This window comes from Euphorbia lathyris, chromosome 9 (assembly GCF_963576675.1).
Source record: "Euphorbia lathyris chromosome 9, ddEupLath1.1, whole genome shotgun sequence".
NCBI classification, from domain to species: Eukaryota; Viridiplantae; Streptophyta; class Magnoliopsida; order Malpighiales; family Euphorbiaceae; genus Euphorbia; species Euphorbia lathyris.
The window spans coordinates 8,472,932-8,617,110 of NC_088918.1; the positions used below are offsets into that span (position 1 = coordinate 8,472,932).

Below are 144,179 nucleotides of genomic sequence, written 5' to 3' on the forward strand. Positions count from 1 at the left end.
TAAGATTTCTGAAGTTCAAGTAAAAAAAATTCCGGTGAACAGAATTCAGGTGGCGTTTTATGGCGAGAAACAAAGTGCCCTAGAAAATTCTCAAAAAATTCCAGAAAATGTAAAATATTATTCTAAGAAATTTTAATTCTTGGGTCGAAGCAAGATTTCTTACGGTTTAATCTCAATAAAACTTGTTCCTTAATTTTATCCATTTTACATGCTTCAACAATTTATTGGGTCATAACTATAAGGAATCTCGCTTTGAGCCAAGAATTAAAGTTTCTTAAAATAATGTTTTACATGTTTTAGAATTTTTTGATAATTTTCTGGACACGTTTTTTGTCCTACTTACATTGTTCCAAATCAGTGTACAATTTGTTCCAAATCAGTGTACCATTTCTAACCTCATTTTTCGAAAATTTTTATACTATCTCGTCTAAAATATGACGGTCATTTTAAGATCCCTGATGGTCAAGTAAAAAAAATTCCGGTGAACGGAATCCTGGTGAGCGTTTTCTGGTGAGAAAAATTGCCCAGAAAATTCTCAAAAAATTTCAGAAAATGTAAAACATTATTCTCAGAAACTTTAATTCTTGGGCCGAAGCGGGATTTCTTACGGTTTTGACCCAATAAATTGTTGAAGGATGTAAAATGGATAAAACTAAGGAAAATATTTTATTGGGACTAAACCGTAAGAAATCCTGCTTCAACTCAAGAATTAAAGTTTCTCCAAATAATGTTTTACATTTTCTGGAATTGTTTGAGAATTTTCTGGGCACTTTCGCGTTTTTTTATCGGAAAACGCCAATCTAACCGCCGGATTCCGTTGATTTGGGACTTAACCATAAGGAATCTAATTTTGAGTCAATAATTAAAGTTTCTCAGAATAATATTTTACTTTTTCTGAATTTTTTTGAGAATTTTCTGGATATTGTTTTCTCACAGAAAAACGGATCGCCGGATTCCATTCACCGAAAATTTTTTTACCCGAGCTTCTGGAATCTTAAAATGACCGTCTAATTAAGACGAATCCAACGGTATAAAATTTTTTGAAAAACAAGGTTGGAAAAGTTGGGAAAATACATTTTAAAGAAAAAAAATAAAACAATTTTCTCTTTCCTTTTATTTACAAATTTGCCACCTCCTTTTGGTTAATTACAAAATTAGTCATTGTCACACAATAATGCTTGTCACACCATAAGAAATGTGTCACACCTGATCTCCTCTCTCTATATATATATATATATATATACATATTTTGCGATTTTTGCGGCGTTTTATGTGTGATTTTTCATGCGATTTTGGGTTTAATTTTTCTAGTGATTTAAGACCTTATTAGGATGAGAGTTACATTAGAAACTTAGGGGCGTTTGGTTCAGGGTCTTTAGGAATGGGAGTGAGAATGAGAGGGTTTCATTCCCTTTGTTCTTGTTTGTTAAAAAAAAACACATTCCTTTTACCCATTTTAGATTATAGGTTTACCCCACTTTAGGTTAAGCTCATTACCCCAGGCCCTGTAGGGAATTAGATTCCCTTTCCCACAGAAAACACGCATCTTCTTGACAACAGAAAACACGTCTCCAATCCTTGAAACGCGATCCCTGAATCTGTTCTCCTCCAATATCCGACCGCCTCTTCTCCGTTCTCCGACCGCCTCTTCTCTGATCTCTGACCGCCTCTCACGCCGGCACGGGTAAGTTAAAGCCTCTTTCATTTTTTAGATTATGGGTTTACCCCGCTTTAGGTTAAGCTCATTACCCCAGGCCCTGTAGGGTATTGGATTCCCTTTCCCACAGAAAACACGCATCTTCTTGACAACAGAAAACACGTCTCCAATCCTTGAAACGCGATCCCTGAATCTGTTCTCCTCCAATATCCGACCGCCTCTTCTCCGTTCTCCGACCGCCTCTTCTCTGATCTCCGATCGCCTCTCACGCCGACACGGGTAAGTTAAAGCCTCTTTCATTAAAAAAAACCAATATAACAACTTTGATTCAATTTCTTTGCAATTTGTGATTAAAAATGGGTGGAAAATTCTAGCTATGAGTTAGCTATGACTACCATGGCTTCCATTTTTTATGGAGCTTCGAAAATATTTTTTTTATGTGTTTGTTTTGTTGTTTGATTTTTTAAGACATTTTCTTATGACCAATAATCTTTGGAAACTATTTGATGATGTTTGTCGAGTGAATTTATTTTTGGATTTGGGTTTTAATGATTTTTGTTAATGGTTAATTCATAATGTTTTCTGTTAGGTGTCGTGAGTCTTTATTTCTGCTTTTATAATTGATGTCTATCTATTTGATTCTCTATTTGAACCAAACATACCCAAAAGGAATGCGGTGGAAACACATCGGGGAAGTAATTCAATTTTTCAAAAGAAGAAGGTAATTCAAGTTTTCATAACTCGAATTTTGAATCTTTACAAAATATTAAATTTAATTGATTTCTATATTATACATGAAGCTTGTACTAATCGTAATTAAACTATATTAAAATTCTAAAATAATTTAAATTTGGGATAAGATACATAAATACTCCTAATATTTATAGTTAAGAGCAATTTTACCACTAACATCTAAAATGGTACAATTTTATCCATAATATGGCAGTCTAGAGCGATTTTACCTCTAACATTATCAAGTTGGGTCAATTTGAGAAATAATTTATCAAACTGTCTTCTCGGTAACTTCACATGTGAGTCATTTTATCACTCATTAGTAATAGATTATAAACATGATCAGCGGCGAATCCAGGATTTGAGGGAGCGGAGGGCAAAATTCTACGTAAAAAAATTTTAGACAAAAAAATGTAAAATTGTTCAATTTTTTATGACAAAAAATGCAAAATTGTTCAATTTTTGATGACGAAAAATGCAAAATCGTTCAATTGTCATGCATTATTTTCATGATTTTTTTTTATAAAAAACGTAAATTATAATGTTTCCGACTCGTAATCATCCATTTACGGGATTCTCGGGTTGTTACACATCAAATATCTCTAACGTTTTGGGTCAGGTGCAATTTTACCCATAACATCTAAAATGGTGCAATTTTACTCTTAATGTTTGTAGCCAATAGCAATTTTATCCCTAACGTTGATAAATTGGATCAATTTTAGACACTATTGTAAAATACAATCATTTTTTTCTTTATTTTGCACCAATTGCATATCAATTTTGTAATTTTGCACCAATTTTACCTCTAACGTTGATAAATTGGATCAATTTCAGACACCATTATTCATGACCGAGAAGACAGTTTGATGAATTATTTCTCAAATTGACCCAATTTATCAACGTTGGGGGTAAAATTGCTCTTGGCTTCCAACATTAGGGATAAAATTGTACCATTTTAGACGTTAGGGATAAAATTGCTCATGACCCAAAATATTAGGGGTATTTTTGCACTTTAACCCTTAATTGTGGATTTTTTTTTTTTTTTTAAATGGGATGAAGGGGGGGGGGGGGGAGGGGGAGGGGCAAATGCCCCCTTTGACCCCCCTACATCCGCCCCTGAATATGATTAGACGTGAATTTAAAAAAATTAAAAAATATACTGTTTATTGTACGAGTTGGACAAAAAATCAAAATATTTCGCCGAATTTATAAATATTAATCTCCAATACTATTATTAAATCATAGAAAATATGAAATCATTTTCTTAAAATGAACTGATATACAATTGGTGCAGAATAAGGAATAAAATATCTGTGTTTTATAATAATATCTCAAATTGAACCAACTTGCCAACGTTATGGGGTAAAATTACTCTTTGCTGCCAATGTTAAGAGTAAAATTATACTCCATCCGTTTCATAAATTAAAGATATTAGAGAAAAGACATTATTGCCCCTTATTTATTGATTATACTATGGGTATTGCTATATACCGCAATTTTTTTTTCATCCACCGCACCCTTTTGACATTTATGCCCTTCTCATTTTATTTTTTTCAAAAACTCAATTATTTTTCTCCCTTTCTCTCCCAAGCCTAAAAACCCGAATTTGACGAAAATGGACTTGAGTATTCCCGAAGACCATGATTACGAAGTAATCTTACGATATAAATTTAAATTAAAAATTCATTTTTTAAATTTTGAATTTTTTTTTAAGGAATAAGCCTAAACGGATGTGTCGCTCGTTCCACCATCAGGTTACGAGTGCGCCATACTTTCCATCTTACGGTGGAAAGTATGGCCGACGCCGTTGCCACCACGGTGGAACGAACAGTTCGTCCGTTCCGCCCGTGGTGGCAACGGCGTCAGAGTTCCGTTTAGGCAAAAAAAAAAAAACGGGTTCCGCCTCCGATTTCGGACATATTTTTTTTAAAAAAAACTTATCGGAAGATTCATTAAGTCTTTTTCCTTTCCTTCATTTGGCGGCATGTCGTTTTAGGTCGGGTTTTATGAAAAGCTTCAAAAGCTAGAGAAGATTTGAGAGTTTTTGGTTATTGGTTTGAAATTGTGAGGAGGGCATAAATGTCAAAAGGGTGCGGTGGAAAGTATAACCTTTGCAGTAAATAGCAACCCACTTAATGAGTCCATTATTCCAATTAATTTTCATAAACCCACGTTTTATAGCAGGAAAAAAGATGACTTAACGTGTATTGATAATATAAAATGACATGTATAATGAAACAAAAAAACTCTAGAAAGATATATAATATGAAATGGAAGCAGTACTATTTTAGACGTTAGGAATAAAATTGCTCCTGATTATAAACGTTAGAGGGTATTTTTGCACCTTATCCCTTTAAATTTTTTTTCCGTAGAAGTTGCAAAATTATCTAGGAGAAACAATTGTGCTTCACAATACCACATTGGGCTTCTACGTAGTCCACATTGACAGATTTGTTGTCCACGTAGGAGGTTCAAAATTGCTTTCAATGAAAAATTTACATAGAAATATTATTTTTAAAAATTATTTATAACTATATTAAATTATTATTTAAAAATTATTATTTAAATTATATCAAATCGACACTTTTTAATATATTTTAAGAATTAAAATTTATAAATTAGAAATTAAAAAATATATGTTTTAAGTTTTTAACATTAGAATATATAAAATTATAATCTAAAATTTATAAATTAGATATAAAAATATATTTCTTTTATGATATATAAAAATAATAATATATTTAAAATTAAGTTTTATAATGTTATGTAATTGTAATTTTTATAACTAATATGTTTTTTATGTAAAAAACTCATTAAAATTTGATATCGGTCCGTGCTATTTTTATAAATTTCAAATTCGTCTATCTAGGTGAGTTTAACAGATCTGAACCGAACTGAGTCTACAAATAATTTTTCATTTTTAAACCCAGCTCAAAAGATACGGGTCTGAACGGACCGGACGAATACCTAGATCCGTGAATAGATCTACCTTAGTCTCATGCTGATTCATTCTTACATTACAGGTCTAGTCATTTTCCCTAGGTAGAAGTATAGTCTAGTGTTGACCTAAATCGCATAATGCATGCTTAACACTATTGATGTTCACCTTATCCTATAAATTTTAAAATATAGTAAAAAGTAATTTTATTTTTAATGTCTAAATTAGTATAATTTTATTGTAACATTAGTAGTTAAAAGCAATTTTTTTTAAGAAAAAAGTAATTTTATTTTTAACATTAATAAATTGGGTCAATTTCAAACATTATTATAAAATATAGATATTTTGTTTATTATTCTGTATCAATTAAATATCACTTGGTTCAAAAAAAATATTTCACATTTTTTATGATTTAATAATAAAATTAGAGAACCAATTAAGATTTACTAAAGGTCTCAAATTGCTTAAACTAGATCTCGAGTTCGAGTAAAGAATGTCAGTCAAATTATATATAATTTTTTTTAATAAAATGGAGATTAATATTTATAAATTCGTCAAAACGTTAGATTTTTTTGTCCAACCCGTGCGGAATTCATTATAGTTTTAAAAAAAAATCCACTTGTCTGGACCGTCTAAATGCTTCAAATCGAGAATTCGCTCTGATGTTCTCAATTAGTCTCTCTAGGCTTTTTTTTGTCCTTATGTGATTTTTAGCCATCTGGACGTCGGCTAAGTAACAATGAATAAAAGCGTTTTTTATTATTAATTTTGTTTGCTTTATTACAATTCACTTTAGAATATTGTTGCATAGTTATTCATGAATTCTTTTTTAATTTTCAGATATTTTGGTTTAATTGTGTTTTCTACCTATTTTTATGATATGATTTAAGTCTCTAAGGAAATTGTTTCATAGCTTTTGGTGAATTATATTACTTGTGAAAATTATATTTTATTAATTTGAGTTGTTTCAGTAATATTGTTGTTGAAATATTCACGGTTACATATTTTTTTAATATATCTTATTATTTTTTTAGATAGTACATACATATTTTAATTAAATTTATATAATAATTTATTAGTTAACAAATAAAAAAAATACAAAAATACAAATTCAGTTAATCTCAACTAATCTCTGATTAATCAGTCAAAAAATTCTACCAAAAAAAAAAATCAGTCAAAAAATGACGCATATTTGAAGTATAAATGACAATATTCATGATTCATAAGACAATTTAATAAATTATTTCTTAAATTTGTCCAAAGGACGGTCCGGTGCACTACCTTCCCCTGCCAATTTATTGGCAAGAGGCCGCTTCTAAGACTCGAACCCGTGACCTTTTGGTCACACGATAACAACGTTTACCGTTACGCCAAGGCTCGCCCTCACTTTTTGTTGTTAATATTATAGTAAAATTACTCTTGATGGTCAAGGAGTATTTTTTATTCTTTATCTTTTTTTTTTCATATTTCTTTAATTTGACTCAATTTCATCCCTCCTTTTTCAACTTGTTCACGTGCAGCTTTGAAGCTTAATGACAGGGAAAATGATATTTATAGCCCTTGGATTTTACTTTTATTTTCTTTATGGCCCTGAGAAAATTAGATATTATAATACTCTCTGTACTTTACTAACATCATGACTCTTTTGAACATTGATCAAGATGATGACTCTAATTGCAATGATCAAGTAAATTACACTCATGGTTCCAATACTTTACTCTTACTTTCGTTATAGCCCTTGAATTTCAAAACTAGATATTATAGTTCCTAAACTTCACACTTTACTAACGTTATGACATATTTTACTGTTGATCAAGATTACCACTCCAGTTAGAGAAAGAAAGCTCCTAAAATAGTAATTTTGAAAATAGAAAATGGTGGTTCTATTGGAAATGTGGTTGTAAACAACTTTAATTTTTTGGCTTTTTTCATTTTGAGATCGTCATCAGTCATTTTAACTTGATCAACGATAAAAAAAAAAAAATGATCATTTATGCTAGTAAAATATAAAGTTTAAAGACCATAATATCTCATTTTGAAGTTATGTTCCATAATACAAGTAATAGTAAACTTTAGGAATCATGAGTATAATTCACCCATTCAATGATACAAGAAAAAGAAAAAGAGACCATTTTTAAGTCTAACCAGTAGAAAGATATAGACTGTCTATCAAGGTTGTAAAAAACGTTAGTCGGACGGATAGGGCATTCGGAGATTAGTCGGGCATTAATCAGATTTGTATTTTTGTATTTTTGTATTTTTTATTTGTTAATCAACAAATTGTTTTATAAATTCAATTAAAATATGTATTATACTATCTAAAAATAATAATATAAAATTATTTAATATAGAAAAACATGTATATTTGTACTATATATTTTTAAAAATGCGCAAACATCAACATTTCAACATCAATATCATTGAAACAACTTAAAAGTGAATTATAATAAACAAAAAAAATAAATTCACAATAAATAATACTTTTGTTCATTGTGATTTACCTATTTACCTAGTAAGCTGTTTGTTATTGTTGTTAACTGTTTGTTATTAGCTGTTAATTATTAGTGTTTGGTAAAATTATATTGAACTGTTGCTGTTAGTATTTAAAATGTCTAATATGACATGTTTTAAATTAATCAACAAATAAATTATAAAATAAAAAATATATTACACAAATTAATAAAAATAATCTAAATAAAAAAATAAAAATTTATTGAACGCAATAAAAATTTATTTTTTCACTAATTACGTTCTAGAAATAGAAATCATGTTAAAGAAGAAACGTATTTTTTATGGAAATAAGAAAGATACTTTTGTTAATAACAAGTAGCTACAAACATATGTTCATGAATAGCTCCAAAACGAGTCAGTTCAGAGAAAATGTTAAACATTACGGTTATATAAACCTAACAAAACACTATATTTCCTACGGTTTGGAATGAAACGTTGAATGCTCATCCGAAAAGCTGAAACAAACACTCCCATAATCATGTTGAATATACAGATCACATAATACGACTATTACATATAGATATGATAGAATATGTAGGGTAGTGCTCTGACGCCTGAGATGGTTTCTATGATGTTTGAAGTAAGACAGAAAAAGAATCAAGATGAGACTGTTGACCGACGATTCCACTCTAATACCTAAGTTATGAGAGTATAGGTTTAGAGCACTAAGCAATTGAGTGTAAATTGCAATAGATATGTGTGTACGAAGTGGCATTCTATTTATAGAAAGCTAAGGGATAAGACCGTGAGTCGCTGTCGAAACTTATCTTAGATTCTTCAGATGACAAGTGTTAGCTTCGTGGACGTATTTTAGGTAGTTGATAATATACTTGAATTGAAATTCTTTAATGGTGATTGAATGGTTCTGATCCAAAAAGAATTTAGAGAGTATCTCATTGGTTTATGTGTTTTCTGGAATGTTTATTATGGTTTAGTTTAATCTGACGGTCTTCATTACTCTAAACGTCTTTGTAGGTTTAGAATAAGTATATGTGGATCTTAAAATTTTCTGATGATATCACGCAATAACCCATTTTCATTCTACAAACTAAAATAAACTCAAGATCTAATAACCCATTTTCATTCTACAAACTAAAATAAATTTCAAAAGTTTCAAATAACTTTATATTCTTGTCCAATTGCATTCAATAATCTACTGTAGATACATGCTCTTTCACGTGCCAAAGTGTTGGCCACATATCAAAAAAAAAGTGTCAAATAGACAAATAATTATGAACTTTTGAAAATTCACAGACGAGTTAAAGTCTTAGGATAATCGAATGCAATTAGACAAAGACAGAAGATTATTGAATACAATTGCACAAAAATAAGAAATTATTAAAAATTTATTGGATAACAATAAAGAGTTGTTGAGTGGGGAATAATAATTAGGTCTAAATTCCTGTCAAAAAAAACAATTAGGTCTAAATTCAAGGACATAACGGTCTTTACACATCCCTGCTAACTGGATTCAAAACGACATCGTTTTCTCATTTTACAAAAACAAAGCGGCTTGAAAGGATTCCAAATCACTAAATAGAAAAGATTCCAAAATCTGTTTTTTAGCCGTTAGTACAGGTTATAGAAACCAGGTAACCCGGTTGTTGTACTCTACATTATCATAAATATCTGTAGCTAAAACTTCCACACAAACACCACCATCATCATCCACACTTTTTCCATTTTCTGATCAATTTCACCATTGATTGACCTTTCAATTCGTCTCTCTAATTAGGGCAGCTTCTAATGGCTGCCAATTTTTCTCTCCTCCGACCATCAATTTCAGCTTACCACCACTCTTTCCCCACTAAACTTCAACTCAAAAGATCCCAAATCCAACCTATTAATCCGTCTCCTTTCCCTTTTACCCAAAAGGGTCTGTTGGGTTTTAATTACTTTTGGAAATTTTGATTACTTTTTACTTAATTATGTAATGTTTTTCAACTTGTTTTGGTTTAGGGAAATGTAAATTTGGCGTTATTTCATGCGATTCTTCGAATGGAAGAGAGCCTAATGTGGAGAAGATGGTTGAAGAGAAACGACGAGCTGAATTGTCTGCTAGAATTGCTTCTGGAGAGTTCACTGTTCAGCAATCTGGGTATGATAGTTTTCCCCTTTTGGGTTATTCTCTAGGTTAAATGCATTTTTGTTAAAATGGTCACTCAATTTCAATTCTTCTTAATAAAATCATTCAACTTTTGAATTTTTAATTCGGCTCAATAAAATGATTCAATTTTTAAATTTTATCTCAATTAAGTCGCACTAGCGATTTAAACACAAAAAAGACATCGGAAAAGTGGCATGGTTGCTGCAGCTCAACTTTCACCGGATGAATGAAATGACATGTGGCTTCTAATTAGCTGACCGAAACGACATGTGGTTGCCACCTAGGTGACACTTGTCACTTTCAGTCTGTTAGGTGATAGTCACGTGTCATCTAGGTACATTCACATATCGTTTCCATAGCATTGAATTTTGGCTACCGCTGATATGGCAGTCCTTAAACTCGCCTTCCATGGCGATGAAAGTTGACTACCGCTGATATGGCAGTCCTTAGACTCGTCGGAGTGACTTAATTAAAACCAAATTTAAAGTTGAATGATTTTATTAAGTCAAATTGAAATTGAGTGACCATTTTGAGACAACCATGAAAATTCAGTTACTAACGCATTTAACCCGATATTCTCTTAATTTAGTTTAATGGATTGTTTTATTGACATTTTAGTGTTTGGGGGGTTTTGGGTATAAACAAGTTTTCCAGTTATATTGAGGAATAGTTTGTCAAAATTGGGAGTTCCAAATCAGATTCTGCAAATTCTTTTCAAAGGGGTTGATGCTGGTGAAGATTACCCTCAAATTCCTGAGGCAAAAGGAGCAATTAGTGCCATTAGAACTGAGGCTTTCTTTATACCTTTGTATGAGCTTTACCTCACTTATGGTGGAATTTTTAGATTGACTTTTGGGCCTAAGGTTTGTTCTTTGCTTTTAGGTTAAGTTACAAATTTAACTCTATGATTGTCGGGGGTAGCGGATTTAGCATACATGTACAAAACAGTACGATCTTAGCTGAACGTTGCTAGACAATGCAATTTCAAGCCTCATTAATGAAATAGTTTTTTCGTTAGCAAAAAAGATGTGCAATTTCAAAGCATACTCGTTAATGAGGCTTGATATTGTACCGTATGGTAAATGTTAGACTTAAAATTTTATTGTTTTGTACTTGGAGGTTAAATCCGCTTTTTGTATCTTATCCCTTGTTTTTAGGGATAAAGTAGAATTTTTAGTTCTATAGTTATTGGAGAAGAGTAGATTAAGACCAAACGTATATAAGCATTCAATGTTGGGACTAACTCTATATAGATTGAGCAATTTCATGTCCAACTAAAGGTACAACAAACTAAATCTTGTTTCCCATCAACTCCTTGCCATATATGCGCTATGTTGGTTCTTTTAGTAACCATTGATTGATTTCCACGTGTTGATGATGTGACACTGTGAGAGATTATAATAAAGATTATTATTGGTTCTTAACTATCCGTTTAAGTTTTACAGAAGCCTCTTAGATCAAGTGATCGAGTGCTCAAACCCTGGTAACCCCACTTATTGATGTAATTTCAACACACGGTAAGGGGGACCTATGTTGTACATGCTTCAAGCTTATGAAGCGAGAGAAAAGGAGACAGAGACGAACATAGCTCTGACAATTCATGTTGATGTCTAGTACGTACATGTCATGTGATTCTTTTTAGGCTTAATACATCATTTGCCCTCTGAACTTGTCCAAAAAGGCACCCCTGAACTTTCAAAGTATCTCGATAGCCCCCTCATCTTGCATAAAATGTTCGGTTAGCCCACTGAACTTGCGTAAAATGTAATCAATTGATCACTCGGTTGTAAGTTAAATGCGGAAGATGTATTGCACGTGGGCTAACTGAACATTTTATGCAAGTTGATGGGGCTATCGAGACACTTTGAAAGTTCAGGGGGCCAATCAAGCTTTTTGGACAAGTTGAGGAGGCAAATGATGTATTAAGCCTTCTTTTTATCTCTAATTGAATGTCACGTCATAGACAGAAAATGGGTTTTCATTTGTTGTGCCAGTAGTTGGACTTGAAATTGTTTCATCTAGAATGTTAGACCCAACATTGAACGGTTTTGTACGTAAGATCTTAATTTGTTCTTCTACAATAACCATAGAATAAAGATTGTACCATATCCCTTATATCTATTCAGCTTAAAGTTATGTTTTTCTTTTCCTAATAGAAAATTTGTTATTGTATTTGTAGTCTTTTCTCATTGTTTCTGATCCCTCTATTGCCAAACATATACTGAAGGACAATTCAAAGTCTTATTCAAAGGTTTGAAGCATCTGCCATTTTATTTTTTATTTTTCAGTCTAATACATACACAGCCCCTCAAGTTCGCCATAAAAGTCATCTCTCCCCGGAACATTGAAAACGACTGACTAACTCCTTAAATTTGATTAAAATGACCTATTGATCCTCGGAACTTGTTTAAAGTGGCCCATTGACTCCTGAATTTGCTCCTACGCACTTCAATTTGTCTGAGTATCCTCTTGCTTTGTCACCTAGGACTTTAAGGGTTAATCATGTCTGTCAGAGATTAATATAAGATATACGGTTGGACCTTAACTATCAGCTTGAGCTTTTAGTTAAATTGGTTCCATGACATGATATAAGAGCCATGGTTCAATGTTGGTGCTCCCGCTGATATTAGCGTCACGCACCAAATGAATTGAGCGTGTTAAACATCCCACATTGCTAAATTAGGAAGCTATATGGCTCCTTAAATATGTAAAGCAATCCTCACCCTTAGAGTTACCTTTTGGGGTGAGTTAGGCCTTTGCTGACATGGTATCAGAGTCTCTAGGACCAAACGGTTCACGGTTCGAGTCCTACCAACCTCATTAATTTGTGGAATTAAAAACACAGGGCGGGATGGGCCTGTGTTGTGGGGTGTGTCAAATCTTAATATAAGATATAAGATTGGACCTTAACTATCAGCTTGAGCTTTTAGTTAAATTGGTTCCATGACAATGTCACTTTAAGGGGTTAATCCGTTGTTTTCAAAGTCGTAGAAGTCATTAGACTTTTGCGGACAAGTTTAGGAGGCTAAAGATGTGTATTAGGCCATTCTTTTCTCTTGTGTTGTTTTGTAACCCTAACAAAGGTCCATTTTGCTCTATTTTCAGGGTATATTGGCAGAAATTCTAGAATTTGTCATGGGGACCGGACTTATACCAGCTGATGGGGAAGTATGGCGAGTTAGACGGCGAGCTGTAGTGCCAGCATTGCATCAGAAGGTTTCTTTACTGATTTACATTATCATTGTTTTTCATTTTGAAGCAGAAAACCCAAAAGTATGTGAAAAGTTCAGTCTCCTAGACAAAATCCTTGTGCTTTGGCAATTTGTGATCTATATTTAGGACATAGAATCAACTTGTAAACAAAGATAAATACAAATAATAGAAAATCTTAGACAATTTTGGAGATATTAAGTAAATGATTAACAAAAAGGAAAGCTTTTCAATAGACTGCTGTAACTTATGCATATGTTTAAGTGCGGCTTAATACATAATTACTCACTTAAATTTGTCGTTTTTTTTTGTCGTTTGACACCTTGAACTTATACTTGGACCTATTACACACCTAAACTTAGTCAATTTTGGACCTACAGCACCCTTATTTGCTAACATGGCATGGAACTTTAGATCAAAGTTTGACTCGGCAGTGCCATGTCAGCTTTAAAGTCTCTAAATCAGCAAAAGGGTGTCGGAGGTCCAAAAAATTGAGAAGTTTAGGTGTGTGATAGATCCAAGTATAAGTTAAGGTGCCAAACTACAAAACCTGACACGTATAGGTGTAATTATGTATTAAGCCTGTAAATGCTGAATTTTATGTACATAACAGTTTCTTGGTAGGGTTCGAGTCTTAGGAGCGGCCTCTTGCCAAATAAATTGGCAGGGGAAGGCTTGCCCCAAGTACACCCTTGTGGTGGAACCCCTCCCCGGACCCTCGCTCAGCGGGGACGCGTAGTGCGACCGGGCCGCCCTTTAACAGTTTCTTGGTAACTAAATGTTGTAAATATAGAAATATATCTAGAATCATATTTAGTTTGGTTTTCCTAATTAGAATAGGAATCGAAAACTTCCTTTTTAAGTGAAAAAAATGACTATATTTCAAGCCTATATAAGCAAGGGTAGTTTCGGAGCGTGGGATATGCATATGTGTGAGCTTTTGGGTGTAATCGGGTCTCATAAAGATGTGATTTCCTTACTTTTGTACCAACTTGTCGATTACTAATAATTATGTGCTTTACCTTGCCTGTGTATGTAGGCAAAAATAGCCGAACCATGTAAATTTCTTGTTCTTGTGATTTCATGCCTAATTTTCTATTCCATATGTCTTGTTACAGTCTATACCTATGTTGCACGGAAACTCCTCTTCAGTAGTGTTTCCACGTTTCGTGTCCGTTTCGAAAATGGACACCGGAAACCAGTACAATAAGTTTTTGGACGCCTTTCCGTAAATATTGAAAACAGGAAAGGCGTTTCTGGTTTAGGAAACTCTTTCCGCCGCCGAACACAATCCAATTCCAATTTCGACTATTATTCTAGCTATTTGGAACTTCCTCTTTAGCTAGAACTTCTCAATTGTTGATAGTTTTTATTTCATAATTGCTAATTATTCCTATTTTCTGTTCTAGGGTATATATATACCAATTTTTTTAGTATTACACTTTTAATATTTATAAATATGTCCCCATATTTTTAATAAGCTTAATACATCACCAGCTCCCGAACTTGTCCATAAAAATAGATTGGCTCCCTGAACTTTGTTAATGCCTCATCAGCTCCCTAAACTTGCTTATTTCGTATCATCAGCTCCTTAAACTTGTCCATAAAAGTAGATTAGATCCCTGAACTTTGTAAGTGTCTCACCAGTTCCCTAAACTTGCTTATTCCGTAACAACTAAATACAAAATATGCATATTCAGGGAGCTGGTGAGATATTTGCAAATTGCAGGGAGCTAATATATTTTTATGGACAAGTTTAGGGAGCTGGTGTTACGAAATAAGCAAATTTAGGGAGCTGGTGAGACACTAACAGAGTTTAGGGAGCCAACCTACTTTTATGGACAAGTTCAGGGAGTTGGTGATGTATTAGGCCTTTTTAATATTTACATGTTTCTCCTCATGTTTCCGTTTTCTATGTTCTTTAGAAATAACTTTTCCCAATGTCCATTTCCGTGCAACATAGGTCTACACTGATTCAATTTCTAATAGAAAGCAATAATGACTTCTTGAATTCATTAGTTTGATGTTTGCTCTGCTGAGTTTCATTCTTGACTTCATCTCTCTAGTATGTAGCGGCTATGATTGGGTTATTTGGACAAGCAACAGAGAGACTTTGCAAGAAGCTAGATACTGCTGCATCTGATGGGGAAGATGTAGAGATGGAATCACTTTTCTCCCGTTTGACATTAGATGTTATTGGCAAGGCAGTATTTAACTATGAGTTCGATTCACTTACAAATGATACCGGCATAGTTGAGGTACTTCATTTGGTTTTTGTCTATGATCTTACTCTAAATGGGTAAAATATACTAAAGACACTGAAGTTTGAGGTAAAATAAAGGTTATCGAACTTCATTTTCTTTTAATAAAGGCATTACACCTCTTTTGGTCCCCAAACTAAAGCTTCAAAGTTAATTAGGACCCTAAACTATCAAAATCATCAATTAGGTCCCTGAACTAAGCAAAAATCATCAATTGAGTCCTCATCCTATCCTAAAATCAGAAACTGTGAATATTTGATATAGACTGTAATAATCTATGTGTTGGTTCAAAATGAGTTTGAGGAAGAGGGTCCGAAACTGTTCAACCGAATGATATTCGATGAGGGCTCAATTGATGATTTTTGTTAGAATGGGGACTCGATTGATGATTTTGGTTAGCTCAAGAACCTAATTGATGATTTTGGTTAGCTCAGGACCTGATTGATGATTTTTATAGTTCAAGGTCTTAATTGACTTTGAAACCTTAGTTTAGGGAGCCAAATGGGTATTATGCCTTTAATAAAGGTACAATATATGATGGCATAATACCCATTTGTCTCCCTAAACTAAGGCTTCAAAGTCAATTAGGACCTTAAATTATCAAAATTATCAATTGAGGTCTTATCGGAAATCATTCGGTTGAACAGTTTCAAACCCTCTTCCTCAAACTCATTTTGAACCAACAAAGAGATTATTACAGTCTATATCAAATAGTTTAGGGATGGGGTTGAGGATTTTGATAGTTTAGGGTCCTAATTGACTTTGAAGCTTTAGTTTGAGGACCCAAACGGGTGTAATGCCATATATGATTATACATCTAAATTTTAACTTTTTGCGGTTTGACATCGTGAACTTGTTAATTTTGGATATATGACACCCTTGTTTGCTGATTTGTTACACTTCAAATTTAATCAAGCATGCAACGTGGATTTTATTTGAAGTTTGCCAAATCAGAAAATGCGGGTTTTAGAGGCCCAAAATTGACAAGTTCAGGGTAACAAACAAGACAATGTTATAAGTTTAGGTGTATGATAGGTCCAAATATAAGTATAGGGTGAGAAACAACGGCACGTTACGACTTTAGTTGTATAATTATATATTACTCCTTTAATAAAATCAATGAACTTCACATTTGATTTCAATAAAGTTATTCGGGTCAATTTTTTTACGAAAACTCTCTGAAATATTGACGTGACACATAAGAACTTGACTATATGCCAACTAAACGTCACGCCGAACATGACACGTTACAACTTTAGGTTTATTATATTACTCCTTTAATAAAATCAATGAACTTCACATTTGATTTCAATAAAGTTATTCCGGTCAATTTGGTTACGAAAACTGACTAGAATATTGACGTGACACATAAGAACTTGACTATATGCCAACTTAATGTCACGCCGAACATGTCAGGCTTTTACGGCTGACATGGTAGAGACATAGCAGCCACTTTTTGTGCCATGTCAACATTTTGGTGAGTTTTTGAAGTTTAGTGAACTTTTATGAAACTGACCCCAACTTTCGGTGACCGTCGGTGCAATTTATCCTACATACATTCTTCATCTTCCATAACATCTGAATTTTCTGATATTGCTTTTGTTTATGGCTTCATATATTTAGGCTGTTTATACTTTATTGAGGGAAGCAGAAGATCGAAGTGTTTCCCCTATTCCTACATGGGATATCCCAATTTGGAAAGATATTTCACCGCGGCAAAGGAAAGTTACAGTGGCCCTCAAGTTGGTTAATGACATACTTGATGAACTTATTGCAGTATGCAAGGTAATGTTTTTCAAACTTTAAGGAGAAAAAGATTGTGCATTTTTCTGAACTTACGTCTTAACCCCCAAGTGAGCCTTGGCGCAACGGTAAAAGTTGTTGTCGTGTGACCGAGAGGTCACGGGTTTGAGTCTTAGGAGCGGCCTCTTGCCAAAAAATTGGTAGGGGAAGGCTTGTCCCCAATAAACCCTTATGGTGGGACCCCTCTCCGGACCCTCGCTAAGTGGGGACGCGTAGTGCACCGGGCCGCTAAAAAAAAGTCTGAACCCCCAAACTGCTCAATGTACATATTTGTGTGTGTTCGGGTATGTCTAGAATCAGTGACGGATCTACGATTCACTAACAGTGGATACCTGGGGTACTCAATTGATAGTTTTTGGGTGCTTTTGTGCAAAAAAATTAAAGCTCCGTACACAACTTCTATGGAGCTTTTCGGCCTTTTCTGGTGACCCGTGGTTGCTCAAGCCCACTGGCCCCCCCTTGGATCCGTCCCTGTCTAGAATCCTATATAGTTTGTTTTTCCTAGTTAGAATAGGTATTGGAAACTTCCTGTTTAGGTGAATTGTACTATGAAAAAGATTATATGTTTAGGCCTATATTAGCAAGAGTTGTTTGCTTATTTATGAACTGAATGAGCTTTTGGATGTGATTGGGACTCCTGGGATTTGCTAGTTATGACTTGGGTAATGTATGTCAGAGATATGTATAAGATCTATGATTGGGCCTTAACTATTAGCTTGAACTTTTAGTTCAAACAGTTTCATGACATGGTATCAGAGTCTCTTGGACCAAATGGTCGAGAGTTCGAGTCCTATGCTTATTGTGGGAGAACAAATTTAGAGACTATGTATTAAACCTTTCAATATTAGCACTAACATTTTCTAGATAGAGCCTTTTCAGACTCCATTAGCAGTAGATCCAGTAGAAGCCCCATTCGCATTAATTTGGTTCCATGTCTGCGCCATCTAAGCTCCATTGGTGTCCACATGGAACCAAACGTTAGTGCTAACACTGCACTCTTTTCTACGTGTAGTCTTAAATCTGTTCTCCCCCGATATCCATGGGGATGAATTTGTACCGTAGGTGGTGCAGACGTGGAACCATTAGCTAGCTTAGGCTTCCATTAGCGGTAAATCCAGTAGAAGCCCCATTCGCATTAATTTGGTTCCGTGTTTGCGCCATCTAAGCTCCATTGGTGGACACATGGAACCAAACGTTACGTGTAGTCTTAATCTGTTCTCCCCCAATATCCATGGGGATGAATTTGTACTTAGGTGGTGCAGACGTGGAACCATTAGCTAGCTTAGGCTTCTCGGCTAGTCTCCAAAGTAACGTAAAATTGACTTCTACTGGATATGATGTTAATGGAGTTTGAAATTGCTCCGTCCATCTACAAACTGTTAGTGCTAACATTGCACGGTTTTATACTTGGAGACTAAATATGTTTTCCTCCGATAACAATAGGCATAAATGTACCTTATCCGGAGAAAAAAGTTAATTGGAGTCTTACATAGGCTTATTTCGTAGTGTTTTATTTTGTTGAAATTGTTTCTGCGTGCGCAGAGGATGGTAGACGAAGAAGAGCTAGAGTTTAATGAGGATTACATGAATGAACAAGATCCTAGCATTCTCCACTTCCTGTTGGCATCAGGAGATGATGTATGTATTTTGTTGCAAAATTATTCGTTGATCGTTCAAAAGAACTGCAAGTTTCTTACAATGGTTTGCAGGTTTCCAGCAAACAACTCCGAGATGATTTGATGACAATGCTTATAGCCGGACATGAAACCTCTGCTGCAGTTTTAACTTGGACATTTTATCTTTTATCCAAGGTAATACTAACTCAATGTTCAGCAATTTAGGAACCATTTTACAGAATTTCATTCTAATGTAGCACTTGTAGCACAATATAGGAATTACCTTCACATTCATTCTGTAACAGCTTGGTCCGATTGTCCGCTTTATGTATTTTAAATACGTCTACATGTATTAGAAGCACACCTTACTTTATAGCTTTATTGTCAGAAATTAATATAAGATCTATGATTGGGCCTTAACTATCAGCTTGAGCTTTTAGTTAAAACGGTTCCATGACATGGTACCAGAGCCTCTAGGACCAAACGGTCAAGGGTTCGAGTTCTGGCAACCTCATTATACAAGTCGTTTGTGCATGCCTAACATCTCAATAAATTGTTATAGAGCCTATTAGATCAAGTGGTCTAGAGTTTGAATCTCCGAGTTTATACACACCAATGGTTTATTAATGTTCTTTTTGTGATGGCTGCAGGAACCTAGTGTCTTGTCCAAGCTCCAAAATGAGGTAATGTGAAAGTTCTAAGCATATACTTACATAGAAAATGCTGGTTGATGCTTTTTAGATTTTACAATCCATATTCCTTCCTAAACCTGCTCTTCTCTTAGGTTGATTCCATTTTAGGAGATCGATTTCCGACGATAGAGGACATGAAGAAGCTCAAATACACAACTCGAGTAATTAATGAAGTAAGAACATGAACATTTTCTGTGTTTCCTCAAGTTTTCAAGTCACTTTCTGCAAAAATCTTCATTTCCAAACTCTTTTCAGTCTTTGAGGCTCTATCCTCAGCCACCAGTATTAATTCGCCGTTCTCAAGGGAACGACATGCTTGGGAAGTACCCCATTAAAAGGTTATCATCCCTATGCTCCATATCTAGCTTCCTCCATTTTCTCTTTCACTTGTTCATGGTTCATGTTAGGAGTTGAATCAGTTGTTTGTTATAATAAGTTTGATATGCGGAATAAAAATTACACATTCAATGACAAGTTGACATAAAAGCACAAAAATCACAAACTCTCTTACTCAGTCTAAAGGCTAAGTTCTTTTTTTTACTGAAAAAAACTGAACTCAATTGAATGCTACTGAAACTGAAATAATAATATAATCATTTAAAAATAGCAATAATTAAAATAAAAAGTTTATAAAAATAATAATGGTTCTAATAATAAAAAAAAGGGTAGATAATTTATTAGTCCCCAACTTTTTACGTAACACATTGTTTAGTCCCCCTATTTTGAAAAACACATTATAAGGTCCCTAACTTTTGTCAATATTAACCCTTTGAACCTTTTTGTCTATTTTTTTTAGATTTTTGACCGAACTTATCTTAGCTTTCAAGACAGCTATAGTACAATACAAAATGACCGTGTTACTCTGTTACTTTCCGTCTATCTGTTTATGCCAAATATAGCGGTTAAAAGTCTAAAAAAAAAATAGACAGAAAGACCAAAGGATTAACAGTGACAAAAGATAGGGATTTTCAAAATAGGGGGACTAAACAGTGTGTTAGGTAAAAAGTAGGGGACTAATAAATTATTTACCCATAAAAAAATATATAATTATAAAAAATAATTATAATAATAAGTAATGATAAGTTAATGAACTGAATTGATTGATACTGAAATTAAGTAACAAAGAATACGGTCTAAATCTAGTGTACTGTATGCACTCTTGGCACCAGCATTTCCTATTCCCAGTTCATCTATTTGAAGCTTCTCAGAACCAGTTGTTTTATATGCTTGTGTAGTGGTGAAGACATATTTATCTCTATCTGGAACCTGCATCGAAGTCCACATCTATGGGATGATGCAGACAAGTTCAACCCTGAAAGATGGCCTTTGGATGGACCCAATCCAAATGAGACTAACCAGAATTTCTGGTATGTAGCCACAAGTTTTCTCTAATAACCAATTTTGGTTCATTTGCATTTTCTTTTCCAAGTAAGTATGCCAGGTTTCATAAAATCTCTGTAACAGGATTATAGAATCTGAAAGGCTTAATACATCATTTACGTCCAGAACTTGCTTAAATTGACCAATTGACTCTCTGAAAGATATCTATTAATCCCCTAAATTTTCTTTAAACTTGCTTAAAGTGAACACATTTCAACTTTTCTAAAATCTCCCGATACTCCGCCACATGGATCTTAAGGGTTAATAGGTCACTTTAAACAAGTTCATGGGGTAAAGTGATCATTTTAAAAGTATAATGAGGCAATTGACTTTTTTGGACAAGTACAGAGGGCTAGGGATGTATTAAGCCAATCTGAAATCTCTGTACTGTTTCCTTTAATTGCTCCTTTTGCAAATCTTGCTTCAGTTACTTGCCCTTCGGCGGAGGACCAAGGAAATGCGTAGGAGACATGTTCGCTACGTTCGAGGTGCTTTACTATCATGATTTAGAAACACAATGCTTATTGTATTTGGATCTGTGTGATACCACCTGACTCTTTGTTACTTGCAGACTGTCGTGGCGACAGCCATGCTGGTTCGGAGATTCAACTTCCAAATAGCTCTCGGAGCTCCTCCGGTAAGTTGGATAATATCATAATGTTTCATGAATTTCTAGCGTTTGAAATTAAAACTGTGATTCTTAGGTCTTTGATCATCATGAGTAGAATGTAACATCCAATATGCAGATTTATAAATGATTGATATCAGAAATTCCCTACTGTAGGTTTGCTAAGCTGCTTTTCCAAAAAGCAGAGATTTCCTGCTTTCGTAAAAAGCTACTTTCCAGATATAAAATGCAAACAAAAGGTCACTAACCAAACACCTAAAACTCTCACTTTTGAAGTGAAAAGACAAACGAGAGCATGAAAAGGAACAACCAAACACCCCCACAACCTCAGGATGCTTTAATCCGCTTTAATCTTTTTCATAATGTTTCATGAATTGCTAGCGTTTGAACTTAAAACTGTGATTCTTAGGTTTTTGACCATCATGAGTTCAATGTGTAAAACCAACAAAGTTTCGCAACTTTAATCCGCTTTAATCCTTAGGGGAGAAGACGCTTCAAACATGTTTAATAAAATTCAAAACATATGCAGGTTAAAATGACAACAGGAGCAACAATCCACACAACAGAAGGATTGAACATGACAGTCACACGGCGGATACATCCCCCGATAATGCCAACATTGGAGATGCCGGCAGTGCAAGTGGATGCACCTGTTAGTGTTTCGGGCAGGGAACCGCAGCTTGGTCAGAAAGGTGAAGTCTCCCCTGCCCATTCTTGATTGTTATAGCGTTAGAAATGTTAGTAAAGGAGGAAAAAATTCTTAGAAAGCAAACACAAACTTGATTTAAGATTACAAATTTGTACTTCTGTATCTCAGTTTGTGTAGCAAAAACATGTTACAACAACATTTTTCCTCTACCGCATAATGATATAGACAACTTCCTCTACCCTCCTTTGCAATATTTCCTTTTTGACTGAAACACTTTAGAAACATAGTTGTACTTGAAATCGAGAAAAAGTCCGATTGAGCTTTCAACTCGATAATAATGGCTCGAGCTTCTAATTTGCATGGAGAACCACATTTTCCTTTGAAGTCAAAAATCAACATCAAACAACATATGATCATTGTGGTTGAACTTGGTATCTCGTGAATTCTCGGAATGAATATCAATGGGTGCAACCAAAACAACTTGGTATAAGTGAAAACTTTGGATGTGCTGGATGCATGGACTTCTGCTGTTCGGGTTCTGGCTTCTTGCGAGGAAAATGTTTATAGAAAGCATTTACGGAGCCCTGTACACCGTCCTCATTCTCCATGGCCTTCGACAATTCGATAGCACGATCTTTCACCTGCATACATGGAACCACACACCATATTAAGCTTACACAGGCCAAATGAAAAAGACAGGATTGTAATGCATTTGCATCTCTTCAAGTTGTCGTTAAATGACGGAATTCCTCATTTCTAAATACACCTCTATTCGTTTGGTTGAAAAGATATGAGCAAGGAAAAAACTTGTCCCATCTGAAAATGGCTCAAAAGGTAATTTTGCCTTCGACACGACAGATAAAAGACGGCGATGTATAGTCAGAGTAAAGAAACTGAATAGACAGAAAAATTCATGACTACCTTGTGATCCAGCATAAAGTTTATTGCATCAACCAACTTTTCAAGTGAAAACTCATCAACTGGAATAGGAGCAGGACCTACTCCTCTGGCATGAACTTGCTCTCCCCAGAAAGGCTGATCCCCGAAAAAAGGTACAATTGTGGTAGGACACTGTTGCAGAAATAGATCACTAACCATAAATTAACAGTTCAACTGGTTAGATTATCAGCAAGCAAGAAAGTACATCAATTTACCGCAGCTTTAAGACCAGCAGCAGTTGTTCCAGCACCTCCGTGATGCACCTGAAAAGAGAAAAAAGGCTCAAGTGGATTGCGAATGAGTGATTAAAACTAGATATACGTCGATGTGTTTCAAAGATTACATTCTGAAAGCCCGTATCCTTTGCTTAACATTCCTAATTACACGAGATTCAAGGCTCTATCACTGGTTCAATAGACTAAACACGAGACCTAATATAAGCTGTTTTGAGTTATTATGATGCTAATTTCACTCTTTAATTTGACTTTTCGGAACAGGTGAGTTAAGTTTCTGTTCTATCTAGTTTTGAGATTGAGGACACGTTAGGCTGCAGTATAGATTGATTGAGGAAGAAAGTAAATGAGAAGAGATATTTTACCACAGCCTTGCATCTTGAGAACAGCCAGTCATGAGGGCAGTTGTCCAGCAAGTATACAAAATCCTTCGGTTCCGCCACTGGGAAGAATGAATAGATAATATACTATCAGGATAAAAAGCTTGAGCTGCCATTATAATATCATATTATTTACACATCCCGAACTTTGAAAATGACCAATTAGCCTCTTGAAGTTGCTTAAAGTGACTGTGCTTAATCCTTCAAGTCCTACGTGGAAGATTTAGACAAGTTGAAGTGCATATCACTTCAAGCAAAGTTTGCGGGGCCAATAGGTCAATTTAAGCAAGTTTAAGGAGTTAATCGGTCTTTTTCAAAATCCAGGGGTCAATCGGCTTTTATGACAAATCTTGAAGGGGCTCAGATGTATTAGGTCTTTTCCATCAGTTAAGACTTACAATTCCCAAGGCCACCCCAGCCCTTGTTGATGATGCCTCTTTGATTAGTCTTCTCCAATGCCATAACTATAATCTGAGTCATCTTCTCTGGTTCTTGAAGAGGCTGTTGCAAATTTAAGGTAAGTTCATGATTAAAGAAAAGGGTAAATTACACCCATGGCCATTATTTTCACGTTTATTTTCACGGTATGGAACGTAACATAAAAGTCACTCAGCTTTACATTTTCTAACATTATGGGCATTAAACTTTAACTAACGCCTCAAAATAACTGTTATCCACCTCAAAATGGAAATTTTCAAAAATTAAAGTTGTTTAGAACGACAATTTTTGAATGAAACCACATTTTGTGGTGCTTTTTCTCTCTACTAACCAGACAACAGCTAAATGACCTCAAAACGAATATTTTGAAGAATTTAAGTTGTTTAGAATATCATCAATTCTTAGTATTTTTTATTTTAAGGTCGCCAACAGTCATTTTGAGGCGTTGATTGAAGTTCAGTGGCCATAATGTTAGAAAGCGTAAAGTTGAGTGACTTTTATGTTACATTTTGAAATTTAGAGGCCATAACGTGAAAATGAGTAAAGTTTAGTGGCCATGGGTGTACTTTACCAAACAAAAATGAGGTAACTGGAAATTCAAGAGATAAATGGAAATAAGAACTAGATTATGATTTTTCATATTGGTTTTGTCTCCCTAAGGAACATAAGCAAGCAGTCGTATAAATGACACAAAAATGATAATCGTGTCAAGTATATTGTCGTTGTAAATCATGTTGTCATGTTAGAAATTGACAGCCGAACTAACAGTATTTCTGTTTTCCGATAAAAAAAATTCTCAAAATGTTTTCGATAAGACTGGTAAAGAAACTCACTAGGCTACCAAAACCGATATAGATAGGTGGATCACCGCGCCCTAGCCAATTCACCAGCTCTTCCGGAGGTTCATAATTTGATGCAAGGTCCAGAAAGCAAAATCCAACAACATCAATTTTCGGTCCCCAGTCTGCATAGATACGGACGGATAAAGGTCATCAGAAAAAGTTGTCTTTAAGAATAGGGTTAATATACATATTTGCCCTTGTGTTTTCTCGGAAAAACAGATTTGCCCTCAAATCAAATAAACCCACAAAACTATCTCTGAATTTTCCATAAACCTGCAATTATACCCTAATCTGACGGAGCGGCGATGACATCAAACCTTCTTATCTCCAGAAAAACTTCAGAAAAGAACAACCAATCACAAACAGAAAAAAATATGCACATTCAATTTCGATTAAAAGCAAGTTAGAAGAACAGATTGGTCAAAATTCATTTTCATAAAAGCTCAATCAACCTAATAAAATGGCGTCTAAACCTCCTAATTAATCCAAAAGTAATAGCAATAGAAAACAATAAGAAACCAAATGAATTTTGATTGTCGTCATCCAATTTTTTTTTGAGACAAGAAGGTTTGATGTCATCGCCGTTTAGCAGCTCCGTTAGATTAGGGTATAATTGCAGGTTTATGGAAAATTCAGGGATAGTTTTGTGGGTTTATTTGATTTAAGGGTAAATCTGTTTTTCCGCGAAAACACAGGGGCAAATATGTGTATTAACCCTTAAGAATAATATACAGAAATCTCATCTTACCTTTTGGTTTCGGAACAAGGTGAGGACTCCATATGTACCCGTAAGGCACGTCCGGAGGCGAACTATAGTTTCCACTTAAATATGTAATTGGTCTTAGCTTCAGCTTTTTCTTTCTGAACTCGTTTATAATATCTCGCATTCCAAGCCACATCATTGCATCGACAATTTGATACGACAGCTGCAGCAAGAGGCTCACGTTTAAGTGGAATGAAACAGATAAGATCGAAGAACAAACAAACAGAAGTAAAATCTCACTTTGTAAGCAACCGGTTGCCTAACACGAGACAGAGGATGTGGGAATTCACTAGTAGCCCTGATAGTCAACAAATATTAACATGTAGTTCAATATAACTCCGAAATGATCTTAATCAACCAAAGAACACTTACGTCCAAGGCATAGTAAAGAATATGTGAATCGGTATGTTTAGTGCCTCTGCAACGTGCGTATGTCCTGCATATGATACACCAAATTAGGAAGTGTTCAAAAGTAAATACTAAACATCCTGTGGAGAAAGTTCAGCATCTAACCATACGACGGAGGATTGGCGATTATTGCATCTGCATTAAATGGAATATTTGTGTCCGGATCAGGATCCTTACACGCAGGATACAAGGAGAAAACGATGTCCCGTATTTGCTGTCTCTGAGTAGGTATTTCTGAAGGTGTAGATGGCAAGAAACCTTTATTCTTAACCATATCTGCAGAAAACAAAATATGTTATGACGGGTGGCATAGCTTCTAGAAATTTTCAATCCAGCAAAGAAAAACGTTGCAAACTTACATCCAGCGAGTACTTTTGGATCGCCTCCGAGAGGGAAAAATTCCAATCCAGCAGTCAATACAAAGTCTTTAAAATTTGCATGCGTTGCTAATCTAACCCTATGACCATCTCCCTGCAAGCAAGAGTTCATTTCCATTAAAATCAAACAGTTCATATTCAACGAAACCAACTTAAACGGGCACAGAAAATACTTGTAGAAGAAGAAAAAGCATTTCGGTTAAATAGTTGCTAAATAGTCTTTTATATCCCCGATATGAGATTTTACATTGACAGCAATTCAAAACAACTTGGATGCAACAATTTCTCCATTTATCTATATTGGTTTCGAGAAAGTCTCGACAACAGTTATAGTATTTTTTTTCAGGTCTAAACCATCTGGTATCCTAGACCAGTAGCCCGGACTAATCCAGATTCGAACTAGGTAGATCCCTCGGGAGGCGAAGCTCTCCCACCAAGTAATTTTTATCACAATTGCATTCTCATCTCCAGGGTTCAAATGATTAAGCTGGTCGAGTACCTTAACCACTTAAACCGCGTGCTTGGTGAGTTTTCTCCCAAATTAACATGGTATCTGAATTGCGTTTGGGTTTTGGATAATTGAGTTTCTCCTATTAAATGTCCCTTTTCTTACGTTTTCTTTCTTTCGAGTTTTCCTTAGAGAGCAACCACTTTCGGGTCTGTCTAGAAAGCAGCCATATTCGGGTTTGCCAAAGAGAGCAGCTAGTTTAGGGTCCACCCTAGAGAGCGGCAACTCTAACTCCACCTTGTCTGGAGTTGTGTTTTGTCCCACCACGTCTCAACCTCCGACTAACAGGGTTAGCTATGTTTGTAACAAGCTAGACGTGATTGTTATCTTTACTACAGCTTGAAGGGGAGTGTTATAGTATGAACATATGTGAGATAACTAGTTGCAATACAAGAAAACATGCTCTCCTTTTCTTATTTTTCGTAACACGTGCCTCAGGCGGACATAAAACATCAGAGCAGTAGTGCAAAGAAGTTCAAGCAAATATCACAAGCAGGGGCGAGAAGTCGGAACATAAATTAGGCATGCTTAAATGATGTGGTAACCTATGTTGCACGGAAACTCTTTGTCACTAGCATTTCCGCGTTTCGTGTCCGTTACCGTTTCATTCACGTTTCCTAGCTATTTTTTTTATATAAACAATGTTTACCAGTGTCGGTTTCCATTTCCGTGTCAGTTTCCGTGCAACATAGGTGGTAACTAAACTTTCCTATATAACTAGTAATTAAAACACAGAGAAAATATATAACCTGCAACCGTTTTCCAATGGCGATGAATGGTTGTACATCACCCCTTGTTCCAACAATAAGCATTACTATTTGCAAAGGAGGTATATCAGGAAGCTCAGCTTCGTCAAGAGGTTCCTCATGATTAGATTCGATTCTACAAACAGCGCTCTGCGGTTTGATATGTTCAGGCACTTCCAATTGTACAGTTCCGTCGTCTTTAACATTCGCAAAATGATGAAACAATTTGAGCTGCCATTATACATTCAAGAAAAGATATTATTAGGAACAAAGAAAAGGAATTAACAATCTTTGCTTCAATTCTAACACAACAAATGCTAGAGTGAATGACAGACAATGAGCAAAACAGTGATATAGGAGAAATTATGTAACGATGCGAATATCGGACCGTTTCAATCAAATTCATACTCAACCTATGAAGCACCGATACTTCCCGGAGGTCACCGTACGCGTATCCGATACTCCGGGTACGGGGATTCGCCGGGGATTCGCGGGGATACGTACGGGATTCGCCTGGGAAGTATCCCCTTTTTTCTTTTTCTTTTTAAATGAGGGGATACGCGGGGACATGCCGGGGACACTTCGGGGACACGTCGGGGATACTTTAGGGGTTTCTTTTAAAAACTTTGAAAGTACAAGGGTTTTTTTTTAAAAAAAACTCAGTAAATAGAAGGATTAAAATGAAATAATCCAAGATTACTGGTATTTGTGGTTTTATAATGACTTGAGAGTATTATTTGTGTTTTTATAATGACTTTATGAATATGATTTGTGATTTATATATTTATGTATCTTTTGAATTTTCATTATAAATGATATATATATTATTAATTATATATAAAATTTGCCGTATCCCCGCCGTATCCGTATCTCATATTTTTTAGAAATGCCGTTTTCCGTACGCATACCCGCACCCGTATGCTTACCCGTATCGGTGCTTCATAGTACTCAACCAACAAGTGGATTTCTTAGACTAACAAATTGACAGCTATGTTGCACGGAAACTCTTCTTTACCAGCGTTGCCACTTTTTGTGTCTGTTTCCATTCCATTTCTTTTCCGTGTCCATTACCGTTTACTAGCTAAATTTTCTTAGAAATAGCGTTTCCCGGTGTTTGTGTTCGTTTCCTTTTCAGTTTCTGTTTCGTCTCCGTGCAACATAGATTGATAGTTGTACACAAAGGCATCAATACAAGCATGATCCTTATTCATCCGCTTTCATACCATCAAAATGCAGTAAATTCAAATTCAAATTCAAGTTAGTCTAGTAATCCATTTGAATACAGCTTTCGTACCTTCAATTTTAGTAGATTCGTTAACTCAATCAAGTAGAAATTCGTCGATAAACTTAAATTAACTATGCAGATAAAACAGGTCTCAAAAAAAGACGGTCAATTTCTGGCACGACAACACATTTCACCGGACAATCAAAATTTAGTAGATTCATTAACTCAATGAAGCTGGAAATTCATCGAAGAACTCATATTAACGGTACAGATCAAACACATCTCGAAAAAAAGACTGTCAATCTGACACGACAACACATTTCATCAGACAATCAAAATTTAGTAGATTCATTAACTCAATCAAGTCAGTAATTCACCAATGAACTTATATTAACCATACGGATAAACTAAGTGTCAATTTCTTACACGACAACACAATTTATAGAGAAAAGAAAACACAACCTCTTTCACATAATTATCATTTTTGTGTCATTTATATCATATATAATCATAGATCACATCAAGGTTGTAAAACACATTAGAAGCTAGTCAGGCGGATAGGGCCCTGTAAAAATAATAATATAAAATGATTTTCATATAAAAGAACAGTAATTTTCACCTAGTCAGTGACTGACCAGGTGAATTTGGTCAGTCACCGTTTCTAACCTTATTAAAATCCTATGGTAGAGATTAAAATCAACGTAAGGTTTAAATTTACATCTTCTAAATCTAATGGTGAGTGACAAAATTCACTTGGTCAGTTAATGAAAACCACCAGTAAAAAAATATGTATATTTGTTACATATATCCTTAAAAATATACCAACAACAACATTTAAGCAATAATATCATTGAAACGACTCAAACCAGTAAAATATAATTTACAAGTAATATGATTCACCGACAACTATGAAACAGTTCTTAAAGTGTTAAATCATATCATGGATAGAGAACACAATTAAAGAAAGAAAGAAAACGTTTTTTGTTTTGACTGCCCCAGGGCGGCTTCTAGGCAGCTCAGGAGCTACCTAGGAGGCCAAAAAATGGTCAGTGACCAAAAAATGTTCAAAGGGTCTAGGCGAGAAAAATCGGAATAGATTCTCGATTTTGAGCGACTAGGTGAGACCTAAGCCGCCTTGTTTTTAAGGCTAGATCACATATCACATAACTGTCAGAGATTAATATAAGATCTATGATTGGGCCTTAACTATTAGCTCGAGCTTTTAGTTCAATCGGTTCCATAACATAGCCTCTGGGTTCGAGTCCTGGCAACCTCATTAATTGGTGGAATTAAAACACATGGCGGGATGGGCTTGTCCTGTGCACGCTGCAAGCACAAGGGGCATTTGCCTGTGGGTGTGTCAGATTAATATAAGATCTATAATTGGGTTTATTAGCTCGAGCTTTTAGTTCAAGTGGTTCCATGACAATAACACGATTCTGATTATGACACGATAATCTATTTTTACACCATCACTCTCAAAACAATTGCATTCCACCCACTTAATTACACAAGTAAAAAATCATTGGTAATGTCCAGAAACAATACCTTCTTCCTCAAAGGAACTTTATCATCAAACAACTTTGCTGCCAAAATGCCTAATCTATGACTCTCTCCATTTCTACCAAACTTCCTTTCTGAATTTCCTGTCCCAGTAGATGCTGCTGATTCAGTAGACATATCATCTTTGGAAAAACTACTGTCAGTAACCCCTGATTTCACCAGTTTACAAGTAAAACACAGCATCAATACTAAATTATGTTATTTTGATTACAGAAATTGAATTATTCATGAACAATCCACCATTTTTAGCAACCAATTAGGTTATTTTAAGCACAAAAATTGAATAGACAAAAGGGTTCATATAAATTACAGAACACTGAAAAATATCCCTTGCTTCACGCAGAAACAAAATCACAAGTGCAAGTCAAGAATGTTTCATTTTCAGGATCCCCAAAAAGAAAAATGTCATCGGACATTCAGGGCCCACTAATCACCACCGTGGGCCCTCAAAATCCGACTGCCGGCGGCTGTTTTCTTCCAATTTTCAAAACCCCCAAATTAGAAATTAGGAATAGAAATTAAGAAGAAAACGAACCAGAAGTAGTAGAGGCAATGCCATTTTGATCAGAGACATGAAGATCAATATCAACGGAGTCATCGGAGGAACTCCGGGGAGGAGAATTAACCGGCAACTCCACCATTCTCCGAGGGGGGAAATTAAAGAGAGGAGGAGGAGGATGAAGAAGGGTATCTTTATCGTCCTCCTCTCTCGTGAATGACAGGTAAAAAGGAAGAATGGGATAGGTATAATAATCTTTATCTATCTGTTGGAGTATTACGTATCAAGCTATCATTTTTATAGTTTTATTTTTGGAAAAATCAGTGGGTAGGAAAAGACAAGAGGATCGAAGACGCGGACATGTCCGATGAAGATGAAAGAGACAGAGTGATACGTGGAGCTCATTGGAGGGGGGTTTAGTACTGTTGTATAAATGGCCGTTGGCCTAGTTTTAAAATTGAATTAAGGGTTAATTTGTCATCTAATTTTGGGACGGTGCAAATGTATCAATTTAAAAAGCCCTGAGCAATTTTATCTCTAACGTTTAAAATGGTGCAATTTTATCACTAACGTTGGAAGGTAAAAGCAATTTTACCTCTAACGTTGATAAATTGGGTCAATTTGATAAATAATTCATCAAACTGTCTTTTCGGTCATGAATCTTGTCATCTACACTTCACACATGCGTCATTTTATCATTAACAAATCACAAACATATGTTGGGATGTGAAAAAAATATTTAAAATATACTGTCTTTTGTACGAAGAGCTTACCTGTGCCTTGGGAGGTCATGAGTTCGAATCACATCCGGATGTGGTGGAGATTTTTCTTTCTTCTTTAATGTAAGCGCATTGGGTGCAAATTTAAAAAAAAAAACTCCAATTCTATTTTTAAATTATAAAAAAACAAGACATCCTATTTGTTATACCGAATTATTATGCAATTGGTGCAGAATAAGGAACAAAAATATCTGTGTTTTATAATAATGTTTGAAATTGATCCAATTTATCAATGTTATGGGTAAAATTGCTCTTAGCTTCCAACGTTAGGGGTAAAATTGCTCCTGACCCAAAACGTTAGGGGTATTTTTGCACCTTAACCCAAAGGTGTTTGGTTGCTGGGTTTTTTACCTCTCTATTTGGGTTTAAATGCACCATTAGTCACTGAACTTATATGTTTATCTTAAAATAGTCATTCAATTTCAATTTTTTTTATCTCAATAAAATCATTCAACTTTGGATCTTATCTCAATTAGGCCACTCTAGCGATTTTATTGATTAAAAAGCATCGAAATGATGCCATAGGTGACACGTCGGCATGAGTCAACTAAAATCTTTGACTAAAATGACACTGACATCCACGTATGTGCTACTTAGCTATATCACATGTCTAGGGATGACAATGGGTAGGATACCCGCGGGTAATACAAATCTCAAACTCTTACCTTTTTATTTTTTAATTATCCGTACCCGTCCCATTATCCTAACGGGTATACTTTTTGCATCTCATACCCGTCCAATTTAATTCACGGGTACCCGCGGATACCCTTACCCGTTAAGAATCAATCGATAAAATAAAAAATATTACAAATTTAACAAAGTATGAATTTAATAAATCATTTATCTAAAAATTAAACAAATTGAACCTTAATTAATAAGAATAAAGTAACTTAATGGTATCATTCAATTGTTGAAAAACAAAAGATTGGCTTCAAATCTCACGTCTTACATCTAAAAAACAATAATATTTATTAATATATAAAAACGTTATGACGGGTACCGGGTACCCTAGAGGGTATTCCCATACACGTCTCATTACCCTAACGGGTAATTGTTTTGTTCCCATACCCGTCTCGTACCCTTTGATACAGGGTACGGGTAGTCCCATTAGGATCGGGTAGTGTCAGGTACCCGTGGGTGCAGTACCCGTTGCCATCCCCACACATGTTGGTTATTTTAATGAAAAAAATAAAATTTAGTTTTTTTCGTAAAAATGGCCAACACGTGGCTGTTACGTTTTGATTCGGTTGACTCATACCGACGTGTCACCTATGGCATCATTTCGATGCGTTTTAATCAACAAAATCGCCAAAGTGACCTAATTGAGACAAAACTCAAAATTGAGTTATTTTATTGAGACAAATTGAAGTTAAATGACCATTTTGAGACAATCATATAAGTTATGTGGCCTACAGTGCTTTTAACTCCTCCTATTTGTCTTTTCACTTTGAAAATGAGAGTTATAGGTGTTTAGTTAGACACTTCATGTTTGTCTTTTGTAGCTGAGAAGTAGCTTTTTATAAAAGCAGTGAATCCCTGCTTTTTAGAAAAGTAGTCTTTTCAAACAGCAAACAGTAAATTGTAACAGGAAACAGCAAACCGTAACAGCAAACAACAGGTAAAACAAACGGGCCCTCAATTTATATAGGGACAAGGTGCAAAAATACCTCTAATGTTTACCGGCCGAAGCCATTTTATCCCTAACGTTAGCAGCTAAAAGCAATTTTACCCCTAATGTTGGTAAGTTGAGTCAATTTTAGACATTATTATAGAACACATATATTTTGTTCTTATTTTGTACCAATTGCACGTAAGTTTATTTAAAAAAAATTATAATTTTTATGATTTAATAATAGAATTGAAGATAAATATTTTTAAACTCGGTGAAATATTTGAACTTTTTGTCCAACTCATATAAAATATAGTATATTTTTTTAATTAAAAAAAAGCGTTTAATCATATTTTTATGATCAGATACTAATGGGTGATAAATGGATGCACATGTGGAATATAGATTACAAGATTCATGACCAAGAAAACAATTTGATGAATAATTTCTTCAATTGATCCAACTTGTAAATGTTATGGGTAAAATTGCTCTTGGCTGTCAACGTTAAGTGTAAAATTGGATCATTTTAGACGTTAGATGTAAAATTGCTACTAGGTGTAAACATTAGGGGTATTTTTACACCTTATCCCATTTATATATTAGTAATATTTAAATTAGTTCAAATACAATCTAGTAGTCGAGGACACCCCGAAAGACATGCATAGATACAACCCGCAACCCTTTGAATTGGCCCTCGATTTCTCACTTGTAGAGGATCGCACCATCAAGATGGGGAGTCAACTCTCCCCAAAACTGGCAGCCCCAAAACTGGCAGCGTCAATCCAAGCGGTCCTCTCGAGAAACGAGAAAGCCTTTGCTTAGACCATGACGGACATCACTAAAGTCTCTCCTGATTACAGCACACATCAACTAGACAGTGATTTCCCACACACATCGGTCAAAAAGAGATTGCACTCTTAAGACAAGTATGAGGCTATTAAAGCCGAAATTAGCAAGCTTTTAGCTGTTAAATTTATTAGGGAGGTACACTACCCCGATTGCTTTGAGCTATTTGATCTCAATATACACACACAAAAAGATTTGACCCTAATATTTTTGAACTAGTGTATAGACTAACATACGAAATGATACAAAATTTGTCCTAACTTTTCCAAGTAAAATCAATTTTACCCATACATTACCAAAGTTTGAAAAGACTGGTTTGATTGTTTTTTTTTGAAGGTTCGATTGTTATTTAACTGTCATATCAATCTTTTCAAATATTAATTATGTTTAAGATATTTAGTGTGTTAATAATACAGTTACAAAAAAAAATCATGTTAAAATGCTAACTATTAGATATGCCACCTATAAATCACTTTTTTTTTTGTCAAAATGTTTAATGTATTATTAATATAGTTACAAATAACCAACAAAAATTGTACAAGTTTATCGATAAACTTATTTGGAATATCTGATATAACTGTTAAATAACTGTCAAATCCGTTAAAAAATTTCATTAGATAAGTGTAAAATTAATTTTGCTTGAAAATATTAGAGTTAGGCCCCGTTTGTTTGTCGAGATATTGAGCAATGAAATTTTTTGTGTTGGAAAATAAAATATTTTATGATGTTCGGCTTCTAACACCAGAAAATAAAAAGAAGTGGTAGATGGGTGTTGTTTTTAAAATGGTAAAAAAAAAAAAGAATGAAGTCCTGTTCTAAGAACTCAGTAAAATGTTTTAGTTTTTTTTTTTAAGGTAAAATATTTTCCTAATTTTTTCATAAATTTGTTTATTGTCCAACCTTATTTTTTAAAACGAACAAATACAGAAAAATTAGATTCCTATGTAATATTTTTCGATAAACAAACGGAACTTTAAATTTGTACTATTTGATACGTTAAAGCTAAATATATACTTCCTTAAAAAAACGTTTGGAATCCTTTTTAAAAATAAAATAAAATATATAGGCAAAAATGTCTTCAATTTTAAACGTCCAGTATCTGAAACTTCTTTTTAAAATTTGATCTAACTTGACAATGTTAAGAGTAAAATTGCTCTTGCCTCCCAACATTAGGAGTAAAATTGTACCATTTTAGACGTTAGGAGTAAAATTGTTCCTGATTGTAAACATTAGGGGTATTTTTATACTTTATCCCATTAATCAATTAATTAGGAATACTAATCTAATTGTCTAATCCTTAAAGGACAAGGAAGTCTACTCTATAAATAGAGGGCTAGTCAGACATAAAAAAACAATGAACGAAGTTCAAAAGAGAAAAATCTATCTCTCTCCTCTCCTTAATTTCGGCACCCTACTCTCATAATGAGACTTCGTTCTTAGTTCGTGAATTAATCGTTCTTCCTCTTAAATAACTTTGGCGTGGTAAAAGCGTAATACAAGTTCATGGTTCTAAACATTCTCCTATTGCCTACTCAGTATTAATTAAAGCTCCAAAAAGTAAGTCTTAAACTTGTACTTGAATCCATTTGATTATTTGGGTAGTAAAAATCTTTCAGTTTTTAATATACAAAATAGCACCATTTTAACAACAATATTTGTCAAATTGTACAATTATATACCTTAGTAAAAATTGATGTTAAAATAGTGTTATTTTATAAATTGGGATTAAATTGATACTTCATCAACAACAACAATAATAAAGCCTTAGTCCTGAAATGATTCGGGATCGGCTAACATGAATTATCATATAAAACCGTGAAATCAAGTCGTGTCAGTGACACAAATTCTCTCCCTCCACTCTGTCCTATCAACTATCATATTTTCCTCAATCCCCAATAAACTCATATCACTCTCAATCACTCTCCTCCAAGTTTACTTAGGTCTTCCCCTACCCCTCATCACTACATCCATTTGCCACTCTTCAGTCCTCCTAACCGGCGCATCAAACACTCTTCGTCTTACATGGCCAAACCACCTTAGTCGGTTTTTCCTCATTTTATTCTCAATAGATGTAACCCCTACTTTTGTCCTAATTATTTCATTACTCACCCGATCCTTTCTCGTATGATCACACATCCATCTCAAAACATCTCCGCCACCGACATCTTATGAATGTGACAGTGTTTCACTGCCCAACACCCCGTACCATATAACAATGCTGGTCTGATTGCCGTGCGGTAGAATTTTCCCTTCAATCTATTAGGCATGTCGGGGTCACAAAGGAAACTCGTAGCACTCTTCCACTTCGTCCACCCAGATTTAATCCTATGAGCAACATCTTCATCTATTTCTCCATCCGTTTGGATAATAAATCCTAAATACCGGAAGCAATCCGATGCCTGAACAACTCTCCCATCTAGGGTGATTGTCCATGCCTCCCTACTCCTATCGCCGCTAAACTTACACTTTAAATATTCTGTCTTACTTCGGCTCAATTTAAAGCGTATAGATTCTAAAGTTTGTCTCCACAGTTCCAACTTTCTCTCCACGCCTTCTTTCGTCTCATCAACCAACATAATATCATCTGCAAACAACATGCACCATGGTATACCATCTTGAAGTGAACTCGTTAGTTCACCCATAACGATGGCAAAAAAACCTTAAGGTCTAATAATAAAGTAATAAAGGTTCAAATTGGCCTCCAAAGTTGGTATAGATGGTCAATTTAACCCAAATCAATCTTTGGGTATCAACTCAGTCCTTAAAGTTGGTCGAAAATGTCAAATTAACCCAGAATCAAATCAGCCCTGAAAATATAAATATATTTTTGATACCTGAACTTTATCATGTTTACATTTTGATACTTTAAATCTGTTTTATACTTAAAAACTATTATATTATGTACCATCGAAGAACGCTTTGGTGTTGGCACATTACTTTATGCGTCAGTGTATAATACCAATGCACTAATACTATTTTAAAGAGTTAAGTGGAGTTTTTTTTGTCTCTTTTTCGGTGAGTTTCTTCAGAATTAATTGTTCGTAGCTCATATTTTTACTTCGAGAGATTTCTTTTGTCAATGCGATTTTTACCTCTATTTATTTTTTTCACATTTTATCACTTAATATAATTATTTCATTAATAAAAAATTTTAAAATATAATATAGTATAATTAAAATTCTAAACTCAATTAATTATTATCCAAAATTAGATATTCTACACTGAAGCATAAAGTAATGCGTCGAAGCCAAAACGTTTTGCGGTTGCGCAGAATATAATAGTTTTTAAGTATAAAAATAGATAGGTATCAAAATGTAAACATGATAAAGTTCAGGTATAAAAAAATATATTATATTTTCAGGGTTGATTTGATCCTGGGTTAATTTGACATTTTCGGCCAATTTTAAGGGTTGTGTTGTTGATATCCAAAGATTGATTTGAACTAAATTGATCCTACATGCCAACTTTGAGGGCCAATTTGAACTTTTATTCCATAATAAAAGATTAAAGCTCTATTTGATGCATGTAATATCCAAAATTGTGTAATTTGTTATATGTGCTATCATTCGGTAACGTTTGACCCCTGAGATATTACCAAAAGTGAAATTTGACCAAATTTGGACGAAAAATTATCCGATTTGTTAAATTTTCTACATGACAGAATCTTTAACACGTGACATGTACCAATTGTTTTATTATTATTTTCATATAGACTTAATTTATAAATAAATAAGGAATTTATTTTTTTCTTATTTATCTATTTATAAAGTCTATGAAAAAATATTTAAAATAATTTGTACATGCCACGTGCTAAAAATTGTATCATGTAAAAAGAATTAATAAATCGGATAAACTTTCATTCAAATTGGGTTAAATATGGAGTTCTTATATTAAGCATCCAGTCTTCCATGTCACTTGGAGGATCCTCAATTTATATTTGGACACATGTATGGTGACCTCGCTTAATAATTAAAATAGTAGGGTCTCTTATAATATATGTAGATTCATGTTATACGTGACAAAATATGTATGAAATGTGATCCATTTGAAATGGAGAACATGACACTTCTAATAATTTTTCCCTTAAATATCACCTGTGGGAATATCACCTGAGCAAATATTACTAAATAATACTAAAAGGAGCAAATAGTAAAATTTTGAATAAATTATACCCATAGCCACTGAACTTTATCTATTTTAACATGTGGCCACTGAACTTCAATTCTTAACAGTATGACCACTGAACTTTACATTTTTTAACATTGGTGACCATTCAACTTTAACTAACACCTCAAAATGAAAACATTCAAGAATTAAAATTATTCAGAACGACATTTACCATGAAACTATATTTTTTGTTTTTCAAAATCATCTTTTTTGGAGTTTTCTTTCTCTATAAATTCACTCTCTCTCATAACCAAAAAGCACCTAAATGGTCTCAAAACGAAAATTTTCAAGAATTAAAGTTCCTTAGAATACCATTGACTCTTCAAATTTTTTATTTGAGACCGTCAATGGTCGTTTTGAGGCATTGAGTGGCCACAAATGTTAAAAATTGTAAAGTTCAGTAGTCATACCATTAAGAATTGAAATTTAGTGACCACAATGTTAAATTGAGTAAAATTCAGTGGCTATAGATGTACTTTACCCATCTCCTTTATGCCACCATAATATTAATAATAGTATAAGTTAAATTATTGAAATGTTAACCCATTTTTTCTTTCATAAGCATTTGCTAATGATGGTCCATTTTATCTTATCTATGATAGGCAATGAAACGCGCTAAGTATATAGAAAAGGGACCGAAAATGTAATTATGGCTAATAAGACTTTATGAGCCTCCAACTTTTAAGTTTGGTAAATTACGTCCTAATCACCTACTTTTTTTTGTTATTAATATGATGGCGATTCAAAAGCATTTCCAATAGAGCTTGCTTTAAAAGTTGTCATAATGGTCCCACAAATTATTACTAGGAATGACAATCGGTAGTGTATCCGTGAGTATCCGGCATTACCCGACCCGAATGAGAGTACTCGTACTTTGTATAAAAGGGTATGAGACGGGTATGAGATCAAAACCATTTCCTGTTAGGATAATGAGACGGGTATGAGAATACCCCCAGGGTATCCGGTACCCACTACCCGTCATAACTTTTATATATATATTAATAAATATCATTGTTTTTTAGATGTAAGACGTGAGATTTGAACTCCAACATTTTGTTTTTCAACCATTGAATGATACCACTAAACTACTTTATTCTTATTAATTAAGGTTCAATTTGTTCAATTTTTAGATAGATGATTTATTAAATTTATACTTTATTAAATTTGTAATATTTTTTTATTTATTGATTCTTAACGGGTAAGGGTATCTGTGGGTACCCGCAAATTAAATGGGACGGATATGGTAGCAAAAAGTATATCTGTTAGGATAATGAGACGGGTAATTAAAAAATAAAAGAGTAAGAGTTTGGGATTGATATTATCTGCGGGTACCCTATCCATTGCCATCCCTAATCATTACTTTATATATAATTTGTTTTAATTATAAATATTCTCAATCAATAGTGAAATGAGAGAGAGACTCATCAACAAGGTGCATCAATAGTAATCTAAGTAAATCACTTTTTATATTAAAAAAAGTTTGGCAACCTTAAAACAAGGTTGCCAAAAATTAGCAACCTTCATTGACACCCACCATCACTCTAATAGTAGGCAACATTTGAAAGTCGTCAAACTCAATGTCAAATCAGCTAACACTTTTTAAGCACTCTTTATTAGAGATGCTCTAATTTCAAAACCAGATGTAAACGTTACTCAATTTTATCTTTTATTAATACAATTTTTTTTTTACGTTTGATATTCTATATAAATAGAGATTCTACAGTGATAGAGATAGGGATAATGACAAAAGATTGAGATAATGATAGAAATAAGATAGGATGACTTATTATTTCATGTTTGGGATGTAGGATAAGGATATTGATAAAATAATTCATTTATTGTATTATTTCTATCCAAATTTAAATAAACATATATATTATTGTAGTATCAATGTCGAATGAAATTAATTAAATTCAATCTATAATTTTAACTTGAAAAATACTTGAAACACTGTATTAAATTTTCAAAACACAAAAAATTAAATAGCTAATATATTTAATATGATAGATTAAATTTAATTAATTTCATTCCACCTTAATACAACACTAATATATGGACAAACTTAAGTTTTCAAAAGTTCAAAATTAAAATTAACTTGAGAAATATTTGGTATTTACTGAAATTTCAAAACACAACTAATATAATAAATAATAAAATTTGAATGACAAATTAAACTTTTCCATCTAAATAAGTTATCCCCATGTCTTATACCACGTCCCATCTATGTATAACTTATTGGGATAAGGAAACATGAGATCCGTTATCTCAATTTTTTTTATCCCTATCTTACCTCATATATCCCCCATAACAAAAAATCGTTGACGACCTCACAATAGAAAAGTACAAGAATGAAAGTTGTTTAGAATCACGTTTCATATGGTACCATGTTTCAAGTTTCTAAATCACCATTTTCTGAGCCTTTTCTCTATAAACAATATTTTTTTTATATTCGTTTTCAATTCCTAGTAGGATTTAGTTTAAGGATAGCGTTTTTCAAATGTGAAGCATGTTCCTCGATGATCTTGTTTTGACAATCATGATGTCCACATAGATCCTGATATTGTCTCCAATGAGGTCTTTGGAGATCTTGTTTATCAGTCGCTGGTAAGTTGCGTCCTTCAGGGATAATAAAATTACCTTGCAGTAGTATGTTCCTTCAGGAGTGATAAAACTTGTCTTTTTCTTATCCCTTTTGGCCATCGAGTTTTGATGATATTCGACTGTCGCATTTAACATTCTTCAGCAGACACGAGTGCGAATAACTGCTGACTCGTAGTCGTAGAGGAAGATGGAAGAGAATTTGTTGACACGGGTACAAGAGGCTCACATGTGTCCAAGGGTGAGCTGCAACTGATGTTAAATGAAGCGATATGAGAAATGATGGGAGACGAAGGAGCAATACCTGGCGATGGACCAAGAATAGATGGCATTTGATATAGTGTGCTCTCTATCTGATGATCCACTCTGATGGAGCTGATAAGTGTTGATGCCGCAGAAAATATTTGTTCACGAAACTAAAATACTTGCACACATAAATACGACCCATGTTGTAATCAAGACACAAGTCTCCTGAATGATTGGAGAAGGGATCCAAGTAAACGCATAGATGAGAATGAAAATTGTATTTCTATTTGTTGTAAGGACGTAAATAGGGATAAATCCCACAACCAAAAACTCGAAGAGTTATATAGTAAGGAGATTTGTAGAAGAGATGAAAATAAGGTGACTCGTTAATAATTGTTTTAGAGGCTAAGTAATTGATTAAACGTATAATCTGAATCATGGCAAAATTCTGATATTTCAGAGGTAAAGAGGCATTAGCAAGTAAGGTAAAAGAAGTAACAACATACATAATTTTACGTTCTGCCATGCTATTCTGAGCGTATGTGGACAAGCTAATTTATGAATGATGCCTAACTTTTGAAAAATGGTTGTAACTTATGAAATTCTCCACCAAAATCAGAATATAAGTTTTTAACAATGGCACTGAACTGAGTTTTAATCATAGAAAAGAGTCACTAATCATAGATGCAACATCACTTTTATGCTTTAACGTTTAAACAAAATAACCATCCAAAGCGAGTAAATTCATCCACAATAACAAGAAAATAATGATGACCCAAATGGGAACTTGTGACCGAAGAAGGGACATAATGATTTGAGACAAACGATGAGTGAAAGATCCAGGATTGTGAAGATGGTTGAATCGAAGAAGAGGAGTTATCGGCGATTAAGGTGAAATTAGACAAGTCCCAGTTAGATAATTCTCCAAGATGAAAAACAGAAACAGAAGGAGTAGGTGCAGCAGCAACAACGACTCTTGCAGAGGTGGTGGCGACAGGCACATGGGCGACGGTGGAAACCTCCTCCGAAGGGTCAGATTCAGCGGTTGCTGCAGAAGCTGTAGGAGCGTTATGCTCTGATACCATATTGAAGGAGGTTAGCTTGTAAGAGTATAATTAGGGTAGAAGGTTTAGATATGTAAATAACTTTTCTTAGATTAAAGTTTGTATTAAATGTTGTATTTATACATAATATAATGTAATCCTAACCCTATATACACAAAGATAGATATACAATTTAACAATCATTATTTATGATAATTTAAAAATATTTAACTAATAATTATGAGCACCTAGTTGTTATTAAATTGGAATCAAAATTTCTTAATTTGATCTATTTATTTAATTTTGGTCTCTAAATCACACATATCACAATTATGCAACTAGTTGTTATTCAATTGGAATCAAAATTTCTTAATTTGATCTATTTCTTTAATTTTGGTTTCTAAATCACTTTACTCAATAATTATTGTTGACTTTAAATCAAAATTTCTTAATTTGATGTATTTTTCTAATTTAGGTCTCTAAATCACCCCTAAGGTATTGTGTTCTTTTTTGTTCTTACTATAATAGTTCTTCTTTACTTTGAACTGAAAATTCTTAATTTTATCTAAATAAGGATAAGGGACAAAAATACTCCTAACATTTACAGTCAAAAGTAATTTTACTCATAACGTTGATAAGTTGGGTCAATTTGAGAAATAATTCATCAAATTGTGTTTTCGATCACGAATCTTATCATATACACTTCATATATGCGTTATTTTTTTTATCACTAATTAGTAACATATCGCAAACATATGATTACACGTGGAAAAAAATTCAATTTTTTTTTAAATATAATGTATTTTGTACGAGTTGGACAAAAATATTTCACCAAATTTAACAATATTAATCTCTAATTCAATTATTAAATCTGAAAATTATGATTTTTTTGGAAGCAACAGATATTAATTGGTGTAGAATAAGAAACAAAATATGTGTGTTGTATAATGATGTCTGAAATTGACCAAACTTGTAAAATTACTCTTGGTTGCTAACGTTGGGGTAAAATTGCACCATTTTATATGTTGGGGGTAAAATTGCACCATTTTAAACGTTAGAGATAAAATTGCTCCTAGATATAAACGTTAGAGGTATTTTTGCACCCGATCCCAGTTATTTATCTGTCTCTAATATTAGTATACCTATATAACTAAATCCATAGTTATTTTATTAATTAAAATTGATTTGAATGCTAAGAGTCTGAGTATAGTTTAAATTAGAAATTTCAAGTTGGAGTTACAATATGCGAATTAAACTTTAATTAGGAGAGATATTGAAGAGTATCTAAACAATTTTGAAACGATTAATCAGATATAATAATAAACAATACACGTTTTGTTTTATTTATTTTTTATTTTTAGAAAAACTGACTATTATTAAAAAATAGAAACATAAATAACCATGAGCAACAACATCATTAAAGAAATTAGCATTGGAACGGGAATGACGAGCCATTGAATCGGCCACACCGTTCGCTAATCTAGGGATAAAAACCATAGAATAATCTGGACGGATAAGTAACAAATCTCGAATTTCTTCTATAACAATCTCGAAATCAGTAATATCATGGACCTTTATTGAAATGCGATCCACCATCCCCTTGACATCCGTTTCGAACTGAACATTCTAAAGTGGAGTGAAACTACTCAAAGTATCGCGTCACGGATAGCCAACACTTCAACTAGCGAAACTTGAATACTTCATGCCACAAAAGAGCTATAACACGTAATAAATTGCTAGTACAACCCCGAAAATATAATTAAATGCTCGATGTTACAAAACTCAATCAATTTTAAACATTATTAAAAAAAATTAAATATTTTATTCATGTATTGTGCTCGAGTTCATATCATTTGATTCAGAAGATAAATCTTTTATGTGTTTCACAATTTTAGAATGTGTTTGGATAAAATGCATTTTAAACTTACAAAACATTTGGAGTTTTTCATTTTTTTTTTGTCAAACACGTGCAAAACAATGATAATTTTTTTTTATATACGTGTGTGTTTTTGCTGTGTTACAATGAGTAATAACATACGCACATGTAAAATGGAAATAACCCGAATTTTAAATAAAGAGAGAGTTCCATTAATGATGTATGAAATCTGCCTACCTTATTAATATTAAGCTTTCAATCGACCATACATAACGTTAAAGATAAAATTGTCCTTAGCTAGTACCAATAGAAATATTTTTCTAAGGATAAACGCTAAATTTGAGCCTAACGTTTTTAAGGAAGTGCAAATATAGCCTTAACGTTAGAAATGATGTAAATTTAACTCTAACGTTTCGAAACAAGATCAATTTTAGTCGTACGTTACTAAAAATTTGAAAATACTAATTTAACTGTCATATCAGACCTTTTAAATAACAATTTTGTCTAAAATATTTAATTTGCTATTCAATACAGTTGCAAATAACCTGGTAAAATGATAACAACTAATGGCGAATACATGATTGTTCGATAGGGGAGCTGATTTTACACATGGTGTGCAATTTTTTTTTTTTACTAAATCGAACTTGTTCAAATTTTTTTCCGTATATATACGCGTTTTAATCTGAGTGGTCAAGAACCAATTTTTAAGTACCAATGTAAAATTTCTCAAAATTAAGCTACATTGTGTTTAAGATTTTTAACATGTGAAAAAAATAGTGTCTAATAGAAAAATCGTATTTAGGGTGGGCCTAATAGCCCGAAAAATTTAGAAATTTGGATGCCTAAAAGGTCAAACAAATTAGAATTTTGGATTTAGAAAGGGCCTAATAGGAAAAAAAAAAAAAAAAAAAGAATTTTGGATTTAAAGAGGTCTAACAGGACACTAATTTTGGAGGTGCTAATTCAAATAACCTCAAATTTTGTGGAAACATGAGGGCCGAAACTATTCGTGGTCATGGTAGTTCCAGCGACCAGAGGGGCCCGAGCTCCCCGTGTCTCGTGTATCTGCTTTCGATAATAACTAAGTCTGTTACATATAAGTTAATCATAAATTTTGTTATCAAAGTATCTAAAATAATTACTGTGTTACTAATATAGTCATAAATACACAACAAAAAATGTACGAAATTACTTCAATTTATCGACAAGATTGTTTGAAAAAACTATTGTGACAGTTACACAACACTCAAACTAACTTTTCCAATAACGTAAAGTTAAAATTAATTTTAATTTGAAATATTAAAGTTAAATTTGTATTATTTCTTACATTGGCTAAATCTACGCACACAAAATTTAGGGGCGTTTTCGTGAGGAAAATTTAATATTGGGCTGGGCTAAAAAATCAGAATTGGGCTTTAAATGACAGAAGGGGCCCGCTTACATCAAACATCAACTCTCAACCCCCAACCTGATCGGTCGTACTTTTGGCTCCACACGCAGGTTCATCATTAAACGCGCATAAATGCGCGTGTCAATAACCAACACCAACAAAACGATGACGTATCACGAAGTGAATTCCACGCTCAATACGCCAAACGGTTGCTTGTTCCACGTCATATATCGCACGTGTTAAAGGTGTCACGTGCGAGGGTGAGGACCTGGTGGGGCCAGTGGAGATGTGATGTGTAATAATCTTTTGATAGATAATGACACAGAGAAAATATGGGGGAAAAGAAACGTTTCGTTTCAGTCGCTGACAATTAAACGCTTCTTTCTCTCTGGTAAATTACACTAATAGCCAGTGTACTTTATTCATTTTCAACTTGTGGCTTATAAACTTTAAAACATAATAATAATATAAAAGTCACTCAACTTTATACTTTTTAATATTATAGCCAGTAAACTTTAATTAACATCTCAAAATAATATTTGACGATTTCAAAATTATTTAAAACGACCTTTATCATGAAACTATATTTTTTATTTTACAAAATCACTATTTCTGGAGCTTTCTCTTTCTAAAAACTTCCATTCTCTCTCCTACCAAATAACGTCTAAATGATACAAAAATTTGAGAATTAGAGGATGTTTGGTTGCTTATTTTTTACCTCCGGTTTACTTTTCACTTTAAAAAAAGGAGTTTTAGGTGTTTGGTTAGACACCCCTATTTGGCCATTAGCTGTTAGCTTATTACCTTTTTGGTTAGCTGATTTGATTAATGGATTGTGTGAACTTGTTGTTTGGTAAAACTTAGCTGATTGCTAATAACTGTTTGTGTAAAATGATAAATAAAGACATGATAAAATATTTATTTGGAATTAAAGAGTATTAATTAGGGGTAAAAATGTCCATAAGATGAAGCAATAAGCTAATTGAAAAAACTTATAAAATGAGCGTTTTGGACCTAATAAGCTTTTCCAAACATTTCTTCACCAAACACCAATAGGTTTGACTAGTCAAAAACTCTAAAATGTTTAGAACCTCTAATTTTACTCCAAAAAACTATTTACAAAAACTGTTTGTATTTTTTAGTTGAAAATTAGCTTATTTTTTTTTATATAAAAGTACGGAAGACCTACTTTTTGAAAGAACAATATTTTCAAACAGCAAAAATCAAACCATAATAGCAAACATCAGGTAAACTGACCCTTAAAGTTGCTTAGAATATTATCAATTCTTAATTTTTTATTTATTTTAAGATCGGTCAACGGTCATTTTGAAAAATTGATTGAAATTTAATAGCTATAATGTTAGAAAATATAAAATTGAATGACTGGTATATTAAGTTTCAAAGTTTAATGGTCCTAACTTGAAAATGGGGTTAAATGCACCATTGGTCACTGAACTTACATGGTTGTCTCAAAATGGTCACTCAACTTCAATTTGTCTCAATAAAATCACTTAACTTTGAGTTTTGTCTCAATTAGGTCACTCCGTCAATTTTAGTGGTTAAAACGTATCGAAATAATGACATGGATGACACATCAACATGAGTTAACTCAAATTTCTGACGAGAACGAAATGTGACAGCCGCATGTAGGGTATTTTTATGAAACAAACTAAATTTTAGTTCTTCTTCCCATAAAAATAATCGACACATGATAGTCATGTGGCGCATATGTGGATGTCATGTGTCATTTCGGTTAGAAATATGAGTTGTCTTATATTGACGTACCACTTATGTCATCATTCTGATGATTTTTAATCATTAAAATCGTTATAGTGACTTAATTAAGACAAAGCTCAAAGTTGAGTGATTTTATTGAGACAACTTGAAGTTAAGTGACCATTTTGAGATAACCATATAAATTCAGTGACTAATGGTGCATTTAACCCCTTGAAAATGAGTAAAGCTCAGTGGCCAATTGTGTAATTTACCCTCTTTCTCTCTCATCCAACAAGAAAACAGAAAATGGCAAAAAGAAAGAGCCCACAGGTTCCTTTATTCCCAAATTTTTCCCATTGTTCTAGATAGAAAGACTGAAGGAAGATAGATAAGCATTTGGGTTTTTCAAAAGTCTCTTCCGTTTTTTTCCGAAGTGAGCAGTGTAACAGAGGTTCAGCCGCTTCTCCGGCGACTCGATCATTCTCTCTCCGGTGTTTTCTGGTTCGATCATTATTTATCCCTTTCCTCTGGTTTTTGTTTAAGTTTTAACATTATCTTTGTTGGGCGTCGTTTCACTTTTCTTTTGTGAAGTTTGTTTAGAAAAAAAGTAGAAGTATCTGTTTAATTTTTGAGTTAATTTCTTATCTGATAAACTTAATTTTACCTCAGAATGGTTGTCCATGTACTTTGTTTGAACATTTGGGATGTTTGTGAGCTTAATTTGAAATTATTGGAATTTAATGTAGTTTCCTTCAAGAAATAGGGACTTTTTAGGTAGGTTTTGGTGATTTTATGGAGATAAAACTTGCTTTCTTGTTTGATCAAATATGAGATAAATTACCAAAATTAGCCATATAGCTGTAGGGAGAGAATAGATTTAGACTCTACTGTGAAATGCTAGCACTAACTTTTTGTAGATTGATCAATTTCGGTTTCAGACTCCATTAACGGTGCATCTAACAAAAGCCCGTTTTTCGTTAATTTGGTTTCATGTCTAAGCTCCACTAGTGTCTACGTGAAACCAGACGCTGGCGCTAACATGCACGGTTTTATAGGAAGGTGGAGTTTAAATCTGTTTTTCCCGATAACTATGGTTCCAAATTTGTAGCTTAGGTGGCACAGTTGTAGAACAGAACTAGTAGAGTCTGAAATTGCTTCATCTACAAATCGATAGTGCTAAACTTGCACGGTTTTATAGGGAGGTGGAGTTTATATCGTTCTAAATTTGTACTTAAGTGGCACAGACGTAGAACCAAACTAGTAGAGTCTGAAATTTTTCCATCTACAAAACGGTAGTGCTAAACTTGCACGGTTTTTATAGGGAGGTGGAGTCTAAATCTGTTCTCAGAATGGTCAATTTTACCTCGTAATGGTTATCTATGTACTTTGTTTGAACATTTGGGATGTTTGTGAACTTAATTTGAAATTAGTCGAATTTAATGCAGTTTCCTTCAAGAAATTGGGACTTTTTAGGTAGGTTTTGCTAACTTTACAACAACAACAACAGAGCCTTAGTCCCGAAATGATTCCGGGTCGGCTAACATGAACCATCATATAAAAACCGTGAAATCAAGTCGTGTCAGCGACACAAATTCGCTCCCTCCACTCCGTCCTATCCACTACCATATTTTCCTCAATTCCCAGTAAACTCATATCACTCTCGATCACCCTCCTCCAAGTTTGCTTAGGTCTTCCCCTACCCCTCACCACTACATCCCTTTGCCACTCTTCGGTTCTCCTAACCGGCGCATCAAGCGCTCTACGTCTCACATGGCCAAACCACCTTAGTCGATTTTCTCTCATTTTATTCTCAATAGATGTGACCCCTACTTTTGTCCTAATTATTTCATTACGCACCCGATCCTTTCTCGTATGACCACACATCCATCTCAACATACGCATCTCCGCCACCGACATCTTATGGATGTGGCAGTGTTTCACTGCCCAACACTCCGTACCATATAACAATGCTGGTCTAATTGCCGTCCGGTAGAATTTTCCCTTCAATCTATTAGGCATGCCGGGGTCACAAAGGAAACCCGTAGCACTCTTCCACTTCGACCAACCAGCTTTAATCCTATGAGCAACATCTCCATCTACTTCTCCATCCGTTTGGATAATAGATCCTAAATACCGGAAGCAATCCGAGGCCTGAACAACTCTCCCATCTAGGGTGATTGTCCCTGCCTCCCTACTCCTATGGCCGCCAAACTTACACTCCAAATATTCTGTCTTACTTCGGCTCAACTTAAAGCCTCTAGATTCTAGAGTTTGTCTCCATAGTTCCAACTTCCTCTCCACTCCTTCTTTCGTCTCATCGACCAACACAATATCATCTGCAAACAACATGCACCATGGTATACCATCTTGAAGTGAACTTGTTAGTTCATCCATAACGATGGCAAAAAGAAATGGGCTTAGTGCGGAACCTTGATGCACTCCAATCGTAATAGGAAACTCTTCAGTCTTCCCAACACTAGTACGTACACTCGTGCATACTCCCTCATACATGTCCTTTATGATGTCAATATATTTCCGCGAAATGCCTTTCCTTGTCAAGGCCCACCAAAGTACTTCCCTTGGTACCTTATCATATGCTTTCTCCAAATCAATGAAAACCATATGCAAGTTTTTCTTCTTATTTCGATAGTGCTCCATTAATTGTCTCATTAGATGGATGACTTCCATAGTTGATCTTCCCGGCATAAAGCCAAACTGGTTTTCCGAGATCTTCACCGTCCTCCTTAGCCTTTGTTCGATCACTCGCTCCCAAAGTTTCATAGTGTGACTCATTAATTTGATTCCCCGGTAGTTGGCACAATCTTGGACATCGCCTTTGTTCTTATACAAAGGGATTAAGATACTTTTCCTCCATTCTGATGGCATCTTATTGTTTCTCCAAATTTTGTTGAAGAACGTCGTCAACCATTCGATTCCTCTTTCTCCCAAACATCTCCAAATCTCAATAGGGATGCCGTCAGGTCCTACTGCTTTCTTCGACTTCATCTTACTTAATGCCATTTTGACTTCACCCTTTTGAATTCTCCGCAGGCATTCATGATTTATCATATCGTGATGGATACTTATATCTCCAACATCTTGTTGGCGATCTCCATTAAATAAGTCATCAAAATAGGACCTCCATCGTTCCTTGATATCCTTATCTCCAACTAGGACTTTCTGGTCCACATCCTTCACACATTTAACTTTTCCGAGATCTCGCGTCTTCCTATCTCTCATCCGAGCAATTCTATATATGTCTCTTTCCCCTTCTTTCGTATCCAAACTTGTATACAGATCCCGATTCACCTTTGCTCTAGCATCTCGTATGACCTTCTTTACTTCCCTTTTAGCCTCTTTGTATTTTTCGTAGTTCTCGTCACTCCTACATTTCCCCAATATTTTATAGGATTCTCTCTTACTCTTTACTGCTTGTCGTACTTCTTCTGTCCACCAAGATATGTCCTTACCCGGTGGCATGCTACCTTTAGATTCCCCTAGAACTTCCTTCGCTACTTCCCCTATACTATGCTCCATCTTAGTCCATATCGAATCTATATCTAAATCCATATTGCAAGTCCAAATATCTTTTTTGGTCATCTCATCCACAAATTTTTGTTGATTCTCCCCTTGCAATTTCCACCACTTAATCTTTATAGAGATAAAACTTGCTTTCTTGTTTGATCATATTATTTTAATGAGATAAATTACCAAAATTAGCCATATGAACAGAATAGATTTAGACTCTACTGTGAAATAGTAGCACTAACTTTTTGTAGATTGATCAATTTCAGTTTCAGACTCCATAAAGCCCATTTCCCGTAATTGGGTTTCATGTCTGCGTCACCTAAGCTCCACTAGTATCCACATGAAACCAGATGTTAGTGCTAACATTGCACAGTTTTATAGGGAGGTGGAGTCTAAATTTGCTCTCCCGAATAACTGTAATTCTAAATTTTTCACCTAAGCTCCACTCGTATCCACGTGAAACCAGACTTTAGTGCTAACATTGTACGGTTTTGTAGGCAGGTGGAGTCTAAATTTGCTCTCCCGAATAACTGTAGTTCTAAATTTGTCACCTAAGCTCCACTACTATCCACGTGAAACCAGACGTTAGCGCTAACATTGCACTAGTATCCACATGAAACCAGATGTTAGTGCTAACATTGCACAGTTTTATAGGGAGGTGGAGTCTAAATTTGCTCTCCCGAATAACTGTAGTTCTAAATTTTTCACCTAAGCTCCACTCGTATCCACGTGAAACCAGACTTTAGTGCTAACATTGTACGGTTTTGTAGGCAGGTGGAGTCTAAATTTGCTCTCCCGAATAACTGTAGTTCTAAATTTGTCACCTAAGCTCCACTACTATCCACGTGAAACCAGACGTTAGCGCTAACATTGCACGGTTTTGTAGGGAAGGCGGAGTCTAAATTTGCTCTCTCGAATAACTGTATATCTAAATTTGTACCTTAAGTGGCACAGACATAGAACCAAACTAGTAGAGTTTGAAATTGCTCCTCCATCTACAAAACGTTAGTGCTAAACTTGCACGGTTTTATATAGGGAGAGAATAGATTTAGACTCTACTGCGAAATGCTAGCACTAATGCTTTGTAGATTGATCAATTTCAGATTCCATTAACGGTAGATCCAACAAAAGCTCATTTCCTGTTATTTTGGTTTCATGTCTGGGTCACCTAAGCTCCACTAGTGTCAATGCGAAACCAGATGTTAGCGCTAACATTGCACGGTTTTATAGAGAGGTGGAGTCTGAATCTGTTTTCCCGAATAACTATAGTTCTAAATTTGTATCTTAAGTGGACGTTATTGCTAACATTGCACTGTCTTATAGGGAGGTGGAGTCTAAATCTGTTTTCCCAAATAACTATAGTTCTAAATTTGTACCTTAAGTGGATGTTATCGCCAACATTGCATGGTTTTGTAGGGAGGTGGAGTCTAAATCTGTTTTCCCGAATAACTATAGTTCTAAATTTGTACCTTAAGTGGACTTTATCGCTAACATTGCACGTTTTATAGGGAGGTGGAGTCTAAATTATTTTTCCCAAATAACTATAGTTCTAAATTTGTACCTTAAGTGGACGTTATCGCTAACATTGCACGGTTATATAGGGAGGTGGAGTCTAATTCTGTTTTCCCGAATAACTATAGTTCTAAATTTGTACCTTATGTGGACCTTGTCGCTAACACAGATCGGTTTTATGAGGAGGTGGAGTCTAAACCTGTTTTCCCGAATAACTATAGTTCTAAATTTGTACCTTAAGTGGATGTTATCGCTAACATTGCACGGTTTTGTAGGGAGGTGCAGTCTGAATCTGTTTTCCCGAATAACTATAGTTCTAAATTTGTACCTTAAGTGGACGTTATCGCTAACATTGCACGGTTTTATAGGAAGGTGGAGTCTAAATCTGTTTTCCTGAATAACTATAGTTCTAAATTTGTACCTTAAGTGGACATTATCGCTAACATTGCACAGTTTTATATGGAGGTTTCTAAATTTGTATTTTAAGTGGACTTTCTCGCTAACATTTCACAGTTTTATAGGGAGGTGGAGTCTAAAATCTGTTTTCCTGAATAACTATAGTTCTAAATGGAGTCTAAATCTGTTTTCCTGAATAACTACTAAATTTGTACCTTAAGTGGACGTTATCGCTAACATTGCACGGTTTTGTAGGGAGGTGGGCTCTAAATCTGTTTTCCTGAGTAACTATAGTTCTAAATTTGTACCTTAAGTGGACTTTATCACTAACATTGAACTGTTTTATAGGGAGGTGGAGTCTAAATCTGTTTTCCCGAATAACTATAGTTATAGATTTGTGCCTTAAGTGGAACAAACATAGAACCAAACTAGTAGAGTCTGAAATTGCTCCATCTAGACAACGCTAGTGCTAAACTTGCACGGTTTTATATGTGGCGTCAGAATTTGCTCTTCTCCAATAATCATAGAGCTAAATGTCTACCTTATCCCTATTATTGTTATTATTGTTGTTATTTGTTTTGGGTTTTGATCGCCCCTAACTTAGTGGCTGATACTTGAATCGTTGCAGTTGAATGTGAAGTGAAATGATGGTTTTGAACTTAGCCCATTTGCCTAGAAGTGAAACAGTGATTTCTCTTAGATTTTTCTAGTGTTACAAGATCGAATGTCAGAAGTTGAAGAACTTGTCTCTTTGAAAGCTTCAATGCCTACTAGCAAGGTTTGTCTAACATACAAGAGAAAGTTGCCATTATCAGGAAGTAGCGTTGCCCGGGAAAATGGGTGCCATAGTTCTCTTTCTGAACGTCCAAGTGACAACATAATGGTTGAGAGAGATAAGCATGATCCACCCCACGAGGAGCTGAAATCAGAAACCGAACAAAGAAGTTCTTTAGTGAGTTTATAGACTTGAAAGCATCTTAATTTATTTATGTGATATTTTCGGTTTTAAAAGATTGAATTTTGTAGGATATTGTTCTGTTGTTTCATGGGACGTTGTTTGGTGTTAGAGGATTGAAAGTTCTCTAGTTATGTATGCTAAGCTAGATCACTACATAGCCGACCAACTAATACCGAGGGGATTTCTCCCCTATAGCCGAACCTAAGCCAATACTCCTTAGCCACTTCCGAATATCATCCCACAAGATTTCCTTGTGTATCAAACCTCGACCCTTGTAGGAGTGCGCACTAAGGGCCCAATGGACCCATAATGTCCATAGGGATCTTTCCCGATGGAGAAATCCCGCCTATCTTTCCCAAGACAAGATGCCCACTTCCTAGTTCCCGATGGATTGGGGTAGATCACTTAAGCCAAGTGCTTGTTCACTGGCCCAAGGTTGGTAGAGATCCTATGCTGAATGATCTCTGTTCCGTACAATAGTCCTTATACAAACTTGGGGTTTGCGAGGCACACCCCTTGATATGTTCCATTTTACACTCGTTGAAGCTTCCTCGGAGCTGTGCCAATGCTTGGGCCGATTGGCCATAAGCATGAATTAGGCTTTCACTCAATGTCATTTTGGCTCTATTGCATATTGCTTTAGAAGAAGCTTCTCGAGTCTTCATTAACTAAGCTTAAAAATATTGATCTGGATATACAAATTGTTCTTACGGATTGCATTGCATAATTGTTTTGACTGATATAAATGCCTTTATGTCTCGAACTTATCGCTCTTTTGTATTTTTTTCTTCTTTTGGGTCTACAATCCCGACGTTCATGTAGATTCCTGGATGTGTTATTTGTGGTGTCAGAGGCAACCTGCTAGAATGTAGAGACTGCCATCAACAGTATCATTACGAGTGTCTTGATAAGCTGTTCAAGGTATAGTCAATTTCTGCTATGGAGAAAGAAAACGAAAACCTTTCTGCGAATCTATTGTGTAACTTTTTCATTAATATCTAAAGAACTATTGTTTGCTTCTCGTTTAACTATGCTCTTTCTATCTATGCTTGCGCAAATATGCAGTCGAAGCATAAATTTAACAGGGAAATGATGACCTGTGGTTGTAAACCTTCTGCAATCCAAACACCAAGCGGACTCGAAGGAGGTAAAGACATTAAAGTATCTGAGATGAATCTAATTTCTGCTAGTCCTTCTAAATCACCTATAATTGGGTCCCTTGAGGAAGACACGATGGCATCTCCTTGTCTCGATGTATCCTTGGAAAATAAGTTGCATAGTGGTCAAGTTAGTTCATTTTCGGCTATGAATGTGGAATCTGAAGGGAAATTAGATTCTGATTCAACACGGAGTTTGGATTTGATCAGCACAAAATCTTCAATGGAAAGAAGTTGCGTCTCTGTATGTGATACTGGATCGTGTTCATTGAAAGAGCCCAACTTACAAGGCAGTAATTCTCTAGCTGAAGTTACCACTATGGACCATTCGAGCAATTTGCTTGGGCAAACCAAGTCGATGAGTTTGATTACTTTTAGTCGAAGATGTAGAAGGAAAAAAGATGATGGTTTAGCTGATCCAAAAATTCCATTTCCCGAGGAGAAAAATTGTTCATTTCTCATCAACTGTAGTAGTACTGCTGATAATCTCGTGTCTAAAGTTGGCTCGGCAGATAATGCAATAGACATAGAGCTATCTGTGGAGGGTAGAGATTCAAGGCACGTGTCTCATCGAAACCAAGATAATGTATATCTCTCTTTTTATTTGAATGTTTCTTAACTCGTACCGAGAAACTTGAAGGTCTCCTGTCTTTTGGTCATTCACCCATTTACTTTATTTGTGACAGGTACGAGATGATTCTTCACGTTTTCATGTAGAAAATGCTGTAGAAACTATGATGTAAGTTGACACGTAATATAACATATGTATATATTCCTCAAAGGCTTAAATTTGACTTCGGTTATTAAATATATAATAGACTATTTTTTGTCCAGCAGTTTGAAATGCGAGGAAGAGCTATCAGCGACCGATGACTCACCCATCAGCGAACGAGAACAGATTTCTAAAGCTGCCGTTGATACTGAAGACGGTCGTTTGGATAGTTGTTCACAGAGCCTGTTAGATAATGCTGCTAAAAATCCTTGTGAACCCATAGCCGTAGATACAATGTTGGAAGACACGAAAGATCGTGATGTGTCTGAAGTTCTATCAAGGGATGATGAGAAAGCAACAACCTTTGCCGATCACATGAAGGGACCACAACCACGCTTGGATCTCTCTGTTACTCCTGGTACATACAATTTTACTTTTTTGTCGTAAAATTGTGAGTGCGCGATTTATTTCTTTTATCTCTCTTTTCAGATTCATCTCATACATTGGAAAGTTGTATCAATTTGGATTTAGGCTGTCGAAAGGATCCTGTTAATGCTTCAGGATCTCTTCAAAACTCAACTGACTCTATAAGCAGAAGTCACGCTACTGTTTCTGATCAAGCATCCCCAGCTGAATTATTGGAATGCATGAACAAGAGAGATCGGGAAAGCTCACCTGTTCATGCTACAATGGCACTTAGTGATGCATCTACTTCTGTGGAAGAAGCTCGTAACAATGCGGAAGATAAATTTGGAGCTCGTCTTGCATCGGTCGTGGACAATGAATCAAAATATAAATATCTTCAGGCAAGCTCCGTCTCATCTTATTGCGTTTCTTGCAACAGTTTTTATACTATTACATTAATAATCGTTGGTTCGTCATCCCTTCTAGAACTGCAGATTCGTATTAATTTATAGCAGTCTCGGTGGATGATTTATCTGCTTGTGTGATGATTTTTTCTTCTTTTATTTACTTCAGCTATTTTCCGAAGAAAAAGGGAACTGTTTCGGGTTAGCAATTGCAAAGCCAGAAGATGATACTTCCATGGTTTTGGAGGAAATCAAATCTCTTAATTTAGGAAGCAACAACAATCAGACGTTACAAACTTCGTGCGGTTCTCCATTAGATTTGGGTTTATCTTTGCCAACAGGGTCTAGTATAGGTAACCAGTCTTCTAAAAAGTGCATACGTGCGTCGCCTGTAAGGTACTCGGACTGTAAAATCCGCGACTTTATTCAAGAAGCAGTGCCTCAGTCTTCATCCAACCATTCAGCTTTGTTACTAAGACATAAGCTGATGCTAGATAGCATCGTAAATCGAGCGAGTGCCTTGAATTCAAAGGGCGGTTTTCAAGAAAAGTTTAAGCCGTATACTACCTTGTGGTCAGAAGAAGAACTCGATTTTCTATGGATAGGTGTGAGGAGACATGGAAGGGACAACTGGCTTTCCATGTTAAGGGATCCAAGACTCCGCTTTTCTTCTTGGAGGACAGCGAGGGACCTTGCTGAGCAATGGGAGGAAGAGCAAGCTAAACTGCTAAACGGCACACGTGTAAAATTCAAGTCGTCTTCAAGACTTGACATTTCTGTGGATAATGGTGGATTTCTATGCCCGAAAACAGGAATCTGGAGGGAAAATTATACCGAGGAAACCAGACTCTCACTCGGAGATGTATATGCTCATAGAACCGGTGGTAGGATCTCAAAGAGGCGGAGGTACAGTTTCACTGGTGTTGAGAATGACACGGAACTGCTCCATAGGCCGACTAGTTACCCGAGGACTGCACCTTATTCAGACTTCCAGGGTGAAATTTACAGCAAAGTATCACATGATCAATTGGGATATATGAACGTGCCGATGTTCGATTCTTTACTAATAAATAGCCCGTTCACTGCTTTGACATCCAAAGGCAATTTGCCCCACTGGCTAAGAGAAGTGGTTAATACTCCTCTCAGGCCAACGGAAGCTACTCGAACTCCCAGTTTTTCATCTGTTGCTCATTCGGGGACAATTAGAACGAACAAACCGTATCAGGATCCCAGCGAGTTTTATCCTACCGATCTGAGGATGGATAGTGAATTTGGAAGTGCAAGGGCAATTGATCCAACGACATATCACGCTGGCGTTTCGTTGGCAGCGAGACATGGAAACACTGACATTAGCAACAGGGGTTCGTCGGGTCCGGTCATTAAACCGGACAACTTGATTATCATTGATTGTGATGCATCTTCTGAGGAGACCATATCTGATGATCATAGCGATAGGCCTTAAGCTTTGAGGAGATACTATGTAAGTGAGACGCCGAGGCTTCTTTTCTCTTTTCTTTTTGTCTAAAATGTGTTCATTATGTGTTGTACATTTTTGTAGTCTAGCAATTGTTAATAAGTATTAACCATTTTTCGTTATCGGTTATCGACCCGTTGATCGATGTAGTAGGCCGGCCTAATCTGTGTATTTCATGGTACTGTTAAATACTTGAATCTATATGTATGCTGACATTATTGATCCATATTTAGTCATATTTGATCTTTTACTTCAATTTTGCACTAATTTGATTCTTGGCAAATGATTTCGTAGTTGTTAAAGGCGGGCCTAAGGCTCTATGCTTACAAATCACTAGGCTAAGCGCCTTAGTGTTAAAAGGCGGACCTAAGGCTCTAGGTGCACAAATCACTAGGCTCTAGGTGCACAAATCAGTAGGCTAGGCGCTTTAGTGTTAAGGGGACGATTCTGGACCATGCTAAATTTCCGTGTGATGTCAAGACTTTCCTAAGGTCCCTTATATATGATAACTCAATTCTCGTAAGAGCGTACACTATGAGCTTTCTTGTAGTCCTGAAGTGTCCATAAGGCTTCTGTCATTCGTCTCTCTATCCTAAGGCCAAATCTTCGGGCAGCTAATTGGCCTCGAATGATTTTCTTTTATGTCGATGCATATGTCGGTATACCATTCTGAAAGGGTTTCTGTATATGAAACCTCAATTCTCGTAGGAGCGTGCAGTATGGGCTCTCTCGTCATCTCGAAGTGTATATAGGACTCCTTTAAGGAGATGTCCGTCTTTCTTCTCTAAGGCTGAATGTCCGTCTTTTAGTTTTCGATGGATTAGGCTCTAGGCGCACAAATCACTAGGCTCTAGGTGCACAAATCAGTAGGCTAGGCGCCTTAGTGTTAAGGGGACGATTCTGGACCACGCTAAATTTCCGTGTGGTGCCAAGACTTTCATAAGGTCCCTTATATATGAAACCTCGGCCCTCTCTTACGAGCTTTCTTGTAGTCCTGAAGTGTCCATAAGGCTTCTGTCATATGGAGACATTCGTTTCTTTATCCTAAGGCCAAATCTTCGGCCAGCTAATTGGCCTCGAAGGATTTTCTTTATGTCGATCCATATGTCGGCATACCATCCTGAAAGGGCTTCTGTATGTGAAACCTCAATTCCCGTAGGAGCACGCACTATGGGCTCTCTCGTAGTCTCGAAGTGTTTATAGGACTCCTCGTTTAAGGAGATATTCGTCTTTCTTCTCTAAGGCTGAATGTCCGTCTTTTAGTTTTTGATGGATTAGGATGGATAAACTTAATTTTAATCTGCTGAGTCAAATTTTTGACTTTGCTCCAAATGAAATGAGTGCAAAGCTGTTCATAACAAAACTATTGTTTATCTAGTTGGAAAATATTCCAGCGTTTGTATGTTTGGGTTGGCAGACCAAATGGAATAATAGTAATAAAATAAAAGGAAAATTACAAAAATAAAATAAAATTGATCAATATGCAAATAGGGTTCGTGTTTTGTGCAGTTTCAGTGATTCCTTTAAAAAATGTTGTCGTGACTATCTCTCTTAAAAGAGAGCGATTTGAAATAATAAAAAGACTGATTTTGTAAATTATTCAAAATTCAAGATCTAACTTTACAAATTAATTAAACCATATCGTGCTTGGAAAATTAATCACATAATTTTTAACCGTAAAATTGACAAAATACAGACCAAATTGATATTTAACTCGATTTTAAATTGAATTAATCCAACTAGCGAGGTTGAAAAATAACTTCAAGAAACAAATTTATCCTTAATTTATTTTAGAAAAAAAAAAGTACAAAAATAAATATTGTTTCATCGATTCAATGCTTATTGCTGTACCTTTTTTTCTAAAATAAATTAAGGATAAATTTGTTTCTTGAAGTTATTTTTCAATATCGTGGATTAATTCAATTTAAAATCGAGTTTAGATATCAATTTGGTTTGTATTTTATGAATTTTACAGTTAAAAATGATGAGATATCAAAATAATTTAAATATCAAAATAGTTTAAAATGACACGTGTGAATATAAAGAAGTGACATGTTTCAAATAACCTTCAGTCATATATTGGATTAATGATCAATTTGGCCCTTGAAGTTGGATAGTATGACCACTTTTGTCTTAATAAAATCACTCAACTTTAAGTTTTGTCTCAATTAGATCACTACGACGATTTTAGTGATTAAATGAGATATGAATGATGACATGAGTGGCACATCAGCATGAGTCAATTCAAATCTTTGATCAAAACGACACACGACATCCATGTATGCGCCACTTGACAACCACTTGAAGGTTAATTTTATGAATAAAAAACAAAACTTAAATTTTTTTCATAAAAATAACCAATACCCGTGTCGTTTGTCAACAATTTGAGTTGACTTATACTGACGTGTCAACCATGACATCACTCTGGTACCTTTTAACTACTGAAATTACTGGAATGACCTAATTAAGACAAAACTCAAAGTTGAATAGTTTTATTGAGACAAATTAAAGTTCAGTAACCATTTTGAAACAACCATGTAAGTACCGTGTCCAACGATGGATTTAACCGAAAATGTCTAACATGATTTTATTTGAAACAAAGACAAGAACAAGTGATTTTATTCCAAAAAAAAAATAATAATGTGCAAAAATACCCTTAACATTTACGGTCAGGAGCAATTTTACCCTAACATCTAAAATGATACAATTTTACCCATAAGGTTTGCAACCAAGAGCAATTTTACCCCGAACATTGACAAGTTGGGTCAATTTCAGACATTGTTGTAAAACACATATATTTTGTTCCTTATTCTTTACCAATTGCATATCAGTTCGTTAAAAAAAGATTTCATATTTTCTATAGTTTAATAATAGAATTGGAGGTTAATATTTATTAATTCGGGTAAATATTTTGAATTCTTTTTTGTACAACACGTAAAATAGGCAGTAATTTTTTTAAAAAAATTTCCACGTCTAATCATATGTTTATGATATGTCACTAATGAGTGCTAAAATGACTCACATGTGAAATATAAATGACAAGATTCATGATCGAGAAGACAGTTTGATAAATTATTTCTAAAATTGACCAAACTTGACAACGTTAGGAGTAAAATTGTTCTTGACTGCCAACGTTAGGGTAAAATTGCATCATTTTAAATATTAGAGATAAAATTGCTTCTCACTGTAACCGTCGATGTTAATTACCGATCCTATTAATCAATTTCCGGGTGAAACTGGTCCTAACAAGTTTCGGCTACATAATGCTATAGTTATTTCCAAAATTACTAAAATATGAGTACAAAACTATGTTAAGAACTCTCTATAAACCATTAAATAAACAGGTAAATTACATCAATGGCTACCGAATTTTATCCATTTTAATATTGTGACCATTGAATTCCAATTTTTAACGGTATGGTCACGGAACTTTACACTTTTTAATATCGGTGATCATTCCATGCCTCAAAATGACTGTTGACGGCCTCAAAATAAAAAACTCGATGAGTTAACGACAATCTAAGAAACTTTAACTTTTGAAAATTTTCGTTTTGAGGTCATTTAGGTGTTGTTTGGTTAGGAGAGATAGTAGAGTTTTTAGAGAGAGAAAGCTCCAAAAAGGTGATTTTGGAAAATAAAAAATTTGGTTTCATTGTAAATGTCGTTCTAAACAACTTTAATTTTTGCATATTTTCATTTTGAGTTCGTTAAAGGTCATTTTGAAAAGTGTGTTAAAGTTGAGTGGCTACCATTCATTGAAATTCAGTGGCCACAATGTTAAAATGGGTAAAGTTTAGTCGCCATGGGTGTAATTTACCAAAAAAACAAGATTAGGATTAATTTAATTAATTTCATATTCCTTGTTTCCTTTCAATAATTGAAAAGACAAGAAGGGCAATTAAGCTGTCCATTAGCTAAAAAACACACCAAAAATCACCAAAATAAGATTTCCACTAAGCTAGATATATAATTTTTCACATAGTCATCAAATGTATAATCCTATGTTAATCATTAAAAACATCAACTCCTAATTTGTCATTTTCCACTTTAAACTTTATTATAAATGTTTTAATTAATTCTTCTCTTTTTCTCCTTCTTTTCACACAATTTCATATAGTTTCACACAATTTCACACAATTTCATATAGTTTCACACAATTTCATACCATTTCACATACAATTTCACACAATTTCATATAGTTTCACACAATTTCATACCATTTCAAATGGTTTCAATAATGGTAAGGAGCCATGGGATTCTCAAACTAGTTCACCCCGGAGGCTTTGCAGAGATACATAAGTATCCTATAACAGCGAATGAAGTCATGAAGAAGAATCCGAGACACTGCGTTACTCGCCCCGACGTGTTTAAGTTCCCGTGGGTTGTTGTTCGGCCTGAATCTGTTTTGAACATCGGTAGTGTCTTTTACATTGTTCCGTTTCACACGATTCATCGTTTACTACGACGAAAGAGATGTCCATTCGAGAATTCTCCGTTAATCCAACAACAGTTAATCGAATCTTCGCCTGTTGGGTTAACGTACTTCCACGAACTTATGAAGGAGCAATACCCGAAAGCATCGCCGGTTCGTGGCAAAGTAGATGTTAAGATTGATGATTTGCAAGAAAATGAGATGTTCCCTAAGTGTATGATTGAAGATAACCGATTTCAAGTTCGAGAACCGTTGTTCGAGTCTCATTTCGAGCTTTTCGGTGACTCACCGAAGCAATCATGCTCGGGTGGTCATTGGTCTACGGATTTTACTTATGAAGATCATAAAGAAGCTAGTCCACAAGCAAGACGCGGGAGTTTCATCATGCGTAGACCGTTGTTCTCGATAGATATTGCTTCTAACAATGTTGATACGGATCAGACCTTTTATCGGAACGAAAACAAGGTATTAAAATCTTGTTTGAAGAAGGAAAACAAAGGTAAATCGCACGGTTTGAAGGTGAAATTCTTCATTCCAAGGGAGAATGGTGAGAAGATAAATATAAAACAAGCACTCAAGCTCGGAGAAAAGTTCCCATAACTTCTACCAGCCTTGCGGATCTTAGAATTTTTGCTTTCTCTTTGATCATGCATTGAGTTATCTTATGATTATAGGATAAGAAGTTCTTGAAATTACCATCATTTGGAAGCAGTGGCGAATACAGAACAATTACGTTAGGGGGCCAATTTTGCACCCCAAATCCAATCTTCTGGAGACGGACATGAGTGATTCTGGTGGTCGCAGAAGGCCACTTCAGGCCCGTGTTTGGAAGTAAATATATATGACGTATATGATCTTTTTGTTTCAATTTTGTAACTAAAATATTTTTTCATCTTTTTTGTATATTCATATATATTAAATACATTAATTATTATAAATATTTAGGATAAAAGTATCAATTTAGTTATTCAACTTAGTTAAAATGAATTTTGAAGTTGGAAGATATAAATTTTTTTTAGTATAAATTGAATTTTAGGTCTCAATTCAATTTTGAAGTGGACAATATTTGATAAATTAGTCTGAGTTTTAATATTTTAATTTTTTTTTTGTTAAATTTGAACTAATTTATCAAATATTCCTAACTTTGTAACTGAATTGATGTCTAATTTTGAATTGGACTAAATTGATCGTGCTTGCTAATTTCAATATGTATTTTTTCAATTTGTTTTTGAATTAACAGTCAAAATGTTCCTTGAAATTGACAAACAATATCAATTTATGACCAAATCAAAGCTGAGGTATCAATCTAACCTTAAATTTGATAATATTTGACAAATTAACTTAAATATAAGGCTTAAAGCACTTTTTGGCCCATGATCTATTCAAAATTTATGCATTTGGCCCCTGACCTATTATTTTATCATATTTGGCCCCTAACCTATCAAATTAGATAAAATTTAACCCATATTGAATGAAAAATTAACAGCAGTCACCAATACAAAAACGATACATGACACATAAATAAAATTAATTTTCAACTGGAGATAGCAACAGTAACTATTTTACACAGTAAAAAATCTTAAAAACTTTTTCTAGTGTTCCGATAGAGTGAAAATTAATTTTATTTATGTGTCATGTGTCATTTTTGTATTGGTTACTGCCGTTAATTTTCCAAGAGAGTTAATTTTCCATTCAATATTGGTTGGATTTTATCTAATTTGATAGGTTAGGGGCCAAATATGACCAAATAATAGGTCAGGGGCCAAATGCACAAATTTTGGATAGGTCAGGGACCAAAAAGTGCTTTAAGCCTAAATATAATCCATTTCAATAACTAAAATTTTGTTAAATTTGTCAAATATTGCTAATTTTAGGACCGAGTTGATATGTAAACTTTGATTTGGACTAAACTGAATATATATATATACACTAACTTCATGAGTTATTTACACCCTTATTTTTTTTTTCACTAAATCAGTCCTTAATGACCAAAAATTGACATATGCATTTTTTTTTAAAACGAATAATTATACTGACCATTTTTATTGAGATTGGAATTCATACACAATAATTGATAATTTATTCGATTTCTCGGTGCGAGGCTTGTCAAAAACTATTTAGATGGACTCTCTTCCAATTAAAGCTTTCTGTGTATGCTAGGATTCGAACTCGAAATCTAATTTAAACGACTTAAGACCCTGAATCACTCAAACCAACTTTAATTGGGAATATATTTTTACTGTTTAATGAGAATTAACTTCCAAAAAGGACAAAAATTAAGCATTGAGTTGAACTAGGGGTGAGCATGGTCCAGTCTGGCCAAATGACCTGTGACTCCTCTATAAATCCGGTTTGATATCCGGTCCGGTTCTTATAACATTGTTACAGACATATGATTATTATACTTTAATCGAGCTATTCTATTTCACTTAATAGAAAGAAAAGAACTTAAATCAAAATATTTAGGTCCTTATGTTGTTATGAGTGTTGTAATGGAATGCGAATTACAGTAGAGACTCATTACTATATGTGATTAGTCATATCATTTTTATCGTAATGGAATCATAAATACATCACTTATTTTTCTTTGCAAATTTATGTAATGGGTATTACAAAGAAAAGAGGTATGAATCACCATTACGATTAACCCTTGTAATTTTTTATTACTAATGATGAAATACGAAAAGAAACATGAAAACATAAAACAGTAAAAGTGCGAAAAAGAGAAAAATATGAAAAACCGAAAACAAGACAAATGCAAAAAAAAATATGAAATCGAAAAACGGGAAAAGGTGAAAACATGAAAACCATGAAAAAGGAAAGTGAGAAAAAACACGAAAAATGAGAAAACAACGGAAGACAGCGAAAACGAAGAAAACAATGGAAAAGTGAAAAACAAGAAAAAATGAAAAATAAAAAAGGGAAAAATCATGAAAACACGAAAAAAGAAAAAAATTGTGAAAAACAAGAAAAACATGAAAATTTCCTTTTATCAATTTTATTAAAATTTGTCAACGTAAATTATTCAATTCCATTCCATTACATATTTGATTACATTACAATCTTAATTACATTACATTGCATTACAACGTATCAAACGAACTTTTAGGACATTTGATGTTGCTGTTAACTATTTAATTATTAGTGTTTGTCAAAATTATGTTAAACTTTTGCTGTTAGTAGTAATATGGACATGTTTTAAATTAATCAATAAAAAAATTCTAAAATAAAAAAAATTAATTCCACAAATTAAGAAAAATAATCTAAATAAATAAATAAAAAATTTAAAATAAATTTTTATTAAATGCAATAAAACTTTGTTCTTTCGGTACTAATATTATATAAATATAAATAAAAATAATGTTAAAAAAATATGTTAAATAAGTACAAGTAGCTTTTCCAGTTGCACGCTGATACTGAATATTTATCCCCAAATCCAAATCCAAAATCGATCGTCTTCCATCGACAAACTGCCTAGATGATCCTCCATTGCCCTTTCTTCTCGAAACCAATCGCATCCACTCCACACTCTCATAATTTGGAGAGACCCATTCACTAGGAACCCTAGAGTTTCCGGAGCCCTAGGAGGGGCAACTCCCAAAAATAACTTCACCAACATTATTTAATATTTATCATGTCATTCGCTCAAATGTCACATAAATGAAAATCAATAATTGATTAAAGGTGTTGTTGTTTACCATACCTAAATTACTAGTTACTGTTTTTTATAGGATAATTTTATCCTTTTTAATTTTTTTTAAAAACTGTAAATGGCTAGGCGGTCACGGAAAACGCATGGCTAATGGTCAGACGGTTTTCCTAACCGCCTGACCAGCGTTTTTTGTGGCCACCTAATACTACTAGAAAATTGTCGAATAGTACGGAAAATTCTGTCCAAATTCCGCCAGTAAAACGATTTAGCGACGGAAATAGACGATCTATCACAATTTTCACAGTTTCTAATAATGCTAGGCGGCCACGGAAACCGCCTAGGGGAAATAATGTATATTTTCACGAAAAATGTAACTCATCCAATTTTTCCGACTCGTAATCATCCATTTCTGGGGTTCTCAATTTCAGTTTTGATCGGAAGAGAGAACTCATTCATAATTTTTGAAAAAAAATGAAAAGGGTAAAATTGTCCAATAGAAGGCGGTAAATAAACGAAACACTTTGTTAATAAAAAATCAATAATTCATTTTGTCATTAGTATGTATTGCAATTTTGTTTTATAAAAGATAATTACATAATTTATCCTTCTACAATATTTATGGCTAAGGCTCCATTAATTCATAGGTTTTGGATAAGTAAATATAACAGAAGATGGCTTTTATAGAATAAATGAAATCATCATAACAATTAAACGATAAGTTATATTTACTTTGACATAAGAACATCGAAGTCGTTGTAGTATAGTGGTAAGTATTCCCGCCTGTCACGCGGGTGACCCGGGTTCGATCCCCGGCAACGGCGTTATTTTTTTGCTGATTTATCGATTATATTACCTAATATTATATATTTCTTATAATAAAGACGGAAACAGATCCTGTAGCTCAGTTGGTTAGATCATTGGTTAAATGAGCCTAAGGTTGTAAGTTCGAATCTTGCTTCAACCACCATATCTTATTTTTGTTTTTTTTTTTCGGGGCTTTTTTGTCTTTTCAAATTGTCTTCAGTTTTTGGGCTTTTTTTTTTCTCTAATTATTGAAAGGGTTAATTACAAAAACTACCCTGTGGTTTCACCGATTTGCGATGTAGTACCTGTGGTATTTTTTGTTACAAACAGGTACTCGTGGTTGACACCGTTACCAAAATCGCGGAAACGGCAGATTTTCCGTCAGGGGCGATGACGTGGCCAAGGGTATTTGCGTCATTAAGAAAAATTGAAAATATAAAAGGGCATAAATCGAAATTAAAAACCCCATTAAACACCTGTCCTTTTGTAACATCCCCAAAACCCTAACATATGAGTCTTCCCACATTCATATATATTTTCATGATTGAATACATACATTTTAGATTCATCTCATTGTCAGTAGAAGTTTTGTATGCATAATGCGATTATCGTGTGATTAGTAGGCGATTAGTGTGTCGTTAAGATGTAACGATTGGTTAATTGAGTTAGGACTTAAATGAATGAATTAATGAATGCATATGTCCTAAATTGATTAACTTACATTTGTGGAGGGCTGGATTGGAGGTTTGTGAGCAAGCACGAGGTGTCACTCAAGTAAGACAAAGTATGCCTCTTTGTTTTAACAATGATTGATACAACTCATTTCTCCTCATTTCCAGCCACAATTTCGACCAAAACTTCAGCAAACCTTCCTTTGATATACCCTAACATCCTCCAAACAAAACTCTTCCAATTTCTTCCATTTTCGAGTCAAACAAGTCAAGTTAGGAAGCATACTAGGTGATAGACACGAGTTGAAGGTTAGTATGTTGTTTTAGCTTGTTTTCTATGAGTTTGAGATTCTGAAATACCTAGGTATGATCATAGGATTTGTTGTGGATGAGTTGTGATGGAGTTTGTTGAGTTTTGGTGTTGTTTAAAGTGGTTATAGGTTGTCCAAATGAAAAAGTGTTCCTCAATACTTTAAGTATATGTCTGTAAAAGGATTTGGCAATCCATTGTGTTTATTGTGAGCTAGGTTGAGTGAATTATGGTAGATGCAAATCTGAATAGTCTGTTTCTTGGCTGGAAACAGGACCGAATCATTTTGCATGCCATATATTGTGTAGAAGTGATATTAAAGTGAATTTTGGATATGTTCTACCCATATATGTCTAGTTTCAGTAGGTTCAAGAATCAGGGCATTTGGATTCATATACAGAAAGTTATGGCAGAATGTGTGCAAGTAGGTCATGTGATGATCTAAGACAAAAGGATTAGATTGCATGAACTTTGTGGCATTAGTGTCTTGTAAATCATATAGCATTCCTTAGTTTCTATTTTCATTAAGTTTATGTTAAGTCTAATTGTATCAATGTTATGTGACATTAGGAGGGCAAGGTGCAATTGAACGCACACCCGATCGTGTTGAATAGATCGAACCAAGTGTGACGGTAAGCATATTGCTTATATATGTGTATGAATGTATTGTGCCTTGTGACTTGTTGAGTGTGAGATGTGGTTGAATCTGATGTGAATGATGTGGATAATGTTTGAGTGTTTATGATACGTCATGATTGATAAGAAAGTGTTATGATTGAGTATGTTGCAGTGTTATGCGTAAATACGGCATGTTAAGCCTTGTGCACATACTGGAACTGAATAATGGTTGGATTATAAATGAATATGAGCTTGCTTAGCTGGATATGTGAAATGGTCCAAGTTGAGAGTGCTATCCGAATATTGTGAGCCGGAAGCACATGTGTTGAGATATATGAGTACGTGAGTGAGTGTAACTCCTCCGTAGCACAGATGATTGTATTCCGAATTTAGTGAGCCGGAATACAGATTGGGCCCAAGGACCATTTTATATATATTGTCTAAGTATAGCAAGGCCTTTCTAAAATCAGTATTACTATTCTAAATGAATAAATTCTAACTTGGTACTGATGACCTATTTTGGTTTGTGCTCTTTACATTACTTGTATATACATATATGTGTAATATGTTTATTGAGTAGGCAGCTCACCCCTTGCCAACAGATTTTACAGGTTCGGTGGAGTTCTTCTTGCTTAAGGTCGCACCAGCAGTTTCAGTCCATTCTCATCTAGGCATTTTGGAGTCTTGTGAATGTACTTTTGTTTTGTAAATCCTCTGTGTAGGATAATGACTTAAACGTGTATTGTAAATTATAAATGCTTTCTCTTATGTATAATATGTAAAATTTATATGAGATTGAAGTTTATATGATTGAGAATTGAAAACATGTCTATGACTGATATTGTGTGAGATATCATGTGATCCAAATGAGGGGGTTACACCTTTGATATTCTAACTCCTCTTCATCTTCTCTACAAAACCAGCTAACATTACGAACTCCAGCCCTAGTACAAACATGAATGACAACAAATTATTGAAGTAAATTACTATACGCGAGTAGTAGAGCATCAAGTGAAAGGCTTTACACCGTAATTTCGTGTTAAAGGGCATGGTTCTTACCTCGTTCCTGCATCGCAAGTAGGGAAGTTGAGGGGTCTTGATTGAGTTGACGTGCCAGACAAGGTAAATTCTTCCTTCTATAACTTATCGTTCTTGCTTTTATTGTTCGATTTAGGGTTTTCGTCTGTGTTGGATGATAAAGTTATCGTATTTTTTTAGTTGTTGAGCAGCTTTTTTTGTTCTTTCCATTCCCTTTTAGTTGATTGCATGTCGTTGATGCAAGTTGTGATTTATGTTTTTGTATGCTTAGTACGATTATTGAATGTGTGTACGTGTTATTGGTTTTAAGTTATGGCTGAATTTATAACCCTGGTACTTCATTATGGGGGGAAATGGTCATCGTATGATGATTCTATGGAGTATGTTGGAGGGGATGTGGCAGAGGTTGATGTGGATAAAGATTTGTTGTCCTTTTTTCAGCTTTTAGGGTATTACAAGGACTTGGGGTGTAGACATGGATGCCGTATATGGTATCATGTTATTGGTTTAACTGGTGAGATCGCATATGAAGAGATAGTGGATGATAAGAACGTAGCCTTCATGTGTATAGCAAACAAGGATCATTCAGAATGGGATATCTATTTTGAATCCCTTAGCCCACCACTCAATGTGGATATGACTGATGCTGAACCGCAGGTTGTGGAAGGGGTTGATAGTTGTGGAATTGGTGATCAAGGGGTTGATGAGGAATTGGATGAGATGATGCAGGGTAATGTAGGGGCTAATGATGGAGTTGCTGCTCAAGGGGATGATGAGGAATGGGATGAGATGATGCAGGGTATTGTAAGGGCTAAGGATGGAGTTGCTGCTCAAGGGGATGATGAGGAATGGGATGAGTTGATGAGGAATAATGTAGGGGCTAAGGATGGAGTTACTGATCAAGGGGATGATGAGGAATGGGATGAGTTGATGAGGAATAATGTAGGGGCTAAGGATGGAGTTACTGATCAAGGGGTTGATGAGGAATTGGATGAGATGATGCAGGGTAATGTAGGGGCTAATGATGTAGTTGCTGCTCAAGGGGATGATGAGGAATGGGATGAGTTGATGAGGAATAATGTAGGGGCTAAGGATGGAGTTACTGATCAAGGGGATGATGAGGAATGGGATGAGTTGAAGAGGAATAATGTAGGGGCTAAGGATGGAGTTACTGATCAAGGGGTTGATGAGGAATTGGATGAGATGATGTAGGGTAATGTAGGGGCTGAAATGATGCATGACAATGGGCCTATTAGTGATGATGATGAAGATGAATACGTTAGTGATGATATGTATATGGGGACAAGAATGGATTTTAGAGATGTTGAAGATTCCGATGATAGTGATTATGTTGAGGGTTCAGAAAATGATGTTGTTAGTCTAGGTGAGGATGTGTCACTTGAGTATGAGGATTGCTCGTTGTTTGCTGATGAACCATAATCCGTGCCACGACCTGCAACAACAAATGAGCCAAATGAGCCACAACCTGCAACAACAAATGAGCCACAACCTCAAACTGCAAATGATCCACAATCTGCACCAATGAGTGAGCCACAATCCACAGTAGGCAAAGAGCTGGACGAAGAGAACCTCAAAGAATTTAATGAACCAGCTCTTGATTTGGACGATGAATTGGAAAGTCTACATGGCTCAGACAATGAGAGGCCTGATCCAAGTGCTCAATACAGGGAGAACATGAATGTTGAGTTAAGTCTTGGTATGAGGTTTGTCTCTGTTGACCAGATTAGGAAGGCTTTAAGGTCATGGGTTGTTGTTAAAGGGTATTCATATCACTTCAAGAAGAATTGCAAGGATTTTGTGGTGGTTGGGTGCAAGTTCCCAGCTTGTGACTTTTACATAAGGGCATCTAAAGTTGGTGATAGCCGTACCTTTATGATAAAATCATTTAAACCAGTTCACAGTTGTCCGAGGGAGTATGATAACCATTTGATTACAAGCAGATTCATTGCTGAGAAGTACCTAGAAGAATTTAGGGATGATGAAGAATGGAAAGTTCAGGTTGTTCAGAGGAAGATCAAAAGAGACCTGGGTTTCAATGTCAATATGGCCAAATGTTACAGAGCAAAGAAGATTGCAAGTGATATTATCCAGGATGAGGTAAAGGAACAATATCGTCGTCTATACGATTATGCACAGACAATCAAAACATCCAACCCAGACAGCAAGGTGGTTCTAAGGACAGACTTGACACTAGTTCAAGATGAGAATACAGTTTCAAATGGTATCAGGAGCATGCCTAGGGAGATTGTGGTGTTCAAGTACATATACTACAGGCTGACTGCACAAAAGCAAGGGTACTTCGCAGGCCTTAGACCATTGATTTGCTTGGACGGTTGCCACTTAAAGAGTTGTATGGGAGGCCACATACTATCTGCAATTGCAAGGGATGGAAATGAAAACATGTTCCCTCTTGCAATTGCTATGGTTGATTCAGAGTGCAAGGAATCATGGTCATGATTTTTACAAGCTTTACAAGATGATTTTGGGAATGTGGCAGAAACTGGGTGGGTGTTTATGTCTGATCAGCAAAAGGTTAGTTCACTTGATTACTGTTATTGTTTGTGTGAGGAATTGGTTTTTGATTACTGTTATTGTTTGTGATAGTTGGTTTTTGTTTGTGATGGTTGGTTTTTGTTTGTGATAGTTGGTTTTTGTTGTTTGTGATAGTTGGTTTTGTGATTTGTGATTACTGCTATATACTTGTAGGGACTTGTTGAAGCATTCAAAGAGCTTATGCCAAATGTGGAGCATAGGTTCTGCCTTAAACATATGTATGAAAACATGAAATTGCGCTTCAAAGGGGTTGAATACAAAGATATGCTATGGGTGGCTGCAGGGGCTGGCACAGTTAAGCTGTGGGAATATCACATGAAGAAGCTGAAAGACTATGATAAGAATGTGTATAACTGGGTAATGGGACATGATCCAAAAACGTGGGCTAGATGCCATTTCAGCACAAGGACCAAGTCTGATATCCTTCAAAACAACATGGCTGAATCATTCAATTCATTTATCAAAGGAGCTAGGTGTTTGCCGATAGTCTCATGTTTGGAAACTATTAGGAAAGCATGTATGAAGAGACATTACATCAAATTATGTGGAATGCTGAAATATAAAGGGGACATTTGTCCAAAATATCAAGAGCATTTGGAGAAACTGAAAGTTGCAAGTAGGAATTGCTTCTGCACTGCTGCTGGGGATAAACTGTATGAGGTGACCACTTTTGATAGGACAGTTGTTGTTGATCTGAATCTTCGCACGTGTACTTGTAGAAGATGGGAATTATCTGGTATTCCGTGTCAGCATGCTATTGCTGCCATTTACATGCACAGGGAGCAACCAGAAAAATATGTTGACAAATATTTTTTGAAGGATACATATATAGCAGTGTACAGTCATCCATTCAGGCCAGTCCCATCACATGAAGAATGTGATAGGACCAATTACCCTGATATCCATCCATGGATAGTTCAAAAACCACCTGGCAGGCCAAGAAAGAGAAGAATTAGAGGGGTTAATGAGCCAAGAAATCCATTTAAGGTGTCTAGGGCTAGAGGTGTTGTTAAGTGTGGTAAATGCAACCAAATTGGCCACAATGCTAGAGGTTGTAAAGCAGGGGTAACTGGTGAGAGTCCATGGCAGAGAAGGATGCGAAGAGAAAATGCTAGAAGAACTAGAGCACAGGTAATTGTTGTATTATGGTTTCTTATGCTTCCCAATTCAAATTGTGTATTAACTTATATGCATTGGTTGTTATAGTTGAGTCCAGATAGGAGTGGCAGACAGAGGATGGCACAGGGTGCAAGTGCTAGTCAACCAACCCCACATCAACATGTGAATTCAGATGCAGGAGCAAGGATTACTCAAAGTCAACCGACATCAAACATAGGCAGTGGTAGGGGACGTGGTACAAGTAGGGGTCGTGGTAGAGGACAGACAAACCATTTTCAAGATGGTACCACATCAGTGCCTACATATCATTTTAGACCACCAAGAAGTAATGATTCTGAACAAGCAGGTACAAGCAGGCTTATGCGTTTTAGGAGGACATCATGCCTAGAAGGAATGGCAACAAGATTGGGTGCGGGGGCACCAGTTAATGAGAAGTGACATGTATTTTGTGTCATGTAAATGTTTCACAAATATTAGGTTGATGTAAATGGTGAACATGTTTTTGTGATTGTGAAGGCTAGGACATGTTTTTGTGAATGTCAAATTTGGACATGTTTTTGTGATTGTCAAATTTTGACATGTTTTTGTGTCATGTATATGGGTAATAGGTTTTTGTGTCCTGCAGAGTTGGACATATTTTTGTGTATTTTGGACAAGATCTTTGTGTCCTGCAGAGTTTTACCATTACATCCGTGTCAATTACAGGGCACAAACTAATACATAAACTACTTCACAATTACCACAAACTTATGAGTGAAAATTAACTCAAAACGATATTGAAACAACAATTACATCTCTGGTTTATCGTATTGAAACAACAATTGAATTAGCAATTTAAACCAAAAATGATCGAAAAAGCAAGTGACAATTAGCACACAATGAACAAAAAAAACCCATTTTCATTCATTCAATCAACAGTTACATCAAGGCATGATGCCAATCTTGGCTAGCTCATCTTTTTCCCTAACATTTGTGAAACTAAACCACAAGAAAGCAACGAAACACAAGATCACAACTACTACCCAAGCCTTTGAGAAATGGTATTTTGTGTTCTTGTACTGGTCTAACATGCCTTGCAAGTAGATGATTTCTGCATTTTTGCAAGCATTAAGCTCCTCCAACTCCCTATTCTTCTCTGCTAATTTACTAATTTCATTTTGCAGTTCAACCTCATGACCATGGTATTGCTTGATTTCATCCTCGAACTTGTTGATTGTCAGTTTCATCTCTTTCATAACGTCTCTTCCTCTAGCACATACATGTGGATCAATCCAGTCGAAAAAACGACAAGCATCTTCATTGGGGTATCTAGAACAACCTATGTACCTCCGACCCATGTTAATCAAAGACCAAGCCGTTCTTCTCCGAGCTCTATGCCCGCAAAAACAGTGAACTCCATTCCAGTACGTGTTTCGTGTGTTTAAACTCGACGAAGAAGACGATGAGCTCATGGCGATGGCGATGGCAAATTACCTTGTTTTCCTGCAACTTCTGAGGGTCGATTTTTCTTCCTGCGAACGAAATTGAAGAATTATAGCTGCGATTAACGATTTAGGTTTAAGGATTTTGGGGATTTGCTGGAATCGGGAATTAGGTTTCGAATGAATTTGGGGATTTAATGAATTTAGGGATTTTAATTTCGATTTTTGGTCTTTTATATCGTCAATTTTACTTAATGGCGCAAATACCCTCGGCCACGTCATCGCCCCTGACGGAAAATCTGTCGTTTCCGCGATTTTGGTAACGGTGTCAACCACGAGTACCTATTTGTAACAAAAAATACCACAGGTACCACATCGCAAATCGGTGAAACCACATGGTAGTTTTTTTTGTAATTAACCCTTATTGAAATGACTTCAAGGAAATTGAAAACAATTATTGAATTAAGTTATTTAAAATAAATATTTTCAGTGTTTTTTTTAATCAAAACGAGTTTGATAATTGTAACTCTTCATCACTTAAAAAAATTAATTAAATAAAGTTATTATATAATTGATATTGTTCTAAGCCATCTTAATTAAAAATAGACCTAATGTTAAGCCGTTGCAACAACATTACTTACACCAATCCCAATCCTTTCGATGAGGCTTCTCCGGACCGCTGTAAGAAGAAATCAAAAGGGTTTGATGGTTTACTAGATGAGAACTCGAGCTCCCTTCAATCGGAACCTGCTTCTTGGGACAGTCTGGTGAGGAAGAAACCATGGAAATAGTTCTTGAAATACTGTTTGCTTGTTTTGAAGAGTTGTATGATGAATCAGATATTAAAGAGGATGATGACCCAACTTGCCCAGTTGTCAGATTATCTATAGAAGAAAAGCATATGTTCTGGAGTTAGTGGCGTTATGCCTTGATTGTGAAAGTCCTTGGAAAGAATATAGGTCACCGATATTTATTGTAATGTATTCGTACCCTTTGGGCTAAGAAGGGACGATTACTATCATTGATGTGGAGAATGATTACTACATTGTTAAGTTCTCCAACGGGGGATTATGATAGGTCACTAGCAGGCAGCCTTTATATTGTTTCGAATCACTGTTTATCTATCCGTCAATGGACTCTGCATCAATATGAACAACTACCACCGACCGCCGCTACAACACCTTTCACTCTGAAACAGAGAGAAACTCTCACGCAGGGAACAAAGAGAATATATTTGTGAAATTTAAATAAAGTTTACATAGTATTTAAATTTAAAATGTACATAAAATGAAATTTAAATCAAAACGAGTTTGATAATTGTAACTCTTCATCACTTAAAAAAATTAATTAATAATTGTAACTCTTCATCACTTAAAAAAATTAATTAAATAAAGTTATTATATAATTGATATTGTTCTAAACCATCTTAATTAAAAATAGACCTAATGCTAAGCCGCCGCAACAACATTACTTACACCAATCCCAATCCTTTCGATGAGGCTTCGCCGGACCGCTGTAAGAAGAAATCAAAAGGGTTTGATGGTTTACTAAATGAGAACTCGGGCTCCCTTCAATCGGAACCTGCCTCTTGGGACAGTTTGGTGAAGAAGAAGCCATGGAAATAGTCCTTGAAATACTGTTTGTTTGTTTTGAAGAGTTGTATGATGAATCAGATATTAAAGAGGATGAGGACCCAACTTGCCTGGTTATCAGATTATCTGTAGAAGAAAAGCATATGTTCTGGAGTTAGTGGCGTTATGCCTTGATTGTGAAAGTCCTTGGAAAGAATATAGGTCACCGATATTTATTGTAATGTATTCGTACCCTTTGGGCTAAGAAGAGACGATTACTATCATTGATGTGGAGAATGATTACTACATTGTTAAGTTCTCAACGGGGGATTATGATAGGTCACTAGCAGGCGGCCTTTATATTATTTCGAATCACTGTTTATCTATCCGTCAATGGACTTTGCATCAATATGAACAACTACCACCGACCGCCGCTACAACACCTTTCACTCTGAAATAGAGAGACACTCTCACGCAGGGAACCAAGAGAATATATTTGTGAAATTTAAACAAAGTTTACATAGTATTTAAATTTAAAATGTACATAAAATAAAATTTAAGTCTTAGTAAATTTTATAATTTGAATTAAATTATAAAATTTATACATATATTTGTATATGAGGCCATTCGGTTCAACCAATTAATCACTGATCCAATTGTCGATCCAATTCAAATTTTAGTCGATTTTTAAAACATTGGTATTTTCTTGACCTCCTGCGCAGGTAACCGAAACAATGTTTTACCTTCTTACATCTTTTTAGCGGTACCTGACATCCATTAATAATCTTATTCTCATGTATTGTCTATGTATCCTCAAATTATTATTAACACTGTATTCTAGAAATTTTCTGATAAGATCACCAATTTGCTTTCCTATTCCTTCCGACATACATTCGACCGGTAGGTCGTGTATCTGCACCCAAATGTCCACGTGATCCATCTCTATCTCCTCTGGTAATTCTTAGGTTTCCACTCTAGTAGGAGCATCATGTTGTTGTCGAAAGACCACGACACCTCAGCAAGGACGCTGTCTTTATCCACCACGTGGAAAAACTAAAAAATATAAAGGTTTGTAATAACCTCAGATATAGCCACTCCTCTTCTCGGTCTCCACAAATCAGCTTTTCATAGCTAGAAAGTTACCAAGGCGGTCGGTGAAAAACTTACCAACCATTGATAGCCCATTGCCCTTCATACTGCTTGCCTGAGCTGATTCTATAAAATTGAAAGAATCCCCTTCATCTGCCGACAACTCTAGGTTAGCGAAGTTCTTCTCCATCCCTTCTTTTCGCAACTCCATCCTTATTTCCCGATCACTCTGCTTAACGAACCTTATGAACAGCTTCAGTCGTAAGATACATCGTTTGCTGGGACACGACGTACAATTTCCAGGTTAGCGAGGTTTCTGAGACGATCAATACGAATAACTACTGCCGACCGCCGCTACAACACCTCTCACTCTGAAATAAAGAGACTCTCTTACGCAAGGAACAAAAAGACCATATTTGTGAAATTTAAACAAAATTTATTTAGTATTTCAATTTTAATTATACCTAAAATATAATTTAATTTTTAATAAATTTTATAATTTAAATTAAATTATAAATTTTATATATATATATATATATATATATATATATATTTTAACCATTTATACATATATTATTTATGAGGTTATTGCATTCAACTTCATCTATATCAAATTTAAATATCAGAATAGTAGATATAGTCTTGATGCAATAGGTTAGGTCCACTTACTTTTATTGATTTCGAATCAAATTTTTACGATTGATTTATGGAAAATAAAAAATTTAGTGATTTAAGAGCCAATTTCTCATTATTCAATTATTCATTATATTTAGATTCTAATATAATAAACAAATGTTCAGCTGTCTATAACTAAACTTTCTAACTCTATAAATAACTAGATAAAAAAACATACTAATATTATATATTCTAAAGCATACTCTATATTCTAATAATATATATTAGAAATACTATAACTAGAATAGTATATATTCTTCCTTGAGAAAAAAAAAAAGTATATATTCTATTTAGAATATATCCTAAAAAATAGATTATTATAAAAAATACAATAAAATATATTCTAAATAGATAGAAATATATTCTATAACTATAAATAGAAAAAAGATATTATATAAAATTATAGAAATAGAAAATAGAAATATATTTGATTCGAATAAAAGAATATATTGGGATAAGATAGTAGAAGAATGTATTATTATTAGAGTAGAAATATTGATAGAAAAAAAATATCTGTTATAGGTTCAAAAACCTCTTGTAACTATTCTTTTTGATTCTAAACGCTGGAATCGTCCATTTCGATATATAAATATATATTTATATATAAATTAAAAATTAATTCACATTAATTTCAATTCGAAAAGAAAAATAATAGGAAATTACTAAAAAAATTACTGCATAAAATACATACAATAAAAGATAAGAAGAAATGCGACCGCTTCCTCCATATTTTATGCTTTCTCCTACAAAGAAACTGGTAACACCGACTCCATTGATAATTCCATCAATTATTCGTTTTTGAATTGAGCTAATTTTTTTATACCCCTAATAAAAAATATTGCATAAAAAGTAGACCTGGGCATGGGCCGGTGAGCCCATCCGGCCCGCCCAGGCCTAGGCCCATTTAACCGGGCTTAGACACATGAAAATGCTGCCAGGCCCGGCCCGGTCCAAATCCGTATAAGCCCGTCAAAAACTGGGCTGGTTTGGGCTTAACGAATTTTACATCAGGTCGGCCCAGCCCGGCCCGATATCTTATATATATATATATATAATATAAATTAAAATTATAATATAATTTTATAAATATAAATTAGCTTTACTTAAAGTTTGCTGCTGTTACAGCAAACTTAAAGTTTGATAAATTGTAATCTATTTTTTTAATTAATAAATTATAAATTTATAATATACTTTAATTGTATTTTTAGTTGTAATAAATTATAATATATTTTAATTGTATTTTTTTTTAATATATAGATGGGTTTGGATGGGTGGGTTTGAGATTCATATCTTAGGCCCGAGCCCAACCCGAGCCCGAGCCCGACTAAATTTCTTACGGGCTGAGTTGGGCTTGGGCTCGCCAGGCTTTATTAAAAGCCCGACAGGTCCGACCCGGCCCAGCCCATGCCCAGGTCTAATAAAAAGAATCTATGTAACCTCGATTATAGGACCAATTATATATCACATTTATTATTTTGTCCGAAAGAATTTTCTTCAAGCCTTTTTTAGTAGATGAATTGAAGAAATTAAAATTTTGTAAAGGTAAATAAGTAGGCTTATAGAAAGAGGACGCTATAAATATTCCGAAAAAAGTTATACTGACGGAAAAAGTTGCATTTGTTACAAATTCATACCAATCCACAGAATTTTGTTCATTTTCATGCAAAAGGTTAAAAGACGGAGTTAACAGTTTTGATAATACAGTAAAACCTCGATAAATGCATATTCTTGGGACCGAAAAAAAATATTCATTAAGCGAGATTATTTATTTATCGATAAATGAATAAATTATTCATTTATTGATAAATCAATATTTATTATTTTATAAATAATTTATCCAGTCAATAATGAACAATGGTGATGGAAAGAGCCAGATGATAGTTGCGTTGTCGCAAATGTATCGTCAAAAGAGGTCTTTCAAACAATGGTCACCTTAAACAACTACTTGCTACAATATGAGCAAAATATACCAGAAGTTGTGTTTGCACTACAAAAAGTTAATGATGTTGTTCATTTTGGTTTAGGTGAAAAGAAAAAACAATCAACTATAGATGCATTTTTCTAGAAGAAATGATTTCTAGTTGATTGATTGAAAAGTTTTGGTCTACATATATATATATATATATATTTGTATGTAATTCAATAATTATTAATTTATATTTTCATTGGCCCGGTAAGGAATTAAATATTTTTATTACTTGATGCATTTAGCGAGGTTATTATTTTAGTCCATTAGCCCAAATCGGGATCGAAAGAATTTATTATATAAATAAAGTTATTACTTTATCCAACATTCATTTATCGAGGTTTATGTGTATATCCAATAATTGATCACTCACCTAATTGGATTTTTTTTTTTTTGTTGAAAGTTCCAATTTTTAAAAAATTGGTATTTTCTTAATTTGTGCGAACAGCCGACTTGAGTAATATTTTTCGTGCGCCATTTTTTCAAATATGAAAAGCAATTCAATTAGTCAATGGAGAAACTTGGGGAAGGCGTAAATAGCTTGATCATCAAGCAGATCTTTCTTATGAATACCCACAAAAATTGAACAAATTCATATTTCAAGCTTCTTCTTCGTTCTTCAATTCCAAAACCCTAACTGAAAAGCTTACTGATCAGATCCAAATTCACCGAAAATGGCACCAAAATCATCTCTTCTCGGACCTCCAGAGCTACACAACCCAACCCTGCTTCCAAAACGACGGAAGTTTCAAACATTCGACGGCACAGAAGCCATTAATGATCCATTCATGAATCTAATGGTATCCAATTTCAATTTAACCGAATTGCCTCCACAGATAGATCCTCCTCCAATTGGTTCCACCGAGAAAGGTTCAGCAACTTACACTTCATCTGGTAATCCTTGCCTTGATTTCTTCTTTCATGTTGTACCCGATTCCAGATCTCAATCAATCAAACGGAGGCTCAATGAATCCTGGAATCACGATCCATTGATGACGCTCAAGCTAATTTGCAATCTAAGAGGCGTTCGAGGAACTGGTAAATCTGATAAAGAGGGGTTTTATACTGCTGCGCTTTGGCTCCATCAGTTACACCCGAAAACCCTAGCTTGTAATATTCCATCCATGGCGAATTTCGGTTACTTAAAAGACTTGCCGGAGATTCTGTACCGGATTTTAGAGGGATCTGATGTGAGGAAGAATCAGAAAGCCGAGTGGAAGAAGAAGAAAAACAGTGGCGGTAGAAAAGGGAGAAACCGGGGAAACAATGAAACGACAACGTTTAGAGGTCCATTTCGACGCCCGAAAAGGTCATCTAAGAAATCAAGACGAAACAGAAAGCCTGAATCTACTAGAGAAATCAGAATCTCGAATGCTATGGAGAGGAACAAGTTTGAGAAAGAATCAGCGAGTTTTGCGAGGAATGAGAAGAAGGTAGCCATGGCGAAGAAAGTGTACGAGAGGTATAGTAGGGATCCTGATTTTCGATTTCTATACGAGAGGGTTTCAGATTTCTTCTCCGATTGCCTGAAAGTAGATATGGAGCATCTGAAGTCCGATCGGATCACAGAGATTAGCCTTGCAGCTAAATGGTGTCCTTCTATTGATTCATCGTTTGATCGATCGTTATTGCTGTGTGAGAGTATTGCGAGGAAGGTTTTTTCTAGAGAATCTTACCCGGAATATGAAGGTGTGGAAGAAGCACACTATGCTTACAGGTAACCATATCAAATTTCTGATCCGAAAATATGATTTACAGAGATAATCCACTTTGCACCAAGTGCCAAATTAGTCTAGGAGAACAAATTTAGACTGCACATTTTGGAATCGAAGTCTATTTTCTGTTAATCTTTTGTGGAAACTAGTAGATAGAGCAATTTCAGGCTCCACAAATCCAGTTTCTGTCAGAAATTGCTGTCAATGGAGTTAGAAAATATGATCTACAGAGATAATTGGCTTTGCACAAAGTGCTAAATTAGTCTAGGAGAACAAATTTAGACTATACATTTTAGAATGGAAGTCTATTTTCTGTTAATCTTTTGTGGAAACTCATAGATAGAGCAATTTCAGACTCTAGATATCCAATTTCTGTTGGATTTGCTGTCAATGGAGTCAGAAAATATGATTTACTGAGATAATTGGGTTTCTATGTAAGTGCGAAATTAGTCTGGGAGAACAAATTTAGACTGTGCATTTCATAAACGAGGTCTATTTTCTGTTAATCTTTTATCGAAACTCTTAGATGGAGCAATTTCAGACTCTAGATATCCAATTTCTGTTGGATTTGGAGTCAGAAAATATGATTTACAGAGATAATTGGCTTTCTATGTAAGTGCCAAATTAGCCTAGGAGAACAAAGTTAGACTGTACATTTCAGAATCGAAGTCTATTTTCTGTTAATCTTGTATGGAAGCTGGTAGATTGAGCAATTTCAGACTCCAGTTATCCAATTTCTGTCGGAAATTGCTGTCAATGGAGTTAGAAAATATGATCTATAGAGATAATTTGCTCTGCACAAAGTGCTAAATTAGTCTAGGAGAACAAATTTAGACTATACATTTCAGAATTGAAGTCTATTTTCTGTTAATCTTTTGTGGAAACTCATAGATAGAGCAATTTCAGACTCTAGATATCCAATTTCTGTTGGATTTGCCGTTAATGGAGTCAGAAAATATGATTTACATAGATAATTGGCTTTCTATGTAAGTGCGAAATTAGTCTAGGAGAACAAATTTAGACTGTACATTTCAGAAACGAAGTCTATTTTCTGTTAATCTTTTATGGAAACTCTTAGATACAGTAATTTTAGACTCCAGATATCCAATTTCTGTTGGATTTTCTGTTAATGGAGTCAGAAAATGTGATTTACAGAGATAATTGGCTTTCTATGTAAGTGCGAAATTAGCCTAGGAGAACAAATTTAGACTGTACGTTTCAGAAACGAAGTCTATTTTCTATTAATCTTTTACAGCAACTCTTAGATACAGCAATTTCAGACTCCAGATATCCAATTTCTGTTGGATTTTCTGTTAATGGAGTCAGAAATTGCTACATCTACAAAACGTTATGTTAACATTCTCTCCTGATAATCATATAGGGCGGATTTTGTAATTTATCTCTATCATACGTGATCATGTAGGATATGTAAATTTTGTAATACGATTATGACATGATAACTCATAACTTCTATTTAACAGGGTTCGCGATCGGTTGAGAAAGGAGGTTTTGGTGCCTCTCCGCAAGGTTCTAGAGCTGCCGGAGGTGTACATTGGTCAGAAAAGATGGGGTGAAATTCCATACAATCGGGTTCCTTCGGCTGCCATGAAATTGTACAAAGATAAGTTCTTCAAACATGATGAAAAGCGTTTCTCGAAATACTTGAAGGAAGCAAAAACAGCTCCCGGAGGAGCAATGCTTCCCGTTGATACAATCAAGTCTATGAACGATGACGATGGCGGACAAGTTGCTGAATTGCAGATGAATGATCTTCTCAAGCAAGGGAGGAAGTTGAAGAACTCTTTGGCAATTTGTGATGTGTCAAAATCCATGAACGGCACGCCAATGGAAGTCGCTTTAACATTGGGGGTATTCGTTTCCGAACTGAGCGAGGAACCATGGAAGGGAAAGCTCATAACTTTCAGCCAAAATCCAACCCTTCAGAAGGTTCAAGGCAAAACCCTTATCCAGAAAACCGCATTCGCGAGAACGATGGAATGGGGGAAGAACGCGGGTTTGCAAAAGGTGTTTGATCTGATCCTTGAAGTAGCAGTAAAAGGGAAACTGAAAGAGGATGAAATGATCAAGAGGGTGTTTGTGTTTAGCGATATGGAATTCGATAAGGCGTCTTCCAGACATGATGAAACTGATTATCAAGTTATGGTGAGGAAATTCAGAGAGAAAGGATACGGAAATGCCATCCCGGAAGTTGTGTTTTGGAATGTGAGAGATTCAAGAGCTACACCGGTGTCTGCAGCGGACAAAGGGGTCGCATTGGTGAGTGGATTTTCGAAGAATTTGATGAAGCTTTTCGTGGATGGAAATGGCGAAATTGATCCGGTTTCTGTTATGAAAGCTGCAATTGCTGGGGAAGAGTATCAAAACCTTGCTCTTATTGACTGATTTAATATTCTTCTTAGTACATATATACGAGAAAGGAGAGAAAGGATAGGGTGAGTAATGAAATAATTAGGACAAAAGTAGGGGTTACATCTATTGAGAATAAAATGAGGGAAAACCGACTGAGGTGGTTTGGCCATGTAAGACGAAGAGCGCTTGATGCGCCGGTTAGGAGGACTGAAGAGTGGCAAAGGGATGTAGTGGTGAGGGGTAGGGGTTTAGATCTAAGCAAACTTGGAGGAGGGTGATCGAAAGTGATATGAGTTTATTAGGGATTGAAGAGAATATGGTAGTGGACAGGACAGAGTGGAGGGAGAGAATTTGTGTCGCTGACACGACTTGATTGCACGGTTTCATATGATGGTTCATGTTAGCCGATCCCGAATCATTTCGGGACTAAGGCTTTGTTGTTGTTGTTTACATATATAGTTCACACTTTAGTTAGTTCAATTCTTCAAGAAGATGTTTCCAATGAGATGTCCTGTTGAATTATAGCAGCAACAATGTACTGTTGAGTCTTGAACATATGCACTCAAACGAAATCAGATACGGATACTTAGGGGTGAGCAGAACCGAACCGAAAACCCAAAGACCTGAAAAAACCGGACTGAAAAAACCGGACGAAACCGGACCGGATTGTATTTTGGTTTGATTTGGTCCTAATTTTTAAGATAGTTTGGTCTTTGGTTCGGTTTAAAACCGAACAAAACCGAACCAAAATATAATATATAATTTTTAGTTTTATGTATTGGGAGACTGAGAATGAACTTAATTGTCACCCAGCCTCAATGTGCACTGAATTGGTGAAATAGTTGATCATAAAATTTTCCAATTGATTTTCTTTCTTTATGCTTAAAGCTTTTAATTTCATGTCTAGATTAATTAGAATAGTAACAGATGTCTAATATTCTGTTCGGTCCAAACATGAACCGAACCGGACTGGATCGAAATAATTTGGTTCGGTCCAGATCTAACTGAATTATAATTTGGTTTGGTTTGGTACTTAAAAATACATATTATTAGGTTTGGTCCATTTCGGTTTGGTTCGGTTTTTGGACCAAACCGGATACGAAAAATCAAAGTTCATAGAAATATAGGAAATGGAAATAGAGAAACATGTAAACAATAAAAAAAAATAGAGTAATTAATTTATTAGTTTCTATATTTTGACAAAACATATTGTTTAGTTCTTGTGTTTTCAAACACACATTAAGGTCCCTAACCTTTTTCTTGGTGAACTGTTTAATCCTTCCGTCTGCTTGTTAGAATTTTTACCGTTTATGAATTCGGAAATGACTAGATTACCATTTACTATTTACCTTCGAATTTCAGAAGAAGAAACCCATTTTAAAAGAAGAAGCTATTTGTATGGAGAACAAGAAAAAGAACACATACCCAATGTTTACGAATTTGAACGATTAAGAAGAAAATCAAGAACATTAAAAGTTGATTTCAGATGCAGTAGAGTCTAAAGGAAAGGAAAATAAAGGAAAAAAAGAACGCAAAGATGAGAAACAATGAAGATAATGGTCTTATATATTTGATTTTGTGGTAAAAGGTAGTTAAGATATTATATTTTTTTATTTTAAATAGATTTGGACTCAAATCCAAATTGATTAACAGAATCTTCATGAGAGTCTAACGGCAGTGACTAAACAGTTCATCGAGAAAAAAATTAGGGACCTTACCGTGTATTTTTGAAAATATAGGGACTAAACAATGTGTTTTTGTTAAAATATAGAGACTAATAAATTAATTACCCTAAAAAATATAAGGGTATTTTTGATATAATTTTAAAATTATAAGAATGTATGTGTAAATTTAAGAAGCTTATAGTTTTTTAATGAGATAAAATCTAAATTTAACCCTATTGTTTTGTTCTTAGGAAAGTGCATATTTAGCTATAATATACCAAATTGAATAAATTTAACGCTAATGTTTCAAAACAATATCAATTTTAGCTGTATATTATTGAATTTTTGAAAATTGAATTGACTATTATTTAATTCTCACTTTAGATCTTCCAAACATACATTTGGAATCCGTTTGGGTATCAACTCAAGTAAATAAAAGGAGAAAATAGAATAAATAAACCTCTTAATATATTACTAGTACAAAAACCTATTAAAATAATAACTAAGTTTATCATATATAAATTAATCACAATTTTTTTATCAACTAAATCTATCATATATAAATTGTCAATTTATAAAAATTATTTAATGTATTATTAATATAATTATAAATAATCGATAATTTTTTTATAAAATTAACTGGTTCTACTAAAGAACACATGATGGAAAAATTGTATGATTTACCAAGCTTTTTAACAATATCAATTTCTAACAAAAATAACATGGTTTACCGAGATAGCCTATTTAACACTGTAAATAGACTATAAATTACTCCATTCATTTCTTTATATAAATAAGATATTTCACATAAATTAATAAATACAATTAATATAAAATTAAATTAATAAAATTAATTTAGTTAATTAAAATTTTTTTATCTCTTATATCCCTGATTGAGGAACGGGCTAGGCTCTACTGGGCGGAGGTTTCTCGATCCACTATCTGACTCTTTTGAAGAAAGACACAACTCCTCTTTATATAAGAAATTTTCAGTCTAGTTCGCCACAAGGGATGAAAGCAATCGAAAAAGGTAGCCGTCGTTAGGCCGAAAAGCGGAGAAGTAAGTATGCCAATGCCAATTGAAAGCTAACTAGATGTCCCTCTTCGATTTCGATGACAGAAAAGATCAGATGCACAGAAGGAGCTACACATGAAGAATGACAAGACATAGAAAGAAAGGGTTCTGCACGAATGCCCTGTTGTATGTGAGTTGCTCAAACAATCCCAATCTGCGCCTCTCACCGTGGAGGAACAGATAATGACTATTTATACCGGAACGAATGGTTATCTTGATTCATTAGAAATCGGACAAGTTAGGAAATATCTCGTTGAGTTACGTACCTACCTAAAAACTGGTCATTCCTTACCTTGGGACCAAATTGGTTATTGGGCAGTCAAAATTGTAACATGCGTGCCGGAAGCTATTCCTGTTATAGGATCGCCTTTGGTACAGTTATTACGGGGAAGTGCTAGTGTAGGACAATCTACTTTGACTCGTTTTTATAGTTTACACACTTTTGTATTACCCCTTCTTACTGCTGTATTTATTTTAATGCACTTTCCAATGATACGTAAGCAAGGTATTTCAGGTCCTTTATAGTTTATAGAGAGTAATTTCGCGAGAATATTGATTCTAGATATTTGTAATGGGTAAATTACACTCATAGCCACTGAACTTTACTCATTTAACATTGTGGCCACTGGACTTCAATTCTTAATGGTATGACCACTAAACTTTACATTTTTTAACATTGGTGGCCACTCAACGCGTCAAAACGATCGTTGAGGACCTCAAAATAAAAAATTCAAAGAGTTAATGATATTCTAAAGAACTTTAATTCATGAAAATTTTCGTTTTGAGATCATTTAGGTGTTGTTTGGTTAGGAGAGAGAAAATGATTTTTAGAGAGAGAAAGCTCCAAAAAATGTGATTTTGGAAAATAAAAAATGCAGTTTCATGGTAGATGTCGTTCTGAACAACTTTAATTCTTGAATATTTTCATTTTGAAGTCGTTAACGGTCATTTTGAGGAGTTAGTTAGAGTTGAGTGGCAACTGGTGTTAAAAAGTGTAAAGTTTAGTGGCCATATCGTTAAGGATTGAAGTTCAGTGGGCATAATGTTAAAATGGATAAAGTTTAGTTACCATGGATGTAATTTACCCTATTTGTAATCAACCATTGATTGCTTGGGGGACGGAAAAATAGTATTTTATTGCTACAAATATGGATTATTGAAAAGAATAAGACATGTATTTAGATATTTCCCTTCAATTCTAATTTTTTTTTTGTTTTTTTATATTTAATATGAATAGTTGAAGTGAATTCTCGTGAGAGAAAAATTGAGTATGGGAATTTGACTTCTATGAAGTTACTTTCTTTGCTACAGTTGATAAAAATCGTTATTTTGGACGATACATATGTAGAAAGCCTATTTCTAATTAATTTTGTTCTTTTTTTCTTTCTATAGTGGAGATAGTAGCACGTAATGACAGATCACGACTATATTATTTAACGCTTGTGGTAAGAAAGGGTTTCATTCCAAAGTTTTTGTGTGTTTTCCGTTACTTGTGTGAATAAGGCCTATATTATATAGTATATAACTTCGATAAAAGGGATCAATTTCTAGCCGCATAGCTTCATAATAATTCTGTAAAGCTTCTGCATAATTTCCTTCGGATTGAGCAGACATTCGTTACGGTCGTCATTCAATTCAAAGAATCTTTGTTCCAGAACCGTACGTGAGATTTTCTTCTCATACGGCTCCTCCCTTATGTGCATAATGAAAATAATACTATAGAATAAAAAAGGAGTAAAATATTCTCATTATGAACTGAGCGGGGCTAGTGTTTTTACAAGAAATATCTAGCCAACCTTCCTGCAAAAGATCTTTTCTTAACATCAAGCATGCTGATATATACTAGATAAAAATATTAAGTTAACTCCAACAATTTCTTTGTCCTCAATCTTCCATCCCGTTCGTACTTTGGATACCCATATAACCATCGAAGACTGTTGAAGTGACTAGTTCCGATCCCAAAAAGAAAAAAGGAGATAATTTCTAACAAAGTTTTGATGTTGTTGGTTCCTAGGCGTAGTGCTTCTATAGGTACTAGTGTGGTAGGGTTAACCTGCAATACAGAACCTCATAGACCTTGGTGTAACCTTTCATTCAATACTCGAATTGACAATTGAAGCATCTGAGGCTGCATTAATTGGGGATACCACATAAGGAATTGTTTTCTTTATAAACTTAGAAACTTCACCTTCAAAAAGCGTAGAGTGGAGTTCTTTCAAATCTTTCTATACCGACTAATGTGTCTTTCTCTTAAGACTTGAAGCGATAAAAAAAAATCAAACCACACCATTTCTGTAATAAGTAAATGCCTCCTTTTCCCCCGAAGTTGTCGGATTATTTGTAATAAGATATTGGCTACAATTGAAAAGGTCTTATCATTAAAATTTCCAGTTATCCGGGATCTAGGCATAGGTAGCAATCCATTTTTGAATGTCTTTTAATTACCTCTCCTATTGACATATAGAAAGTACTACGCTTTCATCCTCGCGGCCGGGTCCTACTCCTCAACCGGTACAGAACCCATTACGTTAGTTAAGTTTCTGGTACCTAAACCGCTTCCATTCAATACTCAATTCAATCATTCAAATCCTTCCTCCTGGTTCGTAAGCAATTAGCAAGGTTTAAAAACTAGACCTGCAATTAGGTGTATTCTAAGAACTATACGAGCTCTTTTGGCAGAAAAGCAGAATCGTTGGCAGAAAAGCAGAACCGTCGAGACTATGGGGAGATGAGATTTAAAAATGACTTATATTTAGAGAAGAAAAGCATAACCGTCGATGAAGAGATAAGATTTAAAAATAACTTATATTTAGAGAAAAACTAATTTGTTAAAAGGATTTATATAAAAGAATAATCATATGATATATATAACAGGACATAAATATAAATATTCAAATCAAAATATCTTATACATTCATAAACTATTTACAATAAAAACAAAATTAAAAACATAAATTCACAAACATAATCCAAACAAGCAAATGCTGTAATAATCTCTACCAAAAATACAAATTAAACAGAAGTTACAGTTTTCCTAAAATTGGACACAGCATCTAAAAGATGATGAGATGCTTTTTCAAAATTAACAAAACCCATAAACCAGAAATCATGACCATCAATTGTTGTAATTTGTATGTACTTTTCTGGTGGATTTTCTTTCATAATCACTGGATTCACCTGCCCTATTTTCCCCAATGGTATCATCACCTGCCCAAAAACATATATTAGTTAGAACACTCGTTTCAAAAGCAAAGAATTCGGTGATTGTATTACTCGGTTCAATGACACGTGTCAACATCTAACACGTTGATCCGATACCAGTTTTTCAAACACTGGTGTCGGATGTTACTAGAACAAGCAAAGAATTCGGTGATTGTATTACTCAGTTCAAATGACATGTGTCAACATCTAACACGTTTGATATCTGACATGAGATACCAGTTTTTGAGACTGGCAGCGTTTACCTGAACCCTGAATGATTCACCATTAGATCTAGACTCATTATAATCCTACGATGGATATCCAAAGCATCCTAAGATGTACATCTAATGAGCCTGGATCTAACGTGGATGACCAATTTAGTCATTTAAAGTCCAGGTGAACGCTACTATTTTGAGACACTAGTGTCAGATGTTTACAACAACTGAACCTCAACCTGGTATTTCGATTACCGAGTTCTTCGCGTACAAAATTGGTGTAGAAAACCAGTGTTTCGGTTTTGTACACCACACAATCTATACAATAATATATAAAAATATAATTTTCTATTAGGATAAGGGTTAAATGTAATCCTAATGTTTTAAGGAATGACAAATTTAACCTTCACGTATGAAATTCTACAAATTTAACCTTTAACCCTAATATTTTCAAGCAAGATCAATTTTAGCCTCATGTTATCCATTTTTTATTTTTGATAACGTATGGCTAAAATCAATTTTGCTTGAAAACGTTAGGGTTAAATTTGCACAATTTTATATGTTAAAAGCTAAATTTGCACTTCCTTTTAAAGCGTTAGGGCTAAATTTGGTCTTTATCTTTTATTTATTTATTTTAGTGTAGGTCTCAAATTATTTCTAATATCAAATAAGCGTCCTAGTAAGCACGTTTGCCTCGTAAAGAGAAACTCTTCAGTTGACAGGCGGTTATGTTGCACGCATGGAACTCTTACGGGTTCTGTATCCTTTCCGTTTCAGTTTCTTTTCCATTTATTTTAATGTTTCCTAGCTATATTTTTTTATCAGAAATAACATTTCCGTTTCCGTGCAACATAGACAGACAGGCTTATAAGTGAATCTTTATTGGAATTCAGTCCGCTTATCTGATAGACGAACTAATTTGTTATCCATTATCCATTATTTTGATAATTTGTTAACGATTTGTCGAAGTGGCGGACTAATTGATTTCTTCTCTTGCCTATTAGAGACACGAACTAATTGATCGGGCCTATCAGACAATCGGACTAATTGATTCTCTTCTCAAGTGCACCTATCAGACAAGCATTCTCGGGCAGAGAATTTCTAGCACGGACGAAATATAGGTCTAATTGATTGATTTTCTTCTCTTGCTATCAGATAGCGGACTAATTGATTCTCGTCGCAAGCACACCCGTCTAACAAGCATTGCATTTCCCTTGCTTGTCAGATAGGCGTGCTCGAGCAGAGAATCTCTAGCACGACCGAACCGCCAGTCTTAGCCGAGGATACGTGACCCCACACCACACCACACCACTAAATCAATATCCCCAAAACATATTAAGAAAGATCAAAATTGAAGATATAAATAGTAACCTTGTAGTAGGACCAAGTCTCCTGGCCAGACGGAGCCATGAAAGAGAGAGGCCGATCGCTGCAAAATGCGATCCGAGCAGTTGATAGGTAGAGTGTTCCGGCTACTGGACCAGTGGATGTCGAAAGATAACATGCGAATGTCTTTTTGAGATTCTCGTTGGGTTCAGTTTGGAATATTTGCTTGAACAAAGACTCGAAGCCTCCTTCGGTTATTGCTTTGGCCGTCAAATTCATCTTTCCCCATGCTGCTTCCGACACTGATGGCCCTGTTTTAACTGTCATATAATGAATGGTCAATTTCTGATATGACAATACAATTTACAGAAACAATTAACTTAAAGTACGACGCTGACAGTCATTTTGACACTCCTAAATATTAAGATGTGAACTTAAGAACCAACTAATACATATTGTAATATATGTTTCAAACTAAGGACCCGAGTGTCGTTCAACTGTTATTGTTTACTGTTACTGGTCGTTGAAATATTTTAACGGTTTTCCTTACACTTACAAAATTGCTAGAAAACGGTTGTTTTAATTAAAAACTTTATATTTTTTTGTAGTAAAATAATAAAAATGATACGAATAATAGAATATAAGAGTAAGGTCTAGAATTCAAGTCCGTATAGCCCTAAAACAGATAAAAAATTCTTGAATTTTCTTTTTCTTTGGTTAGGGTTGAAACATCGGTCGATAGCTACTTTGGAAGGAAAATTAGCTAACTACTATCAGTTACGTACTAATAACAACAATAAATATGAACATCTGACTACTACTGGCTACTAACAACAACAAATATGAACATCTGACTCGATCAAATCGTAAACCGACTAAGGTGGTTTGGCCATGTGAGACGTAGAGCGCTTGATGCGCCGGTTAGGAGAACCGAAGAGTGGCAAAGGGATGTAGTGGTGAGGGGTAGGGGAAGACCTAAGCAAACTTGGAGGAGGGTGATCGAGAGTGATATGAGTTTACTGGGAATTGAGGAAAATATGGTAGTGGATAGGACGGATTGGAGGGAGCGAATCTGTGTCGCTGACACGACTTGACTTTCACGGTTTTATATGATGGTTCATGTTAGCCGACCCCGAATCATTTCGGGACTAAGGCTTTGTTGTTGTTGTTGTTATTTATTCTTAATTATTTAAGATTACTAGTTAATATTAGCTAATTTTTCTATTAATTTAACTATTAATTGCTGCTGCAGGTTCTTAATGCTAACCGAAACATAAATTAATTGTTGAAGTAAAATAGAAAAAAAAAAAAAAACACTGCAATAAGGAGAACCAAACATATACTAAATTGATTGTATGAACCGAGTTGAAGGCAAATTGACCTTTATATATATATATATATGCAAATGTATGTTAAGCGTATGTTACTGTGTTAGAGATTAATATATAAAAAAAACATTTTTATCGATTTGAGGAATGTGTTTCTTTTTCTTGCAAAAAAAAATCACGTACTTTACAAAGTTGACAAATAATGAATTTGACTAAAACTATTTAACACGCTATTAAGACAACATGACACATCATAAAAAAAAAATATGCCACATAAACAAAGTCAACAAGTCAATGTACTACGTTATTGAAGCTAATATGACACATGATAAAAAAAAAGTAACAATATCAGTCAAATTTTTTTGTTTGTTAATTTTGTAACATACAAAAAAAAAAGGAAAAATTACACAGAAATTCATATTTTAGAAACTATTTACAACTATATCAAGTCATAATTTTGAATTATGTCAAACTAGTAAAATCAGTATTTTTAATATATTTTAAGGACTAGAATTTATAAATTAGAAATCTAGAATATATTTTCTAAGGTTTATGATTTATGAATTGGAGTCTAGAATTTTTAAATTATGGTGTAAAATCATAATATATAGAGAATAATGACATATTAAGAATTAAGTTTGGTGATATGATTTAGTTGTAATTTTGTACATTTATGTAATTGACCCAAAAAAAAAAATGTCCATATACAAATAGACCTATGCAGAGACCCGACAGCCCGCCCAATCCGTAGACAATGGAACAGGCTTGGTCAATGTAAATTTATAATTACCTAGAAAATACCATATAATAATGGGTTGGGTTTGGAATCCATTTTTAAAGACCGTATCAGCCCGGCCAGGCCCACAACTTATTTTTATATACTGTTATTTTGTATGAACATATATGAATATAAAGGTAATGCAACAATTAACTTATTCAAATTTAATTTTTTAAACAACATTGTCTAAGTGCTGTAAAAATAGTTTTGATTAGTGGAAATGAAGTTTCAGATTTATGAAAAACAAAGTATGGACGGGCATCAGGCCCGGAATTATGATTTTCTAATTCAGTCCAGCCCGACTAAAGCCCAACGCATATTTACTACAGGCTGGGCTTGGACATGTGGGCTTGGGCATGTGTTTTTATTAAAAAGCCCATTATGGCCCGGCCCAAGCCGGCCGGACCATGAAGAGATTATTAAAGACTTTTAAGCCAAATGATCGATGCTTCGAATGGTAACAATCCAATTGATTGATGAAATTTCAACAAATTAAGCATCCAGCATTTATCGGACATTTTCAGTTTAATCCAAATCAAAATTTAGATATCAAACTTACCCTTAAAATTGGACAACATTTAACAAATTAACCCAAATACAACTAAAAATTTGTCAATTTTGGACTAATTTATCATATCTAGAGCTAACTTGGGGCTAAACTGAAATTATCTACCAACTTAAAGCGTCAAATTTACCCTTAATTCAAATTTCAACACATACTAACTTATAATTTAGTTAATTTGAATATTATATTTCACTTTTACCACAATTAGTCCTCGCAAAATTAAAAAAATTCCCATTACTACTGTTAAAAAAACTTACGATTATGCCAGACGTTCCGAGCAATATCCTCAGCTTTCCTACTCCAAGAATTGAAGGCATGAACAACAGCTTCAAACGGATTATTACTCGGCTTCTCCGCCGGAGAATAAACCAGATACGGCTGCTGCGGATACATCTCTTGCCGTTCATCGGCGTTCCACGACGCAGCTTTCTGATTATCAGGATGGACGGTCGGAGCTGCCGGCGATCCCATGATATGAGTACCCCATTTCTTGGCCTCCTCCACCTCCGGCTGATGACTGATCGGAGTTTCCTTTGACGGAGTTGCCATGATTGAGTTGATTTCTTGATTTTCCGGTGGATTTAGTGGTGGATTATATGGAGGATTTGGACGCGGTTTTGATTTGATTTCTTAGCGGTGAAGGAGAGGAAGTATGTGGAAGAAAGGGGATTTTGTTGATTTGTTAATATGCTTAGCTATATGGAGCTTTCTAGAAGTGGGTATTGATTAAGTAATTGTGATTAAGTTAATGTTAATTATGAGTTTAATGGATTTGGTTTGAAATTTCTGAGCTTAATGTCGGTTCTAAGGCCACGTGGCTTAATGCTGAGGTTAGCTGATCAGGTCGGTTGTTCAATTTTGTGGACCTTTCACATAGCCTGTTGATGGGCCGGGCCCATCGGGAAATTGGCTATTTTTTTTCTAAATATTTGTTTTGTTGATAGAACGGAATTCTTTCATCTCGAAATCCTAATTTTGAGTGGCTCTTGAGGACATTTATCGAAAAGGGGAATTGGGCGTAATCAGATCCGTTTTTTACATATATATCTCTCGTTATTTGGGACCTTATTCTATTCACCTCTTTGGGATTTGGGCTTCTATTGAATCGAGAAATGGGTTTGATTGTCCATTTTTTTTGATATAATATAGAATTTGATAGAATATATAAGACATCTTTCGGATAATTCAAATTGAAGCAATTGGATGTCTGACTCGGGCTTTTGTTTAAAAAATAATCTATCCCAAGTCTAGTCCAATCCGCTGTTGATTTATGCAGTTTCGAATCGAGCTAGGCTGGGCTCAAAAATCAAATTCTGGTAGAATATTTAATAATAAAAATTTAAATTTAAAAATAAATATTAATATATAAATTTATTAATTAATGTTGATAGGTTGGTCGGGTTGGACCGGTCCGTGCTATTTTTATAAATCTCAAACCCGTCTAAAAAAAAAGACATGCTTTAGCGGGCCAGAACTGGGCTCGGCCGAAAGATAAACTCTTTCATGTACAAGCCCAGTCCATGAGGACACAGATCTGGACGGACTTGGACGGGTAGCAGGACCCGTGAATAGGTATACTTTCACCTGAAATTGGGACAAAGAGTACTCAAGTCGGTGTGGTAAATCAATTTAATTCGAAAATCAATTTTAATGGGGTTTGTTTTAGCTTTTCAGAGGCGCATCGTTTCACTCCAAATCGTAGTAAATATGACGTTTGATTATGTTTATACAATAACAACATTTAAATTTTTTTTACAGAAACAATAGATTTTTTGAGCTTTTCGTGAACAACTGTTTGTATTTATTTGATATTTCAATATTTTTTATTTCTATACAACACATTTCTCTTTAAATGTTTATTTCTATAATATTATTATCGAAACAATAATGTTTTACTTCGTTCAATAAATAATTATTTTAATTTTTATATAGTTATTTAGATTATTTTTATTAGTTTATGTATTACAATTTTTATTCGGAAGATGTTTGGATCATCAAATGGCGATAGCGATGGTGATAATATAGGCTTACATACTGAATCAACTGACGATAGCGATAGTTTTAATTGACAACACAAGTCGGAACGATGAAACATGTTGCGATTCAGTTGAGAAAAATATCATTCATAAAGAAGTAGGTAAATCAGATGATAACGAACTTGGAATATGGTCCACAAATAGGAATGTTATATCCGACTTTACAAAGTTTGACTGATGCATACAGATAATATGTTAGTTTCAAAGGTTTTTATGTCATTATGTCATCGTTCAGGAAAGGAAAGGAGGCGCAAATAAATATATGACGTGAAGCCCGGACAGAGGGAGGAAAAGAGCATCTCAGAAAAAGTAAAAAAAAGGTAGGTTGCCAACCTAAAATTAGTGCTATATAGTAGCAAAAGGCGAAAACTTGGTGTGAGTGATGCTGATGTAACAAGCTAATTGTTCTATGATTTGTAAAAGAAAGATCAATTTTTTTGTCTATTTGATCAATATAGATGATGAATGAAGAATGAATGATGTTTTGTGGATTCATCCATGCTCTAAGGCAGCATTCGAAGAATGTGAGGCTTCATGAGAGCTAATGTCTTCTGACCGTCCATCTTAACAATCACACCTTCTTAAGTCTTATTGAGACAGAAGGATTGAGTTGCATAGTAAATATGAGGCTAAAGCAGTATTACTATGAAAAAATAAATTTCAATTTATCACAAACTTAAAAAAAGATAAATAAAGATCAAAATGGACTGTTATATAATAATTTTTTTTAATAGAACCCAAAGAAGTGTTAAATTTTATAATCAAGCTCGGTTTTTTCATGTTGCAGTTAAGAGTAGGAAAAAGAAGAATTTGATCTGAGTAATTGAAGGACGATGATGGCGATTGGTTACTATGTCATTTTCCATTTCACATGATACAAGATAAATGACAGACATTTGTTCTCGTGTCGTCTGATTGTTTTACGTGACAATATATTAAAATTATGTCATCTAAAAACTTAACTGTAAACCAACTCAATTCACATGTTGCATTCCGATGACACAATTCTGTCATCTAAAGAAAACGCGCGTTTAATTCAAAATTTACTTAATCATCAGATGACTCCTGTGATAAATGACTATCATAGTATTCAGAAAAAAAAGCGGCGAATGAAAGTACGTGACTGCGACCAACTAAAATGGACCCCAAATTTAAGGCGCTCAATACGTTTGACTGAAATTTCAGCTCATATATAAACCATAACCTAGAAATTAAATTAGGCTTCGTCTGAAGGTCCATCAAATAGCAGCGAGTCCCGTGACAATTTTATTTCTTGCGGGACGACGGTTTTGAACCGTCGTTTGAAGGGATTTTCAGCGTAGTGGGTGCCAATGGTTCACATGTTTGAATTCTTTTATCTAGGATTATTTCTAGTCTATGTTCACATCTGATGGTTGTGCTATTAATAGTGTGCCTAATAATATCTTATCCAAATTGACTCCTGATTCTCTTGATGAACTCATATATGCTTTTAATTATAATAAGGTTAAATCTGATGTGTTGTCTATGCATTCTCATAACTTGGAAAAAAATCCTTGATCGGAGCACTTCCCTGTGAGGCGCCGTTGGGATTGGCCGGGGACACTCCGATGTCAAAGTCAGTAATATTTCTGAGAATAAACTGTAAGCACAAAAGTAGAGAATCAGTAAGTGTACCTCAATAGCTTGGGAGGCAAGCTATTTATAGTCATGTAGTTGTAACTCTTGGTAACTAGAAAGTCTCCATTAATGCCTCATTAATGGCGGTTACTGATCTTATTCAAGTATGACCGTTAGCTCATTAATTGGTTATTAGTTGCCTTTATTGGGAATCGGCTTGGCCGTTCCTTAGGCATATCGATGTTTGACGGCGGGTCTCCCAAGGCGTTTGACCCTTTGAGGCGTGTTGAGGAATCCATAGATCCGCCACCTATGAGTCTTGCTTTATACGCCATCCGGAGATTCGTCGGTGGATCCTTATCCATAAGAGTATTGATGGCGGATCCTTCATTCTTTATCTAATTATCCTTTTTCCCCATGTATGATATTTGGATGTTATGGAGATGTAGATGAACAGTCATGTCATTACTTATCTTTAATTACTATCAATTCTCCATTAATCCCAGTATTTATCCTTGAAACCCTCAGAGTTGGAGTATTCAAACAGTCAAGTTTTTATTCCCCTTGAATGGCTATTAATTGCCATTTAATTATATTTATTCCCATTCATGGATGGTAATAAAGGCACCTTTTGGTATTCTTAAATCCGTCAAGGCGTATGTACGCTCTCCTTGAGAGCTATGGCGGGTCTCCACTGCTCGCTCTCATCGGGCGTATCTCGTCATGGTCCACGTGATGTGGCATAATGCTAGAAACTCCTTCATTTTCTTCATTATTTGCATATTCACCCCTGCATTAATCATGCATTAATCATCATTAATTCCACATTAATCATGCATAAATATCTCTTTTAGAATGAATAATGGTTTGCCATTATTTCTATTAATTTTCCCTTATTCCTTATTCAAGAATAATTTGGGTTGTTATCACATTCGGATAAGAGTTTTTGCCCTGATGGCTTCAACCCATGTTTCTATATAAAAAAACACTAGGATATTATGGACCCTCATGTTATAGCTTCTTGTTTGAGTTGGTTGAATTCTGGTGTGTTGCTTGATAATATTCATGTCACTAATATGATCTTAATTCCTAAGAAGTCGAAGCTCGAATTAGTGTCAGATATACAATAAATAGCCCTGTGCAATGTTATATAAAAAAGCAGTCTCTAAAGTGCTTGCAAATGGGTTAAAGAATGTGTTATATCTCGTTATTTCCCCATCTTATGATGCCTTCATTCATGGGAGACTGATAACTGACAATGTCATGATAACTTTTGGGGTCAATCATTATCTTCACTAGAAGTCGAAAAGAAAGACAGTATTTCTTCTCTTAAATTTGACATGTCTAAAGCTTATGACATGTTTGAATGAGATTTGTTGCAGCATATGATGCTTACACTAGGTTTTCCAGTTGGGTGGGTTAATCTGCTTGGTCTGCCCTTTTCGCCTGGGTTGGTTAAACTGAACACCGACACTGTTGTGTTCGCCGATGTTGGAGAGGTGGGCTTTGGTTGTGTAGTTTGAAATTCTACAAGAGATTTTGTTGCCGTTAGGAACAGAGTCCTTGTTGGTTCAATTGACCCATCGACGCAGAGGCTCTCTCGGTTAGAGAGGCTTTGAGCTAGATCAAAGATACCGACTGCAATAATGTACATTTTGAAACGGATTTACAAATTGTGGCTCAGCCAATGGCTCGTGCATCAGAAGTTTCATCCTCTTTTATGTCATAGCTAGAGATTGTATTTTTTTACTTAAAAGAGTTAATGAATTGCTCTATTATTTTTGTTAGAGATCAGCAAATGGCAATGTGCATGTTCTTGTTCAATCGGTAATTGATGTTTTATTCAGGGACGAGCAGTTTTTTTTATCCCTCCCTTATAAAAAAAACGACTCAATTTTTTTTAGATAATTGAATCCGATTATAGAATTGAGTTCTAATTGTTTGAAATTGAGTTCTAATGTTTTAAAATTATAGAAGTTGTTTTGTGATTATACAACAATTTTTTTTTTGAAGTGAAGAAAGTGCAGGATAGAAAAATTTATATTTCTATAAATGAGGGTTAGGCTATGCTTACTTTGTTTTTAACAAAATAAACATTACTTTGTTTTTTCTACCATTGGATGGTGATGAACTTTGACAAAGTAAGCTCATCCAATGGTAGAAAAAACAAAATAAAGCTTACTTCATCAAAAACAAAGTAAGCATAAAGACACTTTCTATAAATTCCTCAAATTGAAAAGCTTTTATTTTTAATGTATTGTAATAACTAGTTTTTATAAATTAAGATTTTAATATATATATTTTTAAAGTTTATGATTTATGAATTGAGATCTAAAATTTATAAATTATGATATAAATTATATGTGCTTTTTATTATTTTGTTGTATATGTTTTTTTAGCAAGAGCGGAAATGGTTTATCTTGTCCGTAGATCAATAAATCTACGTGGTCACAATAAAAAAGACTCAGATCCAAATGTTCAGAATGGTCTAAAGGATGAAGTTTGGATTGCAGATGTCTTTCTACAGATTTGGATTTACGAGAAATATATTATTGTTTTGTGTTTTTTTATCCCTTTTATGGGTTCTTTTTGCTTTTTATAGTCAATTTTAATCCATTCATGGATATTGTATTTGATTTAGTCTGTAATCATATTAGGTTTTATTCCTTATATTTTACTGGTTGTACTTTTTCTTTTTTCATCTAATGAAATTACAAGCAATTTTTTAAAAAAAATGAATTTTTTTTACACATTTATATATAAAAAGAATTAAACTATTTACATGAATTTTTTTTAAAGGTAGATAATCTAGTGGATTGCTATATACCGCCTCTAAATTACTTATCACCGTCCCTTTTGGACACTTTTGCCCTTTTCATTTTTTAAACTCAAAAACTGAAATTCTCTCAAATTTCTTCAAAATTCAAAAACCCGAACAACATTCATGGAATTTAACCACGGTAAAGGAAAAAGACTAATAATTTCCCGGATAAGTATTTTTATTTGAAAATCGAATCGAAAACACGAGTTCCATTTCCGAATTCGGAAAAAAATTCATCCAAAATGCACTAAACGGGTGATTCACACCATTCCGCCTAGGCAGAAACAGATATCCGTTTCTGCCTAGGCGGAAACGGGTGGAACACCCATTTCCGCCATGGCAAACGCGGAAATGGGTGGATCACCCGTTTCTACCATGGTAGAAACGGGTGTTCCACCCATTTCCGCCTAGGCAGAAACAAATAGTTCATCCGTTTCTGCCTAGGCGGAATGGTGTGAATCACCTGTTTAGTACATTTTGGATGAATATATATATATATATATATATATATATAATATATAGATAATATGTATATAATATATATAATATAATATATAATATATATATAATATAATATATGTATATATATTTAATATAATACTAATAGATAAATATATATATATATATATATATATATATATATATATATATATATAGGTAAGAAAATGAAATAAACAAAATAGTAACTTTCAAACTTGAGCGTCTCCCAGTTTCTGTCTACTTATGATCATAGACCATAAGCTTGCATACTTTTGTAAGGGATCCCACAAAATTTGAAAGGATCTATATAAATAAACTTGAAATATGAAATTTATTAAAAGTAGGTGGCGTAGCCAACCATCAAAAACTTACAAATTTGGAATCAAAAACTGGAGATACAACTTCCTTCGTAAAAGGAATTACAAATTATTCTTGAAATTGATTACAAGAGAGAAATTTAAGGTTTGGGGTGGAAAATGTGGTGTATATGGATGAAGGAGGAAGGTGGTGTATATGGATGAAGGTAGAAGGTAGGGATGGAAGTGGAAGAGATGATGGAGAGAAGAGAGAGAGTGTTGGAAGGAGAGAGAAGGTGTATGGAGAGTAGAATGAATGCTTGAAAATGGATGTATGAATTGGATGGATGTAGTGTTGGAGGGTACCTCCTTATATAGGCAAACCAAATGGCATTTTTGGAATCATAAATAGTAACCAGGGGTATTTTTGGAATCATGAATAGTAACCAAGGGCAATTTTGTCTTTGTGAATAGTACTGGTACAGTATATCCACATGCCAGCTGCAATGTCTGTTTGCAAAATTGTCAGTGGTCACGTGTTGGAATCTTCAAATAATTTCATTGGAACACAGTTTTCTGGAATCTTCAAAAATCTTCAATCTTTGGAATCTTCAAAATCTGCAATCTTCAAAATTTGGATTTTGGGGAGTAATTGTCCCTTAAGTTTTGCCTAAGTACCATTTAAGGTAACTTAGCGGGATCTTTTTTTTTATTTTTTTTTTATTTTTTTTTTATTTTTTAGAAACCAGAATTACCAAACATGCTAAAGTGATCATAGTCGGAATCATTATCACTCAAGTTAATTGCTGGTTCATCCTGGTCCGAGTCTGACTGGGATTGGGGAAGGTATTTTCTGAACAAAGCAGTCATCTCTTCAGGGGTTTTTGCTGCAGCTAATTTTGAGGCTAAGTGAGATTTCTCGGCCAAAAATTGTGCTTGTCCCAAAGAAATGGTTTTTTCAGGTATTTGTTTGGAAAGTGGAAGGAATCGATTCTCAGTGAACTGTATTTCTCCAGATTTTCTAGTAGGATTTTTCAACCATATATCCATTTTCTCAACAGTGAGACTAGGAGGAATCTTGAATTTGTCCCACCATCTTACTAGAAATCTCCTTTGAATCAGTGAATTTCTATAATTTTCTGCATATTGTACCTTCGAAGCACCTACCCAAGCAAAGTAAAATTTCATGCAAAATAAAGCCAAGGGAGGGAACCTTTTTTTCCTCCTCACTGGGTTTGTAACCCGCCTTAAATTTTTTATAACAAGTAAGAATTCTGTCTTGGAGGATTTGCTCAACGCAACCCCAATGTTCCCACCATTGTTGGAACCAAAGAGGAAATTTTTCTGGATTACAAGCGGTATCAAAAAAGATAAGCCAAGAATGTTTTCTCCCAACATTATTAATCAGGAGGGCATTCCACCAGGCCTGTTGGTATTCCCAGTAATTAAAAGGAGTCTCATAAAATTCTTCTTCTTTGTATTCCACAGGAAAATACACAGGTTCAGACAGTGGGTGTTTCCAGTCTATCGGAGAAATAACCTTGTGAATTTTTACTGTGGAATATGCTGGGTCTGAGTGTTCAGATTTCCAGTAAAAGTGTTTGAAAGAAGCAGAATTTGTGACAGTAAGAATCATTTCATAATATCGTGAAGTCTTGTTTAAGTCCCATGATTTGAAAAACCAATTTTTACCAAAAGCTTTTTCAATTGAAACTTGAGGATCTTCATGATAAAAGCCTTTTTCTACAGAAAGAACGTTTTGAAATGAATTCTTGACAATAAAATCACTTGGAAAAGTTGAAGGAATTGGAGAAGGGACAACATGTGTGAAAGCCACTTGGGAATTTTGAAAATTGGAATTGGAGATTGTTTTTTGGGTATCATGAAAATATTTTTGGGAAGTTGAGATTTGGGAACTTAAAACATTTTTAGAAATTTCATGAGAAAGGGCTTTTGTTGAATAAGATTCTCCTCTCTCAGGTTTTTGAACAATTGGAATCTCTTCTTTTGGAGTCTGATACTTGACTAGAGCTTGTTGAAGCTCCGGGGATTTTGCAAATGTTTCTGCCAACCATTTTTGGATTTTAGGGTCCAAACCTGATTGGTTGGTATCTTCAAGAGTTGATTCTTTCTTTAGAGCGGCATCTCTCCATGTTTTTATTTTTGAATCTTCATCAGAATTTTTGTTGGAATCTCTCCCAGTGATTGTGGAATCTCTCCCAGTGATTTCTTTTCCTTTATTTTTCTTCGGCATGGCTGGAATTTTGAAGGAATTCACGGGTTAGGAAGTCAGGAATGGAATTTGTATCTCCTTTTATAAACTCAATATCAAAATCATAAATGCTTAAAATTGCTTGCCATCGTGCAAAAATCTGTTTTGATGCAAGGTTTTTAACATCCTTTTGTAAAACTTCTTTTGCACTTTTGCAATCAATTCTTAAAAGAAATTTTTGATTTAGTAAATCACTTTGAAATTTGTTTATACATAAAACAATACTCAAAATTTCTTTTTTAATTGTTGAGTAATTTCTTTGGCATTCATTCCAATGTCCAGAGGTGTATTGAACTATGTGTTCTTTACCCTCGGAAACTTGTTTAAGAATTCCACCATAACCTAGGTCTGAGGCATCTGTTTCTACAACCTTAGGTAGGGAAGGATCAGCTAGATGAAGACAAGGAATCTCTAAGACCTGTTGTTTGATTTTTCTAACAAGAGCAGTATGCTCTTCAGTCCATGGGACAGGATTCTTCTTGAGTCTATCATGTAATGGCTTAGCCATTCTGTTGATATTGGGACAAAAATCAAGAACATAATTAAGGCTTCCTAAAAACCTCTGTAATTGATTTTTATCAAGAATCCTATCGGGAAATTTTTGTGCAAATTGAAGGGATCTTTCAATTGGTGTGATAGTTCCTTTGGATATGTAGTGTCCTAAGAACCTGATGCGAGTTTGGAACAAGGAAATTTTCGATTTCGACACAACCAAACCATTTTTCTTAACAACATAGAAAAAGGTTTTAAGGTGTTTGAAATGTTCTTGAATAGAATTTGAAAAGATAAGAACATCATCGATGTACACAATACAGAATTTTGAATAATCATTGAAAATGTCATTCATAATTCTTTGGAATTCAGAAGGGGCATTTTTCAAACCAAAAGGCATTACATTCCACTCATACTGACCAAAAGGAACAGTAAAAGCAGTTTTGTACCTATGAGATTTTGAAATTTGAATTTGCCAGAATCCTGATTTCATGTCAAATTTCGAAAAAACATAAGCAGAATGAAGTTTTTGCAAAAGATCTTTTTTATTTGGAATAGGGTACCTAATCCATCTCAACGCCTTATTCAAAGGTTTGTAATTTATTACTAACCTAGGCGTTCCTCTCTCTATTTCAGAATTTTTATTGACATAAAATGCAGCACAACTCCAAGGGGACCTTGATTTTGAAATTAGACCCTTTTGTTCTAATTCCTGAATTTCTTTTCTACAGTATTGCTCAAGTTCTTGGTTCATTTGAATTGGCCTAGCCTTGGTTGGAATTTGTTTCTCATCAAAATCAATTTCGTAAGGCAAGTCAACAATATGTTGTTTTCTGTCCCAAAAGGCAGTTGGAAGATCAGAACAAATTTCTTTTTCAATCAAGTTTTGAAATTCAGAAATTTTCTGTTGGATTGAAGGATTATTTATCTGTTCTTCAAACCGTTTGAAAACAACATCTTTTTGGAGAGATTGAAGATGGTAAGTTTTCCCTTTGATTAAAACATTTAAGGAATTTTCATGAATCGAACAAGCTTTGATTAAATCGAGATTCCGTGTTTGAGGTTTTTCGATAAATTCAAAATTTAATTTTCCATTTTCTGTTCTTGAGGAAATTGAATCTGCTTTCACCTTATAAGGAGTAATCAGATTCATGAAAGGAGTTCCCAAAATGACACTGTGTTGAATAGCACTGACAGAAACGAACCAAGTTTTTAGGAGAATATCATTATTTAAAATCGAGGCTTCCGTTTTTGAATCAACAATCAATTTGGAATTATTTGCAGCAGAAAGCCTTTCATTTGTTTTCTCTAAAAACTCTTTTGGAACAATTCCTGATTTTATACAATTTAAATCAGCACCAGTGTCAAAAAGTGCGATGGTATCGATTTGGAAATCTTTTGAAAAAACAAGAGTTATTTTGATAACATATTTTCGGGTAGTGATTTCCCGTAAAACAAAGAGAAAATCAGTTGGAATCTTTTCAACATTTTGAACATTTTGAATTTCATGGGAAGAGGTTTGACCAATCTCAGTTTCTTCAGGAAAATCAGAAGAATCAGAGGTATCTTGAAGAAGTTTCGAAATTAATTCAGAATCCTTTCTTTGCTTTTCTTTAAGTTCTCTAAGCTCAGATTTTATTTCCTTGATTTCCTTTTGTAGTTCTTGAATGCTTGTTTTTTCATTTAAGATGGGTTTTTTCCTTTTATTTAGAATTTTGGTGAGATCGTAGGCTCCTTTACTGGTATTGGGTAAAATGGAAGTTTTCTCTACCTTTTTATCTTCTTTTCTCTCTTCTTGGTTGTCTAAGGATCTTAAAAGTTTATTTAAAAATTCTCTTTTGAGTTCTGGGTCTCCTATGTTGTTAATGATATCTAAAGTCGTACTTTGTTCCCTAGTTAAAACATTAATTTCAAAAGAGCTCGTAGAGCTAGTTGCAACGATTTCATCTAATTGAAGGTCTTGGTTGTTTTCAGAGGATATTGAAGAAAGGTTTTCAGAATCAGAACTAGAGGTATCGGAAGAGGAATCAAGAAGTAGATTGGAGATTTTGTTGGTTATTTCATCATCTAGTTGTAGTTCATGTAATTTTTTATTGAATTTACAGAATTTCGATGTATGTCCCTTTCTATGGCATCTATAACATGTAATATCTCTAAATTTATTTTCTTTGTTCTTAATTTCAGTTTTCTTTTGTTTGTATTTTCTCGGTTTCCTATAGTGAGATTTTCTATAATAATCATCTTGGGACTTTTGATATTTTTTCATGGATTTCTTGGGTTTCCTATAAGCATTTCTCCTAGAATTTTTGCTACAATTTCCTGGGCAAGTTGATGTTGAGGGTTTATTTATGTTGATGTCAAACTGATTACAAAAAGTTCCTAATTCGGACCTAGTTTTCTTAAGTTCCCATTTTAGATGTTTTTGTAATTTCATTTCTTGGCAAATTTTTAATCCTTCCTGTTGGGTTAGACTAATCAGCTCACCGTAAGTGAATTTGTTATAAGGAATTTGGTGTCCATGTGTTTCTCTAATTTTGTTTCTAACTTTCTCACCTAATTGGGTTGGTAAGCCAGCCAAAAACTTTTCTTTCCAAAAGGGTTGATTTGAGTCTTCTCTAAGCATTACTCTAGTTAAAAACGTATTTTTGTACCATTGGAAATCGCTAAGTTTTTTACACTTCAAATTTGATAAAAGTTCAGCATTTTTATCTTTTAAATGGGAGGGATCTCCTATGAAATGAAGAGAAATTGTAAGAATTAGAGTGGCTACGGCATCTTGAATCGGGTCACCATCATCATCAAAGATTGGTTCATCATTTTCATCTATCTTAATGGCATCTAAAATTTCTTCTTGCTGTTGTTGTGTGAGATAGTAATCCCACCAACCTTTCAGTTGCCCTGAAAATCCTGCTATGAGGAGTTCAGCAACTGTCCTATCCTGGGTACCAGGTTGAGTCTTATAAGCATTGGCGGCCATGGTCATCTGTTGTAGAAGACCAAGAATTTCATACTCAGAGAGTCCATCTATGTTCCAATCATAGACAGAGGTGGCATTGAAACGAGATTGAGATAAAGGTTTAGCTGTATTGATATCAGGGGCAGGGATGATTTGCAAACGGTCTTGTGGAATCCTAGACCAATGAAGTTTATTAATTTCAGGAGTGACTTCTTGGAATTGTTCAATGAGACTTTCAGTTTCAGAGTCTTGAGTTATGACATTAACTTTACTGGCCGAATGGGGAGGAGTATCAGGGATAATTTGAGCGGAATCTTGGTTGGAGTTGGTACTCGTAGGAGTCATCCTACTTAATTGATCACGAATGGCTTTAATGTATTCAGATTTGCTATCTTGGATATTTTTTGAACTTTGATTTGTCATTTGATATGGTTTAAAAATGGGATTTTGGATCTTAGGTTTGGTAATGGGTTTGGAGGAATCAAAAACTATAGGTTGTTTATCAAGCTGTTTTTCTATCCTATCTAGTTGTCTTCCTATTGTATTCAAATTTGTATTGGTATAGTTATTTTGGAGAATTATATTTTTAACATTGGTTTTGTCATCATTACTGGGTGTCTTATAAGGAATCGCTTCTACCTTTTGGTTATTGTGATCTAGCCTTATACCCCTAAGTGGTGGATGAGTCGATTGAACTTTCCTATTATCTAACATTTCCCACTCAGGTGCCTTATTTCTAAGGGTAATTGGGCTAACACAATTTCTAAAAGGATAATCAATGGAATTTTTTGAAGCATAAATTTCAAACCAATCAAAAAACAAAATATGAACTTGATTTTGATTTACAAATTCATAAAATTCATTTTGAATTGCTTTTCTGGAATCCATAAAAATTTTAAAAAACCATGACCTTTTTTCAATGTTATTTTCTGAATAAAAGTCATCATGAAGAAGTTGTTTGTTGATATTAAATTCTCTTGAAATCACATTCAATTCATTAAAAACATTTTCTGTGACGGCTGAAAACGTTGGGCTTGTAGGCAAGTCCGTTTCAGGAATGTGAGATTGATCATGTTGGTTTTGGGTATTATGGGTCTCCTCAATACGAGCTTGAGTTCCAGAACTCTCTGCTCTATTAGGATTGTCATAAACTACCCTGGGTATCACTGAGGTGAAATTTACACCTCTTAAAATAGAATCGGGAATCTCAGAAGTTGAATGTCTTGCCATATTTGAGTATGGCAAATTTATAACAGATGGCAAATTAGTAACTCTTCCTAGGTCTATGGTATCTGAGACCGAGGAATTATCTGAATATCTACTACTGGTAGAATGTCGATGGAATGAAAGTTTAACTTTCCCATCTTGGTACTGAGTTATATGTTTCAACTCGGAGTTTGGTTTGGGAGTCTCTAATGGTCTAACTGGTCGAGGTTCATTTACCCCTTCCAATATCCATTCTTCAGGAAGCGTAACTTCCTTCCAAAGTATAGATCTGGGTATCACAGTGTTTGACTTGGTTAAGTCTGTCTGTAGAAGGATGGTTTCACCCTTCTTACTATGGAATTTTACCTTAGTGGCAAAGGCGGACATCATGGCCTTATAGTGAATTCTATAGATTAAAGCAACTGGAATTGACCCTTCAAGCATTCTATAATTGTGAGTTTTGATTTGTAAAACCAAAGACTTCAAAATATTTTTATCATTTAAGGAGATAGTAAAATTGGGATAACATTCAAAAGATATTGGACCTGTACAGAGACTATACTCTACGGAACTTAATAGGGAATCGCCAAAGTTCGTGAATCTAGCATCTCTTAGGATGGCAAGGATGGAGGTATCTAGTCCTTCTTTGGTCAAAGGTTTAATTCCGACTTGGATTAAACCTATATGGATATATTTAAAATTTTTATCCCGATGTTTTTTCAAAGACTGTTGAGAAAGTAGATTTATTGTTTCAAAAGAGTTTTTAGAATATAGTCTATTTATTTTCCTGAGTGTTTTTGCCTAAGCTTGTGTCTGGGTAGTAAGCCAGTGGAAAGGCTGTGAAACCTAGAAAGTGCTTTGGATTGTAAGGAAAATAATTTATTATTGCAAACAATCTTCTTAAAATGGATGCATTTTTCTGTAGAACTACCTCTACAAATTCTGTATCAACCACTTCTTCTGATTCCAAGAAAATAATAAACAGTGAAGAAATAGTAATAGAAGATTTTCAAAAATCAATAGATAATTGGCAAATTCCAAAGAAAGAAAAGGATGAAATTTATGAAACTTCTAAATTTCATTTTTTCAAAACAAATTTTACAATTAAGACTGAAGAAAGAGACCTTCAGTTAACAAAACCTTTTGAAACAATAAATCTACTTTCTCAACAGTCTTTGAAAAAACATCGGGATAAAAATTTTAAATATATCCATATAGGTTTAATCCAAGTCGGAATTAAACCTTTGACCAAAGAAGGACTAGATACCTCCAAACCCATTACCAAACCTAAGATCCAAAATCCCATTTTTAAACCATATCAAATGACAAATCAAAGTTCAAAAAATATCCAAGATAGCAAATCTGAATACATTAAAGCCATTCGTGATCAATTAAGTAGGATGACTCCTACGAGTACCAACTCCAACCAAGATTCCGCTCAAATTATCCCTGATACTCCTCCCCATTCGGCCAGTAAAGTTAATGTCATAACTCAAGACTCTGAAACTGAAAGTCTCATTGAACAATTCCAAGAAGTCACTCCTGAAATTAATAAACTTCATTGGTCTAGGATTCCACAAGACCGTTTGCAAATCATCCCTGCCCCTGATATCAATACAGCTAAACCTTTATCTCAATCTCGTTTCAATGCCACCTCTGTCTATGATTGGAACATAGATGGACTCTCTGAGTATGAAATTCTTGGTCTTCTACAACAGATGACCATGGCCGCCAATGCTTATAAGACTCAACCTGGTACCCAGGATAGGACAGTTGCTGAACTCCTCATAGCAGGATTTTCAGGGCAACTGAAAGGTTGGTGGGATTACTATCTCACACAACAACAGCAAGAAGAAATTTTAGATGCCATTAAGATAGATGAAAATGATGAACCAATCTTTGATGATGATGGTGACCCGATTCAAGATGCCGTAGCCACTCTAATTCTTACAATTTCTCTTCATTTCATAGGAGATCCCTCCCATTTAAAAGATAAAAATGCTGAACTTTTATCAAATTTGAAGTGTAAAAAACTTAGCGATTTCCAATGGTACAAAAATACGTTTTTAACTAGAGTAATGCTTAGAGAAGACTCAAATCAACCCTTTTGGAAAGAAAAGTTTTTGGCTGGCTTACCAACCCAATTAGGTGAGAAAGTTAGAAACAAAATTAGAGAAACACATGGACACCAAATTCCTTATAACAAATTCACTTACGGTGAGCTGATTAGTCTAACCCAACAGGAAGGATTAAAAATTTGCCAAGAAATGAAATTACAAAAACATCTAAAATGGGAACTTAAGAAAACTAGGTCCGAATTAGGAACTTTTTGTAATCAGTTTGACATCAACATAAATAAACCCTCAACATCAACTTGCCCAGGAAATTGTAGCAAAAATTCTAGGAGAAATGCTTATAGGAAACCCAAGAAATCCATGAAAAAATATCAAAAGTCCCAAGATGATTATTATAGAAAATCTCACTATAGGAAACCGAGAAAATACAAACAAAAGAAAACTGAAATTAAGAACAAAGAAAATAAATTTAGAGATATTACATGTTATAGATGCCATAGAAAGGGACATACATCGAAATTCTGTAAATTCAATAAAAAATTACATGAACTACAACTAGATGATGAAATAACCAACAAAATCTCCAATCTACTTCTTGATTCCTCTTCCGATACCTCTAGTTCTGATTCTGAAAACCTTTCTTCAATATCCTCTGAAAACAACCAAGACCTTCAATTAGATGAAATCGTTGCAACTAGCTCTACGAGCTCTTTTGAAATTAATGTTTTAACTAGGGAACAAAGTACGACTTTAGATATCATTAACAACATAGGAGACCCAGAACTCAAAAGAGAATTTTTAAATAAACTTTTAAGATCCTTAGACAACCAAGAAGAGAGAAAAGAAGATAAAAAGGTAGAGAAAACTTCCATTTTACCCAATACCAGTAAAGGAGCCTACGATCTCACCAAAATTCTAAATAAAAGGAAAAAACCCATCTTAAATGAAAAAACAAGCATTCAAGAACTACAAAAGGAAATCAAGGAAATAAAATCTGAGCTTAGAGAACTTAAAGAAAAGCAAAGAAAGGATTCTGAATTAATTTCGAAACTTCTTCAAGATACCTCTGATTCTTCTGATTTTCCTGAAGAAACTGAGATTGGTCAAACCTCTTCCCATGAAATTCAAAATGTTCAAAATGTTGAAAAGATTCCAACTGATTTTCTCTTTGTTTTACGGGAAATCACTACCCGAAAATATGTTATCAAAATAACTCTTGTTTTTTCAAAAGATTTCCAAATCGATACCATCGCACTTTTTGACACTGGTGCTGATTTAAATTGTATAAAATCAGGAATTGTTCCAAAAGAGTTTTTAGAGAAAACAAATGAAAGGCTTTCTGCTGCAAATAATTCCAAATTGATTGTTGATTCAAAAACGGAAGCCTCGATTTTAAATAATGATATTCTCCTAAAAACTTGGTTCGTTTCTGTCAGTGCTATTCAACACAGTGTCATTTTGGGAACTCCTTTCATGAATCTGATTACTCCTTATAAGGTGAAAGCAGATTCAATTTCCTCAAGAACAGAAAATGGAAAATTAAATTTTGAATTTATCGAAAAACCTCAAACACGGAATCTCGATTTAATCAAAGCTTGTTCGATTCATGAAAATTCCTTAAATGTTTTAATCAAAGGGAAAACTTACCATCTTCAATCTCTCCAAAAAGATGTTGTTTTCAAACGGTTTGAAGAACAGATAAATAATCCTTCAATCCAACAGAAAATTTCTGAATTTCAAAACTTGATTGAAAAAGAAATTTGTTCTGATCTTCCAACTGCCTTTTGGGACAGAAAACAACATATTGTTGACTTGCCTTACGAAATTGATTTTGATGAGAAACAAATTCCAACCAAGGCTAGGCCAATTCAAATGAACCAAGAACTTGAGCAATACTGTAGAAAAGAAATTCAGGAATTAGAACAAAAGGGTCTAATTTCAAAATCAAGGTCCCCTTGGAGTTGTGCTGCATTTTATGTCAATAAAAATTCTGAAATAGAGAGAGGAACGCCTAGGTTAGTAATAAATTACAAACCTTTGAATAAGGCGTTGAGATGGATTAGGTACCCTATTCCAAATAAAAAAGATCTTTTGCAAAAACTTCATTCTGCTTATGTTTTTTCGAAATTTGACATGAAATCAGGATTCTGGCAAATTCAAATTTCAAAATCTCATAGGTACAAAACTGCTTTTACTGTTCCTTTTGGTCAGTATGAGTGGAATGTAATGCCTTTTGGTTTGAAAAATGCCCCTTCTGAATTCCAAAGAATTATGAATGACATTTTCAATGATTATTCAAAATTCTGTATTGTGTACATCGATGATGTTCTTATCTTTTCAAATTCTATTCAAGAACATTTCAAACACCTTAAAACCTTTTTCTATGTTGTTAAGAAAAATGGTTTGGTTGTGTCGAAATCGAAAATTTCCTTGTTCCAAACTCGCATCAGGTTCTTAGGACACTACATATCCAAAGGAACTATCACACCAATTGAAAGATCCCTTCAATTTGCACAAAAATTTCCCGATAGGATTCTTGATAAAAATCAATTACAGAGGTTTTTAGGAAGCCTTAATTATGTTCTTGATTTTTGTCCCAATATCAACAGAATGGCTAAGCCATTACATGATAGACTCAAGAAGAATCCTGTCCCATGGACTGAAGAGCATACTGCTCTTGTTAGAAAAATCAAACAACAGGTCTTAGAGATTCCTTGTCTTCATCTAGCTGATCCTTCCCTACCTAAGGTTGTAGAAACAGATGCCTCAGACCTAGGTTATGGTGGAATTCTTAAACAAGTTTCCGAGGGTAAAGAACACATAGTTCAATACACCTCTGGACATTGGAATGAATGCCAAAGAAATTACTCAACAATTAAAAAAGAAATTTTGAGTATTGTTTTATGTATAAACAAATTTCAAAGTGATTTACTAAATCAAAAATTTCTTTTAAGAATTGATTGCAAAAGTGCAAAAGAAGTTTTACAAAAGGATGTTAAAAACCTTGCATCAAAACAGATTTTTGCACGATGGCAAGCAATTTTAAGCATTTATGATTTTGATATTGAGTTTATAAAAGGAGATACAAATTCCATTCCTGACTTCCTAACCCGTGAATTCCTTCAAAATTCCAGCCATGCCGAAGAAAAATAAAGGAAAAGAAATCACTGGGAGAGATTCCACAATCACTGGGAGAGATTCCAACAAAAATTCTGATGAAGATTCAAAAATAAAAACATGGAGAGATGCCGCTCTAAAGAAAGAATCAACTCTTGAAGATACCAACCAATCAGGTTTGGACCCTAAAATCCAAAAATGGTTGGCAGAAACATTTGCAAAATCCCCGGAGCTTCAACAAGCTCTAGTCAAGTATCAGACTCCAAAAGAAGAGATTCCAATTGTTCAAAAACCTGAGAGAGGAGAATCTTATTCAACAAAAGCCCTTTCTCATGAAATTTCTAAAAATGTTTTAAGTTCCCAAATCTCAACTTCCCAAAAATATTTTCATGATACCCAAAAAACAATCTCCAATTCCAATTTTCAAAATTCCCAAGTGGCTTTCACACATGTTGTCCCTTCTCCAATTCCTTCAACTTTTCCAAGTGATTTTATTGTCAAGAATTCATTTCAAAACGTTCTTTCTGTAGAAAAAGGCTTTTATCATGAAGATCCTCAAGTTTCAATTGAAAAAGCTTTTGGTAAAAATTGGTTTTTCAAATCATGGGACTTAAACAAGACTTCACGATATTATGAAATGATTCTTACTGTCACAAATTCTGCTTCTTTCAAACACTTTTACTGGAAATCTGAACACTCAGACCCAGCATATTCCACAGTAAAAATTCACAAGGTTATTTCTCCGATAGACTGGAAACACCCACTGTCTGAACCTGTGTATTTTCCTGTGGAATACAAAGAAGAAGAATTTTATGAGACTCCTTTTAATTACTGGGAATACCAACAGGCCTGGTGGAATGCCCTCCTGATTAATAATGTTGGGAGAAAACATTCTTGGCTTATCTTTTTTGATACCGCTTGTAATCCAGAAAAATTTCCTCTTTGGTTCCAACAATGGTGGGAACATTGGGGTTGCGTTGAGCAAATCCTCCAAGACAGAATTCTTACTTGTTATAAAAAATTTAAGGCGGGTTACAAACCCAGTGAGGAGGAAAAAAAGGTTCCCTCCCTTGGCTTTATTTTGCATGAAATTTTACTTTGCTTGGGTAGGTGCTTCGAAGGTACAATATGCAGAAAATTATAGAAATTCACTGATTCAAAGGAGATTTCTAGTAAGATGGTGGGACAAATTCAAGATTCCTCCTAGTCTCACTGTTGAGAAAATGGATATATGGTTGAAAAATCCTACTAGAAAATCTGGAGAAATACAGTTCACTGAGAATCGATTCCTTCCACTTTCCAAACAAATACCTGAAAAAACCATTTCTTTGGGACAAGCACAATTTTTGGCCGAGAAATCTCACTTAGCCTCAAAATTAGCTGCAGCAAAAACCCCTGAAGAGATGACTGCTTTGTTCAGAAAATACCTTCCCCAATCCCAGTCAGACTCGGACCAGGATGAACCAGCAATTAACTTGAGTGATAATGATTCCGACTATGATCACTTTAGCATGTTTGGTAATTCTGGTTTCTAAAAAAAAAAAAAAAAAAGATCCCGCTAAGTTACCTTAAATGGTACTTAGGCAAAACTTAAGGGACAATTACTCCCCAAAATCCAAATTTTGAAGATTGCAGATTTTGAAGATTCCAAAGATTGAAGATTTTTGAAGATTTTTGAAGATTCCAGAAAACTGTGTTCCAATGAAATTATTTGAAGATTCCAACACGTGACCACTGACAATTTTGCAGACAGACATTGCAGCTGGCATGTGGATATACTGTACCAGTACTATTCACAAAGACAAAATTGCCCTTGGTTACTATTCATGATTCCAAAAATACCCCTGGTTACTATTTATGATTCCAAAAATGCCCTTTGGTTTGCCTATATAAGGAGGTACCCTCCAACACTACATCCATCCAATTCATACATCCATTTTCAAGCATTCATTCTACTCTCCATACACCTTCTCTCTCCTTCCAACACTCTCTCTCTTCTCTCCATCATCTCTTCCACTTCCATCCCTACCTTCTACCTTCATCCATATACACCACCTTCCTCTTTCGTCCATATACACCACCTTCCTCCTTCATCCATATACACCACATTTTCCACCCCAAACCTTAAATTTCTCTCTTGTAATCAATTTCAAGAATAATTTGTAATTCCTTTTACGAAGGAAGTTGTATCTCCAGTTTTTGATTCCAAATTTGTAAGTTTTTGATGGTTGGCTACGCCACCTACTTTTAATAAATTTCATATTTCAAGTTTATTTATATAGATCCTTTCAAATTTTGTGGGATCCCTTACAAAAGTATGCAAGCTTATGGTCTATGATCATAAGTAGACAGAAACTGGGGGACGCTCAAGTTTGAAAGTTACTATTTTGTTTATTTCATTTTCTTACCTATATATATATATATATATATATATATATATATATATATTTATCTATTAGTATTATATTAAATATATATACATATATTATATATTATATATATACATATATATCTATATTTATATTTCATTTCAATATTTTCATCATCATTTTTGTCTTTTCCTGTTTTTTTTCATGTTCCCATTATTATCTTTGTTTTTCTATTTATTGGTTTTTAGAATATAGTCTATTAATATTTCCGTGTTGTTTATTAGACCCCTTGGATCCGTGGGCGTGTCTGGTATCAGAGCCTGGGGGGTATATTTATAGAAAATTCGTGTTTATTTTGGAAAGATCTTTTGTAAGAATAATTTATTTTCCTGAGTGTTTTTGCCTAAGCTTGTGTCTGGGTAGTAAGCCAGTGGAAAGGCTGTGAAACCTAGAAAGTGCTTTGGATTGTAAGGAAAATAATTTATTATTGCAAACAATCTTTTTAAAATGGATGCATTTTTCTGTAGAACTATCTCTACAAATTCTGTATCAACCACTTCTTCTGATTCCAAGAAAATAATAAACAGTGAAGAAATAGTAATAGAAGATTTTCAAAAATCAATAGATAATTGGCAAATTCCAAAGAAAGAAAAGGATGAAATTTATGAAACTTCTAAATTTCATTTTTTCAAAACAAATTTTACAATTAAGACTGAAGAAAGAGACCTTCAGTTAACAAAACCTTTTGAAACAATAAATCTACTTTCTCAACAGTCTTTGAAAAAACATCGGGATAAAAATTTTAAATATATCCATATAGGTTTAATCCAAGTCGGAATTAAACCTTTGACCAAAGAAGGACTAGATACCTCCATCCTTGCCATCCTAAGAGATGCTAGATTCACGAACTTTGGCGATTCCCTATTAAGTTCCGTAGAGTCTAGTCTCTGTACAGGTCCAATATCTTTTGAATGTTATCCCAATTTTACTATCTCCTTAAATGATAAAAATATTTTGAAGTCTTTGGTTTTACAAATCAAAACTCACAATTATAGAATGCTTGAAGGGTCAATTCCAGTTGCTTTAATCTATAGAATTCACTATAAGGCCATGATGTCCGCCTTTGCCACTAAGGTAAAATTCCATAGTAAGAAGGGTGAAACCATCCTTCTACAAACAGACTTAACCAAGTCAAACACTGTGATACCCAGATCTATACTTTGGAAGGAAGTTACGCTTCCTGAAGAATGGATATTGGAAGGGGTAAATGAACCTCGACCAGTTAGACCATTAGAGACTCCCAAACCAAACTCCGAGTTGAAACATATAACTCAGTACCAAGATGGGAAAGTTAAACTTTCATTCCATCGACATTCTACCAGTAGTAGATATTCAGATAATTCCTCGGTCTCAGATACCATAGACCTAGGAAGAGTTACTAATTTGCCATCTGTTATAAATTTGCCATACTCAAATATGGCAAGACATTCAACTTCTGAGATTCCCAATTCTATTTTAAGAAGTGTAAATTTCACCTCAGTGATACCCAGGGTAGTTTATGACAATCCTAATAGAGCAGAGAATTCTGGAACTCAAGCTCGTATTGAGGAGACCCATAATACCCAAAACCAACATGATCAATCTCACATTCCTGAAACGGACTTGCCTACAAGCCCAACGTTTTCAGCCGTCACAGAAAATGTTTTTAATGAATTGAATGTGATTTCAAGAGAATTTAATATCAACAAACAACTTCTTCATGATGACTTTTATTCAGAAAATAACATTGAAAAAAGGTCATGGTTTTTTAAAATTTTTATGGATTCCAGAAAAGCAATTCAAAATGAATTTTATGAATTTGTAAATCAAAATGAAGTTCATATTTTGTTTTTTGATTGGTTTGAAATTTATGCTTCAAAAAATTCCATTGATTATCCTTTTAGAAATTGTGTTAGCCCAATTACCCTTAGAAATAAGGCACCTGAGTGGGAAATGTTAGATAATAGGAAAGTTCAATCGACTCATCCACCACTTAGGGGTATAAGGCTAGATCACAATAACCAAAAGGTAGAAGCGATTCCTTATAAGACACCCAGTAATGATGACAAAACCAATGTTAAAAATATAATTCTCCAAAATAACTATACCAATACAAATTTGAATACAATAGGAAGACAACTAGATAGGATAGAAAAACAGCTTGATAAACAACCTATAGTTTTTGATTCCTCCAAACCCATTACCAAACCTAAGATCCAAAATCCCATTTTTAAACCATATCAAATGACAAATCAAAGTTCAAAAAATATCCAAGATAGCAAATCTGAATACATTAAAGCCATTCGTGATCAATTAAGTAGGATGACTCCTACGAGTACCAACTCCAACCAAGATTCCGCTCAAATTATCCCTGATACTCCTCCCCATTCGGCCAGTAAAGTTAATGTCATAACTCAAGACTCTGAAACTGAAAGTCTCATTGAACAATTCCAAGAAGTCACTCCTGAAATTAATAAACTTCATTGGTCTAGGATTCCACAAGACCGTTTGCAAATCATCCCTGCCCCTGATATCAATACAGCTAAACCTTTATCTCAATCTCGTTTCAATGCCACCTCTGTCTATGATTGGAACATAGATGGACTCTCTGAGTATGAAATTCTTGGTCTTCTACAACAGATGACCATGGCCGCCAATGCTTATAAGACTCAACCTGGTACCCAGGATAGGACAGTTGCTGAACTCCTCATAGCAGGATTTTCAGGGCAACTGAAAGGTTGGTGGGATTACTATCTCACACAACAACAGCAAGAAGAAATTTTAGATGCCATTAAGATAGATGAAAATGATGAACCAATCTTTGATGATGATGGTGGCCCGATTCAAGATGCCGTAGCCACTCTAATTCTTACAATTTCTCTTCATTTCATAGGAGATCCCTCCCATTTAAAAGATAAAAATGCTGAACTTTTATCAAATTTGAAGTGTAAAAAACTTAGCGATTTCCAATGGTACAAAAATACGTTTTTAACTAGAGTAATGCTTAGAGAAGACTCAAATCAACCCTTTTGAAAAGAAAAGTTTTTGGCTGGCTTACCAACCCAATTAGGTGAGAAAGTTAGAAACAAAATTAGAGAAACACATGGACACCAAATTCCTTATAACAAATTCACTTACGGTGAGCTGATTAGTCTAACCCAACAGGAAGGATTAAAAATTTGCCAAGAAATGAAATTACAAAAACATCTAAAATGGGAACTTAAGAAAACTAGGTCCGAATTAGGAACTTTTTGTAATCAGTTTGACATCAACATAAATAAACCCTCAACATCAACTTGCCCAGGAAATTGTAGCAAAAATTCTAGGAGAAATGCTTATAGGAAACCCAAGAAATCCATGAAAAAATATCAAAAGTCCCAAGATGATTATTATAGAAAATCTCACTATAGGAAACCGAGAAAATACAAACAAAAGAAAACTGAAATTAAGAACAAAGAAAATAAATTTAGAGATATTACATGTTATAGATGCCATAGAAAGGGACATACATCGAAATTCTGTAAATTCAATAAAAAATTACATGAACTACAACTAGATGATGAAATAACCAACAAAATCTCCAATCTACTTCTTGATTCCTCTTCTGATACCTCTAGTTCTGATTCTGAAAACCTTTCTTCAATATCCTCTGAAAACAACCAAGACCTTCAATTAGATGAAATCGTTGCAACTAGCTCTACGGGCTCTTTTGAAATTAATGTTTTAACTAGGGAACAAAGTACGACTTTAGATATCATTAACAACATAGGAGACCCAGAACTCAAAAGAGAATTTTTAAATAAACTTTTAAGATCCTTAGACAACCAAGAAGAGAGAAAAGAAGATAAAAAGGTAGAGAAAACTTCCATTTTACCCAATACCAGTAAAGGAGCCTACGATCTCACCAAAATTCTAAATAAAAGGAAAAAACCCATCTTAAATGAAAAAACAAGCATTCAAGAACTACAAAAGGAAATCAAGGAAATAAAATCTGAGCTTAGAGAACTTAAAGAAAAGCAAAGAAAGGATTCTGAATTAATTTCGAAACTTCTTCAAGATACCTCTGATTCTTCTGATTTTCCTGAAGAAACTGAGATTGGTCAAACCTCTTCCCATGAAATTCAAAATGTTCAAAATGTTGAAAAGATTCCAACTGATTTTCTCTTTGTTTTACGGGAAATCACTACCCGAAAATATGTTATCAAAAGATTTCCAAATCGATACCATCGCACTTTTTGACACTGGTGCTGATTTAAATTGTATAAAATCAGGAATTGTTCCAAAAGAGTTTTTAGAGAAAACAAATGAAAGGCTTTCTGCTGCAAATAATTCCAAATTGATTGTTGATTCAAAAACGGAAGCCTCGATTTTAAATAATGATATTCTCCTAAAAACTTGGTTCGTTTCTGTCAGTGCTATTCAACACAGTGTCATTTTGGGAACTCCTTTCATGAATCTGATTACTCCTTATAAGGTGAAAGCAGATTCAATTTCCTCAAGAACAGAAAATGGAAAATTAAATTTTGAATTTATCGAAAAACCTCAAACACGGAATCTCGATTTAATCAAAGCTTGTTCGATTCATGAAAATTCCTTAAATGTTTTAATCAAAGGGAAAACTTACCATCTTCAATCTCTCCAAAAAGATGTTGTTTTCAAACGGTTTGAAGAACAGATAAATAATCCTTCAATCCAACAGAAAATTTCTGAATTTCAAAACTTGATTGAAAAAGAAATTTGTTCTGATCTTCCAACTGCCTTTTGGGATAGAAAACAACATATTGTTGACTTGCCTTACGAAATTGATTTTGATGAGAAACAAATTCCAACCAAGGCTAGGCCAATTCAAATGAACCAAGAACTTGAGCAATACTGTAGAAAAAAAATTCAGGAATTAGAACAAAAGGGTCTAATTTCAAAATCAAGGTCCCCTTGGAGTTGTGCTGCATTTTATGTCAATAAAAATTCTGAAATAGAGAGAGGAACGCCTAGGTTAGTAATAAATTACAAACCTTTGAATAAGGCGTTGAGATGGATTAGGTACCCTATTCCAAATAAAAAAGATCTTTTGCAAAAACTTCATTCTGCTTATGTTTTTTCGAAATTTGACATGAAATCAGGATTCTGGCAAATTCAAATTTCAAAATCTCATAGGTACAAAACTGCTTTTACTGTTCCTTTTGGTCAGTATGAGTGGAATGTAATGCCTTTTGGTTTGAAAAATGCCCCTTCTGAATTCCAAAGAATTATGAATGACATTTTCAATGATTATTCAAAATTCTGTATTGTGTACATCGATGATGTTCTTATCTTTTCAAATTCTATTCAAGAACATTTCAAACACCTTAAAACCTTTTTCTATGTTGTTAAGAAAAATGGTTTGGTTGTGTCGAAATCGAAAATTTCCTTGTTCCAAACTCGCATCAGGTTCTTAGGACACTACATATCCAAAGGAACTATCACACCAATTGAAAGATCCCTTCAATTTGCACAAAAATTTCCCGATAGGATTCTTGATAAAAATCAATTACAGAGGTTTTTAGGAAGCCTTAATTATGTTCTTGATTTTTGTCCCAATATCAACAGAATGGCTAAGCCATTACATGATAGACTCAAGAAGAATCCTGTCCCATGGACTGAAGAGCATACTGCTCTTGTTAGAAAAATCAAACAACAGGTCTTAGAGATTCCTTGTCTTCATCTAGCTGATCCTTCCCTACCTAAGGTTGTAGAAACAGATGCCTCAGACCTAGGTTATGGTGGAATTCTTAAACAAGTTTCCGAGGGTAAAGAACACATAGTTCAATACACCTCTGGACATTGGAATGAATGCCAAAGAAATTACTCAACAATTAAAAAAGAAATTTTGAGTATTGTTTTATGTATAAACAAATTTCAAAGTGATTTACTAAATCAAAAATTTCTTTTAAGAATTGATTGCAAAAGTGCAAAAGAAGTTTTACAAAAGGATGTTAAAAACCTTGCATCAAAACAGATTTTTGCACGATGGCAAGCAATTTTAAGCATTTATGATTTTGATATTGAGTAAGAATTCTGTCTTGGAGGATTTGTAACCCGCCTTAAATTTTTTATAACAAATAAGAATTCTGTCTTGGAGGATTTGCTCAACGCAACCCCAATGTTCCCACCATTGTTGGAACCAAAGAGGAAATTTTTCTGGATTACAAGCGGTATCAAAAAAGATAAGCCAAGAATGTTTTCTCCCAACATTATTAATCAGGAGGGCATTCCACCAGGCCTGTTGGTATTCCCAGTAATTAAAAGGAGTCTCATAAAATTCTTCTTCTTTGTATTCCACAGGAAAATACACAGGTTCAGACAGTGGGTGTTTCCAGTCTATCGGAGAAATAACCTTGTGAATTTTTACTGTGGAATATGCTGGGTCTGAGTGTTCAGATTTCCAGTAAAAGTGTTTGAAAGAAGCAGAATTTGTGACAGTAAGAATCATTTCATAATATCGTGAAGTCTTGTTTAAGTCCCATGATTTGAAAAACCAATTTTTACCAAAAGCTTTTTCAATTGAAACTTGAGGATCTTCATGATAAAAGCCTTTTTCTACAGAAAGAACGTTTTGAAATGAATTCTTGACAACAAAATCACTTGGAAAAGTTGAAGGAATTGGAGAAGGGACAACATGTGTGAAAGCCACTTGGGAATTTTGAAAATTGGAATTGGAGATTGTTTTTTGGGTATCATGAAAATATTTTTGGGAAGTTGAGATTTGGGAACTTAAAACATTTTTAGAAATTTCATGAGAAAGGGCTTTTGTTGAATAAGATTCTCCTTTCTCAGGTTTTTGAACAATTGGAATCTCTTCTTTTGGAGTCTGATACTTGACTAGAGCTTGTTGAAGCTCCGGGGATTTTGCAAATGTTTCTGCCAACCATTTTTGGATTTTAGGGTCCAAACCTGATTGGTTGGTATCTTCAAGAGTTGATTCTTTCTTTAGAGCGGCATCTCTCCATGTTTTTATTTTTGAATCTTCATCAGAATTTTTGTTGGAATCTCTCCCAGTGATTGTGGAATCTCTCCCAGTGATTTCTTTTCCTTTATTTTTCTTCGGCATGGCTGGAATTTTGAAGGAATTCACGGGTTAGGAAGTCAGGAATGGAATTTGTATCTCCTTTTATAAACTCAATATCAAAATCATAAATGCTTAAAATTGCTTGCCATCGTGCAAAAATCTGTTTTGATGCAAGGTTTTTAACATCCTTTTGTAAAACTTCTTTTGCACTTTTGCAATCAATTCTTAAAAGAAATTTTTGATTTAGTAAATCACTTTGAAATTTGTTTATACATAAAACAATACTCAAAATTTCTTTTTTAATTGTTGAGTAATTTCTTTGGCATTCATTCCAATGTCCAGAGGTGTATTGAACTATGTGTTATTTACCCTCGGAAACTTGTTTAAGAATTCCACCATAACCTAGGTCTGAGGCATCTGTTTCTACAACCTTAGGTAGGGAAGGATCAGCTAGATGAAGACAAGGAATCTCTAAGACCTGTTGTTTGATTTTTCTAACAAGAGCAGTATGCTCTTCAGTCCATGGGACAGGATTCTTCTTGAGTCTATCATGTAATGGCTTAGCCATTCTGTTGATATTGGGACAAAAATCAAGAACATAATTAAGGCATCCTAAAAACCTCTGTAATTGATTTTTATCAAGAATCCTATCGGGAAATTTTTGTGCAAATTGAAGGGATCTTTCAATTGGTGTGATAGTTCCTTTGGATATGTAGTGTCCTAAGAACCTGATGCGAGTTTGGAACAAGGAAATTTTCGATTTCGACACAACCAAACCATTTTTCTTAACAACATAGAAAAAGGTTTTAAGGTGTTTGAAATGTTCTTGAATAGAATTTGAAAAGATAAGAACATCATCGATGTACACAATACAGAATTTTGAATAATCATTGAAAATGTCATTCATAATTCTTTGGAATTCAGAAGGGGCATTTTTCAAACCAAAAGGCATTACATTCCACTCATACTGACCAAAAGGAACAGTAAAAGCAGTTTTGTACCTATGAGATTTTGAAATTTGAATTTGCCAAAATCCTGATTTCATGTCAAATTTCGAAAAAACATAAGCAGAATGAAGTTTTTGCAAAAGATCTTTTTTATTTGGAATAGGGTACCTAATCCATCTCAACGCCTTATTCAAAGGTTTGTAATTTATTACTAACCTAGGCGTTCCTCTCTCTATTTCAGAATTTTTATTGACATAAAATGCAGCACAACTCCAAGGGGACCTTGATTTTGAAATTAGACCCTTTTGTTCTAATTCTTGAATTTCTTTTCTACAGTATTGCTCAAGTTCTTGGTTCATTTGAATTGGCCTAGCCTTGGTTGGAATTTGTTTCTCATCAAAATCAATTTCGTAAGGCAAGTCAACAATATGTTGTTTTCTGTCCCAAAAGGCAGTTGGAAGATCAGAACAAATTTCTTTTTCAATCAAGTTTTGAAATTCAGAAATTTTCTGTTGGATTGAAGGATTATTTATCTGTTCTTCAAACCGTTTGAAAACAACATCTTTTTGGAGAGATTGAAGATGGTAAGTTTTCCCTTTGATTAAAACATTTAAGGAATTTTCATGAATCGAACAATCTTTGATTAAATCGAGATTCCGTGTTTGAGGTTTTTCGATAAATTCAAATTTTAATTTTCCATTTTCTGTTCTTGAGGAAATTGAATCTGCTTTCACCTTATAAGGAGTAATCAGATTCATGAAAGGAGTTCCCAAAATGACACTGTGTTGAATAGCACTGACAGAAACGAACCAAGTTTTTAGGAGAATATCATTATTTAAAATCGAGGCTTCCGTTTTTGAATCAACAATCAATTTGGAATTATTTGCAGCAGAAAGCCTTTCATTTGTTTTCTCTAAAAACTCTTTTGGAACAATTCCTGATTTTATACAATTTAAATCAGCACCAGTGTCAAAAAGTGCGATGGTATCGATTTGGAAATCTTTTGAAAAAACAAGAGTTATTTTGATAACATATTTTCGGGTAGTGATTTCCCGTAAAACAAAGAGAAAATCAGTTGGAATCTTTTCAACATTTTGAACATTTTGAATTTCATGGGAAGAGGTTTGACCAATCTCAGTATCTTCAGGAAAATCAGAAGAATCAGAGGTATCTTGAAGAAGTTTCGAAATTAATTCAGAATCCTTTCTTTGCTTTTCTTTAAGTTCTCTAAGCTCAGATTTTATTTCCTTGATTTCCTTTTGTAGTTCTTGAATGCTTGTTTTTTCATTTAAGATGGGTTTTTTCCTTTTATTTAGAATTTTGGTGAGATCGTAGGCTCCTTTACTGGTATTGGGTAAAATGGAAGTTTTCTCTACCTTTTTATCTTCTTTTCTCTCTTCTTGGTTGTCTAAGGATCTTAAAAGTTTATTTAAAAATTCTCTTTTGAGTTATGGGTCTCCTATGTTGTTAATGATATCTAAAGTCGTACTTTGTTCCCTAGTTAAAACATTAATTTCAAAAGAGCTCGTAGAGCTAGTTGCAACGATTTCATCTAATTGAAGGTCTTGGTTGTTTTCAGAGGATATTGAAGAAAGGTTTTCAGAATCAGAACTAGAGGTATCGGAAGAGGAATCAAGAAGTAGATTGGAGATTTTGTTGGTTATTTCATCATCTAGTTGTAGTTCATGTAATTTTTTATTGAATTTACAGAATTTCGATGTATGTCCCTTTCTATGGCATCTATAACATGTAATATCTCTAAATTTATTTTCTTTGTTCTTAATTTCAGTTTTCTTTTGTTTGTATTTTCTCGGTTTCCTATAGTGAGATTTTCTATAATAATCATCTTGGGACTTTTGATATTTTTTCATGGATTTCTTGGGTTTCCTATAAGCATTTCTCCTAGAATTTTTGCTACAATTTCCTGGGCAAGTTGATGTTGAGGGTTTATTTATGTTGATGTCAAACTGATTACAAAAAGTTCCTAATTCGGACCTAGTTTTCTTAAGTTCCCATTTTAGATGTTTTTGTAATTTCATTTCTTGGCAAATTTTTAATCCTTCCTGTTGGGTTAGACTAATCAGCTCACCGTAAGTGAATTTGTTATAAGGAATTTGGTGTCCATGTGTTTCTCTAATTTTGTTTCTAACTTTCTCACCTAATTGGGTTGGTAAGCCAGCCAAAAACTTTTCTTTCCAAAAGGGTTGATTTGAGTCTTCTCTAAGCATTACTCTAGTTAAAAACGTATTTTTGTACCATTGGAAATCGCTAAGTTTTTTACACTTCAAATTTGATAAAAGTTCAGCATTTTTATCTTTTAAATGGGAGGGATCTCCTATGAAATGAAGAGAAATTGTAAGAATTAGAGTGGCTACGGCATCTTGAATCGGGTCACCATCATCATCAAAGATTGGTTCATCATTTTCATCTATCTTAATGGCATCTAAAATTTCTTCTTGCTGTTGTTGTGTGAGATAGTAATCCTACCAACCTTTCAGTTGCCCTGAAAATCCTGCTATGAGGAGTTCAGCAACTGTCCTATCCTGGGTACCAGGTTGAGTCTTATAAGCATTGGCGGCCATGGTCATCTGTTGTAGAAGACCAAGAATTTCATACTCAGAGAGTCCATCTATGTTCCAATCATAGACAGAGGTGGCATTGAAACGAGATTGAGATAAAGGTTTAGCTGTATTGATATCAGGGGCAGGGATGATTTGCAAACGGTCTTGTGGAATCCTAGACCAATGAAGTTTATTAATTTCAGGAGTGACTTCTTGGAATTGTTCAATGAGACTTTCAGTTTCAGAGTCTTGAGTTATGACATTAACTTTACTGGCCGAATGGGGAGGAGTATCAGGGATAATTTGAGCGGAATCTTGGTTGGAGTTGGTACTCGTAGGAGTCATCCTACTTAATTGATCACGAATGGCTTTAATGTATTCAGATTTGCTATCTTGGATATTTTTTGAACTTTGATTTGTCATTTGATATGGTTTAAAAATGGGATTTTGGATCTTAGGTTTGGTAATGGGTTTGGAGGAATCAAAAACTATAGGTTGTTTATCAAGCTGTTTTTCTATCCTATCTAGTTGTCTTCCTATTGTATTCAAATTTGTATTGGTATAGTTATTTTGGAGAATTATATTTTTAACATTGGTTTTGTCATCATTACTGGGTGTCTTATAAGGAATCGCTTCTACCTTTTGGTTATTGTGATCTAGCCTTATACCCCTAAGTGGTGGATGAGTCGATTGAACTTTCCTATTATCTAACATTTCCCACTCAGGTGCCTTATTTCTAAGGGTAATTGGGCTAACACAATTTCTAAAAGGATAATCAATGGAATTTTTTGAAGCATAAATTTCAAACCAATCAAAAAACAAAATATGAACTTGATTTTGATTTACAAATTCATAAAATTCATTTTGAATTGCTTTTCTGGAATCCATAAAATTTTTAAAAAACCATGACCTTTTTTCAATGTTATTTTCTGAATAAAAGTCATCATGAAGAAGTTGTTTGTTGATATTAAATTCTCTTGAAATCACATTCAATTCATTAAAAACATTTTCTGTGACGGCTGAAAACGTTGGGCTTGTAGGCAAGTCCGTTTCAGGAATGTGAGATTGATCATGTTGGTTTTGGGTATTATGGGTCTCCTCAATACGAGCTTGAGTTCCAGAACTCTCTGCTCTATTAGGATTGTCATAAACTACCCTGGGTATCACTGAGGTGAAATTTACACCTCTTAAAATAGAATCGAGAATCTCAGAAGTTGAATGTCTTGCCATATTTGAGTATGGCAAATTTATAACAGATGGCAAATTAGTAACTCTTCCTAGGTCTATGGTATCTGAGACCGAGGAATTATCTGAATATCTACTACTGGTAGAATGTCGATGGAATGAAAGTTTAACTTTCCCATCTTGGTACTGAGTTATATGTTTCAACTCGGAGTTTGGTTTGGGAGTCTCTAATGGTCTAACTGGTCGAGGTTCATTTACCCCTTCCAATATCCATTCTTCAGGAAGCGTAACTTCCTTCCAAAGTATAGATCTGGGTATCACAGTGTTTGACTTGGTTAAGTCTGTTTGTAGAAGGATGGTTTCACCCTTCTTACTATGGAATTTTACCTTAGTGGCAAAGGCGGACATCATGGCCTTATAGTGAATTCTATAGATTAAAGCAACTGGAATTGACCCTTCAAGCATTCTATAATTGTGAGTTTTGATTTGTAAAACCAAAGACTTCAAAATATTTTTATCATTTAAGGAGATAGTAAAATTGGGATAACATTCAAAAGATATTGGACCTGTACAGAGACTAGACTCTACGGAACTTAATAGGGAATCGCCAAAGTTCGTGAATCTAGCATCTCTTAGGATGGCAAGGATGGAGGTATCTAGTCCTTCTTTGGTCAAAGGTTTAATTCCGACTTGGATTAAACCTATATGGATATATTTAAAATTTTTATCCCGATGTTTTTTCAAAGACTGTTGAGAAAGTAGATTTATTGTTTCAAAAGGTTTTGTTAACTGAAGGTCTCTTTCTTCAGTCTTAATTGTAAAATTTGTTTTGAAAAAATGAAATTTAGAAGTTTCATAAATTTCATCCTTTTCTTTCTTTGGAATTTGCCAATTATCTATTGATTTTTGAAAATCTTCTATTACTATTTCTTCACTGTTTATTATTTTCTTGGAATCAGAAGAAGTGGTTGATACAGAATTTGTAGAGGTAGTTCTACAGAAAAATGCATCCATTTTAAAAAGATTGTTTGCAATAATAAATTATTTTCCTTACAATCCAAAGCACTTTCTAGGTTTCACAGCCTTTCCACTGGCTTACTACCCAGACACAAGCTTAGGCAAAAACACTCAGGAAAATAAATTATTCTTACAAAAGATCTTTCCAAAATAAACACGAATTTTCTATAAATATACCCCCCAGGCTCTGATACCAGACACGCCCATAGATCCAAGGGGTCTAATAAACAACACGGAAATATTAATAGACTATATTCTAAAAACCAATAAATAGAAAAAACAAAGATAATAATGGGAATATGAAAAAAAACAGGAAAAGACAAAAATGATGATGAGAATATTGAAATGAAATATAAATATAGATATATATGTATATATATAATATATAATATATAATATATAATATAGATAATATGTATAATATATATATATATATATATATATATATATGTAATATATATATATATATATAATATAATATATAATATATATATAATATAATATAATATATGTATATATATTTAATATAATACTAATAGATAAATATATATATATATATATATATATAGGTAAGAAAATGAAATAAACAAAATAGTAACTTTCAAACTTGAGCGTCCCCCAGTTTCTGTCTACTTATGATCATAGACCATAAGCTTGCATACTTTTGTAAGGGATCCCACAAAATTTGAAAGGATCTATATAAATAAACTTGAAATATGAAATTTATTAAAAGTAGGTGGCGTAGCCAACCATTAAAAACTTACAAATTTGGAATCAAAAACTGGAGATACAACTTCCTTCGTAAAAGGAATTACAAATTATTCTTGAAATTGATTACAAGAGAGAAATTTAAGGTTTGGGGTGGAAAATGTGGTGTATATGGATGAAGGAGGAAGGTGGTGTATATGGATGAAAGAGGAAGGTGGTGTATATGGATGAAGGTAGAAGGTAGGGATGGAAGTGGAAGAGATGATGGAGAGAAGAGAGAGAGTGTTGGAAGGAGAGAGAAGGTGTATGGAGAGTAGAATGAATGCTTGAAAATGGATGTATGAATTGGATGGATGTAGTGTTGGAGGGTACCTCCTTATATAGGCAAACCAAAGGGCATTTTTGGAATCATAAATAGTAACCAGGGGTATTTTTGGAATCATGAATAGTAACCAAGGGCAATTTTGTCTTTGTGAATAGTACTGGTACAGTATATCCACATGCCAGCTGCAATGTCTGTCTGCAAAATTGTCAGTGGTCACGTGTTGGAATCTTCAAATAATTTCATTGGAACACAGTTTTCTGGAATCTTCAAAAATCTTCAGAAATCTTCAAAAATCTTCAATCTTTGGAATCTTCAAAATCTGCAATCTTCAAAATTTGGATTTTGGGGAGTAATTGTCCCTTAAGTTTTGCCTAAGTACCATTTAAGGTAACTTAGCGGGATCTTTTTTTTTTTATTATTTTTTTTATTTTTTAGAAACCAGAATTACCAAACATGCTAAAGTGATCATAGTCGGAATCATTATCACACAAGTTAATTGCTGGTTCATCCTGGTCCGAGTCTGACTGGGATTGGGGAAGGTATTTTCTGAACAAAGCAGTCATCTCTTCAGGGGTTTTTGCTGCAGCTAATTTTGAGGCTAAGTGAGATTTCTCGGCCAAAAATTGTGCTTGTCCCAAAGAAATGGTTTTTTCAGGTATTTGTTTGGAAAGTGGAAGGAATCGATTCTCAGTGAACTGTATTTCTCCAGATTTTCTAGTAGGATTTTTCAACCATATATCCATTTTCTCAACAGTGAGACTAGGAGGAATCTTGAATTTGTCCCACCATCTTACTAGAAATCTCCTTTGAATCAGTGAATTTCTATAATTTTCTGCATATTGTACCTTCGAAGCACCTACCCAAGCAAAGTAAAATTTCATGCAAAATAAAGCCAAGGGAGGGAACCTTTTTTCCTCCTCACTGGGTTTGTAACCCGCCTTAAATTTTTTATAACAAGTAAGAATTCTGTCTTGGAGGATTTGCTCAACGCAACCCCAATGTTCCCACCATTGTTGGAACCAAAGAGGAAATTTTTCTGGATTACAAGCGGTATCAAAAAAGATAAGCCAAGAATGTTTTCTCCCAACATTATTAATCAGGAGGGCATTCCACCAGGCCTGTTGGTATTCCCAGTAATTAAAAGGAGTCTCATAAAATTCTTCTTCTTTGTATTCCAAAGGAAAATACACAGGTTCAGACAGTGGGTGTTTCCAGTCTATCGGAGAAATAACCTTGTGAATTTTTACTGTGGAATATGCTGGGTCTGAGTGTTCAGATTTCCAGTAAAAGTGTTTGAAAGAAGCAGAATTTGTGACAGTAAGAATCATTTCATAATATCGTGAAGTCTTGTTTAAGTCCCATGATTTGAAAAACCAATTTTTACCAAAAGCTTTTTCAATTGAAACTTGAGGATCTTCATGATAAAAGCCTTTTTCTACAGAAAGAACGTTTTGAAATGAATTCTTGACAATAAAATCACTTGGAAAAGTTGAAGGAATTGGAGAAGGGACAACATGTGTGAAAGCCACTTGGGAATTTTAAAAATTGGAATTGGAGATTGTTTTTTGGGTATCATGAAAATATTTTTGGGAAGTTGAGATTTGGGAACTTAAAACATTTTTAGAAATTTCATGAGAAAGGGCTTTTGTTGAAGAAGATTCTCCTTTCTCAGGTTTTTGAACAATTGGAATCTCTTCTTTTGGAGTCTGATACTTGACTAGAGCTTGTTGAAGCTCCGGGGATTTTGCAAATGTTTCTGCCAACCATTTTTGGATTTTAGGGTCCAAACCTGATTGGTTGGTATCTTCAAGAGTTGATTCTTTCTTTAGAGCGGCATCTCTCCATGTTTTTATTTTTGAATCTTCATCAGAATTTTTGTTGGAATCTCTCCCAGTGATTGTGGAATCTCTCCCAGTGATTTCTTTTCCTTTATTTTTCTTCGGCATGGCTGGAATTTTGAAGGAATTCACGGGTTAGGAAGTCAGGAATGGAATTTGTATCTCCTTTTATAAACTCAATATCAAAATCATAAATGCTTAAAATTGCTTGCCATCGTGCAAAAATCTGTTTTGATGCAAGGTTTTTAACATCCTTTTGTAAAACTTCTTTTGCACTTTTGCAATCAATTCTTAAAAGAAATTTTTGATTTAGTAAATCACTTTGAAATTTGTTTATACATAAAACAATACTCAAAATTTCTTTTTTAATTGTTGAGTAATTTCTTTGGCATTCATTCCAATGTCCAGAGGTGTATTGAACTATGTGTTCTTTACCCTCGGAAACTTGTTTAAGAATTCCACCATAACCTAGGTCTGAGGCATCTGTTTCTACAACCTTAGGTAGGGAAGGATCAGCTAGATGAAGACAAGGAATCTCTAAGACCTGTTGTTTGATTTTTCTAACAAGAGCAGTATGCTCTTCAGTCCATGGGACAGGATTCTTCTTGAGTCTATCATGTAATGGCTTAGCCATTCTGTTGATATTGGGACAAAAATCAAGAACATAATTAAGGCTTCCTAAAAACCTCTGTAATTGATTTTTATCAAGAATCCTATTGGGAAATTTTTGTGCAAATTGAAGGGATCTTTCAATTGGTGTGATAGTTCCTTTGGATATGTAGTGTCCTAAGAACCTGATGCGAGTTTGGAACAAGGAAATTTTCGATTTCGACACAACCAAACCATTTTTCTTAACAACATAGAAAAAGGTTTTAAGGTGTTTGAAATGTTCTTGAATAGAATTTGAAAAGATAAGAACATCATCGATGTACACAATACAGAATTTTGAATAATCATTGAAAATGTCATTCATAATTCTTTGGAATTCAGAAGGGGCATTTTTCAAACCAAAAGGCATTACATTCCACTCATACTGACCAAAAGGAACAGTAAAAGCAGTTTTGTACCTATGAGATTTTGAAATTTGAATTTGCCAGAATCCTGATTTCATGTCAAATTTCGAAAAAACATAAGCAGAATGAAGTTTTTGCAAAAGATCTTTTTTATTTGGAATAGGGTACCTAATCCATCTCAACGCCTTATTCAAAGGTTTGTAATTTATTACTAACCTAGGCGTTCCTCTCTCTATTTCAGAATTTTTATTGACATAAAATGCAGCACAACTCCAAGGGGACCTTGATTTTGAAATTAGACCCTTTTGTTCTAATTCCTGAATTTCTTTTCTACAGTATTGCTCAAGTTCTTGGTTCATTTGAATTGGCCTAGCCTTGGTTGGAATTTGTTTCTCATCAAAATCAATTTCGTAAGGCAAGTCAACAATATGTTGTTTTCTATCCCAAAAGGCAGTTGGAAGATCAGAACAAATTTCTTTTTCAATCAAGTTTTGAAATTCAGAAATTTTCTGTTGGATTGAAGGATTATTTATCTGTTCTTCAAACCGTTTGAAAACAACATCTTTTTGGAGAGATTGAAGATGGTAAGTTTTCCCTTTGATTAAAACATTTAAGGAATTTTCATGAATCGAACAAGCTTTGATTAAATCGAGATTCCGTGTTTGAGGTTTTTCGATAAATTCAAAATTTAATTTTCCATTTTCTGTTCTTGAGGAAATTGAATCTGCTTTCACCTTATAAGGAGTAATCAGATTCATGAAAGGAGTTCCCAAAATGACACTGTGTTGAATAGCACTGACAGAAACGAACCAAGTTTTTAGGAGAATATCATTATTTAAAATCGAGGCTTCCGTTTTTGAATCAACAATCAATTTGGAATTATTTGCAGCAGAAAGCCTTTCATTTGTTTTCTCTAAAAACTCTTTTGGAACAATTCCTGATTTTATACAATTTAAATCAGCACCAGTGTCAAAAAGTGCGATGGTATCGATTTGGAAATCTTTTGAAAAAATAAGAGTTATTTTGATAACATATTTTCGGGTAGTGATTTCCCGTAAAACAAAGAGAAAATCAGTTGGAATCTTTTCAACATTTTGAACATTTTGAATTTCATGGGAAGAGGTTTGACCAATCTCAGTTTCTTCAGGAAAATCAGAAGAATCAGAGGTATCTTGAAGAAGTTCGAAATTAATTCAGAATCCTTTCTTTGCTTTTCTTTAAGTTCTCTAAGCTCAGATTTTATTTCCTTGATTTCCTTTTGTAGTTCTTGAATGCTTGTTTTTTCATTTAAGATGGGTTTTTTCCTTTTATTTAGAATTTTGGTGAGATCGTAGGCTCCTTTACTGGTATTGGGTAAAATGGAAGTTTTCTCTACCTTTTTATCTTCTTTTCTCTCTTCTTGGTTGTCTAAGGATCTTAAAAGTTTATTTAAAAATTCTCTTTTGAGTTCTGGGTCTCCTATGTTGTTAATGATATCTAAAGTCGTACTTTGTTCCCTAGTTAAAACATTAATTTCAAAAGAGCTCGTAGAGCTAGTTGCAACGATTTCATCTAATTGAAGGTCTTGGTTGTTTTCAGAGGATATTGAAGAAAGGTTTTCAGAATCAGAACTAGAGGTATCGGAAGAGGAATCAAGAAGTAGATTGGAGATTTTGTTGGTTATTTCATCATCTAGTTGTAGTTCATGTAATTTTTTATTGAATTTACAGAATTTCGATGTATGTCCCTTTCTATGGCATCTATAACATGTAATATCTCTAAATTTATTTTCTTTGTTCTTAATTTCAGTTTTCTTTTGTTTGTATTTTCTCGGTTTCCTATAGTGAGATTTTCTATAATAATCATCTTGGGATTTTTGATATTTTTTCATGGATTTCTTGGGTTTCCTATAAGCATTTCTCCTAGAATTTTTGCTACAATTTCCTGGGCAAGTTGATGTTGAGGGTTTATTTATGTTGATGTCAAACTGATTACAAAAAGTTCCTAATTCGGACCTAGTTTTCTTAAGTTCCCATTTTAGATGTTTTTGTAATTTCATTTCTTGGCAAATTTTTAATCCTTCCTGTTGGGTTAGACTAATCAGCTCACCGTAAGTGAATTTGTTATAAGGAATTTGGTGTCCATGTGTTTCTCTAATTTTGTTTCTAACTTTCTCACCTAATTGGGTTGGTAAGCCAGCCAAAAACTTTTCTTTCCAAAAGGGTTGATTTGAGTCTTCTCTAAGCATTACTCTAGTTAAAAACGTATTTTTGTACCATTGGAAATCGCTAAGTTTTTTACACTTCAAATTTGATAAAAGTTCAGCATTTTTATCTTTTAAATGGGAGGGATCTCCTATGAAATGAAGAGAAATTGTAAGAATTAGAGTGGCTACGGCATCTTGAATCGGGTCACCATCATCATCAAAGATTGGTTCATCATTTTCATCTATCTTAATGGCATCTAAAATTTCTTCTTGCTGTTGTTGTGTGAGATAGTAATCCCACCAACCTTTCAGTTGCCCTGAAAATCCTGCTATGAGGAGTTCAGCAACTGTCCTATCCTGGGTACCAGGTTGAGTCTTATAAGCATTGGCGGCCATGGTCATCTGTTGTAGAAGACCAAGAATTTCATACTCAGAGAGTCCATCTATGTTCCAATCATAGACAGAGGTGGCATTGAAACGAGATTGAGATAAAGGTTTAGCTGTATTGATATCAGGGGCAGGGATGATTTGCAAACGGTCTTGTGGAATCCTAGACCAATGAAGTTTATTAATTTCAGGAGTGACTTCTTGGAATTGTTCAATGAGACTTTCAGTTTCAGAGTCTTGAGTTATGACATTAACTTTACTGGCCGAATGGGGAGGAGTATCAGGGATAATTTGAGCGGAATCTTGGTTGGAGTTGGTACTCGTAGGAGTCATCCTACTTAATTGATCACGAATGGCTTTAATGTATTCAGATTTGCTATCTTGGATATTTTTTGAACTTTGATTTGTCATTTGATATGGTTTAAAAATGGGATTTTGGATCTTAGGTTTGGTAATGGGTTTGGAGGAATCAAAAACTATAGGTTGTTTATCAAGCTGTTTTTCTATCCTATCTAGTTGTCTTCCTATTGTATTCAAATTTGTATTGGTATAGTTATTTTGGAGAATTATATTTTTAACATTGGTTTTGTCATCATTACTGGGTGTCTTATAAGGAATCGCTTCTACCTTTTGGTTATTGTGATCTAGCCTTATACCCCTAAGTGGTGGATGAGTCGATTGAACTTTCCTATTATCTAACATTTCCCACTCAGGTGCCTTATTTCTAAGGGTAATTGGGCTAACACAATTTCTAAAAGGATAATCAATGGAATTTTTTGAAGCATAAATTTCAAACCAATCAAAAAACAAAATATGAACTTGATTTTGATTTACAAATTCATAAAATTCATTTTGAATTGCTTTTCTGGAATCCATAAAATTTTTAAAAAACCATGACCTTTTTTCAATGTTATTTTCTGAATAAAAGTCATCATGAAGAAGTTGTTTGTTGATATTAAATTCTCTTGAAATCACATTCAATTCATTAAAAACATTTTCTGTGACGGCTGAAAACGTTGGGCTTGTAGGCAAGTCCGTTTCAGGAATGTGAGATTGATCATGTTGGTTTTGGGTATTATGGATCTCCTCAATACGAGCTTGAGTTCCAGAACTCTCTGCTCTATTAGGATTGTCATAAACTACCCTGGGTATCACTGAGGTGAAATTTACACCTCTTAAAATAGAATCGGGAATCTCAGAAGTTGAATGTCTTGCCATATTTGAGTATGGGAAATTTATAACAGATGGCAAATTAGTAACTCTTCCTAGGTCTATGGTATCTGAGACCGAGGAATTATCTGAATATCTACTACTGGTAGAATGTCGATGGAATGAAAGTTTAACTTTCCCATCTTGGTACTGAGTTATATGTTTCAACTCGGAGTTTGGTTTGGGAGTCTCTAATGGTCTAACTGGTCGAGGTTCATTTACCCCTTCCAATATCCATTCTTCAGGAAGCGTAACTTCCTTCCAAAGTATAGATCTGGGTATCACAGTGTTTGACTTGGTTAAGTCTGTTTGTAGAAGGATGGTTTCACCCTTCTTACTATGGAATATATATATATATATATTGATTGGATCGGTTAGTTTTTGGAGACGAATTTCAATTAGTGTAAATAGGAACAGTAGTTATTCGATTTCCTCGATGTTCTCGGGTTCATTTTTCATAAATCCAATTTTTGACTCAGGAGAGAAAGGATATTAAGTTTTTGAATGGAAAAATGGAAAGGGAAAAAATGTTCTAGAGGAGGCGGTGATAAGTAATTTATGGGCGGTATATAGCAAAACTCATAATTTATTAGTCCACACCTTTTTACATAACACATTGTTTAGCCTCTCTATTTTGAAAAACACATTATAAGGTCCCTAACTTTTTTATCAATATTAACGCTTTAGTCATTTTTGTCTATTTTTTTAGATTTTTGACCGAACTTATCTTAGCTTTCAAGACAGCTATAGTACATTACAAAATAACCATGTTACTCTATTATTTTTCGTCTATTTGTTTATGCCAAATTTAATAGTTAAAAGTTAAAAAAATAGACAGAAAGACCAAATGGTTAACATGGTGTTCATGGGTCAATCCAATGGTAATTGGATGAAAAAACCAAACTAATCCAATCAATCAACGGATTCATGGATTGGTTGTAAATAACTTATCCAACCCATAAATACTCCATAAAGTTGGATTGGATTGGTTATAAACAATCAATCTATTAATTAATTTCACATAAACATATATTTACTATTATTTTAATTAAATTAAATACTTAAATTTATTTTATTAAATACAAATCAAATACAATATTTTAATATACCAAATTTTAATAATTTTTTCCAATTTTAATTTTTGCATATTAGTTTTTTAAAAATAAATATAGACTAAGTATCTAATAATTCACTAATATAGTGTGTAAATATCAAATTTAAGATTACTTAATATACCAAATTTTAATAATTTTCTCCAATTTTAATTTTTTCATATTATTTTGAAAAAAAAATATAGACTAAATTAGGAGTGTGCATCGGTTCAAAACCGAACAAAAAAAACCGAATACAAAATTATCAAAATAACTCACATTGATACCGAACCGAATAACATATAAAACTCAAATATAACCAAACTAAAATATTTGGTTCGGCTCGGTTTTTAAACCAAACAAACCGAATTTGATTAAAAAATAAAAAATTCTATATTTCATCATTAAATTTACCTCAACAATAAAAAAAATTGAAATACTTTCAAAATATATTCATATTATCTTATAATCTGATACACCTTCGGTTATTGACGAGAATGTTAACGATGAGGATGATACCGACGGTGAGGAAGCAGCCACTGTTCGCCGGTCAACCAGATCACGACAAGCTCCTGCATGGCTGCGTCCGATAGAAGCCTTGACCTAGTATAACTATGTTTTCTTATTTCCTAAGTTATTAGTATTAGTTGTTTTTACTATTCTTAGTAGTAATAGGTCTTACTATTTAAGAGCCATTAGTATTAGGTGGCGTTTGGTTTGGGGTCTTTAGAAATGAGAATGAGAATGAGAGGGTTTCATTCCCTTTGTTCTTGTTTGTTTACAAAAAAAAACCATTCCCTTTACCCACTTTACGTTAAGCCATTACCCCACTTTATGTTAAGTCATTACCCCATGCCCTCTAGGGAATTGGATTCCCTTTATCAATTCCTTTTTCTAAACATATCCAAACACATAGGGGAATTAATGGTTATTCCTTTCCTTTCCTTTAGTTTCCCTTTCTCGATTCCTTTTCCCTTACCCTTTGTGAACCAAACGCCCCCTTATTTATTTTGGAAGCTTTTAATCAATAAGAAATTTCAGCTAAGAATTCCTCAAATTAAAAGGCTTTTATTTCTGGGCCACACCTTAAGCCTCAAGTCAATTAGAAAGCTTGAGCCCAAGCCCACAAGAAAACAATGTTAGTCTCTGTTATGGTTTATAACAGCATCTCCAATAAAGAGTATTAAAAATGTCAACCGATTTGGTATTGGATTTAACAATTTTCAAAATGAGGATGGATACTAAGAAAGGTTGCCAAACTTTTTCAATATAAATACTTAGTTATTATTGTGCACTTTTTTTAATGAGTCTCTTTCCTTTTATTTTTGATTGTCAAGATTTATAATTTACTAGTCGAAAACCCGTGCATCGTACGGGATATAAAACTTTTATATAAATTAGATAAATAAATAAATTGACATATTATGTATATTTGAAATTAATATATATTTTTTATTGATAAATTAAATTAAATTAAATTAATAATTAATATATGAAATTAATTTTATTAATTAGAATCATTATGCTCAATATTTGAGTATTTGAAGAGATTCAAATAATAATAGTTTTTAATTAATATTTTCCAACAACTTGTCCTATGATCATGTTTCATTTTCATCTGTTGAAAACTCTTGAAATACTAACAATTTTGTACAAACCACAATATAATAGTTAAAAACTATATAAGTCAATGTTGCAAGAGCAATTATCACAATATCCCATAATTAATATACATTTTTAGATTTTTGAGCATCAAAATTTATTTTTATTTACCTTCATTTTGAATTCGTATCAGTAGACCTGTTCATGAGCTGGGTCGGGCTGGGCTTGGGCAGGGCCTAACCGGGTTTGTCACATAATTACGTTGTCCAAGCCCAACCAAGCCCGCACTATATTTATATCGGGCTCGGGCCGGGCTGGGCCAAGCTAAAAGAACTAGTTTCCAAGCCCAACCCGGATCGACCCAACTAATATCTTTGTATTTTTTAAAAATTAAAATTAAACTAAAAAATTAAACTATAAATATAAATAATAAAATACAATAAACTGAAGTTTTGAGGATTATTTCAATAAAAATCAATTAACGCAATCCTAAATAAAAAAAAATACTTTTTTGATAGTAATAAATAAAATAGTAACAAAAATATGTACATGTTCACTAATTCTAAAAAATATATGGTTTGGAAATTTTTATGTTGAAGAAATTTAAATTTTTTATTTTTGGAAATATAAAGTTTATTAAACTATAAAAGTTATTAAATTAAAATTATTATTAAAATTTCGGGTCGGGCTGGGCTGGGCCTGGATTTTCCCAAGCCCAACCTACTTTATATAAGCGAGCTTGGGCCGGGTCGGGCTTATTACGAAACATATACGTCCAAGTACAGTCTTTGAAGAGCGGGCTTGGACGGGCTGGGCGGGCCAGTGGGCTTTTGAATAGGTCTAGTATCTACCATAATCCAAATTTTTCAAGAATAAATATCTTATCAAGTGTATTAGACGTACAATCTCTTTGTCTATAGATCTGGGAAAAAATAACTTCTTAATAATAATAATAATAATAATAATAATAATAATAATATAACATAATTTATAATTGAAATAAACTTCATTGTAAGTATAATATTTCAATACCTCTTTAATATTTTATCCAATATGTCTCCAACTTTAATGAACAACTATTGTGTGAAACTTTATATCTCTTTGTACCAAAATGCATAAAAATAAAAAAATGCAATCTATTTCAGTTAGATAAACTCAAACTAAAAAAATGAGTGGATTTCAACACGTTCCGAATTAGAAAAATTAACCTAACTTCAATTAAAGCTAAAAATTGAGTTCATATAAAGCCGAAAATCTAAATTTTAGTTAGAGTTAACAATCAAAATGATAACATCTAGCAACATATACTAAAAAAGAATGCAAATATACAAAATCTTTATTTTAGTTATTTTGAAAAAAAAAGACAAATAAAAAAAACATGGATAAGGCAGCAAGAGGTATGGAACATGGGTAACGACAGAAATGGAATTTATCTCTGAAAGATGAAACTATAACAACTATTGTTTAATAAAAATAAAACAACAACACAATTGAGAATAAAAATAACTACAACATATGAAAAAAATCGAATAATTACCTTGATAAACATAAGAATTTTTTGTAATTTTTGACACTTTTGTATTTCCCGATTTTAGTTGTCCATGCATCTTCTATTTCTATCGAATTTCTTCAATTGGAGATATCAGTTTGAAAAAAAAAGACAAATAAAAAAGAAAATATGGAAAAGGTAGAGATGTATGGAACCTGAGTAACGGCAGAAATGGATTTAAAAGATGAAACTATAACCACTATTGTTTAACAAAAAAACAACAACAACACAATTGAGAACAAAATAACTACAACATATGAAAAATATCGAATAATTACCTTCAGAAATATAATACTATCTATCATAGCCAATAAATATAATGGTGGAATATCATCTATCATGCTTTATATAGAAGTTTATTTGTAACTTTTGGATTTCTTTTGCTTTGTGTTTTTTCACATTCCTGTAACTCTTACTTTCTTTTATTATTTTAATTAATGGGATAGTAATTGTTTAATATATTATAAATATAAATCTGTTATTTTTAATTATTTAAATCTTTTTAATTTGATTTTTTCCTACGTTGACAACTCATCAAAAAGGCCTCTAAAACACTTCTCCTTATTTCTCTTTGTTTCCACTATTATATATAGTATAGATGGGGATAAGGTATCAAAATATGTTTAAGGTTTTTGGAAAGTACCAATTTAGACTCAACGTTTAAAATAGCATCAATATAGGCTTAACGTTTACAACATAATATCAATTTAGGCTTAACGTTTACAATATAATATCAATTTAGGCCTCACGTACAAAATAGCACCAATATAGGTTTAACGTTTACAAAATAATATGAATTTAAGTTTAACGTTTACAAAATATATACAATTTAAACTAAACATCATAATTAAATTAATCATATTATATTCTTTCCATATTAACTTTATATGTTATCTTTTTTATTTAGCTCTATATTCTTATTTATTATAATACAACTAATTAGTATTCTTGCCTATTAAGATCTTATATTTGTTTTTCATCAATAATTCCATTACTACTAAATTTCATTGTTTATGTAATATATGCAAACTAAAAGTAATTGAATATCCACAATATTTCGAACACTGACATATATCAATATTGTGGATATTCAATTACTTTTAGTTTGCATATATTACATGAGCCATGGAATTTAGGAGTCATTGAATGATTGATGAAAAACAAATATAAAGTTTTAATGGGCAAGAATACTAATTAATTGTATTATAATAAATAAGAAAATAGAACTAAATAAAACGATAACATATAAAGTTAATAGAAAAAGAATATAATATGGTTAATTTAATTGTGACATTTAGCTTAAATTTGATATATTTTGTAAACGTTAAGCTTAAATTCGTATTATTTTGTAAACGTTAAGTCTATATTGGTGCTATTTTGTACGTGAGACCTAAATTGATGCTATATTGTAAACGTTAAGCCTAAATTGATATTATGTTGTAAACGTTAAGCCTATATTGGTGCTATTTTGAACGTTGAGCCTAAATTCGTACTTCTCCAAAAACCTTAGGCCTATTTTGGCACCTTATCCCTAATTTATATAAAGTAATGATTTGTAGAGTCATTGTGACAATTTTTAAAGTTGCTTTTTTTAAGTTGCTTATTATAAAATTGCTTACTATTAAAAAAAACTGATAAGCAACTTTCTCTCTTCTCTCTCTCGGTCGATACGTTGTCTTCGGTTGAGGGTTTGCGATCGGATGAAAAGCAGGGACCGGTCGCGGTCTGGCGGAGGGCCGGCGCAGGCGGCGTTGGCACGGGCGGGGTTGGCAATGGGTGGGGCGATGGGTGGGGCGCACGGCGCCAGGGAGGAGGAGGATGGTTCGGGGGGTTTGGAAAGAGGGAGGTGCGGTGGGGATCTGAGGCGATCTGTGTCTCCACGGGTGGTCGACGGTCCGCGCCTAGCGGCGGCATCGGCTGGTTCCGATGGGCGGGAGGGAGGGATGGGCGGGGAGTCTGTGGTGGTAGGGATGGTGCCGACAAAGGTTGGTGAGGGGATGGGCGTTGATGATTTGGGCAGATTTGAGGTAGGGGCCGTTTCTGTTAGATCTAGGGAAGGGGAAGGGTGCGAGGCCGGTCCGGTGGACCTAGCCGGTGGTGTGTCGGTGGACCCGCGTGGGTTAGAGATGAGGGGGAAGGTTGCGGGAATTTTAGTGAACGGTCAGGAGGATGCCATGGGTGCTCTTTCGGAGGCATTTAATTCCTCCTTGCGCCCGGGTTTTACAAAACTGTCTTGGAAGGATACTGTAATGGGGGTTGTGGAGAAAGACCCATCCCTTCACGAAGAAATGGGGGAAGAGGACTTAGAGGAAATTCTGTCTGATTCAGATGCGGAGGATGAGGAACAAGATGATCCGATGTGTTCGGTGATTCGTTTGACATCGGCTGATAAACGGTCATTGCGCTCTAAATGGAAGTTATCTCTAATTGTAACTGTCCTAGGGAAAAAAATTGGGTTGAATTATTTTTCTCAGAGAATCCGTGCTCAATGGGCGAAAAAAGGAAAAGTCAGTATTACTGATTTAGAGAATGATTATTTTGTGATTAAATTTACACAGGCTGAAGATGATCAAGCTGTGATTAATGGGGGTCCATATATTATATCGAATCATGTTCTGGCCTTAAGGCCTTGGGTCCCGAATTTTAACCCTAGGGATTGTTCAGTGAATAGGATTCTGACTTGGGTGAGATTTTCAGGTCTCCCAATTGATTATTATAATGAAAATTTTCTAAAGAAAATTGCTGGACTTGTGGGTAGAGTCCACCATGTGGATAAAACGACTATTGGAGCTGAAAGAGGCAAGTTTGCTAGGGTTTGTATAGACATTGACCTAGTTAAACCTCTTCTATCTAAATACTGTTTGCAGCATTCAATTTATTTTATTGAGTATGAAGGGATCCATAATATCTGCTACGAATGTGGGATATTTGGACATACTTATGAAGGTTGTCCTAAGAAGAGGATGGTCAAGGAGAATGTTGTTGAAACTGTCATTGCCAGGGAAGACAACATCCAAGGAGATGGGAGGAGTTTGAGGCCCTGGATGGTTGCGAAACATTCTATAAGAAGAAGGACTCGTGCTCCTATTGCCCATAATCTTCCTCCTGACATTAATAATAAACAGGTCCTGCTCCAGGATGGTCATGGTAGTAAAGAGTTGGCTGGTTCTAAAAAAGGTGTGGAGTCAAACATCCCTTTGGAGGTATGTTCTGGTTCCAGATTTGGGGTTCTTTCTATTGATGGGGATCAAGACCCTGAACCTACTGATGATCAATCAGAGTTGGAGATGCCAGACTTAGAACCTACAGATCCAGCTGAAAATAAAGTGGAAACCGTCAACCCTCTTTTTGAATCCAAAGAAGTCTCCCAGAATTGCTCTCAGGATCAAGTTCCTCGTGTTTCAGAGTCAAAAAAAGAGGTTAGTCTTTCTAAACCCAGTATTGAGACTAGAAATGGGAATACCATGGGGGTTAATAAGATGAAGATGAAGAAACTTAAGGGTAGTCATAAGACTAGCCAAACTTCTTTTGGTTTCATGGAAAAAAGGGGGGCCACGGGCACCTCTTCTAGGCTCGCAGGAGCCCCTAACAAATATCTGGTTTAGGTGGATGGGGTCTGTGTTTACTGTCCTCTGTTAATGGATTTGTTTGTATGGAATGT

The 144,179-nt window shown here is 34.2% G+C and overlaps 5 protein-coding genes and 1 non-coding gene across 9 annotated transcripts; 4 read left to right on the top strand and 2 right to left on the bottom strand.

Moving 5' to 3' along the window:
• Nucleotides 1-9,450: 9,450 nt before the first annotated feature.
• LOC136206182 (protein LUTEIN DEFICIENT 5, chloroplastic) lies at nt 9,451-22,422 on the top strand. Its single transcript, XM_065997138.1, has 16 exons — nt 9,451-9,714; nt 9,798-9,936; nt 10,592-10,808; nt 12,125-12,196; nt 13,051-13,161; nt 15,222-15,413; nt 17,040-17,201; nt 18,762-18,857; nt 18,929-19,030; nt 19,486-19,518; nt 19,620-19,700; nt 19,783-19,865; nt 20,763-20,894; nt 21,335-21,395; nt 21,479-21,544; nt 22,065-22,422. The coding sequence occupies exons 1-16, from the start codon at nt 9,585-9,587 to the stop codon at nt 22,251-22,253; spliced, it is 1,866 nt and encodes a 621-aa protein (XP_065853210.1). The 5' UTR covers nt 9,451-9,584; the 3' UTR covers nt 22,254-22,422.
• Nucleotides 22,293-31,483, bottom strand: LOC136206183 (sterol 3-beta-glucosyltransferase UGT80A2-like). Of its 2 annotated transcripts, XM_065997139.1 has the most exons (14): nt 31,142-31,480; nt 30,592-30,755; nt 27,822-28,049; nt 26,547-26,658; nt 26,293-26,463; nt 26,152-26,215; nt 26,020-26,077; nt 25,765-25,942; nt 25,008-25,138; nt 24,135-24,237; nt 23,722-23,798; nt 23,339-23,386; nt 23,106-23,255; nt 22,293-22,825 (listed from the first exon to the last, which is right to left on the bottom strand). In XM_065997139.1, the coding sequence occupies exons 1-14, from the start codon at nt 31,245-31,247 to the stop codon at nt 22,643-22,645; spliced, it is 1,773 nt and encodes a 590-aa protein (XP_065853211.1). In that variant the 5' UTR covers nt 31,248-31,480; the 3' UTR covers nt 22,293-22,642. The 2 variants fall into 2 exon arrangements, with proteins under 2 accessions (XP_065853211.1, XP_065853212.1); XM_065997140.1 differs by lacking the exon at nt 22,293-22,825 and having other exon boundaries at nt 23,117-23,255; nt 23,329-23,386; nt 31,142-31,483.
• Nucleotides 31,484-47,716: 16,233 nt separating this feature from the next.
• On the top strand, nt 47,717-58,171 carry LOC136205232 (uncharacterized). 3 transcript variants are annotated; one of them, XM_065995738.1, is made up of 8 exons: nt 47,717-47,876; nt 53,440-53,763; nt 54,592-54,648; nt 55,045-55,512; nt 55,613-55,665; nt 55,761-56,056; nt 56,128-56,444; nt 56,617-58,171. In XM_065995738.1, the coding sequence occupies exons 2-8, from the start codon at nt 53,536-53,538 to the stop codon at nt 57,907-57,909; spliced, it is 2,712 nt and encodes a 903-aa protein (XP_065851810.1). In that variant the 5' UTR covers nt 47,717-47,876; nt 53,440-53,535; the 3' UTR covers nt 57,910-58,171. The 3 variants fall into 3 exon arrangements, with proteins under 3 accessions (XP_065851810.1, XP_065851812.1, XP_065851811.1); XM_065995740.1 differs by having other exon boundaries at nt 56,170-56,444; XM_065995739.1 differs by having other exon boundaries at nt 55,764-56,056.
• An 8,583-nt stretch (nt 58,172-66,754) lies between these two features.
• Nucleotides 66,755-66,826, top strand: TRNAD-GUC (transfer RNA aspartic acid (anticodon GUC)). Its single transcript has one exon. It is a non-coding gene; the product is annotated as a tRNA-Asp (tRNA).
• A 13,522-nt stretch (nt 66,827-80,348) lies between these two features.
• Nucleotides 80,349-84,808, top strand: LOC136205645 (uncharacterized). Its single transcript, XM_065996328.1, has 2 exons — nt 80,349-81,578; nt 83,058-84,808. The coding sequence occupies exons 1-2, from the start codon at nt 80,536-80,538 to the stop codon at nt 83,977-83,979; spliced, it is 1,965 nt and encodes a 654-aa protein (XP_065852400.1). The 5' UTR covers nt 80,349-80,535; the 3' UTR covers nt 83,980-84,808.
• Nucleotides 84,809-89,569: 4,761 nt separating this feature from the next.
• Nucleotides 89,570-94,813, bottom strand: LOC136205889 (GEM-like protein 5). The gene is made up of 3 exons (XM_065996732.1): nt 94,356-94,813; nt 91,473-91,747; nt 89,570-89,892 (listed from the first exon to the last, which is right to left on the bottom strand). Exons 1-3 carry the CDS (start codon nt 94,645-94,647, stop codon nt 89,698-89,700), a joined length of 762 nt encoding a protein of 253 aa, XP_065852804.1. The 5' UTR covers nt 94,648-94,813; the 3' UTR covers nt 89,570-89,697.
• Between the last annotated feature and the right edge of the window lie 49,366 nt (nt 94,814-144,179).

What these genes read in the sequence shown, in the direction of transcription:
- LOC136206182 (XM_065997138.1), top strand. Translation starts at nt 9,585, where the DNA reads ATGGCTGCCAATTTTTCTCTCCTCCGACCATCAATTTCAGCTTACCAC. An exon ending in GATTGACTTTTGGGCCTAAG is followed by an intron (nt 10,809 to 12,124) that starts GTTTGTTCTTTG and finishes TTGTATTTGTAG; the next exon opens with TCTTTTCTCATTGTTTCTGA. An exon ending in AACTTATTGCAGTATGCAAG is followed by an intron (nt 17,202 to 18,761) that starts GTAATGTTTTTC and finishes CTGCGTGCGCAG; the next exon opens with AGGATGGTAGACGAAGAAGA.
- LOC136205645 (XM_065996328.1), top strand. Translation starts at nt 80,536, where the DNA reads ATGGCACCAAAATCATCTCTTCTCGGACCTCCAGAGCTACACAACCCA. An exon ending in GAAGCACACTATGCTTACAG is followed by an intron (nt 81,579 to 83,057) that starts GTAACCATATCA and finishes TCTATTTAACAG; the next exon opens with GGTTCGCGATCGGTTGAGAA.
- LOC136206183 (XM_065997139.1), bottom strand. Translation starts at nt 31,247, where the DNA reads ATGGTGGAGTTGCCGGTTAATTCTCCTCCCCGGAGTTCCTCCGATGAC. An exon ending in ATATCGGTTTTGGTAGCCTA is followed by an intron (nt 24,238 to 25,007) that starts GTGAGTTTCTTT and finishes AATTTGCAACAG; the next exon opens with CCTCTTCAAGAACCAGAGAA. An exon ending in TCTCAAGATGCAAGGCTGTG is followed by an intron (nt 23,387 to 23,721) that starts GTAAAATATCTC and finishes TTCTCTTTTCAG; the next exon opens with GTGCATCACGGAGGTGCTGG.
- LOC136205889 (XM_065996732.1), bottom strand. Translation starts at nt 94,647, where the DNA reads ATGGCAACTCCGTCAAAGGAAACTCCGATCAGTCATCAGCCGGAGGTG. An exon ending in TCGGAACGTCTGGCATAATC is followed by an intron (nt 91,748 to 94,355) that starts GTAAGTTTTTTT and finishes ATTATATGACAG; the next exon opens with TTAAAACAGGGCCATCAGTG. An exon ending in AGACTTGGTCCTACTACAAG is followed by an intron (nt 89,893 to 91,472) that starts GTTACTATTTAT and finishes GTTTTTGGGCAG; the next exon opens with GTGATGATACCATTGGGGAA.
- LOC136205232 (XM_065995738.1), top strand. Translation starts at nt 53,536, where the DNA reads ATGTCAGAAGTTGAAGAACTTGTCTCTTTGAAAGCTTCAATGCCTACT. An exon ending in CCGAACAAAGAAGTTCTTTA is followed by an intron (nt 53,764 to 54,591) that starts GTGAGTTTATAG and finishes ACGTTCATGTAG; the next exon opens with ATTCCTGGATGTGTTATTTG. An exon ending in CAAAATATAAATATCTTCAG is followed by an intron (nt 56,445 to 56,616) that starts GCAAGCTCCGTC and finishes TATTTACTTCAG; the next exon opens with CTATTTTCCGAAGAAAAAGG.